Here is a 144,179-nt window from a genome sequence, read left to right as displayed (position 1 = left end):
TCGGAAAAGCGACGTCCATGTCTTCCTTCTGCTACGCAGGCGAGGAAAAAATGACGGACACATTAAAGATATCACAATGTGAATATGCCAGCATCGCTCCAAAATTATCAAATATTTGGCCATATTATTTATCAAATCAGCAGCTGTGAATCATGGCAGCCGTCTTGGAATTAAAGATGGCTGACAAATCGATCGGACACATTATGTTTGCAACCCTGGGTATCAAAAATAACGCATAGATCACAATTTCTGAAACATAATCACCCATAAAATCATTTAATATGGGAAACTACATTAAAAATGTAAAAATTTGAGGATGAAAACGTCGGAATCAAGTTTGGCAAACAGCATTTTTGGATTCAGCACCCCTGAATTACCTTAAAACAAATTTCATGTCAGGAATATTTCAGCAAGTTATGAAGGAGTTGGGAATAAAGCAGATCAAGTCCTCTGCTTATCACCCACAGTCCCGAGGAGCGTTAGAGCGCTATCATCAGACCTTGAAGACCATGATTAGGGCTTATTGTGAAGACTATCCCGATGACTGGGATAAAGGGATCTCATTCCTACTGTTTGCAATTAGGGATTCTCCAAAACTTGCTGAAATATTCCTGACATGAAATTTGGCCCTTGGTCAGACCGAATTTCCTTAGGCAGACCATACCGAGTGAAAAACTGCACTAACGCCTGTACCACTGTCTTTGCAGTGATACTCCTCAAGGGTATCGCCTCTGGAAAACGTGTAGACAAGTCCATAATCATCAGGAGAAATCTGTGACCCGACCTCGTTCTGGGTAAGGGTCCGACACAATCAACAAGAACCCTAGTAAAAGGTTCATCAAATGCAGGAATGGGTATCAATGGAGCAGGCTTGATAGAAGGCTGTGCCTTGCCAATAATCTGACATGTGTGACATGTCTTACAGAAATACACAACATCTTTGTGCATCTTAGGCCAATAGAAATGCCTCATTATTCTATCTTCTGTCTTCCGAATACCGACATGACCTGCCATAGGTAACTCATGAGCCATTTTCAGAATCTCTGTGAGGTAACAGGGAGAAACTACAACCTGGTGAATTATACACCAATCTTCATCAGCTGGTCTCTGGGGAGGTCTCCACTTCCTCATCAAAATGTCATCTTTGACATAAAAGCACTCAGGAACCTTATCAGCCTCAGAACATACTTTCTGTGACAAGCTTTTCAATTCTGGGTCTGCCTGTTGTGCCTGTACAAGGGAAGATTTACTAAACAAACTATCATTGTTAGCAACAGAGCCTTCAACACTATCCCCATTCAAATCCTTGAAAAGGGTTTCAGCTAACCAGACATCAGTACTCTCCTCTACATCAGCAGATTCCGCATCATCCTTTTCAGCTCTACGAGTCTGAGACCTAGTAACAACACAATCCGGGAAAATCCCTGGAAAATCTTCCTGCAAAAATTCAGTTTCAGCTACCTCAACCGGCTTCTCCGAAACCACTGGAGATGCAACAACTCTATCTCCAGCCAAGTCGTTACCTAACAAGAAATCAACACCTTCCATGGGTAATTCTGGAACGACACCAACAGTCACAGGACCACTAACTAGGTCACACCTTAAGTCGACCTTATGCAAGGGAACCGACATGAAATTTAGGCCAATACCTTGAATTAAGACTTTGGCATTCTCTGATCTCTCCGGAGGAAGAGCCAAATCTCCTGGCACCATCAGGGACTGTGCAGCCCCTGTATCCCTAAGGATCACCACTGACCTACCAGCAGCACCAGTCGAACAAGGGGATACTTCACCATCATACAAAAAACTTCTAAAAGTTTCATCAATCTGCTTGACTTTATCAGCAAATACCAGAGAAACACTCTCAACATCTCGATTGGGCTCTGATGGGACAAACTCCATCGAAGGAACACTTGTTTGCTTGACAAAATCCATGTCTTTCTTAACTTTGGTTGGCATTCCAACCAATTTCCAACATGATTCTTTCAAATGTCCCGATTTATGACAATGAGAACAAATTTTGGAACTACGACTCTCAGACATTTTGGTTGATTATGTGCCCCCACTAGCCTGAATCTTATTAGTGTCTTTGTCCTTGTTAGCATATTTCCCCTCACTAGGTTTATTGTGGGATTCAAATGACCATTTACCTTTCTTTTTCCAATAATTCTTGAAAGGAGGCCTATCTCCACTACCCTTATGTGTGACCCCAAATTCATCAGCTACTATGGCTGCTTACTGACTTCAGTAACTCTCATGGTCATCTATGTGAGATTTAAAGCCAAAAGGAAGACTCTTTGTGAATTCTTCTAGGACAACTTCCCTAAGGTGAACAAAATCTTTGTCAACTTTCAGTGATCTGTATAACTTATCGAACAGCAAATTCAGCATACGTCTGGCCTGATTGTCTTTGCATGTTCCTAAATTTATGTCTGTACGCTTCCGGTACCAACTCATATGCATTGAGAATTGTTTTTTTCACTGTAGCATAGTTACATGATTGCATTTCAGAGAGCGAAGAATAGACTTTTCAGCCTTTCCAACAAAAACACTTTGGAGGAGAAGAGTCCAGTATTCCTCAGGCCAATTCAGTCTCTTGGCCACTTTTTCAAATTGACACAAAATATGTATCAACTCCCTCTTCATCAAATTTTGGCACAAGGCGAATGTTCTTCGCCACATCAAAGCCTTGGGGAGATTTAGAGTTAGTATTTGCATGAGCTAACTCCATTTCTTTCAACTTTAACTTGTACTCCAATCTCATTTTCTCCATTTCAATGTTTTCTCTCATTTTTATGTCCTCCTTTTCAAGTTTGATTTTCTCTTTTTCCAATTCAATGTTTGCCAGTTGGATCTGAGCATCCTCTGACATATTGATAGAAGTTTCAGACTCCTCTGTAAGCTCCATGTGACGAGCTAACACGTCAATTATCCCTGCCTTCTTTAAACATGGGGCTAGAGATACACCCAAATGATCACAAACTGTTATCAAATCATCTTTCTTCAGTGACTTCAAATGGTCATATGACAATTCTGTCATTGCAATAAATTCTTCAACATCAAATGTAGCCATGGTGGAATATACAGAAATACATGCAAGTAATAACACAGTACAGTATATTCTAAAACTTTTTAAAAATTGCCAAAATGTTTTCAATTCAAATTGGCTCTTGTTTCAAATTGACTTTCGTCTCAAATTGGGGTTCGATTCCCGAAAAACTGGTTTTAATTTCAAATTGGCTTTTTGTGCAAATTGGCTTTCGTTTCCCGGACAAGCCCCCACAATTATTCGTTACGATACTGCAACAAATACCAAGTAAGTAATTTGAAATTAAGATTTGATTTCCTCTTTTTTATTACAGGAAATATAACACCCAAAAACTAAGAAAGCATAAAAAAATATATATATTGGTCTTACATGTACATTTCTTGAAGTGCTAGAGGTAAAATTCCGAAGTGATGATACTATATCCAAGTAATAATCCAAACTATAAAGTCAAAAGGGGGCCTAAGCTTTCGATCCTAGCAGAATCTTCGTCGGAGGCATAATCCAAACGATAGTATCCAGATAAAAGTCCACAATGATGGCGATGACGAAACTGATGTTGAAGCACGATGAATAACAAGAGTCACTGTAACGAGTTGAAATGTCCGTGAAGAAGATGTTGATGATGATTGATAGTCAAATTCAGCCATCCATGGGTTGAAAAGCGTTCATTAAACAGGCAGGTTGATGATCTCGATGAGAACTGAGAATTCCTCTCTCAAAATAAATGCAAACAGTTCATTGATGGCGGGTAAATAATTCCACAGAAGATAAATATTCCAGGTGGAAATAAACTCTGCTCTGATATAAAGTCTGGCATGAAACTTTGAGTTCTGATCTGATATGATGAAGTCCTTGAAGAAACTGCAGTTTATATATACACATTTCAACTATTCTAGAGACTTGTATTCACTATTATTTAGAACATTCTCCTTCTTTCTGGAGCATTCTACATTTCTAAAACATTCTTGAATGACCTCTTTAAAATCAACAGTGTAGCTAATCCTATTGTTCGTTTCCACTACCACTGGAATCCTATTGTTTGCTTATCCCTATTCAAAAATAAAACTCCTTGGCCTTTAAATAGGCAAGAGGCCTGTAGAACAAAAGCTTTTACAAACACGTTCTCAAAATGTTCTTTATCATTCTTGGCTATGGATATCCTTAAAGAGGAAATAACTAAATAAATGAATGTAATTGCTCTTACAATTCTTCTTATATATAACACTGCGGGAACAAGCAATTCCCCAATCTATGTGTTTTTCTCCTTTTGTCAATGTATAAAAACAAAACCTCAAGCTCCAATTGAAAAGTTTTGACACGATAAACACCCTCGGCCCATGGCCTATATACAAATTAAACTGCAGTTATTGAAAAGTGGTCAACTACATGTACATATAGAAGCTTCATGTAGTATAATAATAGGGTGGAGCGAGTTGCTTAGATTTTAGTTGTGTAGCAACTTCACCTTTTCTTCAAATTATACAGAACTTCATTTTTTTTAAAGTCCATTCACCTTTGTCAATCACGTGTTTTCACATATTTGTAAGCGTACGAACATTTCCTGTATTGTAATACTTTTTGACATGTACGCGCATTCCAAAGCTCCATGCTTTGTAGACATCTGAACAGCCAATCAAGTTTTGTTTACAATCCATCAATGAATGACAGCTTTTGTTTATGGTCAACAAACTTTTATTCAACCAATCATTTCAGTTCAAGGCGTGGCTTATCTCGGAGCCTTTTCTGTGGAAACGTGTTTTTACTTCACTTCTTCTTGTGATCTCGAGGAGTCAACTTCGTGGTCACGCGTTTGCCGAAGAAAGTCGCTAAACCTCGTGGTTTTACAATAAAACCCTTCTTGGATTTTATAAACCCATAACTGGATTTATACACTTGGATACTTATATATTGGAGTTATATAGTTCTGCATTTTTGAGTTCATCTTTTCATCTGTGGACATACCTGTGGATTATTTTATTCGCATTTCCATGTGCCATAGAGGAGTTTCAAATTAATTGTCTTTTTCGCGGACAAGATAACGCGACAAGTTTTCTTTTATTTGTGTTGGACTTTGGACTTCACTTTCGCAGTGATTACTAATATCTTCCGCGTTTCGGTCATCAACTAGAGCTCTAGTCGCGATTCGTTCTACGCCCTCAACGGACATGACGGACTAAACGCTTAGCCCTTATAAACAACCGAAATCGCTAGCTTCCATTATCTTTGAAGCTCAATTCATGGACTCCGTGAATCAACTTAAGTGTGCCATTTTGGATCAGAACTAGTCAGACAGTTGGTGAGTAAAGTAGAGAACCTTAAATAAAAATTGTAGTTAGGAATTCACATAACATCCTGTCCATTACTACTAAAGTTGTATAGACTGTTTCCCCATGAGGGTTCATTCTTCAGCAACTGAATCAAATTTAATGTTGAACTAAAGTACTGCTAAAGAGAACAATACCTCTAGTGCAGTCAAGCAAACAAACAAAAGACACAAAGTAAAGGAGATAAATGACAACAGTGAACAGATAATAACAATTTTCTTTAAACTGAGTAAGAAGAATTGGGGGTAATGTTGGGGGCAGGGCGGGTTTAACACAAAAGGGTGGTTTTCTATGGTTAACTATAACTTGAATTAAAAAAAATCTTCTTGTGTTTACAGGTAGAAATGAGATCTGTTCCTGAGTTTATCATTGCTGTTTCATTACCTGTGATTACGTGGTACATCTCCCACAGACACAGGTTGCACCTCCATTTGAGTGAGTAGGGCGTTCCTTCATCCTTCAGTCTCCATATGTACTTGGTGAGCTCGGTTGGGCGCCCTACTCACTCGGGTACTCACTCAAATAAAGACTCATAAGACATGCGCAGCCTTACACACCAAAAAAAAAGAGGTGAACCTGTGTCTGTGAGAGAAGTGCCACTTAATCACGGCAAAGAAAACAGCAATTATAAACTCAAGAACAGAACTCATTTCAACCTGTAAACACAATATTTTTTTCGTTCTTTCAGGTTATGGTTAACCATAGAACACCCCCCTTATGTGTTAAACCCACCCTGCCCCAACATTACCCCCAATTCTCTTTACTCAGTTTGAAGAAAATTGCTATTATCTGTTATCTGTAGTCATTTATCACCCTTACTTTGTGTCTTGTGTTTGTTTGCTTGACTGCGCTAGAGTTATTGTTCTCTTTAGCTGTCCTTTAGTTCAACATTATTTTTCGACAGTTTTATCGTCATTTGCTTAAATGGATCTGTACCAATGTTAAAATATGGAAAAATGTTCAGGATATTTCAAATGTATAATTTTACAGGATTTTTTTTTTCTAAGTGTAATTTTTTTAATACGCACTGTATATATGTATATATATATATATATGTGAGGGTGTGTGTGTGTGTATGTTTATATATATGTATGTGTGTGGGTGTGTGTGTGCGTGTGTGTGTGTGTGAAGAGTAGGGCTGCGCAGAATCAAGGATGAAGCAAAGTAAACACTATGTTGTAAAGCTTTCGGCCCTGGCTTTATTCAGTGTTTATTTGCAAAAAAACAAAAGCAAATCATAGAATAAGAATCAGAATGAGCATAATGGTAAATAATAGCAAATTAAAGCAAAACCAAAACAAATATGAGAAATCTTATCTTATGGTAATTACACGGAATAACAAAGGATCACACTCAATAGAAATAAAAAAAAAAGTAAAGTGAAATAGTACCTGACATGGGTCATAGAAAATTCTTCTGAATTAGAGTTGTATGGTCTACCGTGCGTGTGTTCTTAACGACGTAAAATGTATTAAAAGCGAATAGGGCGTACTCAGAAAATTGAAGTAAAATGTGTCCATTTGGGCAGAAGTAATGAACGATACAGCATGTACAAAGTAGAAGAGAATTGCTTAACGTAGATGTAGATCTCTGAAAGACCTTTTGGTATTATCTTGGATCCCCAACATTGACCTATCGACCCCTGAAAATCCCCAACAGATTTGTAATTTGTTTGACATTTGATAACTTGATATTTGGATGACGTTGCCTCCGGAGCAATTAAACATTATCAAAACGTATTGACAAACTCACCACTAGGTGTAGGTATAGTTTGGCCTCTGTCGCTGCATTCTACACCTGCATCTTCACTATGCCCACAATTGTTATTGTTTACTCCGCTACTAGAACAATCAAAGATATCTGTTTCTGTTCCGTCACACTGAACATCGTCAAGAATGATGCTTCCACTACCTTGTCCAAAGGCAGCATTATGTCGGGAAATTCCAAAATTACCCAGACCAAGGATCTGACAAATTACTGTGGCATCAGTGTTATCCCAGAAATCGTCACAGATAGTTCCCCATTCACCGTTGTAATAGACTTCGACACGGCCTGTGGTATTTGATGGGCCATTGACAAGACGAATCGATCCTGAGAATAGTAAAGATGTAATGCGAATTCATAGCTTTTAGCCTTAATGGTCTATTGTTTTTAGTCCAGGATAGGCCCCATAGACAAGGGGTCGAACCTTGTTTTTTTAGATATACAATGTTTTTTGATGGTTTCTTGTCAATTCGAGGGTGCTGATTCCGAATCTGAATGATGCCACTCTTGTAACCTTGAGCATTTTCCGCAAATTGGCAAAATCCAATATGGCCGCCAAAATATGCAAATTACCCATGAAAATCATAAAATTGCCAACACATTAGCTATAAAATGCATGTAGTTGTTGTGCAGAAGTGAAATACCAATTGGAAAAGCGATATTTGACAAAATATTTATTTTATTGATATTCAAAATGGCCGCCATAACCCCTGTATACTTTATTATGTAGAATATGAATGGGGAAAATATTTTTTCAAACAAGAGCACTATTATTGCATGTGATTGTGACCTGCGAGTGGACTACTGTGTGAAAACATGACTATTAACAAAACTATGTCATTTGTATACTATCTAATGTGATAAATGCTGTATTATGATATTCAAAATGGCTGTCATAGACCCCTTATACTGTGTACAATATATAAAAGGGGACAAATAATTTTCACAACCTTTGAATTTGTTTGACTTTAAAATGCCAATAACTGCGAAATATTGGTGTGACACTGTCTGACAGCAAGGATTTCTAACGAAACATATCATTTCCCTTGCAATTTCGATAATTATGCTGCATGTTGACATTCAAAATGGCTGCCATAGGCCCTATCTGTATTATGAACAAAGCGAATGAAGAAACTAATTTTCACAAGAGTAAAAACAATAAAATGAATGTAATTGTAATCTATACGAGTGAAATATTGTCTAAACACATGATTTCTGGCGAAACATATCATTTCATTTTCCATGCATGAGATAAATGCTGTATTGTAAAATTCAAAATGGCCCCTATGGGCCCTTACAGTATTATCTACAATGTAAATGGGGACAAATACTTTTGAAAGAATTAGGATTTGCCTGACTATGAAATCCATATAATTCTGTTGTATAAGGAAAATTGTTTGAAAACGTGATTTTTTAATGAAATATAACATTTCCTCTCCCATAGGTGATAAATACTGTATTTTGACTTTCAAAACGGCCGCACAAGCCCCTACAAATTATGTAACATGCGTATAGGGAAACTAATCATCACCAGAATGAGAACCAAAAACGCACGTAACTATGTGATGTACAACTGTATAGGTAAAATTTGGTCTTGAACATGATTTCTGACTAAATACATCACATAATGGTTGAGAAGGTAATAAAGGCCTTACTTTGAAATTTAAAATTGCTGCCATAGCCCAAAGTAGTATGTACATTGTAACTGGGGACAGATAATTTTGACAAAATTTTTACCATGAAAATGGCTTAATTTCTTGTTATCTTGATTTCTTGTACTTCTTTTGCCTTTTTTGCCTGCTGGCATCCTTTAAACGCTGCGGAGTGTTCTCCTCCACAGTTGGCACAAATTGGTGTCAATTTCTTCTGGCATTGATCAAAGTTATGATGATCTCCGCATCTGACACACCTAATCTGTGATCTGCATATATCAGCAGTGTGACCATACCTTTGACATTTAAAACACCTGGCTACAGGAGGGATATACGGTTTAACTGTAAACATCTGGTAGCCTAGATTGATATTTTGAGGGAGATCTGCACGACTAAAAGTAAGAATCACACTCCTCATAGGAATAGAAGTAGGCTGATTATTATCAGCACCCTCTTTTTCTTTGTCATTTTTGTTTCTCTGGTCTTTCTTTACTATTCTTTTTACTGCTGTTACTTTCTGGTCTCTCAATTTTACAAGAATATCCTCTTCTGATGTTTCAGTTGGGACACCATGTATCACTCCTTTAGTTCCTGACCTACTTTTCGTGACCTTTACTTGTATATTACCTATGTTTTGAATCTGTAAGATAGATTTCATCTGCTTTAAGTTGATATATTTTACCAGCAACCCAGTGCTAATGGGTTTAATAAACTCTACTGGTTGTGAACTCACATCTTTGATCGATTTCTTTACTTTTAACGGATCAATATTCCTTAAATTCAATTTCTTCTGTCTGTCTATCGGTGCTATAAATAGCTTGAAATCAGTCAATCGTTTAGTTGAGGTAAAACCTGGAGTGCGATAAGAATTTGAGTCTGAATCTGACGATGAGTTTTGATTTATGTTTTCAATTCCGATATCGTCACTCTTTTCTCTTTTCCTTTTTTTCTGGTTGGAACGAAGTGCTTTTTTCGACGTGGTCTTTGTATCATCCAAATATCTTCGTCTGTGCTGGTTATTATATGGTCCGGCTCTGATGCCGCCGGCCCAGTCGCCATGATTGGCCTTTGATAAAAGGGTGGGAAATTTGAATGTTAGTACGTACGTACGGTGCGACCTATGGAGATAAAGTGAGTGTGAAGTGCTTAAAAAGCCCACAAAATGCTCGCTTACCCTGTCAATTGACCATAGGAAGGATGTTCCAAATTCACAATTTAGTCTTGCAAAATCAAGGCTAAAAGATTAACAGCGCGGTATTGGTAATTTAAAGAATTTCAGAGAAAGTGAGTTCCACGTCCTATTGCCACGTCCGCACTCCGCACGTCCGACTGCACTGGAATAATAAGTATTGCGTCTCCTGCGATTTTTTTTTCTAACGGTGTCTTCAATGGGACAAACACGCTGGGAAAATAAAATTAAATTGAAATTCGAGTTTCGTTTTAGGCTAGCAGGTGCCTTAAATAAAATGTACTCGACTACTTTTTTAACATAACAAACAAGCAAATCAGCCATGTGTCTCAACTAACTTAAAATAGGTCCTGACTTCTACTGTGTCTTATACGATGACTCCGAGTCGGAACTTGCCATAATTATCTGCCACATTATTACATCGTATCATTCCCATATGCGGACATGCCTGCATGCAATTGCCCCAAAGCGGGACCCGGCCGCGGTCGGACACGACGTGCATCGGTATCATGGAGCAAGCTAAAGTGAGTCGAGCCGAGGTAGATCCAACGTATGTTATACACTGCCAGTCAGTCCGCAGCTCGTCCGAAAGTATTTTATTCAGCGGTATGCATAGCCATCCGTGGTTTAATGCATATACTTAATGAGCTGTGAAGACGATCTTTCCGATCGGCGTTATATGTAACTCTTAGAATTGTCAATTTCTCATAAAAAATTGCCTTATTTTATTCTTTCTCTCTCTCTCTGCACTCCCACCTTCCAAAATTAAAACAGTCCCTCGATCGGACACAGTTAAGACGCAGGACAAATAATGCTCTGGCAACCAAACTAACTTCTCATCAGCATCAGTAAAAATGTGTGATGGGCTTGTAAAACTAATACTAAAACTGATCTAAAATTGAACTTAAATCGACTTTGAAATTGATTTTAAAATCGATTTTAAAATCAATTTTAAAATCGTAATTATAGCTGTCCTAATTATTCCATTAACCCCTCTTTTCCCTTCTTTTCAAAACCACTCTGCCACTTTCAGAGAGTAGGCTAGCCACGATATCGCCTTGTAAATCCTTATTATTTAGTCCTCCTTTAATAGGGCTCCGTCTATAGGATTTTAATGTTTTTTATTAATACAGGGAGAACTCTAAAGGGGGAGTAAATAGGGATTAATAAGGCGATATCGAGGCTAGCCAACTGTCTTATATATATTTGAGCTTTTAAAATTGATTTAAAATACGATTATAAAGTCGATTTTAAAATTATAACTGTCTAAAAGTGGCAGAGTGGTTTTGATAAGGAGGGAAAAGAGGGGTTGATGGAATAATTAGGACAGGTACAATTACGATTTTAAAATTGATTTAAAATCAATTTTTAAAATCTATTTTAAAATCGATCTAAGATCAATTTATGATCCGTTTTAGTATTAGTTTTAAAAGCCCATTCACATTTTTACTGATGCTGACGAGAAGTTAGTTTGGTTGGAAGAGCATTATTTGTCTCGCGTCTAAATAACTGTGTCCGAGCGAGGGACTCTTAATTTCGGAAAGGTAGGAGAGACAGAGAGAGAGAGAGAAAGACTCCCCGTTCAGCTCAACGTATACGTTTGGCACGCGAGCACAAAGAAGATCAATCAAGCACATCACCTTATGCAATGTCTCGAGAATTTAGGTAGGGAATTTTTTAGGTCTCCAGTTTACTCAAAACACGATACGGCCATTTTATCTATAAAATAAGATCATTTTTGAGAAATGGACATAATTAAAAGCAAAATTTTAAAACGCCGATCGGAATTTTGCAGCCACCATTAGGGGGTTAACAATGCAAAATCCCCCAGACTAGGCTTATCGATTTTTGTCTTTATTTCATACAAATATATGAAAAGAACTGTACCAAAATAAAGATTATTATTCCGTTTTGTCCTAAAGTGCACAAAAAAACGGGAAAATAAACTTAAAAGGGGGAAAACAGTAATTACTTCGGCTGTCGCGCAACTTCACTTCCTTGGTCTTAGTGAATTCCTTCGAACAATTCCTTGCCCCTTCATTAAAAAACCCTATCCACCCTCCCTAGTTTTAAACAGGAACTCAGATCATGTATTATATTAATGTCAAGCATATGTTAAAATGTCGATTTTTCCTGTGTTACAAAAATTTTAATGACTCCAATTTTGCGTGCCTTTCTGTGTTCTAATATATATGATTTAAATCATGTTTTTACTTTGCATATTTTTATTACTTGTGTATACATGTTTTGTTTTTATGCTTTTAGGGCCCATTTCGATACCAGCTTTTGCTGAGGTGCTTTATGTGTTCAGATGTAATTCCAACAAAATCAGCAAGCGCTTAGCACTTGCATCAGATGACTATGGTGAGATATGTATACTCTTAATGGATTTCTTTAAAAAGGTCATTAAATTTCCCTGTCTGAGGTCAATATATACAAAAAATTCAGCTCGCGATTCGCGTTCGCTTCCTTTGGTGAGTGAAATACGCATGGTATTCGTGATTTCCTACAAACAAGCCTTATAATGCCCCTCTTCACGTCTGAATTTCCTAATAATATTTGATTAGTGAGATGCGTATGCTAATCATGATTACAATGAATATAAGTGCTCTTAACCAAATCAGCAAGCCCTTGGCACTCGCATTAGATGACTATTGTGAGATACATTGTATGTGTACTCTTTATAAATACCTTAAATCCTTAAAATCTCACTGTTTGTAGTCAATATATACCAAAAATTTCAGCTCGACCTTCGCGCTCGCATCGTATAGCAAGACAGGTACGTATCATGAATACAAAAATGTGATTATATAATGTCCCTTTTTAGGTCTGAATATAAAAAATTGTCAACTCGCTCTTCGCGCTTGCATTATTTGATCAGTGAGATACATATCCATGGTACTGTTCTTGAAATGTCTTTTTACTGTATACCTGGCAACTGAGCGCACGCTTCACGCGCTCACTAAGTGACTCAAAATTATTGCTGGTGCTCCCCCCCCCCCCATGCCGTGACCCAGGGTATGCCACTGTTGAGATCCAAAATGATGCACTAAAAATAGCAATTCATGATCACTTATGCATACAATTTCAATTTAATAACTCATGAAATTTTTTCAAACAACAAACCGATCGCAATTGATCATTAATTCATCACAAAACCCTAAACGTTGCAAGATAAAAAAAAACGACAGAAATTTGAAGGCTAAATCCTGCCCAGCCTCATTTTCATACAGCTGGTTTAAGTGGACAGTCTTCACTCAAGCATAGAATAGATTCCCAACTTTTTTGTGTCATTTAAAAGTTGATTTTATTGGCTTTCAATATACATAGGTCCCTCCCCCAACTAATATATATATATTGTTTTTATTTGGCAACCATTTAAAAAGTGTATAGTTCTTTTGGGGGGACACATGGACGACTGATTCCAATCAGTAAACATTTGAGCAGGAAACTTATAGTATAGTTATTCTGAATTAGTTAATTCTTCATTTCAAAGGTTACAATGACAAGGTAAGACTCGTTGATTTTATAGGGCAGGTTTTAAGGCAAATCTTTCGATGAAAGGTAAAAATCAGAGGATAAAACTACTTAAAAGAAAAGAAAACGACAATAAAATGGAATGTTTACCATTAGAGTGGATCTCCTGAAAGTGACTATATCCAATTACTATCACCAACAAGATGATACGCTGCAAGGCAAACATTTCAAGAAGTTTCTTAAACGTAGTGAAGATGAAGCGCAGTAGAGTAAATCACATTCAATCAATACCTTGCTTCCAAATGTGATTCTGGTTCAGTTCGTTCTAATAGGAAGCAGATGTCTCGATATTAAGTACCGGTAATGTGGGCTTGAAAGAGAATACGTCCCTACCAGCACGGCAGTTTTACATTCCATTTGCGATAAATCATCTTTATTTGCCAAATAATATACGTTTAAAATATATGCGGCACTTTCAATTTGTCTATTTGTCATTGTTAATTCAAGTAGTATAGACACTTTATATTCCTCATTGCTTTCATTTACAATCTCCCGTTAAGGCCCCTGTTACGTGTGTCTGGTTTGAAGCCGGCCCTAACGTCGACTTTGGAGCTGCGCATTTGAAGCCGCCTTATCGTCATTATAAAATAACCCTTCTACACATGGTCTTCACCTACATGTAAGCCGACACAAGTCGCTTGACTTTTCATGTAAACATTGTGCTTTGTTTCAGCTATAGCTAAATGTTCACTCTCACGCCATGTCACATCCGCCGGCTTCAAAACATGTTCAGATGTGGATTCAGTTCGAGCCGGTGTGAGTCAGGCTTGTGCTTTAAGGGGGGTGTTACACAGACGTCGAACCGCCTCTTAGGCCGTCCTCAGTCCATTTTCGAAGCATGTGCATTGATAGGGCCTTAGACACAGCGATCAACCCACCTTCTTACATCCTGCCTCCATAATTTGTATATTGAATATATCTATCTGACAAATAAATAGAGGGGGGTAGGTAGGGAGAGGTGTACGTTTGTAAGCCAGTGCTATGAGGGTGGGACGCCCGGAACCTCCTTTTAAATCTTCAAAACCACGGGTGCAGAATTGTATAACACATTACTTTAACGTATTAATGTGAGAACATTTCTTAAACGGCACAAGTAGGCGAAACGAGCAAGAAATTAATCTGCTTTTTTATTATAATTATGTAATTAAAGAGACATTTCCTGCACTTGGCTATATTATGCTTCTTCATTGGAGTTCGGCGGCAGGCCTACCTCCCCAAGTTCAGGAAACTTTTTTGTCCTGATTGCGACCATCATTGCATGGAATTTAACAAGGCTTTAACATAAACTTCATACACATTCGCCATCCCATTCCTAAATACCGTTCCCTATTTGTAATAGTCGACAGCCCTCCACCGTTCTTAAAATCTTAGTTTTCTCTCTTTTCCCTTTTCTTCATTTTTTAATTCAGGTTTTCTCTAGCCTAGCTGTCAGCTCATTCCGTTCGACCTATTTCCTTTTGCCTCGTTTCTTCCCTTTCCAGCCATAAATTATCATTTCATTTTGCCACCTCTTAATTTTTTCCCTTCCTTACTCACTTATATGATTTTCACATTGCATTTCCTTTATTCCATACTACCCTTGACCCCATACTATCTTTTTTTGATTCGCACTGTCTTTCTTAACTCCATACTATCTGCTTAGCCGGGGTTAACGCCTTAACCCCGGACTATCCCACAGTTAATGAATATCGATAATTGTACCATACAGAGCATGATTAGTGCAATTTCGACTTCTGTGATTGGCTATTGCTTAGCCCCACTTTTCCTTAGCCCAGTTTCGTTTCACACTGCATCTCTTAGCCGGCACCACAACTGTGGTGCTAGCACCACAATAAAGCCGGCTAACCCTGTTTTTTGCAGGGCCAGATAGTACCGCCGTATTTACCGTGCTAGCCCACTTTGCTAAAACGTAGTGTGAAAACGAAGTGGGCTAAGCTTAACCCCGGGAAATTGGTGGGGCTAAGGTCCATCAATTTCCCGGGGTTAAGGAAAAAAAGTAAAGTGTGAAAAGCATTATTAGTATTTCAGGATGATTTTATCATATGCTCTTATTCCTGATTTTTTTTCCCTTTTTCTTCCGTTTTACATTTTTTCTCTTATATTCTTGTCTTTCTCTTTCGTTTCCTTTTCCCTTTCCCGCCTCCATCACGTCTTTGCTCCTTTTCTTTCTTTTGTTTCCATTTATATTTCTTTGCTGTAGAAATTAGATTAGAATATGAAATAACTTATCCATATATATCAATACCGACAAAATATGTGTTTACTGTATCAACTGATAACTAATTATTCCTATATTCTTGCCCATTTATTCATAATTTAAACGTAAATTATACGGGTGAACACCCTAGGGTAAACATTCTCCCCGCGGGCATATACACCGAGGGTTTTCACCCGCGGGCATATACCCTCGTCGGCTCCCCTCAAACATGTCAAATGCCCGCTACGGGCTTCCGCGTTCACACTAGGGCGCACCGTGACGTTTCCCGCGGTCGGCACTGTAATCAACGCTAACAATTTTCATCAGATCTCATCTAAAACATGTAAAAAAAAAAAAAATCTGTCATATCAAATTTTAAAATAGCTGTATTACAGGACATTTGAAACAGGGGGCGGGGCAGCACCGAAGTAGATGAGAGGCCTGCAATGGAGGGTGGTGAGTATCCTGGCAGGGTGTGTCTTTATCGTGCATGGAAGAAGAAGTAGAAGAGGTAGAAGAACAGAAGTTCGAAGACAAAGGGCGAAGAAGAAGAAGAAGAAGAAGGAGGAGGAGAAGAAGTAATAGCAGAAGGAGAAGAAAGGTGAAATAAGAGAAAGAACAAGAAAAATGGGGGGGGGGGGGATGCCAGCAAATATAACTAATAATATAATAATTTTCGATATAAAGGAACTACCATCAAAATTTATGAAAAATGATATATTCTATGAAAGGATTTGCCCTGATTCTATATTGGTTACCTTAAGCAAATAAATCTAAAGTGATTATACCAGGAGAACTAAGTACTCCAAACAATCAATCATGCAAATAGTACTTCAATCATGGCATGGTAAAATATTAAAACGGAAATGTAAAACTGTATGATTTTTGAAGACTGTCAAGAAAATTTTAATTCTGCTGGTTAAATTTTGTTTTATCTATCAACTGTTTGTTAAAGGATGAATCCCGCCCCCCAAAAAACAATATTTGATTTTTTTAAATTGAGATAGGAAACATAAACTTGAAATTTTCGTTAGATCTCACTTACAAACATGTTAAATAAAAAGGTTTGACTTATCAAATTTAGATTTCCTTTTATAATTATTTTATAGCAGTGACAGATCCAGCAATTTGAAATGGGGGTGGAGGTAGCAGCGATGGATCTTATTTTCATAATACCAAACCAAGTAGTGTGTTGTGATATTTATCGCAAACATATTTTGTATTTCGCAAGCATTCAGTTTCTTTTTTTTCACAAGGTTTTTGACAACTCAAAATATTGCATAAAAACTATAGATAACTTGGAAAGTGACCATAATACATCCATCTAAATAAGTTTTTTTTTTCACTTGCATGCCTTAATGATAGTAAATTGGTTCCTACTATACATGCTATAGCATAAACATGTTTAGTGCTTGTTCATGTTTACTTAAAATTTGAAACATGTATAACACATAATTATTTGTTATATAATCATTATTTATTAAATAATAACAATGTACATGTTATTTGTAAATAATTACTATTATATAAAATAACATTTCAAATTATTTATATATAATTCCAAGTCATACTTCGTTATTAGTAAATAATATTAGTTCGACATTCCATTATTTATAAATAATGATTATTTGTTTTTCATTATTTATAAATAATGATTATTTGTTTTTCATTATTTATAAATAATGACACTACATACTTCAATATTTATAAATAATAGCAATTCGTTTTTCATATTTTTATGAATAATGATTTTCGGTTTTCCATTATTTATAAATAAGTTTTGTCGAGTTTTCTATTATTTGTAAATAAGAGTGCCCAAATGACAAGCTTGGTCGCTTCGCTGTCTCGCTTTCAATATTATGCGTAAGGCCATGATGATAATGAGATAAAAACAATGAATAGATGCGGGGTATTATATAAATCAATGTGCCATACTGACCGTACCCATAATTTTTTTCTGGGGGGGAGGCGGGGGAGTAGGACGAGTAAACATTCTCAAAAAATCTTGAAAGAGAGACAGCGAAGCGACCAAGCTTGTCATTTGGGCACTTTTTGGCCTTACGCATATTTTTTTTTCCTCGGGAGGGGGGTGGGGGGGAGCAAGACGCACGTAAAAAAATCTTGAAAGCGAGACAGCGATCGAAGTGACCAAGTCTGTCATTTGGGCACTCTTTGGCCTTACGCAGAATTTTTTTTCCTGGGGGGGGAGGCAGGACGCGTGTAAACTTTCTAAAAAAATGTTGAAAGCGAGACAGCGAAGCGACCAAGCTTGTCATTTGGGCACTTTTTGGCCTTACGCATATTTTTTTTTTCCTCGGGAGGGGGGTGGGGGGAGCAGGACGCACGTAAAAAAATCTTGAAAGCGAGACAACCAAGCGACCAAGCTTGTCATTTGGGCACGTTTTGGATTTTTGAAAGTGAAATTAAAGGCGTTCGTGCACACTTTTGGTGAATTTCGTGATAATTTTTGATAAAAAAATAAGTTTTCAAAAATTCAAGGGGGCCCCTGCATGCCCCCCGCTGCCTGTGTGTAATTGTTTTTGAGCATTTTAGGGTAAAATCGCCCCAAGCGCCTCAAACAGACACACCAACAAGTATTTGAAGTGCATTATTAGAACTGAAACTTAACTCTACACCAGGAAAAATTTACTTAACAAAAACAGCACAAAAAATATTTATAGAAAATAGAAGGGCCTGATGCACGTACACTGAGGCTTCACTCTCTCAGCTCGGCTGCAATGTGCACTTGATCCACTTCCATCGAGGATTCGGGCTGAATTCCGCCCGCCAGTTCCGGGGACCTACCAACGTATTATTTCGATGAAGAGCACCCCGTCGATTCACCGGTTGTTCACTCCTCCTTCAGAGAGAAAAGGGGAACTTATACACGCGCGCCTATGGGATTGTGAACTGTACGAAAAATCGCATAAAATTACATTTTTTGATATTTCGACGAAAACGAAGTTATAGAAAGTGAAGAATATTACTATCCCCAGAAAATTGTTTGAAGAAATGTCACTATGAAGAAGAAGTGGACAAACATTTGTGAAGACAAATCACGAAAAGGAGATCGCACTCAAAAATGAATATTCATATTAAGGGCGGTCCCACTTTTGCATGTTATAGTCGAGTTTTCCATTATTTATAAATAATGTGTATTTATATATAAATAATGATTGCGAGAATAAATACAGATCGAACATGAAATTGACGTTTCTCAACTTTTATTGCCTCTGGGGGATTTTCCCAGAATCATTAAAACGACATTTACAATTTGTTAGCAAGTACACAGTTTCTAAACAATATTCATCAAGCCACAATCAACCAGATTTTAAGGGGGAAACCGGGTCACGTGACCTCCCAGAAGGAAGAGATCAAACGGGATCACATGACAACAGGTATTTCCTGGGGTGCGGATTCCCCTCTTTACATTTATCATCTATTCAATACAAGATTATCTCATGTGTGAAATACAATTGGGGGGAGAGGCTTCAAGACCAGAACGTGAATTCTTAGAAGGGGAACCTGCCGGAAGACATCCAGCCGGATTTCCAAACCAGGAGACTTTGGAAAGTTGGGTTCCCCTGTCCCGATTTTCTTGACATAATTAGTATACAGTGCCTTCCCCTGGTGTTGAAATTTGACCGATATCAGAAAAAATACTCAGTAATCAGGCCAAACACCAAAACAAGCCCATCCTACCAGCCTAAACAATCCCATCTAACCAACCATATCAAGCCCGACCAACCAACCATAACAAGCCCGATTAACCAACCATAACAAGCCCATCAAGTCAACCAATCAACCATATTAAGCCCAACCAACCAACCATAACAAGCCCAACCAGTCAACCAGAACAAGGCCAGCCAACCAACCATGTAAATCCAATCTAACTAGTTCACCTTGAACATCATTACCACATACAAACATAAATCAAATATACATCATATGATGCATAAACAATGACAATACATATCAATTGCAATTACAAGTCAACTACGGACGCAATTTAAATATTTGTACAATAGTATTATCAGCTTGGTTGAAAATAAGGGGATCTTTCTAAAGGATCTGCTTATAGAGCGTGGATCCCTATGATCATAACCAATCAACCAATCATAACAAGCCCAAATATCCAACCAATGCAAGCCCATCCAACCAAACAAAACAACTTCATTTTGAACTTCCGTCATGTATATCATAAAAAATGACGGTACGAATCAATACGCATCAAATGCATTAACACAAATACACATCAATTATAATTACAAATCAAATGCAAATTATGAAAATTTGTGCAATTGTAGTCAACCAGAACAGCCCAACCAACCATATAAAGCCCATCTAACCCACCAAACAAGTTTAAGCTCATCTTGTACATCCTTACCAAATACAAAAACTAATTAAATATGCATCCTAGTGCGCATAAACAATTGCAAATACATATCAATTGTAATTGCCAGTCCACTATAGACACAATTTTAAAATTTGTACAAAAGTATTAATAGCTTGGTTGGAAAGGAGGGGATCCACTAAAATAACTACTTGGAGAGTGTGAATCCCTATGATCATAACCACCAACCAACCAATCATAGCAAGCCCATCCAACCAGCGCAGCCCATCCAACCGAATAGACAAGCTCATTTTGAACTTCCGTCATGTACATCATAAAAAATTACGGTACAAATCAAATATGCACCAAATGCATAAACACAAGTGTACATCAATTGTTATTGCAAATCAACTATAGACAAATTATGAAAATTTGTGCAATTGTATTACCAAGAATTTGTTTGGAAATGAGGGGATCCACTAATAGCCCTGCTTGTAGAGCATGGATCCCTATGATAATAAATAACCAAACATATCACCCAACCAACCAATGCAAGTATATCCGACCAACAAGCCAATCAAGCCCATCCAGTCAACTAATACAAGCCTACGCAACCAATGCAATTCTATCCAAACACATGCCCAGCCAACCAACCAAAATAAATCCATGCTATCTATCACCAAATCCAAATATAAGGTTATGTCAATCAACTGTAACCGGCACAACTTGCACTTGAACAGGCTCATTGAGCCGTTTTTTTTTTTTTAATTCGCTATTTCCATATTTAGATTGATTAGCACAATCGCCTTTGACAGATTTGAGTATAAACAAAAATCACGACAGAATTATGAACCATCATATATTATATCATCCAATCTTTTTTCATAACATGTGTACCACGTTTTTGGAGGCAGAAACAATACCCTCCGACCCTGACAATATTATAACCAACCACTCACAACCATCATTAAAATGGGCGGGAGGGAGGGCAAATTAATGTCTTGCATCCCCCAGAGCTGAGTTGAGAATGAACATGTGCTTCCAAATCTGTCGCGTATTGCGCACGTCCCTGAATTCTTTCAATGCATTTCATTGGTTCTTTTTTGCGTAGAGGCTGTGCCCCCGTTGCCGTTGCCTGGCTGTCACCAAGGGCGCTGTGTGACGGCGCCGCCCATGACATGCACAGCCAATCGCAGACCTGTTGCTGGGGGCGTGTCCTTGGAGAATTCCCGCGGAATTGCAGGGGCGCGCTTTGTTTTCGCGGGCCGTGTATGGCTTGCCAATAATTGGTTTTATGAGAAGACCTGTCTTCTCTCGCAAACTATCTTATTCGCTTATTCGAATAATCTTTATTATTTGTATATAATGGCAAACTGTAAAAATTATTTATTAATAATGATTATTTATAAATAATGGGATAGTGAAACAAAATTGTAATTTATAAAGAATGAAACGCGATGAATTTTCATCATTATTTATAAATAATGAGGGATTTCATTATTTGACAAATAATTGTTATTTATAAATAATGCAGAACTCGAACATTACTTATAAATAATGGCCGACTATGGAAAATTATTTATAAATAAAGAAATGTAAAATGTAATCATTAATAAGAAATAATGAGAATAATGGCGCACCAAAAAAAATATTTATAAATAATGAAGTAGACGTTTTCATTATTTAACAAATAATCATTATTTATAAGTAATGGGAAACTCAACAAATTATAAATAAAGAAATGTGCACTGGCATTATTAATAAATAATCATTATTTAAAAATAATAGAAAACTCGACAAAACTTATTTATAAAAAATTGAAAATCGAATTGAAATTATTTATAAATAAGGAAGTATGCAATGTCATTATTTATAAATAATGGAAAAACGAAATGCAATTATTTATAAATAATGAAGTATGTAGTGTCATTATTTATAAATAATGAAAACAAAAAATCATTATTTATAAATAATGAAAAACAAATAATCATTATTTATAAATAATGGAATGTCGAACTAATATTATTTACAAATAACGAAGTATGACTTGGCATTATATTTATATAATTATAAATGTTATTTTATATAATAGTAATTATTTAAAATTAAAATGTACATTATGTATAAATAATTGTTATTATTTAATAAATGATTATGTAACAAATAATTGGTCTATATAATATTGGTACAAACGGCGCTCATAGTATATTTATGTTCAATTTGTACAAAAATTTCCCTGTATGAAAAAGACAAAAATACTGAAAATGTAGGATTGACTGAGAGTTAAATATTAAAAATTAAATTGTTGGAAACACTTGTTTGTTTAAGTGTTTAATCTACATTACATGAACCTAAGGTTCCTGTAGTAAACAGCGTTTTGTAAAATTTTCTGTGCAGATCGAGAAAGAAGAAAAGAAAGAAAAGGGGTGTGGTCCGAAGGGGAGGAGTGCTCAAACGAAAAAAAAGCATATAAGGAAAATCTAAAAGATAAGATTTTGTATTTCCATTTATTAGTTGTAAGTAGGTAAGAAAGATTCCCGTTTCATGTCTCTTGATACAGTAATTAACACATATGAGAGAAATGACGACATAAAACGGGGACGTTCCCAAGAACTCTTAATACTAAAATATGATTCAATGGCCAATAAAACTGATCCATAAATTCGATTCAACTTCCACGCCTGCAGCAATCATGACAGTTGAAGAATCCTTCCCTCCGTCTTCTGAATTATCAGGGCTTTATCAAGACAAGATAACGTTGGTTCGGTGATGGAAACGAGGCCAAACAGCTCTCTATCTCGTCAACATTGCATGCCGGACAATTTGCGCTTTCTATCCTTTACATATTTGTTCGAATAATTGCGATCTTAGGGACATTTCCGTCAGAGTAAAGCCCTAATCAAACTCCCATGACAGTCAATTAACATGACTAAATTAGAAAGCTAACAAGCACATACAACCAAGCAATGAAAGTGACAAGTAGTAGGAGAATAAACAAAAATTTATCGCAGACGATGGCTACCTCCTGCCACGCCTTGTTAATCATTTCAGGATCACTGCGCAAGCTCAGAGTGTCCAATTCTTGTGGTTTACTAATAGTCTTGACGATATCGTCTGCTTTCGTGTCGTGCTTCCCGTTTTCTTGGTTCTGTGCCGCGGTGTTGGTGTTGTTCTGAAGAGTTGGGTTGGTCATTGATTCGAGTATCCGGAGTCTAAGGAGAAATTGATGATTAAACACAGCCGTGACAATTACTATAACAAATTCTTCATTACCAACTTCTTCTTACTCTTCTTCAGAGAGGAACTGTTAAAATCAAGAATCTGAACCCATTTAAGAGTGGAGGGAACAAAGTATTATGATGTGTAGGTCGGCTAAAGGTATCTACACATTCTTAGCCAAATGGCTGAAACCATGGAAATTATGTATATGAACGAAGAAAAGCGCCGAAAGTGACTTTTACTTCAATGCCACTTTCTGGAGTAGAATTCGGATCACAGCTAAATCCCACGTCTCCATGTCCCACTGCCCTCCCTTTTTATTTTACGATTATAGTTTCAGTAGATACGTTATAGAATATGGTTTCAGTGATGAGGTGTCGGGGTTCGTAAAATAAAATAATTCGAGAATCTTTGTGTGTCACTGAACCATATGAGATGGTGGAAAAAGCCCGCCTCATGAACGGAAGTCGTGGGTTCGATCCCCGAAAGAGTCATACGAAAGACTTATAAAAATGGAACCTGAATCTGTCTTCTTGTCGACGTATTTGAATGGAAAAGGGTAATAATGCATACAATATATTATGCAAGGTCCGCTGCGAGAACAGTTCAAAAAGCTGAAGTGGCTCTCCTTGGTGATATTAAGAAATATGATTCTTATGTTTTGTTTGTTTTCGTTTTTCTTGGGGTTGGGTTCACTTACTCATTTGCCTTCTTTTGAGCACGCAACATGGCGGTACACTCTGCGTTGGTGTAGAGACGCATGATGAGCGGACTCAGCATCGCCCGTCTTATCCAGTCCGGTATCTGGCGCCTTCCACCAGTGTGGTACAGCCGCAGGACAATGATGGAGCATATCACCTCGGTACAACTTAACCCAATCATCACGATGAAGAAGATCACTGTTCGACATGAATGTTTAGACATGTTTAGATGCTACAAGCCTTGCAAACTGAAATCTTAATATGTGAAATGTAAAGTGAAAATGAACCGAGCACAAGACACTTCTTGAGTGAAGGCTGCCACACTTTGCTTATGAGCAACAGTGCGTGATGATATAGAGTTGATCAATATTTGTGCTTGATATTGTTTTACTATGATATATCATAATCTGCAATTCAAGGCACATGTTTTCAAGCAGACTGTTTGCTTTGCCATTTTCACTAGCTATGCGAATAAAAATGCTATCCAATAATTGTCATGGAACAGGAAAAATAAATAAAAACGATGATTTGCTGCACATAACTTCGGAGCTATTAATCATCATCCTAGTTTAGTTTACCAAAACCTTGGTCCCTCGTGCCCTTTACAAAAATATTTTTTGACCTGTATCTCTTTACCACCTCCGTTATTGGTGTTATTAAAAAGCGAAAATGGAATTAAATATTCACCAATGATAGACGTAGTCTCTCCACTTGGCGGAAGCCTGTCGGCTACGAGCTGCTGGAAGAGGATCAAGGCCAGAAGGTTACTGACTGCCAAGGTCACCTTCTCTCCAGAAGCTGGATGAAGCCAACAGACGAGAGCCATCAATGCCGTCAGCAGAATACAGGGGACAACGACAGTGCGGGTGTAGAAACCTGCAATACGATTATTTGATTGGCGCAAAAATGGATGCCTGGATAATTGCTTGGATAATCATAACCAGGGTGGACATATGACTGATTGAGATGGTGAACGCATGATCGCATCCATGTCTGGCTAATGCCATGAATTCACACCAGGCTTGTCCAAAGTGTGATGATCGAATGAATGTCTGAATTAGAAAGTTCTTGAAAACACGAGTGTGTGAATGCGTGAGTGTACATTCATTGGTTAATGTGTATATACATGAAAGAATGAACTCATGCGCATATTTATTTTATTGAACGCAAAGATACATTCACATGTGCATGAATTAACTGCCTCAAAATTAGTGTGGATTTGTGTGAATGCATGAATGTATTCTTATCTTGATAATTGATAGGATGACCCAAATGATGGACCTAAGTGAGTGCATTCAGCAAGGGAGACTGAATACACACAATGACAAATAAGAATGAACGGACAAATAAGCGCGGACGATATATACCGTGTATGAGTGCATGCCATGAGCTTGAATGAATGGTTTGCATTTACGGCCGGTTGACATCATGCTTCAATTCAAAAGTAAACGTATGAATGTGAAAGAAAATGACAATCACCAGAGAATCATATACCTGATGGTCTAAATATAATTACATGAATTTTAACAAACACATTCGGGTAAACCAGAAATGCGGTGAAATCACAAGATGCATTGTTATAGTACAATGATAATGAAGATGATTGCAAGGTGTGTAGCTAAATACCAATATGAATTCCAATATGAATTTCAGAATAGCGCAACGGGAATATTCGGCTGGAAATTATTTAGAAATAGGTTCCTACTTACTTGATTGTCGGTGGATTTGAAGGACAAACTGGATCGCAGTCCATGAGAGGTTGAAGCAGCAAGATTCAATGACCAGGTTACTTGCTCTCGTCTGTTCGAGTACCCAAACTCCATTTTTACGAAATATATTCACGTTGGCATCAGCTTCTGTTGACATTCGAAAATTGACCTTATATTGAATGAAGGAATAAAGTAAATAAAATGAAGTTGTTACATTGCCTAAATAGTGCTATTTCATAATTTTGCACAACGAGCCAAAAGTTTTGAGGGGCCATACATTGCGTATAAAGCAGAATTTATGTAAGTTCGCGAGCGAAACTATTGACCCTGTTGATAGGAAAAGCTATCATAAAAGAGTTTGCTCCTTTTTTATCCTTTTCTTTCGTTTTCTCATTTGTGTTTCTTTGTAGTGAAACTGTAGTCGAGGGAGGGCGTGGCTCACAACTCCCATTCCCATCTTTACAACATTACACATATCAATATGTAGGTGAACTCCTTTTTACACAACTTTCTCTCCCCTTTTTCTTTTCGTATCACTGTTGACCAGTTTTGAACACAGGCTACAAGCCTTGGAATTGTAACACCTCGCCTCAATTTTAAACCAAGCTGGGATGGGATAGAAAATGTTCAAGTTGGGTTTTTGCCCGTAAATTAAATCTTTGATGTTATGATTTAATGATTAAATCATAACATTACGATTTAATTTACGAATACCAATATTTCTCGAAATTGTTTTCAAAATGTGATCTACGTGTTCCTCCCAGGATTAATTGTCAATAGTTACTCCAAGAAACTTAGCACTGTTAACCATTTTTATATTAGTATTATCAAAAATGATATTACCTGGAAGCTCATTTAATGATATCACTAAAGAGCATATATTTTGTGTTGTTTAGTTTTTTTTAGATTAAGTGATAATTTGTTGGCTTTGATCCATTCTGAAACATGTTCGTGATTAATGGTGGGAAGTAAATGGCGTGAATCCTTGCGGGAGAAAACAAATTATTAGAGTCGTCAGCACACAGAATAAAGGATAAAATATTGGAAGACCTGCAAAAATCATCAATATACATATGGAAAAGTAGGAGACCAAAAAAAGAGCCTTGTGGAACAGCACAGATAACCATTTTAGTGTTCGATACAAATTGTTTTATAATGTTTAGGTTGTTCCTAAACAACTCAAAGACTCCATAATGATTAGGTTTGTATAACAATATTTCATGTGTAATTGTATTCTTACGCCGGGAAGAAAATGTCCAAGGAAAAATACTTGAATGATTACGTATAGAATCAAAGATTACGCCAGATGATTGAAACATCAAGTAATTGTAGGGGTTAATACATTTTTTGTCCGTCAAATATTAACTGTTGAAAAATACTCGAATTTTCGACGCCCAACGTATTCGTCAGGAGTATATTACAAAGACGTAGTAGATAGAAGATGAAGGGTGGGACAGTCGAAAATTTGAGTATTTTCCTTCATTAAGTACTTGACTGAGAGAAAAAATGCATTAGATTTTTCAAATATTTTGTTTAACTTTCAGAATTATTTTGTTGCTATCATTTAAGCCAATACATGAAAGTGCAAGATATATATAATATATTGCCTTAGTAAACTCAGATAGGTAGTTCTATCAGATTGTCGCTTGTCTGCTCATTATAACTGATCCAGCTATCACAAGCAGATCCAGAGGTCAAAGGCTACCAATTTGAAAGCAACTGAGTAAAAATCTTCACGAGCAAAGACAAGGTCAAAGTCACGACCCCAACAATATTAATTGTAGGAAAAATCCTTTAATAAAGGTGTGTGGGACCCCCCTGCACAATTCTTACTTTTTCTGCAGTCTCTGACCAAGGGCCAAATGTCAAGTTACAATATTGGACATCATAGGGGAAGTATGTGATATCGATAGGACAGGCTGTGGCGATGATGGCGGGAAAATACCAATTCATGCTCCCGTTACTCGAGGCAACGATGTACGTATCTGCGTAACTGATGAAATCTTTGACGACACTAATGCAACAGGGGTAAAAAATGAGATGGAATAGGGGGTAAAGAATTATGGTGCAGAATTGCATTGTCGAGGCATGCAATTTCTACAAACAAAAGACATGAATATTTTTATTTTTTGTAAGAGGCAGGTTTTCGTGGAACACTCTTCTAAAGTGCATGAGAATAAAATAAGATTAATCTTAAAGATGAATCAGTAATCATAGAAAAAAATACAACAAAAAAATCACGTTAATCAAGCATTCGAGAAAGATGAATTCTATATAGGGTATGCAGTTTAGTGAACATTTAATTAGCTTATTTTAGTATCCACTTCGCAGACACTTACTGCATGCAATAGTTCAGAATTCTATTGAAAATACCTGTCAAAATAGAATGAACAGATAAGTAAAGTGGTCAATGTCGAAATTTGGTGGACCGGGACAGCACATTGTCAAAAGATTCGGACCAGACGAATATTTTAATTTATGCCTTTTTCCACAGACAAAATTTTTGTTTTAATTTACCGATTTTCGACTGCTTTGTTATGAAGGTAATCAGCGTTATAGAAAGCGTCTACGAAGTGATTGCTAAAATGCAATATTTTCACATCCTGCAAACGGAGACGCCGGTCCTGGGGGCTGATTCATAAAACTGTTCGTAAGTAAGGAGCGACTTTAAGAACGACTGGTGATCGTTCTTATGCGCTAAACCATCGCCCATATCATAGCATTTACCACAAGAAAGGATCGCCAGTCGTTCTTAAAGTCGCTCTTTACGAACAGCTTTATGAAACGGCGCCCTGGACCACCATCTTTCAAAGAGTTGTAGTATATTAAAATTATCTCAGATCGCGAAGTTAAAGGACAAGTCCATCCCAACAATAGATTGATCTAAATAAAAAGAGAAAAATCCAGCAAGCATTACGCTGAAACTGTCAAAAAAAAGGATGTAAGATAACAGAGGTATGACATTATCGAGTTTTGCTTAATTTCACAAAACAATATTATACGCATATTTTGGTCGGTATGCAAATGAGGGGACTGATGAAATCCCCACCAACTCATTATATGAAACATGAGGTTTTTTTTATTTTCTCCTAATAATCATGTAAAACAGAGTTATTCCTCCCTGAACATGTGGTATTACCATTGTTTTAACGTTTTTTTGTGTGTGTTTCAGTCAAGTTGGTCTTTATTGTCAAATCTGTAAAAATTGAAATATTTTAAATTAAATTAAATATTGTTTAATTCAAACAATACAAAACACAATAAATAATGAGTGATGGACATCATCGAATCTCTTTAAAAGTAAGTGAAACTTAAACCTATCATCATGATCATAAACTTCTTATTTTACATCCGATTTTCAAAAAAAAATTCATTGCTGTGTTTGTTTGGATCAAGATAAATTGTGCGAGAACAGAAAAATAAAGAAACAGATAAACGAAAGTTTGAGAAATATTGAATAAATAATAAGGAAGTTATAATCACTTGAACAATAGATCCTCATTGTAATGTAGCCTACATCCTTCTAATGGCAATGCGACAAAGAAGTATGATGTCACATGTGAACAACTTAGCCATTACATTTGTATAATTATTCCACTTAAACTGCCTCTTTTATATCACATCTAACAGTAGATCATGTATTATTTCTACAGGAGGTCATGTAATACAGATTTTCAAAGAATACATTATGGATAAAGAGTTTGTATCACCATGAGAAAGAGCAACAAGAGACATTTGGGGGGCATTTTATTATCCATCACAGGGAAAGTTGTTTACATGTGACTTCACACATCTTTGTCGCATTGCCAATGGGAGGAACTCAATAGCATTAGTGATCGCTATATTCAAATGCTCATAACTTTCTCATTATTTGTCCGATTGTTCTCAAACTTTCTATGATTTTATTCTTTGATTTTTCTGTTTCCACACAAGCCCACTTGTTCCAAAGGTTTCAATCTCATTTAAGATGCTTTTCTCGATCTAGCTATCTATAAAAGGAGTCCATATCGATCGAGCGTAGTTGGATTGTGTCTAATTCTTCGAATATCACATGTCTAACGTAAAAGTCAGCTCTGCTTATTCTAATCTGCTGCTCCTTATACCAGTGAGAGAATATAGACGAATGCAGAGATGATCGATTTACATACTTGTCGGGAAGAGGCTTTCTTCTGATAGAGGGAAGAACTTAAGTGGGAAAATTGAGGTTTATACAAAGCCAGTAAGAGGAGAATGACAAACAGTTGTGAAATCACTGAGATCTGTGTGAGCTTACATTTTAGCGGTTTAGGTATTTCCAACCCCCTTATAAATTTCGTAACAATATTGACAAGTCTGGGAACCTGACATGAACTTGCACTAGGTGCTATACCAAACTGAACAAATGCTATACTATTTAATATCGTTCATTTGGTTATCTGATTATTCATGATGTGAACAAAAAGAAATACTTCTGTTAAAAACAAAGGTTTTCTTTGGCTGGATGTTATCCATGATCCTGCACAAGTATCTTGAAAAGGGATTTTCTACATAACTTTCTAGTCTATTTTTAAGCCCCTGGGCTCTGTAAAAGGCTTGAGCAAAGGAAAGGGTAGTGAATTTATTTTTTGTAAGCGCTGAGAGAAGTGAGATGGTAAAAGAATATGTACTGGACAGGTACGGGAAGTTTATATTGTTATTGTTCGGTTTATACATTATAGATAGATAGATAAATGGTATTTATCAAAATTCTGCACATATTGCAGTTAACAAACTGAATTGCATGTGAATTACAAAATTAAAAATACAAGTATACATTTCATTGATTACATTTTTGTTCAAGTTCATTCCGACGTTTTTTGTTCTAGTTGTTGTAATTTTGACACAATAATTTCTATAGATGATTCGTAAGGCGCGTTTGTATACTTTCTAAATGTTGTCTTTGGGCAATTGTGAGACCTCCGCTCCAAACTGGAGCAGCATATTCAAGTATTGGCCGAATATAGCCAATGAAAAATGTAAATTAATCCTCGCGAGAAAGAGAGTGATTTACTGCAGTGCGGAGCATCTATAGCTTTGCATTTGCTTTCTTTTCCATGTCAGGCATATCATGATTATCATCGAATGATTTACCATAATGATTGTATCCTTTACACCTTTATCATCATAATGATCAATGTTATTCGTTTGACACTATTGGGTTGCAATAATTGCAATTATAATGAGAGAAGTCATGACGATCATGCAGACGTGCCTTTTATAATATCATTAGTGTAATGAAAGAGAGAAAGGTCACAAACATAAGGGAACCAAAACTGAAAGTGAATTTTAATAATGGATTCGGAAAGTGTGCAGATATCATTAATCATTAAAATACGAATTAGAGGCAAATATGGGGCCCAGCATTGGCAATAATTTTCAAACGACACTTTCTACATTGTCGCATAACTTGTTATTAAAGGCGAGAAAATTACATGAATGCGGGTTCAAGTGCAAATGCAAGTACATGTCGTGTTCCTTAACTCGCAAATTTCAGTTGGTTCCGGGAGGTTGATTTGATTGTTGCGCATAAATAAACTATTAATGTTCATGTATATATATATATATATACATTGTTGGGTTCACATTCGGAGCTCTTGTTTTTCTTTCGAACTTAGCAAGATATACTTCGTACCCTGTGATAACCCATGCACAATTATTGAAGTCAATTCGACAATTAACTTGACTAAGATTTTTTTTTTATTAACTGATATAATACTTAAAACATAAAATGTAGTCATTTATAATATCACATTTTGATATCATAAGTCTTGAATAGTTAATATGACAATCATTGTATCGTTTTTAGGCTGATATCGACTTCTGTTATTTTCACCCCTGCTATTTATACCTCTTCCATTTTTACCTATGTCATTTTTTTTCTCTTTCCGCAATTTTACGTGTCATCTTACCTGCGCCATTTTTATCTCCGCCATCTTTGCCGCTGACATTTTACCCCCTCCATTTTACCTGGCACCGATAGAAAGGAACGGACGCAGAAGGGGTCCCGATGGTGTACAAAAAGAAGCACTATCTAATGAGTTACGAGTGCCTCCTCTTGTTTCCCTAACTTGTCTAAGAAAGAATGGATAATTCCCAATTTTTTTACACTGAAGACACCTCTTGTCAGTATTATTTGATGGGGGGGGGGTTATAATCTTTGTTTTGTTGTTTTCATAGTGCCCCCATCATAACATACTGCTTTCATATGCAACTTGATTTACAGCTAGTCATTCAATGAGCACAATGAGTGTATATCTCTTACTTTTGGTATAGTACGATGTCGGGAAGCCAAATGTCACTTCTTTTAACAGTTACGTAATCGACCCCGTTGAAATCCATTGGATCCCATATCATGTTCTCATCCCTCCATATCTGAATAAAATGACAATAATGATAATGTTGATGATGATGATGATGATGACGATAGTGATGATAATAATAGTAAATTGAAGAAGAAGAATAAGAATATAAAAATTATACTACTAATACTATAACTACTACTACTACTAATGATAATAACAATAATAATAATAATGATAATAATAGTAATAATTAAAAATAATAATGATAATAATAATAATAACAATCGTGAAAATGATTATAATTCAATAATGATAACAATAATAGTAATAACAATATTAATGATAAAAACCTTGATGATCATTATGCTTATAATAGTATTAACGATAACCATTATGAAATAAATTGATTTAAAACATCTTGTTTGTAAAGGATAGACCAACAAAGTAACATGCAGGAAACAAAACTGTTCATTATTAGTTGATTTTCTTTAAAGTTAACAGTTCTTCATTCAATCAGTAATAAGTCAATCACGGCTTATGCTCTGGGCCGCGTTATGGGTGACAGGGGGCGACTACCTCTGTGTTCCTATCATAAAGGGGGTGTGATGAGGGAAGAAAAAGGTGAAAGAAAATGTAAAACTAGCCCAAGGAATGGTCTGACCGCCCTTTCACACGGTAAAAAAAATCGTAAGTTGAATGATGATTCCAGTGAAAAATAAAGATAATGATGAATAGTTAGCACGTGTGATACCAAACTAGAACATGATTAGAATCACGAACGCTAATCACAGTCACGATTACAATCGCAATCATCATTACAATGATAATTCAGAGATTCACGTGTGAAAGGTCCTACGTCACGTCCTTACTCACCCCTGATATTCTATTGTTTTTAATGACGTAACTTTAAGTCGTCTTTCACTATATCAAAGCCCTCTGGATCGCCCATGCTTGTTTTCCGTGTTTATGTTTCCCTCCAATACCCTTCCCCGTCCATGAAGCTTCCAAAACATTTTTATTTTATTTTCGTTTGTTTGTGTGTTTGTTTGCTTTTTTTGGGGGGGGGGGGGGGTTGTGAGAGGTTGATTAGTATATTTAAGTTTTATGAACTTAATAATATACATTTAAATATAAATTTATACATCTTCTTTGAATATTTATCTAGAAAGTATAGACTTACCATTCGCATATATGCTGATAGTTTTACTTGTTGATTCTCCTCATCCTGTCAAAATAAATGAGATAATATCATTATTATTTTCAACAACAAGATTCAGCCCGGCTCAAAGGTGAACGCTACAACTAACAGACTAACAATATTTTCATTTACTTGTGTAAAAAGATCAATACTTAGGATGCTGGATAGCTTGACCCATTAATGATAACATACACTGTATCGAAATGTGTATTAGGTTAAAATTAAAATGATTTTTTTTTTAAGTTGGATGAAAACTTTGGTTAATGGGTCAGCAACAAACATGATATTATTCGTAGTAGTTTGTCAGCTTAACCTGGTTGAAAAGTCTTATGAAATGGAGTCAAAGTCAGAGGTGGTTGTCATCAGTGTGTATCATTTACACATGTACACAAATGAACACACACACACCACACAGAGCGCAGAAACGCACACACACCCACCCCATCCTCAAACGCACCTTCTCCTAAATGTCCCTACTCATAATTCTCATTCTAAATATACTATTTAAAAATGTTCATGCATGACTTGTTTTCATCTTTGCTTTAATGATAACATGTACACATGTACAAGTACAGTACTTACAAACTTGATGAGCTCGACCGGAAGGAGTCGGAAGGTTACGTTCGTAGGTTGGCTGATGTCACGCACAGGTCGCACTGTGATTGGTCCATAGTTGTCAAGGAGATGCTGCAGTACAATGCTCTGATTGTTTCGTCCTGAAGTTAAAGCAAAACAAAACTTCCAAGAGCTATTAATTGTTTACATATATTTAGTAATGCTCGGTTTGCACAGTAAAAGAAAGAACAAGATATTTTTTTGTCACGCTAGTGCTTGAATATAATATTTTGATAAATGCATAATAAGTTAATTGAATTCTGCCTTATTAGTCGTTCATGTGTCCTTGACATTTATAACTGCTAGTAAAACTGATCTAAATGGGAGATATCTTGTATATTTGATTTTGTTTTACATATTTCACATAATAATGAACATAATACAAAAACAATATAACGTCAGAAGAATAAGCATGGTGTACAAATCAGACATGGCATCATTCATCTCATTTAAATAATACAGCGTTTTGAAATCAAAGACAATTTAAAATGTGAAATATGAGGGAACCTGCATAAGAAAACAAATTCAAATTCAAATTTATTTATTTCACTTCCATCAAACAAAAACATATTGTATACCATATATAAACATAAATATTTGTATCCGTTGCAAAAAAAAAAATAATAATAATAATAATACATATGTTGTGAAAAAAACAAAAGACAAGTTCGTAGTTACTTCTGGGACGATTTTGGTCAAATGACCTTCCAGGTGACTAGAATAGCACATCAATGAACACTCTATGAAGTTATTTGTTGCATTTCTACTTTGAATGCATACTAGAGGATGTTGTACAATGTAGGCCTACTTGGCAAACTGTGAAATATACCAATCATTCGTGGACGCATTTTTTTGTGGATGTGAATGAAAAACACAATTCAAAAGAATATATGAATAATCAAGACATCGAATTTGGTGCTTATCTCATTAAATTTTAAACCACCATGTCACTTTAGTACAAATGACCTTCCTCTGATCATGCGCAGAATCTTCTGATCATGCGCAGAGTGGAACTACGAACTGGCATATTTGGGCAACACATTGTAGGTTTTGAATATGTATACTATTTTTCGATTGAAATTAAATTAAGATGGAAATGGAGGGACCCACTAAAAAGCAATGCTTGTACAATGTGGGCCCCTCAAAAAATATATAACACAACAAATAACAAAATACAAATACAGATATATGTAATCAAATGAGAAAATATAAATAAATGAGAGAGAAATAATACTCACAAAATAAATACGAAGTTATCAATAAATATAGTTTGATATAGGACAAAACAACCCGTCCTAAAACATATCCACCCTTCCCCACCCCACCCCCCCCCCCCCAGAAAAAGAGAAGAAAAAAGGGGAGAATGCCCTGAGAAGATGGATGGGTGCTGCTGAACGTAGGTAGAACATATGCCATCGTGGACGTACTCGATCATGAATCATTCTTGCACTTATTGAGTTAATCAGCAAAATGTTGTTTTTTTAGCTTTTTTTAACAACGCTTGTACAATCTGCCAGATACAAAATAGGAAGTCTTAATATGTAGGAGAGGACAATAACATGATTCGATTGCATAAAGAAATGCCAAAATATTACAACTGTCGGTATTTAAAGAGACAGTGTACATTTAAAAAATGTATTTGCCGCTATTACTCAGCCAGAGCGTTTTAACAATTTTTGTAAAACTTACTATATAACCTACACAAGAAAAGTGTAAAAATTAATAAACATCAATTTCAATTTACATTTGAGAATATTTGAATAAATATTATTTACAATGTTTTTAATTTCATATTCAGTGATCGGGGTAAAGAAAATAGTTTAGGATTAGGTTTTTATTTAAGTATTGGAATCTATTTCTTTGTGTGTAAAACATTGTTGATCGCCTTCCACGTACTTGATGAATCATTTTTTCACTTATTGAATTAATCAGCAAAATAATGTCTGTTTTTAGCTAACGAATTAAGGATGTAAGTTCATTACAATAACGAACGTATTTCCTTTTCAAATGACTATTTTCTGGGTAATTTGTATACCCATATTTTGTTTCACCCATATTGATTATGATTATTTTATTTATTTTCTTTTGTAAAACATCTTCTGTCCCATTTCATGCTTGCGTGTATCCACCATCGCATTTTACCACTATTTCCATGGACGTATTGATTTGTCACAATAGCTATCAACTTCCCTACTTCAATTATCTCTCGCAATCCGAGCTGTTAGATTTATGAAGGCCTAAAATTTAATAATATATCAATATGAAAACAAACGTCTAAAAAAACCTTCGGAAAGAATCAAGGTCTACTAAATAGTCGATTTTTTTACTATCATGTATATACCCGATTAAAGTCCGAATATTTTTGACGTTCAATATTAAAGCATGAATATGATTAATAACCTTTACTTTCCCTTTCTCTCTATCTCTCTCTCTCTCTCTCTCTCTCTCTCTCTCTCTCTCTTTCTCTTCGTCCTTATCTTCCGCCAGAAAAATCCTGGGGATGCCCGAGCAACCCCGCTTCCCAGGACTTTCCTCCCCCCCCCCCCCCCCTTTCTCTTCCTCAATCTTCATGTATTTTCTCTCCTCCATTCTCCCTCACTGTTTTCATTCTTATGTACACATTCACACAGACAGAGATACACTTCAAAAACTCCGGTGTTGATTTAACACCAGCCTGGAATCTATATATGTCTACACCAGTTTGGCTTTGGTCTAACACCAGATAGGTGTTTATACAACCCCAATTAGTATTAAAACAGCATCGGTATGATTCCAAACTGGTGTTGTTTGAATACTTCTCTAGTGTGGACATATATAGATTCCGGCCTGGTGTTAAATCAACACCGGAGTTTTTGCAGTGTACGAACACAAAAATTACAATGTTCATCTCTGTTTGCATTATATTATTTTTTATTTGCAATCATTTCACGAAGACCGAGAATATTTTTTATTTCGCTCTTGTTAATGTGAATAAACACTGAGGTCTCTGTCTCTGCTTTAATTAACATAATTATAGATCTCTCCATTTGTGCCCCCTTGCTAACGGTGGTGTAATGAGACAAAGATTCTGGGGGCAAAATATGGTGTTTTGGGCACCCCCTCCCCCCCAAAAAAATGTTTAAATTGAATCTAATACTAAGAAAGATTTTAGCATAATTTTAGAAAATGCTATTTGTCTTCCATTTTAATTTTCTTTCTTGCTCTCTCCCCTTATTTTTTTTCTCTTGATCGTGAACCACTTCCCCTCCATTTTTTACGCGAATGATCGTGATCTTCCCGATACACTTCTTTCCCATCACTTTCATTAGTGGAGGAATATCCCACAGAGCACCCACGGATGCTAGAAGCTCATTATGGAATGGCCAATAGCTCCCCGATAATGCAAACACATTAACTCTCGTACATGATGTAATCATAAATCAAACAGTGGCAAATTGTGTCCGCGAATGCCAATTTCCAAGTGGCCTTTGACGCCCTCAGATACTAGTTAATTGAAGGTTTTGAATGATATATCTTGCTCTTTTGTATTCCGTATACACCTACATGTATGTATGATATTTATTTGCCGTTGAATTTCCTGTAGTGAGCAATAGGCCTATATAATACTTCCTCGATAGGGACGCAAAGTAGCTATCCATTACTTGGATAACTTGAAATATTCCCACTACATTATCGGATTAGTGCAACGGTGATAGGTTGATCCTGTTTGATCAATTGCTTTCCAAAATCAAATGGCGCACACACAAATATTTATAAAGGATCAATTTCTGAATCTAATGGCCTTGACTTAAATAATTCGAAAACTGGAAGTAAAACTATTTATGATATATTAGATATGATATATATGATATTTACTTAGTTGATTCTACTCCCATCCCTGAAAAACCCAACCCGTTTTCTACCTATCCTCTTTATCTCAAATGATTATGAGATTCAACGATTTCATATTCTCATGTTTTCATGATGTATTATTTGTTTTCATATAATCACAAAGTGAATTATTGGGTCAATGGAAACAGAAATATCAATTTCCACTTTGAATTTCTTTTAAATCCCTTAAAGCCTTGTATTTAACTTTTGCCACCCCCCCCCCCCCTTGTTAGAATGAAAATGTTCCACGTTGTCATGTTAAATATACATTGCTCTGGATCCATACCGAAATGAAAATGATTGATAACATTTTCATTTTGATTTAAACAAATTATCAAACATTTATCATGTTCATAAGAAACTTATACAAAGGGCTTTTCTTTTCAAAGAAAAGTACCTTCTTCAAATATGAAATTCAAAGTTTGACATTCAAAATTCAATGGTCCCGAAATGATGAAGTTTTTTTATAGATGATATGAACTCACATCATTAATCCTTCAACAAATTCATAGACATAAATATAAAAGTATAACATATCAAAGTAAAAAAAAAAACAGACAAGGAATAATGGAGAGGAGGAAATCGTTCCTATCTTCTTGTTGTATAAGTATTATCGTTATTTATGTTTTTTTTTTATTTGTTTGGCTTTTCCACATCTGTAACAAGAGTCACCCCTTTTTAAAGGATGTCCTTTTCAGTCCTAATCGGTGTAGCAATGACTTTGAGAACCCCTCCACACACACTCCCTCACACACCCACACACTCACACCCACACCCTCAGCAGTGATTTACATAAAATAACTATTTAAGCATTGCATGTAGTTCACAAACATAATATATTGGATATTCAAACCAAGCGCGAAAGGTGCATACATATGGTAGTGATCAAAATCATCTATTTTACAAAGATTACTGATATGACTGAAATCTAATTACCGAGTATAAAAAAAAATTGGGAATGGGCTGAATTTCAACAGTTCAACAACACTGTTAATTGACGCTCTTAACATGCTCAATCAGTGCTCAATATCTAACGATTTGGACAGATGAAAGTAATAATTCCCTGGTCGAATATAGACATATGCTAAAATAAAAAGCCCCCCCCCCCCCCCTCCAAGAAAACACACATACAACAAGTATTAAATGCTGGCCCCCAAATCGAAAACACATATTTTCGGCGAGAAAATGGAGGTTGGGAAATAAAGTATTCTTTTCGGAATGATTGTAGTCCTTAAAAGGACTGTAAACCAGAAGAAGTGGAAAGCTGAGTAGTAGGTAGGGTGAGAGGCTAGAGTAAAAGCTTGAGTAGGAGGTTGGTTGGATTGGAGAGATGAGAGAGGCTTGAGTAGAAGAGAGAAGGCTGGCTTGAGTCGACGAATGGAGCTGTAGAGCAGCCAGGAGCAGGAAAGAAGAATCGGTGTTACGGGCAGGTTAACTGTCCTTCTTTAGGAGTCCTGTTTGTCCTTTTTCGCAATGTTGTTCTGCTCCCCCCCCCCCCTTATTTTCTACGAAGACAACATTACCATGTTACCTGCTGTACTTCCTACCATTTCAATATGATGTTTTATGCTGTATTTTTGATGATTTCTGTTACCCATTGGATATAAGATGGCTTTAGACATCATTTCGACATACTCGTGTACTGATGGCCGGAACAATCCGCCATAATACACGCATTATCACATTAAAATGATCATGATTATTGCCAGTAATGTCTATCATAACCAACATCTTTGATAAAATGATACTGATACCACATTGAAGCATGCATCCGGACAGCAACTATTGCTATCAGGTCAATATTATCGATGGAAAAAAAAACTCTGAATAAAATCTGAAATTAAACTGAAGTTACAATTAATAACAAAGTAAGGGGATGAATAACTTCTAGTTAAGTAAATTAAAATACTTGCCATTTGAAGCATGAATAGATGCACCTAGGAAAAGAAGAAACAACGTAAAGTTTGCAGTCATCATGTTCACGATCGTGATGGTTGAACTGTGCTCTACTTATTCCTTTTCGTCGTCAATATAGGGCGGAAGATGCTCTCAGCTGAAGACAATAAAATATTGTCACACACAAAATAAATAAAAAATACGGAGGGACGTACAAATTATAGGATTGTTCACAGAAAGGGTCGTCTTATTCGGTTGCTTTCGGACAGAATGATGCATCAGTTTGCTTTCAAACGAAAATGAAGCCAGCCAGTGGTGATCAAATAAGATTTAGATGCTCGCAACGATGTCGCTTCAATCAGAAAGGATGTTGAGTTTGTATACGGTTTAAGGGGAATCAGCTAAAACTGGACTTGGGAGGCGCCACGTTGGTGAATTTCATCTAAACTGGGTTATCCCATCGATATATACATACTCTTACATTCGTTGTCATATTCAACGTTTCTTATTTAGTTCTTGTATACTGCGTATACTATCGTGAATGGTATCAACAAGCCAGCTCAACATTGTTTAAAAACGCCATTTTATGATAAAACTACAGTACTACAGAGTTGCACAACACAGATACCTGGGTTTTTTTTTCTACTCCCTTTTTCCCTTCTTGCCCTTTTTTTTTAAACGAAAGAATAGAGAAAAGGAGGGCACCCCTAGCGGCTACTGCGTAACACCTGGTTGGATCCATGAATCTGCATAATACAAAATTAATAATTTATATTGTTTTGCCTACAGGGTTGTATTTCACATGCATTATTCACAAAAATCATGGGTAAATAAAAAAAAATGATGGAACGAATTCAAAGTTTACTTTTACGCAGAGCACAAAAATCCGTAGACCTATTTATTCAGCCACATGCACAAGTTGGTATCAGTACAATGTATGCTTATTCGATCTTCCACATCTACCACCCTTGTGATTCCGCGTACCAGGACCCAGCATTATGGAGATCGGGCTTTTATCTATGTGGCCCCAGTTATGTAGAATAGACTGCCAAGTACTATCAGGAATATGAACACTCTTAAGACATTCCAATCAAATGTCAAATATAACCTATTTTTACAATCATATTAGTGAAGGCCATGTCTTTTCCTCATATGAAATGTTATGTTTGATGATTTTAATTGTGATTATTTCCAATGTTTTTGTTTATTTAATATGTATATAGCGCCTTGCGTAATGATCCATTAGAAAGTGCGCATTAGGAATACTTATTATTATTATTATTTATTCCATTTATTGTGATAAAAGAGCTATCAATATGATCAAAATATTATAATGCCGTGCTCAATGCAGTCAAGTGCCAAGCCGGGAATCGAACGCGTTAAACTACTTTGATATTTTTCTAAGACCACGAAAATCCATTCTGAACAGTAGACTCAGGGAATTTCAATATAAAAATATTACACAATATACTATACACAAAAAATATTTATATTTATTTAAAATGACAACAGATGATTTATGTTCATTCTGCAGTAAAGAAGAAGAAACATATAATCATATATATTTTTTCATGTGATAAGATAAAAACTATATGGAAAGAATGTGGGAACATGCTTCAACTCCCTATTATTACAAATATAGATCAAAAAGGTGTTCACGTAGGCGTGGAAGGTTCAACTAGAGAAGAAGGCTCAATTATTAAATCACATAATAATCCTAATAAAGTATATGATTTAAAAAAATAGTAGAAACACAAAAGATCCACCGACCCTTAACCATATCAAGGGAAAAATTCAAGAAGATAGACTAGCAGAAAGAAAACTAGCTGAACAGAGAGGTCTATTAAACAAACCATTTCAGGAAATGGGACAAGTATATTTTTTAGGGATGTTGGGGCAAAGTAAGTTCAAGTATACGCGAGGGAGATGGTCTGGTCCCTATAGTCGCACTCCTCTTAGAGTGGGTCGGGGCAGTTATTTTGGGGTGGGCTTTGTGTCTTTGGGGTGCATGGTGGTTCCTTCTGGCATGTCTGGAGTGAAAATGTAAAAGATAATAATATATATAAAAAATAAATATACGCTGTTCGCTCCAGAGGGAGCTATGGCGCGCTCTCGGAGATATGGATCCCGCTTCTGGAGTGATTAGTCTCTTATCTCTCTTTGGGAGGGGTGTGATTGGGGGCCGGAGTGGCTCTTTTGCATTTGTAGTGAAGATTCAGGTGCGCAAGTTAGATCATGGTTGCGGTACAGAATGCAGATTGAAATGGAGGGTAGCCGGGGTTTAGGGGAGGGAAGCAGGCCGCGCTTCTTGGGCTTGGATGGGATATGGGGGGGGGGGGTAGCTGGGATGGGAGGGTGTTTTACTTCTAAAACTCATTCAGTTCAATTGCGTCGCTAGCCATTCTTTTTTTCTATAGACTAAGTATTTACTTTGTTCTAGATGATATGATTGTTATATTCTGTATTTTTTTGTACAATTTTTTGTATTATGAATAATTATTTGACTCTGTGAACAGTGTTTTGTTGATATACTATTACTTGTATGATTTTGAACTGAATGATTTTAATAAATACTATTACAAAACAAAAAACTCTGATACGGCACCTTACCACCCCTCGATCCCTGACACTAAAACACACATAAGGACACCCACACCCCTCTGTCTTAAAGTTTATTATTCTATCCAGAGAAATGCATTACCCCCCCCCCCCGTATTCCTTCCACTTTCTGTCAAGTTTTTTTATTAATCCATAAACCCCTTTCATCATCTCTTCAACCCATACACACACACACGCACACCCTCATACACATACCCTTACTCACACACACACTTTCACTCAAAACATGCCCTCTACTTCATTCTCTCTCTCTCTTTCTCCCTCCCTCCCTCCATCTTTCTCTTGTAATCCCTTGTATGTTCAATTAGCCTTACTCGCAAATACACATACATTCACACACTCACACCAAGGAGTTGCCAGCACCAGTACTCACACTTCCTCTTTTTCTCGACTCGATTCCTCCTTCAAATCTAACCAATTAGCCAGAGTTCATCTGTCTGGGGAAAAATGTCAGTCCCATGTGTAAATAAATTTTGCACTTTTTGTGTTTGCTGTTGCCATGTGAACACCTCTATTATACCTGCCATTAAATGTGATGTATGAACTAGATATTAGAAAGTAAATGCATTTGAATACCCGTTCATAAATCCTTTCTTTGCGTAACCGTTAAAATGATCAAACCAATAAAGGCAGATTGTAGAGGGAAGGAAGCGATAATGGCCTTTACCGTCAAATACATGTTTTTAAAGGTCAAGTCCAATCAAGAAAAATGTTGATTTGAATAAGTAAAGAAGAATCAATCTAGCATAACGCTGAAAATTTCATCAAAATAGGATGTGAAATAAGAAATTTAATAAGAAACTTATTTTATTATATGATATGCACAACTCAGTGACATGCAATGAGACAGTCGATGATATCCCTCACGCACTTTTTCTTTTGTGTTTCTTATTGTTTGGATTATACAATATTTCATTTTTTACAGATTTGACAATAAGGACAAACTGGACTGAACCGTATGAATTCAAACGATGCTAATTCCACATGTTCAGGGAGGAATTATTCGTTATTTCACTTAACAATGAGGAGAAAAAAACGAATATTTCATATTTCATATAATAAAATACAATAAAAATAGTGAGTGGACGATGTCATCAGTCTCCTATTTGCATACGAACCAGGGTGTGCATATAAATGTTTTGTGAAATTAAGCAAAACGTTAAAATGTCATAACTGTCTTTTTTTACATCCGAATTTGATGAAGTTTTCAGTATCATCTTTGTTGGATATTCTCTTTTTATTCAAATCAACTTTTTGTTGAGGTGAATTTGTCCTTTAACGATCATGATGATCTTTTAAGTAAGAGCGAGGTTAATGGCAGATCTACTTTCTTAATAAACATGATAAAGACCAACAAGTCATGCTGGAGGTTGAACATGATAGATATGGAGTCAATGGGATAGACAGTCCTTCAAATATGAGTGAAACGCGGGGAGGATATTTGAAATTCTATTAGACATACATCACAAGACTACTTGATGAAAATGATGCAACCTGGAAAGTAATCTGTGAAAAAAAGATGAAAAATAGTTTTGGTCTTTAGCTGGTGTTGTTCAAGGTGCCTTTTGCAATATTCGCTGTCCTGAGCCAATGATCATGATGATCTGCTCTCTAAATTCCTTACACTGCAGATCGATCTTTGTGGTGGTGGCAAATCTAAGACAGGAATAAGAATAAGATTGAGTTGTAATGCTAGTAGATTGATATTTTCACTCTGATTTTGAATTAGTCCCTTATAACAAGCTAAGTAATTTCACAGGATGCCTTGAGAAATAGATAATGGCTTAAAGCACTTCCAACATCCGATTTAAAATACAGAAAAATGTGCTTAAATTTGTCATTTAACAATTAGTTGCCATATGTGCTTAATTTGTTTACCACTTTAAATTAAGTCTCATAGTTTTGTTAAATCTAACGATAATTCTTTCCAAAGTTGCATTCATTGTCATAAAATAGAAAAATATATTATAAAGCATGCATTATTTAAGGTCACTGCTTTTGGGGGGTAAGCAACCAATTTTTAAGTATGAAATCGGAAGGAATTCCGAGATATACTCTTTATATTTACTTTTGATTAGAATCGGTATGTATAAAAAATACATTCACTTCGAACAAATAAACTATTACCAAGAGATGGTACTACAACAGAAGATACACAAATAAGGATATTATATTTTAACTTGTTGTAAAACATATTTCATACTTGCTCCATGGTGATTATATTTCATTTAATCTAAACATGCAAAAGAGTGGTAAAAAACGTATTACAACATTCGTAACACTCTAATCAAATATTTACATATACAGGACTGGTTAAGGATTCAGTAATGCAGTCATTCGAGTTTTTTCTCTCTTTTTTACAATAATTCTGGCAACGATTCATCCTGTTTCTCATTATGAAATTATCATGCAAGAACGACACTAACTGACGTGGAAAAACTTGATTTAAATACTCAAAGTCAACAATAACTCTTTTCAGTCAAATATCGTACATCGACGCAAGACTGATTACACATGATATGCGTAAACAAGTTTAAATATTTCGTTGGGTTTTTTTTCGGCTCCAATATGCCTATATGTCATTTCATCGTATACCTTCAGAATTTTTTACCGCAACCGGTAACAAAAGGAAATGCAAGCCTATAAACGAAAACCTTTGAAAGTTAGATTTTGATTTTCAATAGGCAAGCTTGAGCATGGTCCAATGAGCCTCATAAAACTGGTGTACGTGTGTCGCATGAATTCTCAAAGTCAACAATAACTCTTTTCAGTCAAATATCGTACATCGACGCAAGACTGATTACACATAATATGCGTTAACAAGTTTAAATATTTCGTTGGGTTTTTTTTCGGCTCCAATATGCCTATATGTCATTTCATCGTATACCTTGAGAATTTTTTACCGCAACCGGTAACAAAAGGAAATGCAAGCCTATAAACGAAAACCTTTGAAAGTTAGATTTTGATTTTCAATAGGCAAGCTTGAGCATGGTCCAATGAGCCTCATAAAACTGGTGTACGTGTGTCGCATGAATTCGTATTGGATTTCATTGTGTTCTTCCCCATTCGTACACTGTTAAAACAGTTGGGCAAAAAATTCCTTAATAATAATTTTAACAAACCCTGGGCAGCATGCTGTCCACACAAATATTGGTTAAAATCTGTCAAAATTGGGTAATAAAAACTAATAATTGGGTAATACATTTGCTCAATTGGATAATAATTGCCTAGAATATGTATATCTATATATATACCAACATACATTACTCAACACAGTGGACAGTATACAATCTAAAACAAAGGAGAAGAGCTAATTTAGCTCTTAAAGAGCGTGTAGTAACTGCTCTTCGGAGTGCTGACTGTCTAGTTCGAATTTGAAGGAGAAAATCAGCACTCCGAAGTGCAGTCACTCTATACACGCTCCTTAAGCTGTTAAGAGTTGAATTACCTCTCCTTTTTTAGAGTGTATGATGCCCCAAAGTTAAGTGTGTAAAATACATTTTGATAATATAACGAATATAACATGGTTATTACTTTTTTGTCATGCATCATGAGTCATTATTGCAATGTTCAGGTAATTGAGTGGGATAAGGGTGGGCCGTATGTATAGGTCTACTTGCTGAATATTGGCGAATTAATTGTTGCTATTACTACTACCCGAGGGAGCAAAATAAATAATAAATGACATCATAATTTATATAGATTTCAGTCAATAGGAAGGTAGGGCCTTTTCACATGTGAATCTTGAATCATCATTGTAATGATGATTGCTATTGTAATCGTGACTGTGATCAGCGTTCGTGATTCTAATCATGTTCTAGTTTGGTTTCACACGTGCTAAATATTCGTCATTAGCGTTATTTTTCACTGGAATCATCATTCAAATTATTTTGTTTTACCTTGTGAAAGGGCGTGTAGTCCTAGTCCACATAAAATGGCAGTAATTGTCATTTATGGTAACCATAGTGTGTATCTAACGCTTGCGTAGCTAAATGCGGGTGGGGGCTGAGATCCGAGTTAGTTCTGATGATCCTTTTGTGTGGCGGAGGGGTCAGAAGTTGTAGATGGTTGCTTTAGGTGAATGCGATAATTGACCACCTCTCTTTTACTTACAATTATTTTTTCATTACAGGTATTTTGGGTACGACACTGGCAGCTAGTGATGCAATGGGCAAATGTCACAATACAAATGTCGACTTGCCCTAATGAAAAAAAGCGGAGTTTTTAATTGAGTCAAAGGCGTCAGAAACTGAAAGGGGGCGTAAATGCAGCGACTGACCACGTGTGTTGGATATTTGCAAGGAACACTACTTCAACGCGTGCCGCGCGCAAAAATTCGAATACATATGCCACTTAATAATCATTTAAGTATTGACCAAAAATAAAGGGTGATGATGTTGACAATAATGACATTTAGGCACTTGATATTATCACGCATCAGATAATGTGGGAATTTGAACTTTGTAATAGCTCGTACGATTCATTATTGTACCCTAAGTGCAGCCAGGCGATGTAATAAAGAATAATAATAAATATAAACGAGTTTAAAAGAGTTTATGATTCCTGCTCGTTTTTCAACAGCTGAACTCTCTCTCTCTCTCTCTCTCTCGATAACATGATTAAGGATCTAAAATATTGAGCGTTGGTGAGAAAGCACATTCCAATCTAGTATCTACCTAGAAGCCCACTGTGCCAAGTAGGGATTGCCCGGCATAGCAAACAATCGTCTGTGAAGAATCTTGCAACATTTCAGGAAGTGTATGTGTTTCATTCATTGACAAGACGCGGCCTGACGAGACACACAAGTGCGCCAATTTACATAGGTGCTCAGCTTGAGTTTGTGGCTTTTATCGTTTTTCAGCCCAACGAACATGAACTACGGGGACTATCTCAGCGAGTCCGGTTCGAAACGTCGCCCGTCACCTCTACGAAGATTCAGTACGTAGTAGTAGTAGTAGAAGTAATAGTAGTAGTAGTAGTAGTAGTAGTAGTAGTATAGTAGCAGAAGTAGCAGCAGTAGTAGTAGTAGTAGTTGTTGCAGTAGTAGTAGTAGTAGTAGTAGTAGTAGTAGTAGTAGTAGTAGTAGTAGTAGTACATGGGCGGATCCAGGTGCCCCCCCCCCCTATTGGCGGAGCAACAAAAAAGAAAAAGGGAAAAGGAAAAAGAAAAAAAATGGAAAAGAGAGAAGAAAAAAAGAAGGGGAAACATTAGAGGAGAAAGACGAGTGAATAAAATAAGATGAGGGGAAGACTTGGAAAAATAATTTTAAAAATCTTTCATGTCACTATACAGTATAAAATATTCGCTCTCGCATTGCCTTTTAGGTCAATAGGCATATGGAGCTCAAATACAAATTTTGAAGTCAATATACAAAACATATTTCAGCTCGGAAATCGAACTTTCATTATTTTTTTTGTTTACAAATTGATTTTTTAAAAGTGCTCTGTACAAATTTATGTTTTATCTTCTGATTCTTAACATTTTCTGCTCGCGCTGCGCGCTCGCAAAATTTGATTTGTCAGGTACCTATTATTTTCCTGTATTCCATAAAGTTCTCAAATATCCCTTTTCAGGTCAAATTTTCAAAACGTAACAGCTAACGCTGCATGCTCGCATTTTGAATGGTGATTTGATAATGTATATCTCAATATTAATTCTATAACAAACTAATTAAAATTCGCATCATGCCAGTTAAAAAAAAAATCGGCTCGCGATTTGCGCTCGCATTGATTGTTGAAAATATATTAACTCATGCATCTTATTCATAATTACAAAAAAGCTTTAAACGTCCAGTTTTCAGGCCATAATAAATTAACAGATTTCGCGCTCTCATTTAGGCTTATTAGATTAATAAATAATATTTTTATAAAATAATCTTTTTTTCAGAATGGAATATCAAAAAGTTTCATCTCTAAGAAGAGAAAAAGGAAGATAGTCATCATTTTCATAAGATGACATAATGTTCTTAAAATGTTCCTGCCCCATGTCAAAACTCACAGTAATAATAATGTAACATATCAGATCTTTTTTTAACTGTGATTCATATCCACCTCACAATTTTCCTACAAAGTGCTTGAAATACAAAGCTTAAATCGGCCCTTTTTTCAGATCGGAATATCAAATATTTGAAGCTCGCGCTTCGCGCTCGCTTTATTGTTTTTTCATGATGGAAAAAGATATTTAAAATGCAAAGAATTTTAGTTCGAAATCTGAAACACGCGCACAAATGTTTATTCAGATACGCAGCATGTTCTCTATTTAAATCAATAATGAGCCTATACAGTGCGTCCCAGAAAAAACGAAAACGAGATTTAGCGATGATTTATCATAACTTAATCAAAAATAAAATGGACAAATGACCTACCAATGTAAAGCTTAGAATCTCCTCTTTCATCTGATATTACTTAGATTATTCCTCATTCACGCATGAGTGAGTAAAAAAAATTTGAAGGAAGGATACGAAAAACTCATTTGGCGGGGGGTATATGAATTTCAAAAAGAAAATCACATGTCCTTAAAGTTCAATATCTGCTCTTCAATACCCCTTTCATAAACCCAATAAAACCTATCCTCCAATTAGCCGCCTAATAGTAATGTGGATAATTCAATAAAAATTGCGTTCACAAACTCCAAAAATTATCCGCATTATTTTTACGAGCGCCCGTCCTGAAAAAGGCGAATAATCGTCATGAAAACTGGACACGCCCCCTCTGATGCGGTTGTGTTGGAAAAGGGTGACCTTGTGACCGCACCATGGCAATTATCCGCATTATTTGGAAATATTCTTCCCCATTTTTCAGGACAAAATACATGAAATTTCAAAACTGTCAAACTCGCACCTCGCACTCATACTATTTAAATTCACGATCAAGAAAAAAAAGAGAAAAGGAGAGGAATAAGGGTGAAATATAATATAATTTTCCAAATATTATGTTAAAATGTATCACGAACTTGGATTTTTGTAATAAAAATGTCAAAAATTTTGCTCGCTCGCTTCGCAAGCTCGTAACTTCTTATTCAATTTACGCGATACGCCTTATCGAGCCCCCTCAAAATTTTTGGCTCATTACGCCACTGGGACAATCCCTTCAAAGAAACAAACATAAATCATATTTGAGCGGCTGATCGGGGAAAATATGGGTGAAAATTTTTTCGGGCACCCCCTATTGGCGGAGGCTGGATCCGCCCCTGGTAGTAGTAGTAGTAGTAGTAGTAGTTGTTGTTGTAGTAGCGTAGTAGTAGTAGTGTACATTACAAAGTGGTATGAGTATTAATCTGGACAAGAATTCTTTTAGTTTTCGCTGCATTGTAAAGAAGATTTTTTTTTTCCTTCATTACTGTTTGTCGTGGTTTTTTTTTTTTTCGTTTTAGGCAGGATCGGTCGAGAGTCAACGCGACCTCTGATCAATATGTCGCCGGGGCTACCAAACAATGATTTGTGCCATTTTATTGGAGCAAAGTTTCACCTCAGGTTCGTTTTAAGCTCCAAAACCAATACATAATGTTGACAGCTCTCGTTTTCTATTGATTTTTTTTTTATGACTGAGAAGCATTACGATGGAAAAGAATCACATTGTCATTATTAACGAGCTTTTTGAAACGACGCGTCGCCTCGTTTTCAGAAGATAAAAGTCAAATGATTACGTGTTTAGTGTTTCGTTCATTTTGGTATTGTGCTCTCGCATCACAGGCTTGGGGTGCGCTTGCCCCCCCCCCCCCCCCATGATCAAGTAAAAAGGAAAAGATAGTTAGGGTAATATTTTTTCTGAATATTATGTCAAAATCTTTCACAAAATTAGATTTTTACTAACCATTTTTAATTTGGGATCGCTTCTGATTTTTAAGATTTTTTTATTTTCTTTTTGCATGGTGTGGCTCCTCTATAATTATAATAGCGAGTTTTTGCAAACCTCTGGGACGCATCATTAGGGTCCGGTAACACAAAGTTAACGATTAATCATGCACTCGATTTTCAAGATTGATTGTACATTATAGTCAATAGAATCAACGTAGAAAACTGTTCTACAATCATTGCTAAGCTTTGTGTTACAGGCCTTATAGATCTGCTTTTCATGTGCAAAATTCTTTCATGCGACACCATGCATGCATTTCCAAGATGCGAGATTAAATCCCGCTTTCATGCATGTACGACTGGTCATCAGCGTATGCCCGCCTGAGCCTGCGGCGGGCCTCTACTCTGGCAGCTGGCTGGAGATATTCCAACGCTAGGCCTACATGGTAGATTATGACATGGATAAGAAAGTGGTTTTTCAAACAAATCGAGTACATATTAAGTGACGAAAAACTTACTGAATTAAGGCTTAGATATAGATTATTACAGTCCATCGAATCGATATAGCATCTAATGTGGATTATTGGTGGATCTCTGGCAATAGATTCCATGTGTCAGATCACCTCTCCAGCCGAAACCATTTCCCATACGGTGATTATTTACACAGCATATGCGATAGGCCTATCCGTCTGAAAACTTTCTGAATTTGCAGGTTTTTTTTTTTCTTTTGCTCTCTCCTCCTACACAAACGATAAGCAGTTTAGCACACAACGTGATGGGCATTTTTTTTTCTTTTCCCCGAAATGGAGGATTAGATTCAAACTCCAGGGGGGACCACTTCCATTGACGAGTGGCTACCAGGCGCGACCATGGGGTTTCGAAACAAGTATTTGAAACTTGGCCGAAAATACGTAGCTTTCCTAACGAAATGTGTCCCTTTTTGTATTTTAAATATAGGTTTTGACACCCTTATAACGTTACATATACGTAACGTGCCCACTCTTGAAAAGGAAATCCCTTTTACACGTGGTCGCGCCTAGTATCCACTCGTCAATGGAAGTGCCCCCCCCCCCCCCCTCCCTCGCGTACTCTTAATCCGAAGACGCAAGTCATGAATATTCATAATTGGTCCAGAACTCGGTAGGAAAAATAATTTCGCTCCCCGGGCGGCCCCTCGAGCTCTGGGAGGAACCAGATGTGGCTCTGGAAGCTCGTTATTATGTCACACAACTTGCATTGCAGGACAGTGTTTTGCGACGGGGCCTATAATACATTATATGACAAGCAAGCTCTGATTATGGATATGAAACCCATGCAGGCAAGGGCCTTTCGACGGACAATCTCGAATGTGCTTGACTAAATAACTTTCTTCAAGGAAATAGCGAAATATTTCTATCATCAGTCTGGATTCAGGGAGAAAAAAAAAATCGTCATCCTGTGCAATTCATCAATATTCAAATAATTTTCATAGACCTTACCTATCCGTTTGATTGCAATGTTGTTGAATTGTATTGCATTTATTTTGTTTTTGGTGTTACCTTAAATCCCCTACTACCCATTATTTTCATATTGTTTTTTTTTACGTTTATTAGATTTGTAGAATGAATCAATACATGTGAAATAAATGGCTATATAAATTAAATCAAATCGAATCAATTAACATCAATAAGAATTACGAAATAGTTGATGATTTTTTTACGAATTTCTCGTACATGTTTGACATGTTGGATAGGCTCCAAATTGTAGGACAAGAGTGTATCAATAAAACTAGACAGCTGGCAGCCGTCTGCTTCGAGGACTCAAAAAAAATTATCCTCGTACACAGACGGCTTGCGATCGTGCAGCCGCCATTAGGGAGTTAAAAATGCAAAATCCCCCGGACGGGGCTCATCGATTTTTGTCTTTATTTCATAAAGATATATGATAAGAACTGGACCAAAATAACGATTATTATTCCGTTTTGGGCCTGAAATGAACCAAAACGGGAAAAAATAAACTTAAAAGGGCAAAAAACAGTGACTTACTTCGGCTGTCGCGCAACTTCACTTCCCTGGTTTATCCGAACTTAATACATAAACATATGGACATTGATTCCCTGTGCAGATCGAGTTATAACTTCGGTCTCTGTAATTGGTGAGTGGAGTCAACGGAGTTCAGCGGAACAACCAATAAAAAATAGTCCGAAACTTTAGGTCTACATTAAAACATGTTACTATACAATATCTCTCCATCTAAATGATATGCAAATTTAGAACCTTTACCCTTTCTTACAAATCAAAATTCATATTCGGAAATACTCATCCACAGAAAAATCCAGTAAATTAAACATTCACGGACAAGCCCTAGAAGGGACATTTATTATATTTTACCAAAATTGTCTTCTTCGAGAGAATTTAAAGCCATCGCAGTTAACCATCAAAGAATCGACCGTCCTCTCTCATGTGATACGAAGTGCTGTAGTAAAGGGTTATAGGGGTTTGGTATATCTTACTTATTCCATCTGAACCTGCTGAATGTAATATGGATCTGGGCCTGTATGTCGATTCAAACTTGCCCCTTCTCCTCCTTCTTATTATATGAGGAGGATTTTGTAATGCTTATACAGTTTGATCCTACCAGTTTTACGTCCTACTTCAATTCTTCATTTATGTCAATAATCTCTATATTTTGCAGAGATGGTTCGACACTCGAGCTTAGCGAGGAGGATTGCAAGGTTGCCTATAATTACGGAAATGCTGATGGGTATGTTAAACTTAAAAAACTCATTGCTTTACGCGGGTATTTACTGCTGATATACTTGTGTGTATATTTTATTGTTTCCATAATGTTATTGATGTACTTATAATTCTTGTTGATGTTATATCATTTTGATTCTATTTGTTTGATTTCGTTTACTATATCTAAAACTATTTCCAGTACAGGTAGTATAAGCGTTTCTGATAAAGCAAGTGTTAGGCGCTATATAAGCAGATAAGCAAGTATAATTATCATTATTATTATTATTATCATTCAAAGTTAATGGAATAGTATTTGCACGTTATTTTTCTTACGTATTATATTGATGCTTTTCGGTGGTGTTAGTTGTTATAAGTATTACAAGGGGTCATTACCATTTCATTAATGTCATTAAGATCATCTTCATCACTTGTAAAACGGCATAAATATTTTTATACAAACTAGTCATAAAGAAAACTAGATCTACAGTCATTTAAACATTAAAAAATCATGGTAATCATCGTTTTACTTTCCTCAGTTAGTTTTCCAACCAACTTAAAGAGGAGCTGCGGCCTAGTGATCTCAGGCGCGTGGCTACACGCTTGAAAGTAGGGGTTCGATCAAGGAGATATCTCCTTGGTTCGATCCAAAGCATTGGGATTGGCACTTATGACCGTAAGCAAGGAATTTAATAGACAGTGCGCTTTTATCCTACTCGCATTCCAGTTTAATGTGTGTGCACGTGTTTAAAGAAAAAAAAACATGTTTATATATTCAAATCCTGACAGGATTAAACCCTTGCTTGCCTTCTTGAGTGATCTGACAGTGAACGTACATCAGCCGCCGACCTACAAAGACAATGACACGGAGAAACAGCTTCGAGTCATGGTCAACCCAGGGGGATGTCACGGAATATCATCGGTAAGTATCAATTAAAGGTCAAGTCCACACCAGGAAAATGTTGATTTGAGTTAATAGAGAAAAATCAAACAAGCACATTTCTGAAAATTTCATCAAAATCAGATGTACAATAAGAAAGTTGTGACATTTTAAAGTTTATTTTGTATTTCAAAAATAGTTATATGCACATCTCAGTGACATGCAAATGGGAGAGTCGATGATGTTCCTCACTCACTATCTTTGTTTGTTATTGTTAAAATTATACAATATTTCATTTTTTACATATTTGACAATAATGACCAACTTGACTGAACAACAAAATGTTAAACACCATTAATTCCACATGTTCAGGGAGGAAAAAACTTTATTTCACATGACAATGAGGAGAAAATTAAAATATTTCATATTGTATAATAAAATACAAAAGAAACAGTGAGTGAAAGATGTCATCAGTCCCCTCATTTGCATAAAGACCAGATGTGCACACAACTGTTTTGTGAAATTAAGCGACTCTTTAAAATGTCATAACTTTCTTATTTTTCATTCGATTTTGATGAATTTTACAGTGTTATGCTTGTTGGATTTTTCTCTTTTTATTTAAATACACTTTTTTTGTTGGGAAGAACTTGTCTATTAATTGATGTTGGCTAAAAAACTGATGGTGGTGTTAAAGGTGCATGATATTTTAATATTTGCTGTTGAAACACGGTAATACAGTCAGGTATTCATGGTAGTAGTGCTAATATGTCTGTTGTAGGCCTACAGTATAGTTGCAACAATGTACATGGTTCTGGAAAGCGGAGGTGCTGGGGGTATTTTCCTTAACGTGTATTATTCTTCATAGGCAGCACCCCCCACCCCCCCCCCCCACTTGATTTGTGGTAGGTGTTAAAAATTGAGAAATGTAACCAAAATGACCTACATGTATATTTTATGGTGAAATTTTGCTTGTCAAATTTCTCTGGGCCAAAATGACCTTCATTTATTAGTGAAACCCCTATTTGTTTGTTTTTTCGAAATTGTAGTGACCAAAGTAACCTTCAATAACCTTTCTTTTTTTGGCCTGTCAAATTTATCTGGGCCTAAATGGTCTTCATTTTGAAGTGAAACCCCTTTTTTCTTCTTTTTGGCTTGTCAAATTTACACCACCAGCAAAAAATTGTTCCCATGGCCCTGACAATGTATACAAAGTAAAAATAATGACGCGAATTATTATTCAATTTGCCTTTATCACACCATACGAAAATAAACTAAAATTCAAAAGCATCGACTCATCATAATATGTAGCAGTATATAAAAAGAGGAGGAAGAAGAAGACGAAGAAGAAGGAGAAATCCCATTGAGGCATGCATTGAAAGTAGAGACGATTTATCAGACACAATATTTATCTCTTGAACTTCATATTAACCTTTTATTTATCAATAATTTTCAATTTATTGAGCAATTATCGGTCTATCAATAAAATCGTACCTTTGAAATGTAATAATCGGATGTTTAAAGGGATATCGCTTATATCGTGGGTTTATATTATTTACTAGCCCTTGAAAAATGACAGTCTCCTAATAGTTTTGAACAGTATGATTTAGATATTCAATTTCAATGTTTTGCTTTAAAGATATCAGATTCACAAATTGGTAATGATGGTAGATTGTCATACACTCTTAGCATAGTTGGGCAAAACATGCCGAACCCTTGGCAACCTACTGTCCACACAACTATTGCTTAAAATCTGCCCAAACTGGGTAATAAAAACTAATAATTGGGTAATAAATTTTCTCAATTGGATAATACTTACCCAGAATATATCAACATATATTACCCAACACAGTGGACAGTATGTTGCCCAACATTTTCAGTGTGTAACAAAATAACAAATAAAACTTGTCAGGAGGCAATATGAGGATGAGCCCTTTATATCAGACAGGATATTTTTATGATTTCCCATTACAGAGATATATTAGGCCTTGATGATACAAACTGACAAACCTGTATCTCCATGGTTGTCGTTACGATTTAAAAATGCGTTTGAATTGAATCCAATCAAGTGACAACCTTGGCGTCTGGATAAATACAACATTTTTGCCAACCACCCTTTTAGCAAAATTATACGGCAACATTAACATACGCCGCAAAATATGTTCATGTACCATAAATCAACTGTTATGTGTAGATGGATGGAAAAAAATACGTATAAAGCCAAATGAGGGTGCATCTTCTTTGGTTCAAAATCTAATGCAATCAGGATAGTTACTCATTTAACATAGCGTGACAGTTAATGTATCTGTCCATACACTCCACTTCTAAAATGCACATATACCTATATTTGCACTCCACTCTTGTCTTAAAGCAGCAGAGTTGATGAGGGGCGAAACGTTATCTGCATGATCAAGGGGGTAGCATTTCATGAAATAGTCGCTGATTTTCATGACAATTATTGTTAGCATGGGCGTACAGGCATGACAGGTGGGGGCTTGGGGCTCTAACCCCCCCCCCCCCCCCATTTTTCATGACCAAGAAAAAAATGAGAGAAAATGAAAATAGGAAAGGGAGAAGGGTAAAATATGATATTATTTTTCGAATATTATGTCAAAATCTATCACAAACTTGGATTTTTAAACAAAAATGTCGAAATTTTTGCTCGCTCGCAACGTCTTATCAATTTTACGCGATACGCCATATCTTGCCCCCTCAAAATGTTTAGGTCATTAGAGAGAGAGGGAGAAAAAGAAAGAAAGAAAAAAAAATGAGAAAAGAAAATAATGAAAACAAAAGAAATGTAAAAACTTCATACCAATGAGAATAGAAATATGCAAACCGTTAAAAAGAAACAAAATGTAATTATGGGATTGGTATAATGCATACATAGTACAAATATGTAGCTTAAGAAACGGAAATGGTAATAATCTCAAACCGAAATTCACTCTAATGTACTCTGCTAAGAACGCAATCTATCCATTTTCATACTATTTGATATTATTGTGAATGTTTTGCGTTATGTATAACGATGCACATGTAGTGCAAAAATAAATGAACATTGCCATTCCTCCTCAACCAATTATTAAAAACAAAAACCATTCACGTTTGAAGTCACGGTGGAGACGTCATGTTCATGATCATTTTTTTATGTTTTATCCAAGGTTGCCGGATTGATACTGTCACCTGGTTCTCTGTGTTTGGTGCAAGAAAGATCGTATCCTACATTTATTGAAGCAGTGAGTTTACCCTAGGAAACACAAGAATGTGTAACTTTCCACCCCTAAAATGTGCAGCCCGATTCCAAAATGGGCGCAATTTTTACCATGTTTACCAGTGTAACTTCGCACCTATACCGTTTCTTTATAGTGCAATCTTTCAAGGAGCTCCAACTCAAGCCAGTGTTAAAATGCGAAGTTGAACGTTTTCCATGGAATGCAGGAGTTTCAGGAACACATGCCCGTCTACCTATACAGTCATTTATTTCTAAAAACCTATTTGATAATGCATTGTTCCTTATCATTTATGTATTGATATAGCCTTCATGTTCAGACAATCCGAATACACGTTTGAGGCCTTTTATAAGATCAGCATGTTCAGCGTCATTTTTTGTTATATTATCAGTGACTACATAAACTACTCATACACTACGCGCAAGCACAACTTTATCTATTCAGTTTTTATGTCGGAATATTCATACTTGGCGTCGTGGTAAAGTGGTTCTGGCTCTCGCCTTTTGAACAGAGGGTCGGGGGTTCGAATTCTAGTTATGGCGTGTTTTCCTTCAGCAATAAATTTATCCACACTGTGCTGCAATCGACCCAGGTGAGGTAAATGGGTACCCGGCAGGATTAATTCAGTGAATGCTAGAGCGCTGAAAGACAGCTCGAGCTAAGGCTGGGGCAACAATAATAATAATAACAATGCGCCTCGGAATAGATTGGTTCTAGATAGATGGCGCTATATATATTATTCCATTTAAAGTATGGGTCTATTTTTTAGATGCCAAGTTAATTGTAAAACCTGGAACATGTAATGCTATCAGGTAAATTATATTCTAGGGTCGAATTAACTTTTCAATTTTGCACAGATCCGCTGCATAGGGGCGACACCCCTCGGTATCAAGATGGAAGAGGATGGTCCTAACATGTCTCACTTTAAAGAGCTTCTATCTGCTTGGGATCCGAACGATGAGGATAAATGGTACAAAATCTTAATCTATATACATATCTGTAAACGAACTAAACGGATTTTCCGTTAAAGATTACACTGACTGCCATGGTAAAGTGATGTAACCAAAATAAATGAAATAAATTCTGATGATGATAATAGTAATAATAATAATTATAATACAATAATGATACTAACAATGATGATTATATTTGATATCCCATACAAAAAAAGAAGAAGGAAAGGAAGAAGAAGAAGACAAAAAGGAAGAAGAAGAAAAAAGAAGAAAAAGAAGGAGAAAAAAAAAGAAGAGAGAGAAGAAGCGATCCTCATGAAAGCAATTGCTTCCCACTAGATCTCGACCCATAGTATTGGCCCTCTAATAGACATCGAGCGAAACAATTTATCATTTCATCTACATAATTACTGGTGTTTAAATATATTGCTTTCTTGAGGTGACATCGCATATCCTTGCGTAATTCATGACTTGATATAATTAATCAGGATTTATGCGTGTGCTTAAAAGATGCAAAGGAGCAGCGAATTAAGCCAATTTCTAGCTAAAGGGATCGTTCGTAAGTGACTTCTATGGGCAAATTATGAAGACTTTTTTTAATCAATGGAAAATTTAAAAAACGTAATTCACGAGACTTTTTCCATATAGCCATGTTTTCATATAACTGCTTTACCATAAATGGTAAATTTGCACAATCCAATGATGTTATGCCTCTGAAATCATAGAATCTCATTGACTGGCGCGATTTTGATATTCTCTAAAGGGTTTTTGATGCTGTCATTGCCACTGTTATTTCATTTAATTTATATATTTTTTAACCATATTTTTAGATAGGTGATCCGTTTAAGCCTTTCGCAGAACATGTTACGTTGCAATGCTCTCAGCCAATCAGATTCAGTGATTTCCGTAATTTTAATAATGTTCTTTTCAGTGAAAACCAATGACACAAGGAAATGTGAAACGCTTTCCCGGGGAGTATTTCATTAAAGAAATAGTGTTTTTTCACTGACAGTTCATTTGTTACACGTTACTGAAATCTTGACAACGAATTGGCTTAGAACAAAATAGTCAGTGAGAATATGCTTCATGAAACACTCCTCCGATTTTCTTTCTTGCAGGGCAACGAGACCGAAGCTGTTCTACCTGGTGCCGAATGGAAATAACCCCTCGGGGGAGACTGTATCGCTTGAGAAGAAGAGAGAGATCTACGCCCTCGCTCAGAAATATGACTTCATCATCTTAGAAGACGATGCTTATTACTTCATGCATTATGATGGGGTAAGGGTAAAAGACTCTTTTCTTTCAATTAAAGGGTCATGAGTTCGAGTTCGAGTCCAAGTCATACGGTTCTCCAGCAAGAACTTTACCCAAATTGTGCTGCGCTCAACCTAAGTGCATTTCTTGAATACATGGCGCTAGAAATGGCAGCTAGAGCCAAATACGGGTTAATAATGAATAAATTATTCCTAGATAGATGGCGCTATATATATGTATAATATTGTTAATGTTGACTGATTCTAAATTGTCGTTAAGTAAATTGTTTTATTCCTTCATTGCTTGTATTTTAAGGAGGCAAATTTTTACTCATTCGATATCTAAGTTAGATCGTGTTTGTCGACCAAAACCCAATTTTTGACCCCGCAAACCTTCAAAACAAAACGTATATATTATAGGCCTATAAACTTCTAATAATGTCGAAAAGTAATAAATGTATTTTTCACCATGTTGGATTATTTTACAGCCTTCGATACCATCCTTTCTCTCAATGGACGTAGATGGCAGAGTCATCAGATGTGATTCTTTTGCCAAGATACTTGGCGCTGGGTATTAAATACATTCATTCATTTAATCAGCGACGTACGGGTTGGGGATCTTGGGGGCGCTTGCCCTCCCCCCCCAAAAAAAAAAAATGACCATGAAAAAGAATAGAGAAAATGAAAAAAAACGAGAGACGGGTGAAAATTATATCATATTCTGAATATTGTCAAAACCTACCACAAAATGTTATATTCGTATTAAACATGTCGAAATTTTGCCTGATACGCCCCCTCAAAATTTTTGCTCACTGCAATTAATGTAATAAAACAATAAAGTGAACACAATCGCTTTGAGGATTTGTCTCTTACTTTTTTTTTGCTTTTAATTCGTTATCGAGTTTCATATCTCTTAGATACCCAACGTAAAATAAATGTAATACGTGATTTTCTGCAATTTCGATTTGTATTTTTTTTGCATTTGTTACCTGATCATTTTTCTTTCACTCTGAAATTGCATTAAAATTACCCCCAGATTGATTGCTAATGTATAAAAAATTAGCAGCAATATTTTGACGAAACTAAAGAAGTAATAAACACTAATCTTAACTTGTAAATATAGAAGTTAGTAATTCACAAAGTAGACAAATGTTTAATTATGTTTTATCAAAATGAACTGAAATTCAACTAGTTTCGGGTGCACTTTTAAGGTTATATAATCGAAAATATATATTTTTCCATTACTATACTATTAATCGATCATAATCGATCATTTCATACTTCAGGTATCGTCTTGGCTGGATATCTGGTCCTAATGCGTTGGTCACTCGACTGCTGTACCATTTACAGGTTGATTGCCAACACTCTAGTTTACTTTCACAAGTAAGAATTCAACAAATTTTTAATTTTCGTATGAAAAAATGATAAAGGAGTCGGTACATAGAAAGTAGTAGCGGCAGCAGCATAAAGGAGAATATCGAAGTAAGAAGTAGCAGCAGAACCATTTAGTAAAAGTAATAGTAGTATTACTTGAAGAAGCAAGAGAAGAAGAAGAAGTTGTAGTAGTAAGGGAACAGTAGAAGTAGCCCTAGTAGTGGTAGTAGTATTAGTAGAAGCAGTAGTAGGAGTAGTAATAGTAGTAGTGCAGTAGTAGTAGTAGAAGTAGTAGTAGTAGTAGTAGTAGTAGTAGTAGTAGTAGTAGTAGTACAGTAGTAGTAGTAGTAGTAGTAGTAGTATTAATAGTAGTTAAAGTAGTAGCAGTAGTAGCAGAAGTAGCAGTAGTTGTAGTAGTAGTAGTAGTAGCAGCAGCAGCAATAGTAGTAGTAGTAGTAGTAGTAGTAGTAGTAGTAGTAGTAGTAGTAGTAGTAGTAGTCGTCGTCGTCGTCGTCGTCGTCGTAGTAGTAGTAGTAGTAGTAGAATGAGTAGTAGTAGTAGTAGTAGTAGTGGTAGTAGTAGAAGTGTTTTAGAGATTTTCATGTTTTTTCTCTCCTAGGTACTATTTAGTCGTCAATTCCAACAATGGGGTATCGATGGTTTTCTACGACACACAGATACCACACGGGAGTTCTACAAACAAAGAAGAGATATCATTGCAAAAGCTGCAGAAGACCACCTTACAGGTATTATATCCCCACCCTAATTCCAGCAGAAGATAAGTGTTTGAATATTTTCCTGTGTATAGGTAGACACGGAATGACGCGGGGATATTTATATTCAGAGGGTGGGGCAAGACGACCAGCCCTCAAGTTGAAGTCATATCTCTTCTCATTTAAATAATACAATTAAAACACTACCCATACCCCCATAATCTTTTCTCCCATCACCTACACCTTTACTTCCCACTTGAACAAAATTGAGAACAGAATTAATTTTTATCGTCCACCTGACCTACTGTAACAGGACTAGCAACATGGTCCGTCCCTCGAGCAGGATTATTCATGTGGATGAAGCTCTTGACAATCCGAGATGCCGAAGAGTTTCTCTTAGACCAGGTCCTGAAGAATGACGTTCTTCTCACACCTGGTATTATCTTTCTCATGGACCAATCACAGCCTTCGTCTTACATACGAGTGGCCTTCTCGGTTGGGCCGGAAGAAAACCTAGCAAAGGTAGACCTAAGTTAATTGCAATAAGAATACTACATTTGCTACATGCTACATTTGCCATCACGAAATTGTTACTGCGCATGCGCTAAAAGAGTTTGCCAACGCTATAGAGTACCGGAGCGATGACGTCGGTTGCCGTGGTGTCATATCGGCCTAGTTCTAAACAAATGAACCCGGAAAGAAAGCGTGTGTTTCTCATAGGAGAAAATGGCGGCTATCGGAATGATCGCCTGCAACCTATTTTTTCAGACGATCGTTAGGTGCGACTCTGTTTAGAACCAATCCGCCATGACACCATGGCAACTGAAGTCACATTTCAGTACTCTATTGTTACATGTAAGCATGCAAAATCCGACATAGCAACATGTGTTACAGTATATTGGAGATGTTTTTTTGTTTTTCAATGTAGCAGTCATAACTTTACTTTGTTGTAAATTTTACATAAATATTCAGTTCAAGTCATGAAATTTATTGTTCCCATTTTTCCCGCGACAAGTTTACAATTCCCGAGATTCGATTTCTGCTTTCGTAATAATCAATTTAGAACATTATTCAGAAAAAACGCAAAGTACATTACTACACTGGCGTATAGAAACAAGTGAAGGTACTTTAAGATTTCAGCTCGTTGAAACGACAGAAAATCCTTGCAAGGGTAGACTTTCCAAAAACTTGGTACTTAAATAAGTCACTGTGAGTTTCATGTATATATTTTCGCACTCGTCCATTGCATTCCACAAAGCGCATTCTCCTGTTTACTTTTTATTTCTTACTTCTTATAATGAATCTAATCAGTGTATATACATGTTTTTTTATATTTATTTCGACTGTTGTCTCAATGCAATTTGTATTTTTATCCTGAATTCATTTCAATATTTTTACGCTCTTATTGTTGTCCTCTTAAAATTGTATGCGTGAACCAAAATCTCTTGTTATATGACAGCTTACAATCATTGCATATTCATTCTTATTCATTGTATATTCATATTATTCATCTGATTATTCCTTATCCTTGTGATTTTTTTTTCAATAATATGATAGCAGCCTAATTCATTCAATTCATTCATTTTATAAAATATTTAGTGTAAATTCTTGCCAAACTGTTTAATTTCATGATCTTTTCTTATTAGTAACATGATATATCATATCACTTTTGTTATTTTGTTTTATTTACCGTATATATTATGCTTCTTTCATATGTGTTTACTTTTTACTTTTATTGTATATATGGACCCCGTGGAAGAACAGTATAGCCATGTCGACTAAACTGAATATGGGCTATCCATCCGCTTTTGCATTTTTTGTGTTTTTTTTTTATACGGAAAATAAATACTATACTATACTATTGATCTTAGAGAAACAAGGGGAATGGCGCATTGGCAATGTGATTTTTAATAATAAATTATAAAAAAGTGTTTGCTTTGAAATTACACCTCGAGATTGTATAAAACAGATGAAATCGTTTGAAACGTGAACAACAATGAAACTACTATCATTATAAACATGATGACAAAAACCTGTAGTGTTTTCTCTTCAGTTATCTTGTTAAAACTTATTCTTTGCTATTTTCTTTTTTTCTGCCAGGGACTGAAGATATTGGCAGAAACGATACGAGAGTTCAACAAGACTTCCAAGGATGAGACAACGATAGAGGGCAACCAAAAAGGATAGTTAAGAAAGTGGGAAGAATGTAGAAAATCATGTTGCCAGTAATTATATTTCACTCTAACATCAAAATTACAGGAACTTTGTAGTAAAGCAAAGCTAAATTCTGTCAACATTATTTCTCCAAACTAAACTTGTTAATAATGTAGTTAGGGACGTATGGCAGCCATTTCGAATATCAAAATAAAGCATTCATCACATACATGACATAGTTAATGATATATTTCGTAATAGCAATCATGTTTTCAGACAGTACTTTTATCACAATAACTTACATTTTAGTGCTTTCTCTTAAGAAAGTTATTTTTCCCCATTGATATTGTACATAATAGAGTAAACAGGGGTCTGTGACAGCAAGTTTGAATATCAATGAAATAACTATTTAAAAAGAAAATGTCGGCCGTCACATGCAAAACGATGTATCTGAAAACTTTTACTTTTTCAGGTTTTGACATTTGGTGGGGTTTTCAGGGAGCGCTTTTCATTCATCTTACTCTCATAATTACAGGTATTTTAGTTTTCAAGATAGCTTGGGCTATCTGCAGTACTTTTTTCAAATTTTCCAACTAGTTTGATGGTAAAAGGATGTATCTTACAGATACACTCCAAAAGTGCCGCAGTAGAGCGCAATGTTCTTTGGTAAAAAGATGTATCTGTTAGTTACACTTTTCTTCCATCACAATGAGTGAGCGCACCCAGCTTCGTGAAATATGGCAAAAGGATGTATCTGCAACATACATATTTTTACCATAATTGGTGAGCCACGAACTTCATAGACTAGTGGATGGCAAAAAGATGTATCTGCAACATACAAATTGTGTGCCACGAAATTCAGAGACTAGTTTATTGCAAAACAGCGTATCTGTAACATACATCTTTTTCCACAAATTGTGCCAACAAAAGTCAGATATATAGTTTATGGTAAAAGTGCGTATGTGCAAATTACACCCTTTTACCAGTTGTCATGTCTTTTAAGTTTTAAAGGCTTGTTTCATCTGCAGATACATCATTTTGCCATGATTCAACCATAGAAACTAATCGATGTATGTGCAGATACACCTTTTTGCCATGATATCGCCGTAGGAATTGTATAATGTCTCTGCAAATACATCATTTTGCCATAAACGTAGGACTAATGTGGACAATTGAATATTTTGGCTATATGCTTTATCTACATAAAACAGTTATTTTGATAAAAAACAAAGGTTAAATGTTATAAAAACTATTAAGGAAGATGAATTCAATGACATTCTTATAAATCTAACTAAATTCAACACTGGGAAATTTTCTTTTGAAGAAAGACAAAAGCTGTTACTTCAAAGTGATTTTTCTAAGAATGTGCATTTTGCAGATACATCGTTTTGCCGTAAAACGGCAGGTGCGTTTTCGGACATTATTTCGCTCCTGTGTCACAATAATAGGCATTTTACAATAAGTGTGCATTTTTTGTTATTTTTATGGGCAACGTGCATATTTTAGCGGCATATTGGATCTTGCCAATTTGCGGAAAATGCTTAAGGTTACGAGAATGTCATCATTCCGATTTGTAATTAGCTCCCTTGAATTGACAAGAAATCATAAAATGTATGAAAAAACAAGGTCACGCCTCCCCGGCCTGGACTATTAGGCACCTTTTGCAGGACGACGGAACGGACCTTTACGAAGGTAGTTGATTTTGGAAGAGACTTTTGGGCCCGTCTTAAAAGACTGTCATGCAGTGCAAGTTGTGTAACCAGGCGATTCACTAAACGGCTGTCAATTTCGAGAGAAATAAACGTCTTTGTTTCAATGAGAAATTATATAATTCCTAATTCAAATAACGCTTTTGTTCCATTTTTTATTCAGCAATTTTATAATCTAAATAAATCATGATACTGATGGGGGTTCCTGACATGGATCATAATTTTGCAGATTCTAATCAATGGAGGAATTGCATTTAGCACAGTGTAGTGGTCAAAAAATATAATTTCATTTTTAGATATTTATCTCAAATATACAATATTATTCAAACTAACGCAATATAATTATTATAAACATAATTTGCGCTGATGGAAATGATGTCCTATATGATCATGGTCATAATGTAATTCATACTGGAGGAAATAATAAGCGGTCGATAATGCAGTATTCCTTCTGAGTAATTTTTACTAAATTATATTAAGATACCTGAAGCAAACCAGATGTATGCATACATATTTTACCCTAACGGAAATTATGTCCTATATAGTAATGTAATTCCAACGCAATCGATAATGCAGCGTTCCCTCTTGGTAATTTTTACTGAAACAAATTATATTCAGATACGAGAAGCAAACAAGACATTATGCATGCATAATTTGCATTGATGGAAATCATGTCCTATATCATGTATATATTAATGTAATTCATATAGTATGAAATTGTACACGGACGATAATGCAGTATTCCCTCTGAATAGTTTTACTGAACCAAATTATATTAAGAAACAACAGCAAACGATACATATGCATGCATAATATGCATTGATGGAAATTATATCCTATATAATGATGTAATTCATATTAAAGGAATATATACATGGTCGATAATGCAGTGTTTCCTCTGAGTAATTCTTACTAAAACAAATTATATTAAGATACGAGAAGCAAACGAGATATATGCATATATAATTTGCACTTATGGAAATTATGTCCTATATAGTAACGTAATTCATAATAAAGGAAATTATACATGGTCGATGATGCAGTATTCCCTCTGAGTAATTTCTACTGAAACAAATTTTATTCAGATACGAGAAGCAAACAAGACATTATGCATGCATAATTTGCATTGATGGAAATTATGTCCTATATCATGTATATAGTAATGTAATTCATACTGTAGGAAATTGTACACGGACGATAATGCAGTATTCCCTTTGAATAATTTTACTGAAACAAATTATATTAAGAAACAACAGCGAACGATACATATGCATGCATAATATGCATTGATGGAAATTATATCCCATATTGTAACGTAATTCATACCAAAGGAAATTATACACGGTCGATAATGCAGTATTCCCTCTGAATAATTTTAAACTGAAACAAATTATATTAAGAAACAAAAGCAAACGATACCTATGCTTGCATAATTTGCATTGATGGAAATTATATTATATATACAGTGCGTATCAAAAAAGTTTACACTTTGAAAAAGCCCTGGGAATTAACAAATATACAACATGTGGGTAATTTTTACACGTATAATCTTTGGTTTGGGTCTCATCTATCCAATGAAAGTAAAAGTTTTGGCAGAATGTTACACTTGAGTGAGCACTGTCCATTTTTGTAAAGCTCGCAGAAATCTGTTTGCGCAGAAATGCTCGTTTTCACGCTGAGTCAAGGGAAAAGGGCAAAATCAAATTTACCCTGCGAAACATTTGTCTTACATTTCCTTTGCACTTTCAGTCAATTGAAATAGAACAGATAAATTCAAGCATTTTGTAACAATTTTGCCACCCAAATTGAAATTTCAACACTTAGTAAGCACAACCTTTTCCCTTTTTGTGCCAGCTGGATCTGAGGACATAACTAAATCTGAACAAAAGTTTATATCAGACATCTCCAGCATTTTTTCACTAAGTTTTTATCATTTAAAGTGGGTTTACATTTCATTTTTTATTTGATACTTGTTTCTTCACACTTTTTCCAAGCTTGACAATGATTAACAAAATAAAAATCAAGCCTAAGCCATTTCATGTACATCACAGCTCAGTGTAAAGCAAATATCGTCACGATGGCCTCGGTATGTGGGGGGAACGGGGTGGGGCGAAATGCACTCTTCGAATTGTTTTTGGCAAGGAAACAAGTTAAAAAGGTAAAATATATCTTCAAATCAATTTTACTAGCTAAGTTCAACGTGTTCTTCATGATTAAGGTCTACTTTTATTCGCATAACTATTTCAAAATTCTGCGCAAATTATTTTTCACTAACTTTTCAAAAGTAAGTGGTGCTCACTCAAGCGGAAATATTTTTCGACAGCTATATCGTCATTTGCTTAAATGGATCTGTACCAATGTTAAAAGGTGGAAAATCTTTAGGATATTACAAATGTATAATTTTACAGGATTTTTTCTAAGTGTAAACTTATTTTGATACGCACTGTAGTAATGTAATTCATACTGAAGGAAATTATACACGGTCGAAACTGCAGTATTCACTCTAAGTAATTCTTACTGAAACAAATTATATTAAGATACGAGAAGAAAACGAGATATATGCATATATAATTTGCACTGATGGAAATTATGTCCTATGTAGTAACGTAATTCATAATAAAGGAAATGATACGTGGTCGATGATGCAGTATTCCTTCTGAGTAATTTCTACTGAAACAAATTGTATAACGAGAAAAGAAACAAACTATACATAAGCATACATAATTTGCAGTGATGTAAATGATGTCCTATATACATGTGGTAATGTATTTCATACTGAGAGAAAATGTACGCTATCAGAAATGCAGCTTTCCCTCTGAGTAATTTTTACTGAAACAAATTATATTAAGATACGAGGAGTAAACGATACATATGCATACATAATTTGCCCAAATGGAAATCATGTCCTGTATAATGTGGTAATGTAATTCATACTGAGAGAAAATGTACGCTATCAGAAATGCAGCTTTCCCTCTGTGTAATTTTTTACTGAAACAAATTATATTAAGATACGAGGAGCAAACGATACATATGCATACATAATTTGCACTAATCGAAATTATGTCCCAAATAATAGGGTAATGCAATTATAGTACTAATAATATTAATACCAACATTCTTATATGGCGCATATCACTACCAAATGTGTCCTTATGCAGTTGCGCTTAATTGGATATTATTACCCTGGCTTTAGCCTCGCAGCCTTTTACAGCGCTGTGGCATTTCAAGGAATAAATTCCTGCCAGGTTCCTATTTACCTCACCTGGGTCGAGTGCAGCACAATGTAGATAAATTTCTTGGCGAAGGAAATTACGCCATTGCTGGGACTCGAATCCACGACCCTCTGTTTCAAAGTCCGAAGACTAATCCACTGGGCCACAACGCTCCTCGTAATGTAGGTAATTCATACTGAGAGAAATTATAAGCTATCCGTAATGCAGCGTTCCCTCTGAGTAAGTTTATCTCAAAGAAATTATATTAAGATTCGAGGGGCGGCGACAAATGATCCGTTATAAATTCCACGCACCAATTGAATGACTAACTTCAACCTTCACGCCGTATCACCCTATCGCATGATGCTAATCGCCTACGAATGCTGTCTTCAGAAGAAAAAAAATTGTGGTTTAGCGATGGATAGCCAATTATGGATAACCCGCTGTGACAGGTGTCGCTAACAGTACGAGTTCAGTTGGGCAGCTAATTTTACAACTCCAATTGTTCATAACTGACTGGGAATAATTACTGAAATAGTTTTCTTTATCATTACAACAAAAATTGAACGTAAGAAACATAATAACGTAAACGCATTTCATTATTATTTTTTTGGGGCTTCCCATAATCTTAACACAGAGTTAGAGTATGGCCCAAGTCAAACCAAGGGCTGTATCATGAAGTTCTTCGTAATTAAGTTATGACTGATAACTTTGAGAACGACTGGTGATCCTCTCTTGTGGTAAATTATATTCACCATTAAATGTTCGTTGGTGACTATTTAGCGCGTAAGAAAGGTTCACCAGTCGTTCGTACAATCGCTCTTAACTTACGAACAGCTTTATAAAACACCCTCCTGGCTTCAGAATGAGGGCCAAGTACTATGTACGTTTTCAATATTTTATAAGATCCAGATCGTTATGCTAAACACTGCCGAGGAGTAAAGCGAGTCGTGCAGTGTAAAGAGTCGAACTCGGTGTTCGGTGATGAAAGCGCCGGATCCTTTCCACCAGCACATACCTAGAAAGGAAAACAATGACGTCATTGCCATCTATTCTCTATACCAAAAGCCTTTACAAGGAGCCAGATGGTATCATTAGAAACAGCAGGTGACAGACCTTTTTGATACATTTCTGTGTGGTGGCCATTCATGCCGATATACTACTTGCTACTTTGCTACTTTGTGCGGGCTTCGTACATCTCTTCATAATATTTCATTATCTCATCGCTACATCTCAGGACGTCAGCGGTAACCTCGTCACGAGAGGGCGGTTGACTCGCCTCCAGAAACTCCCCACTCAAAATGGCCGTCCCATATAAATGGGCCAGATTTCCAACAAGCCCATCAGCCGGGAGCTTCCAGCTTTTCGTAATTTCGGCAGAAGCGTCCCACGACAATAGCGACTCGTCGTAAGGAAACCCAATCGCTTCGCAGAACTTCGGCAACACTTTTGCTGGCTTCGACAGCAGATCGTCGCCGTCGATGACAATCGGATCGCTGTCCAGATTTTCGCAGACGTACTTCCATATGTCGTAAGTATCCTTGAACATAAGGCCACCCGAGTTTAAATATGGACAATCACGCTCGAGGTCGTACGTCTCCTCTACCGCGGCCTCACCCTTCAGTAGACCTAGAGCCGAATGTTGAGCGAACATTGCCTTCCGCCACGAACGAAACACTCGAAGTGGGTGACGAATGAGGAAAGCGTGTTTGTAACCGGCAGGAAGAAAATTGTATTCATTCGGCGTGATAGCGTATGCCATGTCCTTGACAAATACATGACGTTCGCTGGAGCTTTCCAAGAATTTACCAATCGAAGCAAACCTGTATTTGTAAAAAGAGTGGAAATGGTTCTGAATTAGGATTGATCGGATTAGATGGCTACTTAAAGATTCACTTCATGCTGAAAATGACATGATTTTGACAGAAAAGAGACAAACATATCACTAAATAAAAATTGGACAAGAAAAAAAAAGTTATGACGTTTCATAATATTTGCATTTCAGTGAAACATTTCTATGCATGTCTTTATAAATATTCATTGAGCGTGTTGAGCAAATCGATGATTTGAGGAGGATTTTGTCGAAAATTAATGTGACCGGGACAGCAGTTTCGTCCTACGTTTCGGAGCTGACGAACAATTGCAAATAATATGTTGTTGTTCACAGTCCAGGACGAAACTGCAGTTTTTGACCCACCAATTTTCGACAAAGACTCCGGGTTTCTCTTCGTAGTCATGCAAGGCATTTGACAATGTATTTTTTATGTGCTTAAAAGTGTTCTGCGTCCCGGTGCGAACACTCCTTAATGCTTACCTGTCGGTCATGTGACACAAACAATCAAATCAAATATCTGTTGATGTATACAGAGCAATATGCTGTATTGATTAGTCACAATTGCCACTACGATGTTATATCCGTTTCAAGTAATATCGCATTTTTAACGAAAGAGAGAGGGAAAATAATAAAACTGACACAAGGGCAGGCAATCACTTTGCTCTACGCACGTTTAAAATGCAACTTCTTTATACCAAGGAGTTACCAGTGCTAGACTGAAAATACTCCGATGTTAATTTAACACCCTTTCGTAATCTAGTATGTCCACACCAGAGAAGTATTTAAAGAACACCAGTTTGGAATTAAACCCATGCTCTTTTAATACTAATTGGTATTGCATAAACACCTATCTGGTGTTAGACCAAAACCAAGCTGTTGTTTATTTAACACTTATCTGGTGTGGCCATATATAGAATCTGGGCTGTTGTTGAATTAACACCAGTGATTTTGCAGTGTGGTACATGGTAATTCCTTATTTATACCACTCCTATAACGCTCATATTGAACTTCATTCAGTCATTTTCAGATTGAACAAAAAATGGTACCCCATATGTGCGCATCCAATTCACTTTGCACACGATTCGGGTATTTTGATGAGAAAGGCTGCATTTTGAGGCCGTCACATGAAATGCCCAAAATTTATTATTTTTCCACCATTTTGAGTCGGATTTTTTAATGAATATTTGTCTATGTGTTGCGTGTGTAAAGTTTGTGTTCGTTGCGTATCTTCTTGAGCACATCATTCCACAATTAAGTTTACGGAGCACTTTGGTTAAGCACTTAGTTTACGGAACTGCCAATCGGAAATTACATAATTCACAGCAAAATCTGAATTTAAATGTATAGATTTTTTGAAATCACGGATGATAGCGTATATTACTTGGTGTAATTTTCATCATTAATAATTTAATTTTAAGATTTGATTATTATTTTGGGGGCAGGGAGGTCAATATTCTCGCGTCCGATCCGGCCCATATTTTATGATGGGGGACCTAAAGCTACGCACTTTGTTTTCAAACGATAAAAAGGTATCTTTCTCTGATTTGTGGCAAATATTCTAAAGATCATTAACCAAGAAGAAAATATCGCAAAACTCACGTAATACGTAAATTCCACCGTGTTTTTCGAACACCTCTTGATTTCGCCGCCCGATGTCAAAGGGGTCCTAAAGCTACACACTCGAGTTATCATGCAAAAAAATTTCCTGTGCCTCAATTTCTAAATTATGTTAACATTAGTATAGGATTTAAATTAAATTAAAGCGAATATAACTCCAAAATTCCAAATAGTTGTGGGTTTTCGCTGCATATAGGCTGCGTTTATGCGACCTCAAGCCAGAATCATGATTTGAATCATGATTCAAAATACAAACATGAATCACAATATCACAGAATCAGCGTTTAGACGACCTTCATTCCGATGCTGTTTCTCCTCAGATTCGGGCCAATCCAGTGCGCATCACTAGTGCGCAGTTTGACAGAGGAAGTTTTTCGCACGTGTTTCGGCTCTCGAAAAATCTTTTGCTTCCAGAATTCAGTCTATACCTCATTTTGTTTACTTCTATCATATAGGGTCCATATGCTTCTATTCATCTTGTTAGTTTATCAAAAATGTTGTTCGGAAGTGAATTTCAGCGTAGATCCAATTTAATATTGATATTGTATACTCAACAACTGAGATCATTGTCTGTCCAGTTAATTCATTTACTAGAACTTGAAGTTGAAGACGCGATGACCAACACAGAGCTTGAACATGACAAGAAATGCATGCGTATACATATTCGTGTACATACAGCGCCTTGAGCTTGGCAAGAGTCAAACCGAAAGTAGCCCGACACAACAGTGAGGTCATAGAATCATGATTGTAATCACGATATCGTTTATTCGAACATTTTCGTACGTGATTCTGCAGAAACGTCTTTCCAAACGCCCCTTTTTTCGTGTTTCATGTTTGTGATTCTAATCATGATTATATTCAATTTCGACTAAACGCAATCGTGATTCTGCAGAATCATGATTTGAATCATGATTCAGATCATGATTCTAGGGCTGCGTTTATGCGACCTCAAGCCAGAATCATGATTTGAATCATGATTCAAAACACAAACATGAATCACAATATCACAGAATCAGCGTTTAGACGACCTTCATTCCAATGCTGTTTCTCCTCAGATTCGGGCCAATCCAGTGCGCATCACTAGTGCGCAGTTTGACAGAGGAAATTTTTCGCACGTGTTTCGGCTCTCGAAAATTCTTTTGCTTCCATCAGAATTCAGTCTATACCTCATTTTGTTTACTTCTATCATAAAGGGTCCATATGCTTCTATTCATCTTGTTAGTTTATCCAAAATGGTGTTCGGAAGTGAATTTCAGTGTAGATCCAATTTGATATTGATACTGTATACTCAACAACAACTGAGATCATTGTCTGTCCAGTTAATTCATTTACTAGAACTTGAAGTTTAAGACATGACCAAAAAATGAAAAGTAGTGGACGATGCGATGACCAACACAGAACTTGAACATGACAAGAAATGAATTCATATACAATGAGCATATAGAGCGCCTTGAGCTTGGCAAGAGTCAAACCGAAAGTAGCCCGACACAACAGTGAGGTCATATAATCATGATTGTAATCACGATATCGTTTATTCGAACATTTTCGTACGTGATTCTGCAGAAACGTCTTTCCAAACGCCCCTTTTTTCGTGTTTCATGTTTGTGATTCTAATCATGATTATATTCAATTTCGATTAAACGCAATCGTGATTCTGCAGAATCATGATTTGAATCATGATTCAAATCATGATTCTAGGGTAAAAAAGCGGCGGATAAACGCACCCTAGGGTAAAAAAGTGGCGGATAAACGCACCCTTAGAGATTTACTGCAGCCTCTGTAGAACAAATAGGAATCGTTCGTCACTGGCCACACACAGAGTGCGCATTTGCCATTAAAAACTGCATGCGCGATGAGTGGGGCGTAACTTTAGGACCCGCGTAGCTTTAGGTCCCCTTACCATAATTATTGTTAAAAGCTAGCAAATAGCGGTTTCAACTTTCAATATAATTTTGCATGATGAAATAAATAGCTATAACAAATAAAACCACGATAACTACGCAACCCGGCTTCGGGCAGTATACACATGCAGCGTAGCTATAAAGGTAGTTGGCATTGCTGAATGCCGAGGCTGCATGCTAGATAAAGGCAATAAGTGACCGGAAAAAAGCAGGACCCTCCTTCAAAGGGGGAGTTCACCCTGAAAAAAAATTTGTAAAAAATACCAGAAAAATCATTAAAAGTATTGGTTTTTAGGAAAGGTTTTAGGAAAAACATCAAAAATTTAAAAAGTTATTAAAATTTCAAGTTTGTTATTGTGACGTCATAATTTGTTTACGATCATCTACCCAATATGTTATGTATGAATAAATTTCAATATTTTAGTTGTTAATGATGACTTTTTTTCTTTCAGGAGTGGGTGTGAAGTGACTAATCTGTTGACATACTGAAAGTACTAAATGAAAACTCTTATTTGTTAGAAAATGACATGATGTATAATTATACTACACGAGTAGGGAAAAGCTGCTCGCAATATGAGTTTATAAATTAAAAAAAATCATAATAGCCTTTTTCAATCGTTGATGGACTTCTTCAAACCTTCAATGATATTTATTTATTATTATTTTTATTTCGGATATTTTTTCATAAACCTTTTGTTTTTGTCAGGTGATTTCCCCTTTAAGATGTCCCATTCTCTAGACATGCTGCAATACAGGAACAAGGGGGAAAATGTTGAGTACAATTATTTCAGAGCTGGAATGCGGGATCTAAAACCTGTAAGCATGGGCTTTAGTATCTGAACTTAATTATAGCAATGGTATCAGATTATGAGAAGGGCCATAACCAGAAAAGAGTGGGTTCATTCAACTCATCTTACGACATTTGTTAAACATTCATATTAATTTTCATAGCTATCATGAATAACGAAATAATCCGAATGTCTGCCCTTTATTTAAGGCGACATTGAAAATGGCAATTATGAAATATAGGTGCAAAGTATAATTGAGAGTGTAAAGATTTCTATGCCATAATTCAAAAGTGCTCTATCAGAAAAAAAGGAGGTAAGATGATTCATTATAAAATATTAAACTTACGATAAATACTCCGGTCTGACTTTACAGTGGCAAATCTTGTCGAATAGATCACCAGCTTGCCTAAACTTTTCTTCATTACCCTTGTATCGATGGGGTAGGTGAAGGCCTAATACCTCCCTCACTGTGTCGGTTGTTGCCTTGCAGTAGGTGTAGGGTTCGAACCACACCTCGGTCTCTTTGCAAAAGCTCAGGCATTTGGTGAGGGCGGTGGAACAAGAACGTGGTACACACCACAGGATGGTGCGAGTCTGCGGCCCATTCGGGATTTGGACGCTTGGAGTCGATCCGTTTTGCTTTTGCGAAGTAGCCTCTGCCATTTATTCGTTCAAACTTTTTTTTCACGCAGTGTAACGTATATTTAGTCACTCCGAATTTCGATGATTGTCGATTGTGAGCCCTTTGTGAGGTATATTGTTCAACCCTTTCAAAATATTGTAAGACAAACGTTACAGAGACCTTGGCCTGGAGTCTCTCTCGGGGTCTCTCAATGTATCCATTGAAAATCAGTCGATCGTATCTCCATCGAAACATAGAGGGTGCTCATGCTTTGGCGTAAAAGTGTTATCAATGGGTAGTAAAGCCATGGAGCTATTCAGAAGGGTAAAGTCCATACGAACAAATTTAGGAGCATGAATTGAAAATCAGTCAAGAAAAGCACCGAAAATTTCAGCGAAATTGCATGTAAACTATGACTGGCATTGTAGCATAAGCCTCTACATCATTCTCAATTTGATAAATCTGGAAATTAAAAAGCCGGTTGTGTTATCAAATACGTTTGATTCATTGGAACTTTATAACACTTATTGAAACGTTTAAAGAATCGACTTTGTATACATTTGAGAATAGAGAGAGGCCCCTATCATATCACAATGAGACATGAATACTTAAACTTGAATGTTTATTGCTCCGTTTCCACGAGGAACCAGACCGAGTTTACAGTTTTGAAGAAAATTGAAATATTTCATGTAAAAAAAGGGGAACAAAATAAATGTATGTGCACGTTATGTTCATTAAGAATTAGATGTCGCAATTCCAAAAAATCACAGAGTTATTTTTTCTTTACATTTTGAAATCAAATGCTGGTGTAGGGATGAAGCATATATATATTAATATGTTAGAAGTGTAACAAACAAATTCACTGAAAAGAATCTGATTTTAAGCATAGCTAGAGTTAGTTAGCAGTTTTCGTTGACAAAAACAAATTAATGGAACCTTATCTCAATCAACGTAGAAAAAATCAAATAAAAATCATAAATAACAAAATACGGCAGAAAACTTGACACGAGTACAAAGTTTAGACGCCATGTGAGGGGGTGCTATTTTTTACTAAGTATCGAAAATATCTACATGTACTTTTAACCTGGGGAGCGTTTCATGAAAGGACTTGTCGGACGTTTTATCCGACAAGTCCCATTTTATCCGACAATTACTATAGTAACAGTATCTCTCAGCCAATCAACATCAGAGAAAGATGTCAGATGTGACAACTTGTCGGATGAAAATGTTGATGAAGCACTTCCCTGGGGGAGCGTTTAATGAAAGACTTGTTGGATATTTTTATACGACAGTTACCATAGTAACTGTGCTTCTCAGCCAATCAAAATCAATGAAAGTTGTCAGATGAAAATTTTGATGAAACGCTCCTCCAATGTCTATGGGAAAACCATTATTAGAATTAATCCCCCCTCCCTCCGTCTCTCCTTCCCTCTCTCTCCCTCTCTCTCTCTCTCTCTCTCTCTCTCTCTCTCTCTCTCTCTCTCTCTCTCTCACACACACTCACACCCTATCTCTCTATATATATTGGTGTGTGAGTGGGAGGGGTGTGTGTGTATTCTTATCTTTGTCCCTTTCTCTCTCTCTCTCTCTCTCTCTCTCTCTTACCCCCCCCCCCTCGATAATTCTATTCCTTGAATATCTCCCATCAAATCTTCATAATGTATCTGTTTTCTCTTGTGTTTATAACATGGACCCGTATTTCTGTCATTTTATTACTACTTCTCGCATTACTTATCTTTTTTTTTTCATTTATTATTCAATCGCAACATTATGTTCTCTTTTTATTATATCGCATGTCTATATACATGCGAATGAGTCCTCATTTTTTCATTATTTGATATGACAGGGGATTCACGCTCTATAAGCAGATATTCTGAGAGGATCGCCTCATTTCCATAGAAGCTGTTGTTAATATTATTGTACAATTTTCATAATTTATCTGTAGCTGATTTGATTAGAATTTTTATTTTTATGGAAATGAAAAAATAAACTTAAAATATGTTTAAGGCATCACTTCCATATCTTAGGTTTAGGTGAATAAAAAGGGTGAATGTTACAGTTTCATTTCCTTACTGCATTGTACAGACGCGTATGTACAAATAGGCCCTGTTGAAGATCGCAATATGTTTTAGTTGATGTGTTAATGATTTTGCTGGAAGATGGATTTTTTAACTTTTGATCAGGTACTCGTATCTGTTCGAGGGGGGTGGAGCTGACTCTCGTCTTTTAATCTCGAGGAATCGAATCCCAGGCATGGCATGTTTTTCTTCAGCAACAGCAAGAAAATATTAGTTCTAGATAGATGACCCTATACGAATGCGTGTTATTACATTGTAACCTGATATGTTAGCTGAAACATTTCTGAGAGTAAAGAAGGTTCAGGACGGATGCTATTATATCTTTTCTGACGAGAACGAAATTGGTCGAACGGGGCGGATTTCACTAATTTTTCATTCTGTCTGAACGTGCTAGATAATGAGCGAGCAAGCGCAGCGGGTGACACACCTCTTCCGCGCCTCCTATTACTAACCCCATATTTTCCAAGCACCCCTCATTCTTGACAATCGCAACCTGTTGTGTACAGCCCATCTCAGACCTGGGCAAGATATTGTGTTTGAGCAGTTGCGCAGAGCGTTTTAACCCGTTCAAGTAGCAAGATGGCCGAGGGATCTCTTGCTACGGCCGACATCGTCATCATTGTTCTTTACTTCGTATTCGTCATCGTTGTCGGGCTATGGGTGAGTAAATCAATTATACTCCTCTTCCTTGTGAAAAGTGTAAATATTGCGAGAGTGTTAACATTAACCACGTATCTTCTCTTTTCCAGTTTCACTATAGAATCAATCACAAACCACATCGTGAAGTTTGCTACGCTGCTATTGTTGGTGCTTGGTTTTGTTACGAACACTGCAAAAACACCGGTGTTAGTTTAACACCAGCACGGAATCTATACACCAGTTTGGTTTTGGTTTAACACCAGATAGGTCATGTAGGTGTTTATACAACACCAATTAGTATTAAAACAGCCCCGGTTTGATTCCAAACTGGTGTTGTTTCAATACTTCTCTGGTGTGGACATATAAAGATTCCGGGCTGGTGTTAAATCACCACTGTGAGTTTTTGCAGTATAACTAAAGTTAACAAAATCGAATTTCCATTTTTAAGGTGCCATCATCGCCACACAGGAAGTAACTTTAAAAGATGCATACCGTTACCCACAAGTACTCCTTTCTGCACTAGTCTTGGATGCTCGAAATTATTGTTAGAGGAACTAGTTTACAACTCAGCATTGTCTCAGACATAAAATGTGAAGAATTTCACCTTGCAAAGTGCTCCCAGTGTTACATACCAGAGATGAGTTATTGACCCATAGCGAGTTGCTATGGAGAGTTTGTTCACGTTGAGATGAAATACATCTTTATGGAATACATCAATTTCCCATATTAGTTTGGCATATCGTATACACATTTACTTACCACAATTTTGGTTATTATGGGAGAGGAACGGGTATGTTTTCATCTCCCATTACTTTATTTGAATTCCTTCTTATGGTAACGCTGGTTGAAATCCATGTCAATTTGTTCTGTTCATTCACCTTTTTGGAATGTATTTAGTTACGATTTTTGTTTTCTTATTGTATTTATTTTTTGTTCGTTGGTTTGTTACATTTTGTTTGTATGTCGAATATGATATACAAATTTCGAATATAAAATACAAACAAAATGTAACAAAACAACGAACAAAAAATGAATATCCCAGGATGCCCTGCAGGGCTCCCTGGGATCTCATACTGACGAGGCAACACTGGATATATAAAAACTTGATAAATAAATAAACAAATGAATAAATAAAAAGGTGTTAATTTTTTGATGTGTGCGTAAATTTAACCTGGTACTAAGGCCTCTGATGAGACAACGTTTATAAATGAACCATAAATGCAATTTGTTAAAAACAAAAACAAAACGTTGGTATTAGTAGAAAGGATACTACTCAATTTGTGGGAGGGTAGTTGGCGTTAACGTAACTTGACGGAATTGATTTGATTTTAATCTAATTTACTTGCGTTCCTGTTTATCTTCACTTTTTTCAATTCATCGATGGTTGCAGACGGATTCGATTATGTTCCATGCAGCTCGATTCCGCCGGGAATAATAATAATCTGGTAGATGAATACTATGTCCCTGATTTATATGACTTGGGGCTTATGTCATAAAGCTGTTCCAAGGGCGGCTCTACAATATTTCAGTCGGGGGCATCATAAATGTGACGTTTTGTTTTTTTTAAGTGAACAATGTGGGTATTTAAGAGTTATACTATCCAAACTTTTTTTTTCTGTCTTTGTCACTTTCTCTCTCTCTCTCTCTCTCTCTTTCCCTGCTTGTATTCTTTTCATACTTTTCCTTCCATCTTCTCCATCTTTCACTACTTGAAAAATAAATCATACAGGGCATTCGTCCCGGCCGCCTCCGTGGCCTGCGCTGTCCCTACTCTGTTCGTGAATTAATACGAGACCTCACAAGCAACGGAATATGAAGTGCAAATGATGTGATTTAAGCAAAAAGAAATATACAAATTATCAATATAATAATGATGATCAAGTTGCATTTCAAAAGGTGTTATCTAATTCACTTAAATTGTGTGTGTATCAGGTCTATGAATTACACTAAACTGTTTTTGGCATCGATGATATTTTTTTAATCAGATTTGGATTTAAACTTCACTTCATGAGGCATAAAATGAAAATAAATCTTTATTTGTGACCTCTCACATTCAAAAAATCATTCGTAAATCTGTAATATAACAAATCGCCCATGTCTGCCACGTCCTTGTTGTCAGATGGAGCAATAAATTCTGTGTATACACACGGCGAAGTGATGGAAGTAGTGATAAGCGTTGTTAAACGTTTTGATAACTTCTGCTGTGTAGCAATTCCATTGGATCCGACTTACGTTTTTTATACTAATAGATTTTTTTTTAATTGATGACTGCGCTTTACATGAACACAAACTTGAAAAACTACAATCGAATGATAATATTCATTATGTCAGAATGTTTAATGATGTACTTCTTTTGCCTGATTCTTTGCACTTTTCGTTCCACATCTGTGCCTCTCCCCCAATCCTATATACACCCCCCCCCCCCTCCTTCCCGATTACTTCGTAATTTTTATGGGAAGTGCTCCCAAAATGGAGATGAGCCCCTCCCCCTTCACGGTAGGGGGCTTGTCACAAGGTAGAAAAATAATACAACATTGCTTGCCCCCTCTAACGAGGTATACAGATCCCCCTGTCTTTAACCCCCCCCCCCCCCCCCTCGTGTATCGTTTCTTTGTTTTTCTCAATTAGTATTCGTTGTTTGCATCATGGACCTACTACTCTATTAGAGTACTCTGTCCGAGTAGTAAGTCCATGTTAGCATATACTGTGCCATATGATACAGCATTGTCTTAACTCTAGGCCTTTTTATTATGCTGACCAAAACGGAAAGACGGAAATTAAAAAGTTCCGTTTCAACCGCAGGTGTCATGGACCAACAATTAAATTAGACACAAGTTTGGCAAGGATTCCTGGTATTTCCTGTGTTTTCAATCAACAATTAGTAGTGAATGTAACAGTCATAATAAGAACAAGAAATGTGTAATTGATGCAGAGATCCCCGAGCCCCAACATGCTCAAGGCACCCTATTATATGGTATAGTTGTTTAATAACAAACATTGCGTAATGCACAGTACGCTCCACTATCATGACTATGCAAGGCCAATTGAAACAAGCATTATATAATTCCCTCGCTCCTAGCGAGTTCAAGATATTCCTTTTGCCCCCACCTCTGACTCCTCCCCCTCATTTTTCGTTGAAATAAATGATGCACTTGGTAATCAATTATTCAAATTCCCATCGTTAACGAGCCTTCTTGGTAAATGAAAAAATGAATCATTTCATCAATCATTGGAAGGACTCAGTGGCGTATTCAGCCAAAAATGTTGAGGGGGCCAGAGTTGGCGTATCGGGCAAAATTTATTAGAAGTTACAAGCGAGCAAATATTTTTACACTTTTATTACAAAAATCAAATTTGTGATAGATTTTGACCAAATTTACGTAAAATAATATTTTTTCACCCTCCTTTCTTTCAATTTTTTTCCTTTTCTCTTTTTTTTTTCTTGGTTGTGAAAAATTGGGGGCAAGGGTCCCCAAGGCCCCTCATCTGTATGCATCGATAATAAACAAACTGAATAATTAATTCCATTTCTTTAAACATGTTACATAACCACTTGATTGATAATAAACGGGATTAAAAACGTGTTATGAAATAAGTAACAAATAATTTTTTTTTCTTAATTTCAGTCTATGTACAAGACCAACAGAAGTAATGCCAGTGGATATTTCCTCGCAGGACGATCGATGTTATGGCTACCCGTGAGTTATGCACGTTTCGATAAATTTACATAGCAGTATATATTTTTTTTAAATCCAATTACAGTGCTCAATGTATTCTCATCAAAATCATGATATTTCGCATTATATGACAATGATCATAACCCAAATTTATGCATATGGTCCACCAAGCCAATGAACTCTCGGCGCAATGGCCGAGTACCAAAGACATTAGAAAATGGGGCCAGGCCTCTTGTCTTCTTGTCGGATGGTCAACGTTTGAGGATAGAGAATGGTAACAATATCTCATGCAGGGCCCACTGAGTGAACAATTCAGAAGAGCTGAAGTCACTATCCTGGGTACATAAAGGCTAATCATTATTATTACCGTTTTAAAATCAATCCACCAAAATTCCAACATGCCGTTTAAATTTAATTCTGTTTCAGATCGGGGCGTCATTATTTGCAAGTAACATCGGAACTGGTCATTTCATCGGATTGGCAGGCACTGGAGCTGCAGCTGGGGTAGCCGTGGCGGCTTACGAAATAATGGTAATATAAATTTATATATTCTGATCAAATGCGGAACCATATTTGGACTTTTACGGTTGCCAATTGGCGAGAAAAAAATAACAAGCAAAACAAAAAAGAGTCTTCAGTACGAAATAAACGAAAATTTGTCTTCAGTAAAATCTGACGAGTAAAACAAAAACAAAAAACAGTGAAAAAGGGTTTTGAGTAAAAAAAATGAACGGCATTTTGCTTCCAGAAAAATCTGATAAGAAAAAAAGGGTCATCGTTCACAAATATAGGCTCTTCAAGGGGTACACCCGTTATCATTTCCAAATCTAACGAGATGCACCCTCCCCCCCCCCCTCGGGTCAGGGCCTGGTAATTGATATAAACATTGTCACGTTGTATCGAGTTTAGAAGGGTCCTGCATCTGTATTGCAGGAACTTTCCCACATTCGTCCTCTTTTCAATGAGATCGTGTGCTTGTCTTTCACATTAATCCAAATGTTTCTTCTTGTATGCGAAAAAGTATTCATTAGTTATTGATACATTATTTTATTCAAAGTTATTTCAAATCATTAAGCCATTAAGACTCGGTGAACATTACCTTTATTTCAACATCGATGTCAAAACAAATGATTTTGTTAAAGTAATGGACATGTTCTTTGGTAAGTTGAAGAAGGGTTACGTGGGTCTCGAAGGGCATCATGAAAATATTTTCGTCAAACTTTCGTTTGCTTATATGGAAATCTTCCACCAGTTGATTACTATAAATCTGATGTCATATGTATCAGGATGGAGACTGCACTCCATTTCAATCATTTAATGTAATCACATTGTATCGAATAATAGCAAAATAATTCACATGGTAATTATTTGATCTTCATACTTATGTAGAAATAATTTTGAATTTTTCTATCTTATTGTACAGGCAGCATTTGCTATCCTTCTCCTCGGTTGGATATTTCTTCCAGTCTATGTTTCTTCAGGGGTAAGTTGAATGAGTTTATATTCTCTTCCTTTCTGTTTTTTTTTAATATCGAGTTGTGTAAACTTTAAGATTGTAATTATCCTAGTTATAAGTTGGTTCAAATTCAGTTCTCACTTTTAAAATATCTCGATTACATAAAGACTAGGATTTGAAAAAAAAGAAAAACACTGAGACAATGTAATTTCAAATTCGTGTCAATAATCATTTTGCAAAAATGGAAACTGGTCATTTTAATTGTAAGATATGATCTATCTTAGATACTACGTAGAATTAAATTTCAATTAAGCGTTCAAGTACATCATGTACTTCATGTACCTATATTTGCATGAAAATGGAAGCAAAGGCCTTAACAGTGGTTGGCAGGTCAAGTCTTGATGCTAGCATTACTTGTCAAGCTGAAGTAATACATATGAAGAGTTTCAAGTTTCAACTCCACTCAATTTAACAATACAGGATATCATTACACAGATATAATGATGATGATCATACAAATCGATACAATTGAATATGCAATGTACACAATATGACAATCCAAAAAATGAATGAAATAGTTACGGTAAACACTAAACAATATGATAACCATACATCACTCAATAATGATATATACAAAAAAAAGATAAAACACTTTGCATGGCTTATTTTATTATTCTTTTCCGTTAAAATAAAAGTTGAGGTAATGGAGTGATCCACTAAAAAGCAGAGTTTGATGAGTGTGGATCCCTCAAGAGCGAATAGTTGTTATATATTATTTAGAGAGTGGATGGTCGATTTTTTTGTCATATATCATGAACATTTTTACCATTCCGAGTGGCGGTCACAGTATTTTGGAAAGCATATTTTTTTTAACGAGCTGTCAACAATGTCACCTCTCCCTCCCCCTCTCCCCCCCCCTCTCTCTCTCTCTCTCTCTCTGTTTCCCTCTCTTTCTCCCCCCCCCCCTCTCCCTCTCTCCCATTCTCTCTCTCTCTATTTCTCTCTCTACCGCAACCACCCCCCCCCCCCCTTCACTTCTTAGGTCTACACGATGCCAGAATACCTCAGAGTGAGATTCGGGGGTCAACGCTTGAGAATTTTCATGTCGCTTTCAGCCTTGTTTCTCTACGTATTCACAAAAATATCGGTAAGAATTTTTCTGGGGGAAAAGTGGAGCCTGAAGTACTTGTTATAAAATCTGATGAGACTCCCACAAAGATTAAAAAATAGGGTCGACATATCAAACTCGAGCATTTGGACTTTTACTCCAGTACTCTATAATTTTGCCCATCGTCTATGGCATACCGGGGGTGTGCTTTTTATCAACATTTGTTCTGATAAGTTGTCAGATCAGACAACTTTCCTTGATTCTGATTACAGCTGAAAAAAAACACCGTGAAACAGACTTTGTTGGATAGGTCCCGTTATTGAAGGAGAAAAGTATATGAAATAAATTCTCAAAACTGAATAAGTGATGTTGATTCCCGTGTGTGTTATATATCAATATCAAGGTTATACGTTATCCTTGCCATTTTATGAAGTGTTCATGTACCAGATTAATTAAGGACTTGAAAATAGACTTGAATATGTAGGTTATTCATGAATACTTTTGCAACCAGATATTTACTCAAAGTCGTAATTATCACGTAGACAATCAGTGTGTCGCTTGCGTTACACGTGGTCATTTTATAACCAATTACAATTAATGTTAAAAAGGAGTTTATGAATGCGTGACTGATTATCCAACCATATTGTCTTCTATACGAGCACGTGGTCGAAAATAACTAATCATATTCCCTTATTCATTTCTATGACTGTAACAGGTGGATATATATGCTGGTGCCATCTTTATCCAACAAGCTTTCAACTGGAATATTTTTGCTTCTATCTTCATTCTCTTGGCTGTGACTGCGATCTATACAATCACAGGTTGTTAGAGATTATGTTTTGTAATATTTCGGAAGTGCCGAACGACGAAGAAAAAATACGAAATTATAGTAGTAAAGAAATTATTCAAAATATGATTAAATAATCCATTTAATATGAATAAGAAGAATGGTGCATATTCATGATAACGTATTAAAGAAATATGGGAAAATAAGAAAAATATGAGAAAACAAAGGGTTAAAGGAATATGAAACTGCAGTTTCAATATTTTGTATCCGGGGACAAACGCGATAATGAAGTTGCGCTTATTGTATGGTCACACCAAAATGGTCATACGACACGCTATTTTTTTTCTGCTATTGATCTTGGTACGACCTTGTTGCGACAATGGTACGACTGTCGGTATGAAATTGGTGAAATATGTATTAATCGATATTTTTTTAATCACCCCTCTTTTTTCAGGTGGCTTAGCAGCTGTCATCTATACCGACACCCTTCAATCATTTGTCATGGTCATCGGTGGTATCGCCCTTATGGTGATAAGTAAGTCGATATAACAGATTCAAATATTGACGGTCTATTTATTGTAGGACATTGGTGCAGCTGTATGTATGACTTGACCCAATTGACTCACTAGGTTTTTGGTTCTGAAACACGATAGTAGTGTCGCCATAGTTGGTCATAAAATCACACTTGTTAGGACTTATCTCACAAGGAGTATTTATCATAACTAGAACAGATTTTAGCTAAATTTTGTAATTAATGTCTATATTCATGAATTCTGAATATCAGGCATTCAGATCGTCATCTTGTATTGTTTAACTGATATCGCGTCATGTTATAGGCAGAACAAGTATCCAGTTTGGGTTTCAACCATTTGTATGATAATAATACATTAACACATTATTAATTCATCTTTTTAATGTTCATCATTATCGAACATATGTGAAACATTTTCAATTAGATTCGAGGTCAAATTGCTAGCTTACCCTATGGAATGCCACATGAGTAAAAATCCTAACATTGGCTTGATTACACAAACACTGGTCATGGTGACTACGCATGCGCATAACAAACGTGAACAATAATGTTTTGTTTTTCTTTCTTTGTTTTAAATAATTTTCCTTATCCAGGTTTCATGGAAATCGGTGGTCTGGAGGGTTTAATGCTGGAGTACATGCAAGCCATCCCGTCCTCCGTTCTGAACGATACCAATACCAGCTGTGGGTATCCCAGAGAGGATGCCTTCAGTATGATGAGACACCCTCTAACCTCCGACCAGCCTTGGCCCGGTACCATCATTGGTATCATGGTGATCGGGGTTTGGTATTGGTGTACGGATCAGGTATGGGATATTAACCAAATCTTATACTTCCTTTATTGAACTGTAGAGTGCGGTTTTCATGGGATACGCGAACGTTTGCGAAGATTGCGAATAAACAGTTTTTGCTCCGCGATGCACGACGAATTCAATGACACAGCAAATGTATTGGAAGTACCCGTCGAATGACAATGACAGCTGGCAGGTCTTTGTCGACAATTGGTGAACCGGAACAGCAGTTTCATCCTAGGTTTCGGAGGTGACGAAAAATTGCCAATATGTAGTTTGGCCAGAGTCCAGGACGAAACTGCTGTTCTGATTCACTAACTTTCGACAAAGACTCTTTGGTTTTTCAATGTCACAAAAGACAATTGAGAGTGGAGCAAAAACTCCTAAATGTCACTATATGGCAATGTCCAACATAACTAGTGTCCATGGTGTTGGAAGAAGTGCGCCAATCGTGCGCTAGGGTTTGGAAGTCCTCGCCAACCATTGACGGAAGTCTTTTATTGTGTGTGTGGGTGGGTGTGTGTGTGTTTTTCCTGGGGCATCCCGGGACGCTTTGCTTCGCGATTCGTACAAAAATATGTTTCAAACTCGTCGGCATCAGTTAGAATAGAATCATTGCAAACGTAAGCAAAGTTAGCAAAGCCTTCGCAAAGTTTTCGCAGATACCTTGCCTTATCGTAGGTCAATCAAGCTCACATTGTCGATTGCAAGCTCCAGTTATCATGGTTATGCCTTGATAAAACTGTACCTGCTCAACGAGATAGGTAACGCTCAATGTTTGTTTTTTATTTATATGTAGGTCATCGTGCAGCGTTCTCTTGCCGCCAAGAACGTAACGCACGCCAAGGGAGGGTCATTGGTGGCTGGCTACCTCAAACTTTTACCTCAGTTTCTTATCGTTATGCCGGGTATGATTGCAAGGGTTTTATACACAGGTGAGAATGAATGATGTGAAGAAAAAATAGTATTGAAATGGCTAGTGAAACGCTTATAAACCTTATGCACGTGATGTCATATTCCCATAGCGCCGTCCCTCAGAGGATATAAGAATATGCCTAAACGGAGTTGGCAGGTATGTGCCAGCTGTAGATCACCAACGAAAGCCAAGGGTGCTCGTCGGAAACAGTTTGTTGAGTTCAAAACTTAAGGACACTTGCTTGCTTTCTTTCTCGCTTGTCTCCCGGCTTCACGATGACACTATGGTTTTGAATATAATTATGTAATCCTATGCTCTGTCGTTTACTAATTTTGTTCTTGCTTTAAAAAAAATCTGAGCTACATGGCTCATGAATGAACTATTACATGTAAATAAAATGTGTTGTAAAGCATCATGATTCGCTTCACAAAAGGGAACGACAACGAGTCATTTGAAGAACCAAACATATGGAAAAGTAGTCGCATTTGCTCCCGAGCAGCGACCGAACGCGCATACGTGTACAGAAGCTATGGCACTCTAGATACGAAATTATGTTGTAATGGGGCCGAAATGTGAATTGACTCAAAAGTAAAATTCCTACGAAGCTCGGTTGAGTGGAAATCTATTTTCTACACCTTTTTTTATGATAATACCAAATTTTAAAGAAATTAGAGATTCAGGCTCCACGGAATTGCTGTTTATAAAACACATGTTTGAGCTTCTCCCACACCAGATTTGCGTATTATTACACGTAAATTTCCCTGTTTGCACACGCTGTGTCGAGGTGGGACGGTCTGTCAAAGACTGTATCTCATGAACCAAACATCGTACGAAAGCCGGTTTCCCGCCAATCTGTGCAGAATATATTTCTCTACAATACATGTAAGAATGATGCTGATTGGTTAAAAATTGTCTACGGAAATAAAGAAAAACTAAGACCCCTTCATTTGTTCAGCCGTCAGTGCGATCTCTGCCCTCATTAGCATACCGGGTCATGACGTATCAAGACGTCTGAGTTTCATCATGGTGGATTTTACATGTAGCGCGGCCTGACATTCTCGGAAAATCAGACAACATTTGAGGTTTACTTCGGGTATTTAGCTAAATTGGATTTTGATCTAGTGACATAAGACTGCAAAGAGTCTGAAACTTCCATTTATATGTATTGTTAAGAACAGAACGAGGAGAATTGTGCTTTTTTCTACAATGTCGGCTCAGGATCGCCCATTCTCATAACTGTACAAAGAGAGGTTGGATAGCACCATTTGTGTCTACGGGGGGATTCCAGCTTGACAGGACGTCCACATAACAATATGCAGAAACAACATAAACAACTTTTGTATTTACATGTAGATCTGCCCACTATAAAAAAAAAACGAAAGAAAATGCCATAAACATCAAGCCTACAGTGTTCTGTATGCATGTAGATTTTACGATAATTTACCCATTTTCCATAATGGACGCGTCCGTATCGTAGTTTCGTAAGCTGGCGTGCGCATTGGACCGGAGAGCTCATGAATAATTCATGAAGCGGGCGGCGTACGTCGGTGACCCGCGGAACCCGGTCATTTTGAGCAAATGCGAATTTCCACCCCAAACTTTTCCATATGAGTTTGTCCCCATTGAATGGATTATTAAGAGTATCCCTTTCTTTCTTCCAGCCTCCTAATTCTACCTGGTAGGTAGGAAACCTAATATTTACCAACCGATGGTATGTCGATTGAGAATACCATCTATTTAGAGTCGGTCCCAATTAGATGGTATTCTCAATCGACATACCATTGGTAGAGAATACCATCTATTTGGAGTCGGTCCCAAATCGATTGTGTGACCGTAGAATAAAGGATAAAACGGCTAACCCGATCATGATAACTTTTACCCAGTCCATGTTTGTGTAACTGACTTTTATTGTCACTAGTATTATTGTTATTATTATTATTATCATCATCATTATTATTGTTGTTGTTATTATTATTATTATCATTATTTTGCAGATGAGGTTGCGTGTGTTGACAGTGAAGCCTGCACAGAGTACTGCCAGAATCCCAGCTCATGCTCAAATATTGCCTACCCTCTTCTTATCCTTCGGCTTATGCCAGTCGGTAAGATTCTACTACTAATTCAGGTGCCTTGGCCGAGTGGTCTAAGGCGCCCGACTACACCATGAAATTCCGGGGTTCGATTCCCGGCACGGCCCTTGACCAAAGCAATTTTATGATACATTGGTATTTTATCTTTCATCAAATAATTGAAAATGGTCTATGCATTCTTGATACCAACGTGTGCCCGTGTTAAAAAAAGTAATAAATCAACAACTCTTACAAATCAGCGGGGGAGTCTCATCATCGGGATAAACTCGAACAGACGAAAATATAAGTCCCCGATTTCCATGATGATTTGGCGGTCTGGCGTCCTTTGGCAAGGCGTTAATCCACACTTTGCCACTCTCGACCCAGGTGCTAAATGGGTACCCGGTAGGATGTGAAAGTCATTGTAGCTTGTCCAGTACTGTGTGCGCCTCACCGGCGACTGACTGGAATACTCCCCAGGGAGTGGAGGATGTGCACACATTGTGTGCGGGAATGACTGATTGAATCCGATGACCGGGGTAATAATATATCTGTAAAGCGCTTAGACACGTCGTTCCGATGTATTAAGCGCTATATAAGAAACGGATTATTATTATTATTATGATTTGGTCACTTTTTTTATCAACATGTTATTTTGATTCATGTGGTCTGAGGTTAATTAACAATTGGAATGGAATCCGAAGCATTCTAGCGTCAACACTGATACAAATTTGGATGAAACCGAAAATGGTTATTCTTAATACTCAAAGTTTATAACACCTAATGAAAATGCGTCTGTGAATATGTTTAATTATTTCCTTGAAAGTACATTTTTGAAGTGTCTTTCGTGATTGTGTGATTGTTTGTTTTTCATGTTTCAAGGTGCCAAGGGTCTGATGATGGCAGTCATGATTGCTGCCCTCATGAGCTCTCTCACTTCCATTTTCAACAGCGGAAGTACGATCTTCACCATGGATGTGTGGCGCCGTCTACGACCAAAGGCGAAGAACACTGAATTGATGATTGTTGGAAGGTAAAAAAGCTCATCGTCCAGATTTTTGCCACATTTATTACACTTTATTGAAACATATATTTCACTAAGAATTGTATAAAGTTATAACTGTTCAAAAAATATATATCAATGAGCAAACGTCTGGTCAGTATTACATCTCCCTGGTCAGATCATGATAGATTTTGAGAAACAACTTTGTATTGGTCTTGTTCGCAATCACGGGTGCTTTACCGTAGACCATGGACCTAGAGTAGATCTAGATACTATTATCGAGATGATCAGTGACGCCCAAGACTAGCATGTGCAGTCCATACCGCTAACCTCCCTTTAAAAAATTCCACAAACGAAAAGAAGAAAACACAATGGAAATTAGCTTTTCGTATCAAAAAAATATTGCTCGCTCGCGACTTCTTAGAAATTTTGTCCCATGCACCATGTTTTGCCGCCAAAAAATCTTTGGCTGACTACGCCACTATACTGCAACACTGGCGAAAACTATTACATTATTAGCAGTGACAGATCATCCGATGTTTGTGCCAAGACGGTTTTGTTTGTGTAACTGTGTATGTCTACCCTCATCCACGGCTAGAAACCCTGCACATACGTGGTGGAGCGAGCAAGAACTGGGTGAAAGATGACCAAAGTAAAATCCGAGAATTGTTACCCTGTACTAGCTTATATTAGCAGGTCAAGTGGAAAACGCTTGTAGCATAGAGTGTAATAGCTCTATGCTTGAAGTATCGTTTTATCTATTTCAAGTGCTCTTCGCTTCTCGATTTTCTTTCAATGGTACCTCTCCAGCGGATCTAGGTGTTTTTTATTGTAATAATATCCCAATAATAGGCCTTTAACCCTAAAAGAGCTGGGTTATTTGGACCCATGTCACAGCCGAGGGGGCGGAATCCGCCCCCCCCCCCCCCCCTGAGATCTCGGCCGTCGATCGCACAAGCGCCGCGAAATTTTACACAGTGGTAGTGTGCGATAAAATCTACAAGGCTGTACGATTAATTTTCCGGAAAAAATAAGATTTATTTTGATTAATTAATTATAATTTATGCATGAAATAAAACATTTGCTCTGATTTACTTATTATGGCCCCAAAATTGCTATTTTTTTATTCACAGACTCTTTGTAGGATTCTGATTAAATTTACATTAAAAAAATTGGTATCGCAAATTTTTTCTTATGTATTTTATTGTTTTTTTAATTTCTTATGTATTTCTGTGGTTTTCTTTTTTTTTTCTTTTTTTTTTTTGGAAATTGTTGCAGACTTAATTCTGATCATAAACAAGACAAAATTAATTCATTTTAATAAGTAAAAGTAGAAATAATGAAACATTTATGAATTTTGGCTAAATACACAATTTGCATTGGATTTGAACATGAATACACGTTTTTGAGCAATTTTGGGTCTGACATGCACTTACATAATGTTGCGTAATTTCGTAACCGCGTACCCGGGCATCGCAAATTAGGTCTCAAAAGTTGCGCGAGATTTTAAAATTAAAAAGTTAGCGAGCGGCGCGGTAAAAAAAATTCGCGCGGCGGATTAATCGCGAAAATGTTGAGGGGGAGGATTACGCCCCCCCCCCCCCGGGCCTTTGAGGGTTAAAGCTATATTCTCAGCAATTAAACAGTTGCTTTCAGAATCTTTTCTTGCTTTTGGCACATCCTTTTTTTTTTAACACACAGATATTTTGGTGGTGATTCTATTTGATTCTCTACAAACTCATTTACAATTGGAATTTATCTTTATTAACCTATAACTTTAATTGTCTCTTTTCTATCTTTTGACCTTTCTATATAGGGTATTTGTTTTGATTTTAGTTGGGATAAGCATCCTTTGGGTTCCTATAGTCCAAGCTGCTCAAGGTGGCCAGCTATTCCAGTATATCCAATCTCTTCAGTCTTACTTCGCACCATCCATCTTCGTATGTTTTGTCATGGGCGTGATCTGGCCAAGAACTAATGAACAGGTTGGTGCCCTCATCCCCCACACTCCTCCCCAAAACCCCTCTACCTTCATTCTCTGTCACACACACACAAATACCCCACACATAGTTACCAATAATGCATACAGCATTTTCAGTTATTTGATTGCAGGATAAAAGAGCATTGTAAATAAATCCCTTGCTCATGTGCAAAGGTGCCGTGGCCGGGGATCGAACTCCGGACTTTCTACGTATAGTCAGGCGCCTTAGACCACTCGGCCATGGCCCGAAGCTCACACACACTCACGTACGCGCCCACACGCACCCACACACACATAACTCTCTCCTAACTTCTTTGTCTTCTTCTCTTCGCATTCGACTATTGTATTACATACTCTATTTTATAGATAATTATAACCATGATTACAGGCGATGTTTCACGAAAATTTGAGAGTGACTGATCAAATCCACATGAATTAAACATGTCTCATAACCACCCGACTAATTTCATATGATTAATCCTATACCAAGCTGGCCTAAAAAAATATTATGCTTACAGATATATCGGAATGTAATGCCATGCATTGTTTTTTTATTTTATTTTTTTTACTTAAATCAAAGGGGGCTTTCTGGGGTCTGGTGGCTGGTGTGGCCCTTGGCCTGACCCGGATGATCCTGGACATCATATACCCTTCTCCAGCTTGCGGGGTCGAGGACACCAGACCCGGTATTGTCAGTGGGGTCCACTTCCTCTACTACAACTGTATCGTGACCCTGGTATCGTTGATCGTCACCATAGCTGTCAGTCTGATTACAGAGAAACCCTTGCCTGAACAGGTAATATGCATTGCACTCTTGTTAAAAGGTTCTTTAGGTTTTCTTTAGGTTTTTTTTGCCTGCCCCGTATACAGGTTCCCTGAAAGTTTCTAAATTACCTTTAACAGTTACTTTGGAACCGTTTATGGTTCTTTACAAAACCATTTAATTTTCTTTAGCATGTATATATAAGAAACTTTTGGAGAACCCGTTTTCTCGAGGGTAGCAAATGCGGGACGAAAGGGTTCCAATCAGCACCTATTTTTCTTTTAGTTTGCATTTTCCGAGTCTGACAAGTCATAACATAGCATGCAATAAACCACAGTTCATTGCCTGTATATCTTTTAGCAGGATGAAAGTAAATGATTGGTCAAAATTTGGCCCAGAAGGAGAACACACGAATTATTAAAAAATATCCTTGATATATCAGGTCTAATATAATGTATCGCTTTACTCATTTTGCTAATGAAGCGCAGAAATTTTGAGTCGGGTCCTAATGAACGCTGACTCCGACGATAACGAGGATAGACTGACGATAAACAATTGTAATGCAAGTTTGAATGCAGAATATAAATATTTGTGAGTAATAGTGTTCTTTATGGGATCCTTTCTTTTTTTAAAACGTTTTGCTCCTTTCATATAGGTCATGGGTAAGACTTACTGGACCAGAGGAATGGACATCAAAGCAAATGACAAGAACGGAAAGACCACTGATCCTGAACAGAACCCTGAGGCTGTGGAAATGAACAAGAGCAAAGAGGCAAACGAAGCCACCCAAGATGAAGTGAAAAGGATACCGGTAGACGGAGAGGGCGCTTTGGAGGCTGAGCCAGCACCGCAAAACACGACTGAAAACGAAGGTATTTAACATTTCCTTTTCTACATAAACTCTGACACAGTGTCAATTCTGTCATCTTTAAATTGAGGTTCTTTTTATTCATTTTCGGACTTGAAGTTAGGTTAGAGAAAGCGTGATCATTGCACGAGCTTGTTATCCATACATCAGTCCAAATGAAGGAATATACTAAAAAAAGAAAATGCTGGTAGTTTGCTACATACTCGAGCCAACAGGGAGTTATCGCAACTGTGACGCAGAACACTTTCGGATCATAGAGAATGTATTGTCAAATGCCCTTCATGACAATTGAGTCGTTATAGAGGGTTGCTGAATCGAATCAGAAGTTTCGTCCTTGACTCTGGACAAAGAACATAATCGCAACTTTTCGTCAGCTTCCAGACGGAGGGCAAAAGCCGCAAAACTGCTTTTACGATTCAACAATTTTCGACAAATACCTCCCAGCTTTTCATTTGACTTCCCTTTTCAAGGCATTTGCTTTGTTCTAGGATTCAATCTGGGTCGCGGTGCAAAAAACTCTTGCCTTTCGGTACCCAGGTCCAGATCAAGTTTAATGATCAGAGGCCTGTCATTATAGTTTTTTACGATGGGCAGCGGTAGGTTTGAGAGCGAGGAAAATTCAGTCGAACATGCACACCACGTCCAATACAGTGCGTCCCAGAAAAGAAGATGGACTTGAAAAAAAATGTGTACACGATAGTTTATCATGTCCGCAAGGGTTTATCCTAGGACAATGCATAATACGCTCACATGGCAGAGTGTATAATATTATTAAAATATGGAAAATGAGAGTGCTGTAGTGTTCTTGTTTTGATAAGAGAGTCGTTGACTGGTAAACCTTCAAACCTTAGTAGGATAAATCTTATATCCCTATATCCTCTAAGCAATTTGTCTTTGTCCTTGTAGTTCTAATACGTGAAAACGAGCTTTTATTATAATGATAACTATCTTTCTGTATCACTTTCATCATCATAATTTTTGTCGTAATTTTTTTTCCTCTTATTTATAGAAACCTCTGTTTTGAAGAGATGTGTCTATTGGTTTCTTGGGTACAACCCTAAGGACGACCACGAAGTGCCGGACGAAGCCAGCATGATCAAGAGCATTGATGAGAATCCGATGTGGCAAAAGTTCAACCTTGTCAACGCAATCATATTATGCGGAGTATCAGTCGCAATGATGGTATGGTGGTGGTGAATAGACACATTACCCGAACACATCTATCCCCACCTTAAAAAATACACTCCGGTACTCCAGGTTGATAATGATTATATAAAAATAGAGTAAAGTTCATTAAAGGTCAAGTCCACCTCATAAAAATGTTGATTTGAATCAATAGAAAAAAATCAGACAAGCTTTATGCTGAAAATTTCATCAAAATCGGATGTAAAATAAGAAAGTTATGACAGTTTAAAGTTTCGCTCATGTTTTACAAAATAGTTATATGCACAATTTAGTCACATGCAAACGGGAGAATCGATGATGTCCCTCACTCACTATTTATTTTGTTTTTTATTGTTCGAATTGTACATCATTTTAATTTATGCAGATTTGACAATAAGGACCAACTTGACTGAACCATAAAATGTTAAGCAATGGTTATTCAACATGTTCATGGAGAAATAAAACTTAATTATCTACGTCGTGTAGTAATTCGAATTACTACACGACGTAATTACTTACGTCGTGTAGTAAATTGAATTACGACACGACGTATATCCGTGTTTTTGACGGTCTCCTGCTTCCATACTTATACCGACCAGGATGTACATATAACTGTTTTGTGAAAATAAGCGAAACTTTAAAATGTCATAACTTTCTTATTTTACATCCGATTTTGATGAAATTTTCAGTGTTATGCTTGTGGGATTTCTCTCTTTTTATTCAAATCAAATTTTTGTTGGGGTGGACTTGTCCTTTGCTGAAAAAAAATCGTCAAAATCTGAAGGCAAATAACGAAGTTATTGAATTATAAAATTAAGCAGTATTTTAGAGAAACAGCTATATGCACATCATCATCTTTAGATGGACTGACGATATCATGTCCCCATTTTCCTTTTTCTAGTGCTATTACATGATATCATAATTATTTCATGTGTTCATATATGTGCGTATGATTTTGTCTCCCTTCTCTTGAAATAAGTTACAGCAATGAATATATCATGCATTAAATCAGTTTTCAATCCAAAATTTTTCATTCTTGGGGGACAAAATTTCAATTTACGTAATTTTGTATAATAAAATACAAAAGAGCAAGTGGGTATATGACATCATCAATTCGCTCATTGAATATTCATGAAGACATGCATAGAACTGTTTCACCGAAATGATGCAAACCTTTTTTTTATGTCATAATTTTGTTACTCCTTGTCCGATTTCGATCAAATTTTCAGTGATTCGTTTGTCGGATTTTTCATAATCTGCTCAAACCATGATATTTTTAATCTGGAGTACCTCGTTAAGTGTCTCAGCGTGTTTCCTGAATCTGTACATAAAGCCAAGCATGATTATACAAATATATTGAAATGGCACTGTTTGAAGACCACGTTTCCTTGCCTAAATTCACGTTTTCCAGGAGCTACCTCACTGTCATCAATTTTAATGTTTATTATTGTTTTGACGGTAGAGCAACAGTATTCCAAATCCTACGGCAGGTTTTCTCAATTTTGTGTATTTTGTGCATGTCAATGTTATTTGAAAGAAATGATTTCATGTTTGTTCCCCAATGATGGTGTGTTCCTAATGATTATTTTCAAATATTACATTGTAATTGCAAATTCTTATACCTCATTTATGCCACTGTTCTAATGTGATCAAATGAAGATACTATTACTCCTACAGCTGCTTTATCAGGTGGAATAGTTTTCAGGCAGGCCGGGCCACTCCCTGATATTTGAATAGGGGCCAATAATTATGTGTAATCATGATGTGATTTCACGGGTTAGGTTAGGGAAGCCGAGCGTGCGACCCATTTATTTGGGTCCACAGCGCGAAGCGCGCTCCCAATATTTTGCAGGAAAGAAGACTAGAGATGACATCAAAGATGGATTCGCTGTCTGGTTGATTGAATTTTAATCATCATTACTAATGTATACTTAACAACAGCCAGCGCAAACAATGTAATGATATAATGTAGCATGTCTATATCGTTAAGGATGGCAAGGCGTTAAGGATTTTTTATCCAAACTGTCCATGCCACCCAAATTATTGTTAAGATGTTAATGATTATCTAAAAAAAGTTCTCCTTATATCTGAATTTTTCAAACTTTACGAAATTCATATTACCGCATGTATGTTGTTATGAGTATCATGATGTATGTGGGGTGGATGTGGGGTGAGAGTGTGTGTGTGTATAGTAGGTTTTTTTTAGCTCTGCTCAGTTTGTTTCCATTAATCTTGTCGGTGAAGATGTTAGGTATACGCGTAAAGTGTTTCGTTCTACTTATTTTTAGCGTCTTCTAGTACAATGAGTATATTACGTAGTTTTAGTATGTATATTGCGTTTAGATAAAATGCATCATTAAGATTCGCTCTCATTTCCCATGTTCCTTCGTGACACTGTGAATGCAAGAATAATTTGTAGTATAATTGAATGTTTGTTTTGTTATTACATGTGTGTATATTTACCCAAAAAAATATGTGAAATATAATATGGATGACTCTATCTGTATTTTCTGTCAGAATGTGGATGGGTTCACGTTTAAAAAGATATAAAACAGTTAAGGTTTAGTTAAAGGGTTGATCAGTTAATCATTAGTAAAAGATGAGATAAAATAACTGTTTTTGAGTGGCAAAGTACATGACGTAAACATTGTGATGAATGCTTCTCGATCACCATGTCCTCGTTTAATGTGTATTTAACCCCCCCCCCCCTCCATTATTTTCTGTATCTCACCCTCCCTTCCCCTCTTTCCCTATCTCTCCCTCAACAAAAAAGATGACGGAGAAAGAAAAAAAAACAGCCCTTCCTAAACCTTCATAACGGATTTGTCACACATCGCATAAGGATTAATGAAAACTTCACAGAATCAATGTGTTCTCTCATTTTGAGCGGAAGGTGCAAAAATATCACATAGCCTGAAGCGAAAAACATATCACGTGATCACATTTGATCACTAGAAAGACTCTTGTGTACTTGAGTAAGAGTACTTGATGGTTATGCGATATCATACACTGGACACCTGCCTTCCCCCGCACTTGTCACCCATTGTCAAAAAAAAATATCAAAACAACGCAAACGTTTGGGCTATTGTTATCGCCATCACTTCTCTAAACATCACCTGACATATGACCTTCATCATCTGAACTATTAAATATCTATTGTAATATGAAATACAATGGGAATGTTCGGTATTGCCGTTTTCTCTACTTTGCTTGAGTTGGCATATTCAAATTAACGTCAATACAGCAAAATCAGCATTAATATGCAAAAAATAAAACTTTTTCTACGATTCCCAATCTTTTCAACTTCTCTTATATAGATATAAAATAAATAAAAGGTTTTAATTATTTCGTTTCCGTTTTTTATATGATAGCAGACCACTGTATGACATTATAACGTTCATCGAGTTTATGAGGTAGCATATCTCCAATTTGACAAATCATCATGTAAAATATATATGAAATCATACAAAATAATTTCCCTAATTAGTTTGTTCGCAATGGCGGAAACAGATACCTGGGACATGAACCCTACCATGCACATGGGCCATTGGTTCCCTAGGCAAGATCTAGTAATCGCAGGCTGACCCCGCCGTCGATTCATGGCGCCCTGGGCCATTCCTCGCGTGGGGACATTCTGGAAAAATTATTCTAGTTATTTCAAAAATGGAATTAAGGATCGACACCCTCAATTGTAAATATTGAATGAAATGGTGGGGTTTTTAAAAGGGCGTGATATCCGCACATTGAAATCCCACATCTTTGTATTCTGTTTGGTTTGTATATAATTTATACATAATTTAGTTACAAATATAATTGTAACTAAAAAATAAACGTATTATCTCACTTGAGTGTAAATGTATGGCGACTACACAGTTTCTTTCGATCGTAGGTACGCCGTCCAATATGAATAGTGTACAGGGGTGGTATTCTGAGATCCATTTTATCTCAGATAAAATAAAATATTTTATCTCCGTTAAAATCAGTGAGATAAAATACCCTTAAAATCTCTCCGAATTGGTATTCTGAGAACAATTTCATCTTCATTTTATCTCTGTAAGACACACCTATTCTTTAATCAATATCCAATTAGAAATGCGCTTTTATAGCTCTCTCATATCACTCAACCAATGAAAATCCATTCTGCCAGGAGGTGTGGCAAAGGAGTGAGATTGCGTCAATTTATTGACTTCAAATACGCTTGCACAATACGCCTGCGCGTCTTTACAGTGATTTCTTTTTAAAAAATGACAATACTCTCATCTTTTTTTCGAAGTCTATATCACATCTTTTCAAGCATCATTTCAAAGACAATATTAGTCAAGAAAAGTCTTATGAAATACTTCCTGATTGTACAGGAATAACATTAAGGTATTATTCTCAATAAATATATAATTTTTCTTTATTTTCATGTCAACATTTGTAGTTAATTCACCAAGAAATAATGATAAAAGCAACGTCGCAGAGATAAAATAGCCCCTACCCTCTTTTAAGTTTATTTTATTTTTTCTTCGAAGTAACATGGGCGCAAGCACATCATCCGCGTTGCATGGCAAGATACGCGATGGGTATGTCTACGCAGGCACTCCTCTGTTGCGTATCATCTGTAGATACGCAAGATAAAATTATATGCAAGATAAAATTCAAAATTTTATCTGAGAGATAAAATGTCATCTCAGAATACCAATTTCATTTTAAGAGATCAAATAAAATATTTTAAAGATAAAATGACCTCAGAATACCGCCCCTGTTATTTAGGACGAAAGGGAAATGTTATGATACCCCCCCCCCCAAAAAAAAAAAAGCAAAATCTAATCAGTACATGATTATAATGAATAAATATCTATACTGTCATGAAAGCGATAATATCATTCATTTCATGATAATACCTATATCTTAGTAGTTCGTTGTTTCTCCTGATTCATCCTCTTTTTACTATCTGACGTAGAAGAAATTGACTTTTCAAGTTCAAATCTTATTTTCCGGAATAGATGGTCAGAAATATTATGAAGGTTCCTCCCAAACAGAATCCTTGATACCCCCACCGGTCCGTATACAAGTTGTATTACAACGTTCTCTACACTTTCCCTTCGCACACAGCCATTGATTCGAAAAGTAGGTGAATATAAATATGACATATTATTATAAACAGTTGAAGAGCAGGATGCACTATAAGTAGCGAAGGGTCGGTTTCACGAAAAACCTCTGAAATTTGAATTCTTCACATTCTTCGGCTAACTGATGGAAGAGAGTATAAGGATATGACTACATTCATCCTCCACCACCCCCTCTACCCCCGTCCCCCGAAAAAAAAAGATATACAAAAATAAGAGCATTATTTGTAACACATTTCAGTTATATAATGCTACATAAAACATTATTATTTAAAAAAAAGGAAAAATGGAAGGAGAAAATAAAGGATAGAAGGGAGAAATAGAAGAATGAAAAGATTAACATAACGATTTATGTTTTAAAACATATACAAAGACTTTGCTTGACGGTCGACTTTGAGTGGTTGCCATTAAGCAGCAAAGGAGAAGAAGCATTTATCAACCCGAGTCCCTGCATGTTACTTTTTTTCAAGACCCCCCCCCCCCTGTTATATACACAACTCGTCCGTCAAAACGTAAGTGGGCGATCCCAAAATAATTTGATTTTACAACGAACTTACAAAAGCGAACTCGCAGACAGTGAGGTTCCATCAACCTTCCTCACACGCAACCGGTAAAGAACGTTAATTATTTCAAAGGTGTCCATTGTCAAGATCCGACTGCCTCCTCGTTCCAAACTTTTGTCGTATGAGGCATATCTTCATTCCTGGCTGCCATTCCAATTCAGGTAAGTGATTCTAAAATTAATAGAGGTTTTTTTTATTTCTTGACGTTATTCTTACATATCTCTTTAGTTTACATATCTCTTTCATTTGTATATACATGTGGAGCACTTAATGAACGGTTGCCCCTCTGAAAGCTCTCTGCGAATAGCTGGGGCGGTATTCTGAGGTCATTTTATCTTTAAAATATTTTATTTCATCTCTTAAAATGAAATTGGTATTCTGAGATGACACTTAATCTCTTAGATAAAATTTAAAATTTTATCTCGTGTATAAATTTTATCTTGCGTATCTATGATGATATAGCAGTGGCTGCGTAGACATACCCATCGCGTATCTGGCCATTGCAACGCGGGTGATGTGCTTGAAGAAAAAATAAAATAAACTTAAAAGAGGGTAGGGGCTATTTTATCTCTGCGATGTTGATTTGGTCAATATTCATAGGTGAATTAACTACAAATGTTGACTTGAAAATAAAGAAAAATTATATATGTATTGAGAATAATACCTTAACGTTATTCCTGTACAATCAGGAAGTATTTCATGAGACTTTTCTTGACTAATATTGTCTTTGAAATGATGCCTGAAAAGATGAAATATAGACTTCGAAAAAAGATGAGAGTATTGTCAATTTTTTTTAAGAAATATCTGTAAAGACGCGCAAGCGTATATTGCAAGCGTATTTGAAGTCAATATAAATTGACGCAATCTCACTCCTTTGCCACACCTCCTGGCGGAATGGATTTTCATTGGTTGAGTGATATGAGAGAGCTATAAAAGCGCATTTCTAATTGGATATTGATTAAAAAATAGGTGTCTTACAGAGATGAAATGAAGATAAAATTGTTCTCAGAATACCAATTCGGAGAGATTTTAAGGGTATTTTATCTCACTGATTTTAACGGAGATAAAATATTTTATTTTATCTGAGATAAAATGGATCTCATATCGAAAACTTGTATGCAGTGTACCGGACATGTAAAAACATAGCAGACGACGTTTGCAGACCTCGCGATCATCGTATGACTAGTGGTGCGGAATGTTCCATTGTGGCTTTATGGGGGAAATAGCATTACAGAGGGATAAAATGTATACACAGATAATGTTTCAGCGTTGATTCGCAATATTTTGAGTCAATTTTCATGAATTATCGTTGTTTGAACATTTAAACATCATTATAAAATGAAAGAAATAAGCAAAACTTAATTTTCAGACTTAGCTATGCAGTGGTAAGCTAGGATGCACCCCTCGTATACATAATGGACCCGTCACGAGTGTAGGTTTGCTCTTCGGACAATCACTATCACAAAGAAAATCTCCTCTGATTTGATGATAAAAGTGCCCTATTTCCTTATTAACCAATCTCCATGGTTCTTTCATGAGTATTTGCCTTACAATGTGCCCTTTATTGTAATCTGGGCGGAAATTCATGATACCACCACCCACCTATGTGACGACGGATATAATCCACCCGGGTACTATAAAAATGTCCCCCAAACCCATTATCCCAATACATATTCCTGACTATGGATGGTTTTGAGTGATTTTAATGTAATAAAGTGCCATATTTCCCACCAATTGAATGTTAAAAAAATTATGGTCATCTGATAGAAGAAGTTGTTACCATTCATTTCAGGGGGGCGGAAATTCTATCTGAATCAACGCTTGTCCTTGATACACATTTGTTTGTGAAAAAAGGGTATAATGCAAGGGAATTCTGCGTGTTATAAGGGTGCGCGCGTGCAGCGAGGACCTTCTGTCCGCTAGTTTTCCATATGCAGAATACCACCCCAGGTCTATCAACTACCATTATTTGGTAAAATTATTGCATTGTGTACTGGACAACTGTGAAAAATCTAAATCAATATCCACCATTGTTTGCACAGACTTTTCCAAAGCCTTCGATAGACTTGACCATAATATTCTGATTCGAAAATTAATTGAATTTAACGTAAGACCTTGCATATTTGAGTGGGTACTTAGTTTTTTAGAAAATCGTTCACAATCTGTTAGATATCAGGGAAAATTAAGAAAAAGTATATATTTATTAAGAATAATACCTTAACGTTATTCTTGTACAATCAGGAAGTATTTCATAAGACTTTTCTTGACTAATATTGTCTTTGAAATGATGCCTGAAAAAATGCACTATAGACTTCGAAAAAAAGATGAGAGTATTGTCATTTTTTTTAAAGAAATCTCTGTAAAGACGCGCAAGCGTATTTTGCAAGCGTATTTGAATTCCATAAATTGACGCAATCTCATTCCTTTGCCACACCTCCTGGCGGGATGGATTTTCATTGGTTGAGTGATATGAGAGAGCTATAAAAGCGCATTTCTAATTGGATATTGATTAAAAAATAGGTGTGCCTTACAGAGATAAAATGAAGATAAAATTGTTCTCAGAATACCAATTCGGAGAGATTTTAAGGGTATTTTATCTCACTGATTTTAACGGAGATAAAATATTTTATTTCATCTGAGATTAAATGGATCTCAGAATACCACCCCAGACCCCTCACTGCCTGACCATTTAGTACACAGCTCCTCGTCATCATTTTAAAGGTTACCAAAAAATTTCTGTAGAATCTGATTTTTTGCGCTAATTTCCCTATTTTGAGGGTGCTGAACATGAATCTGCTTGTTGCCAAATTTATAAATGCCGTCTTTGACCGTTGCCATGGCAAAGGATTAATTTATCAAAAATAACATGTTTTCCCATGTAAATGGTAGATAAACACATGATATAAATTAGCCAATTGATTGAATTCAAGATTCCGATTAAATACAAATGAAATTCAAAAATATTTAAGATCATCAAAATAGTTCAAATTGGCCCGTTGCCATGGTAACGGCTCATTTTTCCTCCAGAAAAGTACAAATTTTGATTTAAAGCTGTAGAATCTGATTTTTGTTTCATTTTCCCTGCGTTTAGGGTGTTAAACACTCCGGGAGTGATTTTTGCTAAATGTATAAATACACTCTCATTCCATTGCCATGGCAACCAAATAATACCTAATTTGGTAAAAAAAAATAAATAACATGGTAAAAAAAGATAATGGCGAGAAATACAATAAAAGCGACCTAATCTACATGCGTTGGGGTTTTCCCACTCATTTAGAACAAAAACTACAGTAAGTGTTCTGCAGGAGGTTATTGGAATGATAGGAATTGATGTTGCCTTGACAATGCTTGAATTTAAAGATAAATATCTATATTGCAAATTGGCCGTTGCTATGGTAACAGCTTATTTTTCTCAGAAAAGTATACATTTGATAAAAAAATATTGTAGAATCTGAATTTTCTTTAATTTCCCCTAATTATAGGATGCTAGATCTATACATGTATAGATCTAGCATCCTATAATAAAAAATCACTCCTATGTTTAACACCCTAATCGCAGGGAAAATGAAACAAAACCAGAATCTACAACTTTGAATCAAAATGTTTACTTTTATGGAGGAAAAATAAGCCGTTACCATGGCAACAGGCCAATTGGAACTATTATGATGATCTTGAATATTTTGGAATTTCATTTGTATTTAATTGGAACCTTGAATTCAATCAATTGGCTAATTTATATCATGTTTATCTGCCATTTACATGGGAATACATGTTATTTTTGAGAAATTAATCGGTTGCCATGGCAACGGTCGAAGGCAGATTTATAAATTTGGCAACAAGCATATTCGTATTCAGCACCCTAAAAATAGGGGGATAAGGACCAAAAATTTTACAGAGAATTTTTGGAATTCTTACTACTTGCCGCCTACTAATTGATAAATATTAGGTGAATATGAAGATTATATGACTTTTTTCTACAGGTTATTTAAATAACGGCCAATACGTTACATAAAGAAAATATGTTAATATTTTGTAGGACGTCGCATGCTGAGCTCGCTTGCAGAAATAGAAGTATTTTTTTTAAACGAGGATGTGACAAAGTACTAGTATTGGGTTTATTTGGCGGAATCGGTTTGGACCGGGGGCGGTGGTAAGAAGGGGAGGGGCAGATTTCTCCCATGATTTTTTTTTACGTAGTGGGGTAGAAGAAAATGGGGAAATGGGAAAAGGAGGCGCGATAGCACAGTCGGTATAGGGGGGTTCGGATTCCGATGACCCAGGTTCGATACCCACTTGGTGCGGTAGTGCCCTTTGGTAAGGCATTAATCCTCATTACCAGGTCCCTCGGAGAGGACCTTAAGCCGTCGGTCCTCTGGTAGCTTGCGTACAGGCATTTATGCTCTCTTCGCATTCACGTTAAAAAATCACTACCATTAATACAAGGAAGAAAGAAGATTTAAAAAGAGAATTGACCCCTATATCTCTATAATACCTTTATAATTCAATTGAGGAAAAACTATGACACCTCCTTTTGGTCATCTTATCCCCCCCCCCCCCCCACCCCACCCACTAAAATATCCTGACACCACCCCTGCCTCGGGTTATATTTTTTCCTCACAAAACTGCAGATTTTGACAAGGCTGAGGATTGATGAAGAAAGAGTAAACTCTCAGAATATTTTTCCCTTGGTATTGATGATATAGAAGTATGGATCAAGAAATCAGTTTAAGTGTGATTCCAGCAGATCAAAGGATTACCTTGTCTTGGAGCAATATCAACGTGACCTTTACATCAGGTAGAGGATTGTTGGACAAGGTGAGAGGGCGCCCTCCGCCTCCATCGACACGCATTTTGAAAGAAGGTAAAGGATATAACAAAGGTGTTATTTGTATTTGGGATTTCATGAAAATATAACAGAAAGAAATGTTGAGGTTGAAGTATTTCTGTGAGGGTGGGGGTCTTGATTTCTATTTTCTTTGTCATTACATCCGTTTCATGTAGGAAAAATAGACAACGGAGAAGCACTGTGATGATGGTAATGATTATGAAACATTGTATAATCAATCGGAAAGTGCATTCCCTAATCATGTATCGCAATAAATGTCACATTTTGTTTGACCAAAACATTTATTTCAAAGTGCCATTAATAATGAGTGATTTGAATGGACTATTTGTTCAGAAATCCTCGCATCTGATTGGCTCAAGGATACTGGACAATTGTCCCATTGCATAATAATACAGAGAGGAAGGGGAGGGAGAGAGAGTTAGAGAGACAGACAGATTCAAAGTTATTATGCTCACAACAAAATTGCAGGCATACATGGCATATTGTTGACTGCTATACCTCACTACCCCTCCGACCCTCTCTACCTCTCTCTCACCCTCCCCCCCTCTCTCTCTCTCTCCCCCCTCTCAATCTCTCTCTCCCTCTCTCAATCTATCTGGCTGTCTGCCTTTCTATCTTTCTCTCCTCCCTCCCATTTCCCTCTTTCTCTTCCATCGTTTTTATTTATCTATTTATCTATTTTTCTATTTATTTATTTATTTATGTGTTTATTTATTTATTATTTTCTTTGTAGTATCTGGTGTTGCCAAGCCAGGAAGGCTCATGGCACTAATGGGTGCTAGGTAAGTTTCATAGATCAACTTTATTTGGGATCCATTGTTCAAACCAACAGCAAAAATTTAATGATAAATGTCGGTTTGGTGTTTTAGAAAGTCGTTCGTAAGTTCCGAACGATTTTACGGACGACTGGTGACCCTTTCTTGTGCTTAATGATCACTACGTCCCTGACTTCGCACTTAAGGTCCCAGTCTCCCTGCGTAAAGTATTGCGTTGGTTTGTCATTCTGAAACATGTCCACTGACTCCACTCTGCTCTGCTATCGTACTTTTTAAACAGAAAAATAAGCAAATCATGATCTAGCATGCGTAAGTCTCTAATAAAGACACCTTTGCTCGAGTGACCATGTTCTAGCAGAAGAATCATGTGTATACTTTTTTTCTTAACCGTGTCACTTGACGTATCTCACGGTTGGAAGAATTTAAACTTTGTTCAGTACTTTTATTTGACACGTTGTATATTTAACTACAATTCCACCCCAACCAAATGTTGATTTTAATTAAAAGACAAAAAACCCAACAAGCATAACACTGAAAATTTCATCAAAATCGGATGTAAAATACGAAAGTTATGACATTTTAAAGTTTCGCTTAATTTCACAAAACAGTTATATGCACATCCTTGTCGGTATGCAAATGAGGAGACTGATGACGTCATCCACTCACTATTTCTTTTGTAATTTACTACTTTATAAGAAATATGAAATATTCTAATTGTATCCTCATTATCAAGTGAACAAAGATTAAATCTTCCCTGAACATGTGGAATTAGCATTTAAGATTAACTCTTCCCTGAACATGTGGAATTAGCATTTAAGATAAACTCATCCCTGAACATGTGGAATTAGCATTATTTCAATACGATATGGTTCGGTCAAGTTGGTCCTTATTGTCAAATCTGTAAAAAAAAATGAATGAAAAAATTGTATAACTTACACAATAAAAATACAAAAGAAATAGTCAGTGGGGGGTATCATCAACTGTCTCATTCGCACGTCACTGGGTTGTGCATATACTTGTATTGTGAAAAATAAGCGAAACTTTAAAATGTCAAAACTTTCTTATTTTACATCCGTTTTTGATAAGATTTTCAGCGTTTTGCTAGTTTTATTTTTCTCTATTAATTCAAATCAGCATTTTTGTGGGGTGGACTTGACCTATGAAGGGGATCCGGACTGACCAATACAATCTGTGGCCTCTCGTTGACTGTGTGTCAGAAATAGCTGGTCTTCGATAATTATACCTTTTTAGATAACTATTGAAAATACAGAGAATAAGTCGGCCTATAATTTAATTGTATTGATAAATCTAAATGTTTTGAAAGGGAAAGAGGTACTTGTTTTGCTACTTGGTAACATAATAATTGAGATATGATTATTATTTTCGTTTGTGATCATTCAGATGGGTCTATATAACAAGACTACGCTGCTCAAAATGTTGCGTTATGGGTTAGGAACCAGGCCTCGATTTAAATGTTGATTTGAATAAATAGAGAAAAATCAAACTAGCAAAATGCTGAAAATTAGAAAGTTATGACATTTTAAAGTTTTGCTTATTTTTCACAAAACAGTGATATGCACAACTCAAATGAGACAGTCGATGATGTCCCTCACTCACTATTTCTTTTGTTTTTTTATTGTTTAAATTATACAATATTTCATTTTTTATAGATTTGACAAAAAGGACCAACTTGACTGAATCATATAGTATTAAACAATGCACATTCCACATGTTCAGGGATATAATTAATCGCTGTTTCACTTGACAATGAGGAGAAAAAAAATAGGATATTCCCTATTTTATATAATAAAATACAAAAGAAATAGTGAGTGGATGACGTCATCAGTCTCTTCATTTGCATACCCACCAGGATGTGCACATAACTGTTTTGTGAAATTAAGCAAAACTTTAAAATGTCATAACTTTCTTACTTTACATCCGATTTTGATGAAATTTTCAGTGTTATGCTTGTTGGATTTTTCTCCTTTTATTCAAATAAACTGTTTGTTTGGGTGGACTTGTCCTTTGAATAGTTGAGGAGTGGAGTTCCGAGTTGGTGCAATACAATCCTGCCGGTTCTGCTTTAAAAGGGCTCTCTGGGAGCACAATAATTGTTGACAACTGTCATAGTGATTCGTAGTGATTATTAAACCAGATCTATCCAGTAGTAGGACTTACACGTTTCATTTTCTCCCAGCGGCGCAGGAAAAACCACTTTGCTGAATGTACTGACTAATCGAGGTATCTCTGACCTAGAGGTGACGGGGAATGTACTGCTGAACGGGCAACGCATGAGTGAGCTGGGCCCAGCATTGAATGAACTGATCGGCTATGTTCAGCAAAACGATATTCTCCCACCGACACTGACCGTGAGGGAATACCTGATATTTACGGTAAACATGGTTTCAATTTGATTGAAATTTTATGTAACATTTTTTTTACATTACTAGAATGTTATAGCTGGCCCAAATTGCTTAACGGATTTAGTTTTTTTTTAAGTGAGAAAATCACTTGCATGTGTTTATCTAAAGGCTTTTAGCGGTCTTAAAGATTCAAGTTTGTGTTCATAGTAATTAAAATTCACCGTATTATAATTATATATTCATCTTACACAATCGGAAGAATGAAAGAAGGTTTGTATCAATTAATAACGAAAAACAAGCAATAATGCCGGAATTTGCAAATGAAGTTTGCCCCTGATAAAAGATATTGGTTATGTTGTTATTTCGGTATAATTATACTCCCTCCCCCCCCCCCTCCCTCCGCTCTCCCCCTCTCCCCCCCCCCCTCCCTCTCTCTCTCTCTCTCTCTCTCTCTCTATTCGTCAATATAACAAGCAATATTGATTAAGGTTTAAAGGAGTTGTGAACTAAATTATTTAAATAAAGTCCCAAATTACTTAGTTTTCTGTCTGATCATCTTTAGGGTACGATGACGATGTACAAACGACTCACTTCGGAAGAGATTTACAACAAAGTCGACGAATTACTAACACAGGTACATAGTTATGTTATATAAACAGTAGTCCGATTCAGTAAATTAAAGTAGTTTTGTGCAATGTTATTCCCATAAAAAGAACATTTTTGTGTAAAACAAGGCACATTAGCACGTGTAGAGTTATGTAATTGATATTTCTCTGCGAAAGTTGTCATTTCCATTTTGTGTAGAAATATACTCCCTCCCAACTTTTCAACTTAAGCTGGCGACAATTAGTGTAGGTGTTGGAGACCACAATTGTCATCACCGATTCTATACTTCTTCCATTCTCACTTATCTTATTTACATTTTCTCTAATATATATATATATATATATGCATGTACATCTCGATTATCTCGGGAATAAACATCAACCACTCATCATTGTGTTTTCTTTTTAGTTTTCTATGCTGGATTGTGCTGACAGTTTGATCGATGTGGGAACATTCTGCATATCTGGGAGTGAACGCAAACGGCTTTCTGTTGCCTGCAAGGTTAGGGGTTCGAATCACTTTTGTTGTGAGATGGACTTGACCTTTAAAATTTAGTAAAGATCAAGTAAGATTCATTACACTGAACTCTAATTTTACGATTCCAATCTTACAAAAGTGTGTTTGACCATATTTTGACTGTTTCCGTTGTCCAGATTAGCGCCCCCTCTCGGGAATGTTTTAATCGGTCAATAAATAAAATCAATTATTTTTACTCTAATCTAATACCCCTTTCATATTGCGCTTTTCACCGGCGTACTTCACCGGCGAAGTTCGCCAGCGAAGGGGAAAGTGTCCAGTATGAAAGGTACACAGGAGAACTTCACCGGTGAACTTCGCCGGTGATCTTCTCCACCTCTAGAGGTGGAGAACTTCGCCGGCGAAACTGTTTCACCGGCGAAGTTCGCCGGTGAAAAGGCCAGTATGAAAGCAAACCGGAGAACTTCTCCTCTTTAATGACGTCAGAGGTCAATTTTTTTCTTTCCCGAAGTCCCTTGTACCGAAATTTCCGCGCGCGATAGTTGCAAGCTCAGCTGAATGCTATGGCCAAGTAGATACCCTCGAACATAATTTTTTTTTTACTAACAATGTTTATTAAAAAGCACTTTTTACATGTATAAAATGCGCTAAAATATAAAAACAAGGTGATATTGTTTGTTTTTATCGTAATACTTCCAAAATATGTTATAATTATTTTTTGATACCTTTTTGTAATAGGTAAGAAGTAATGTTTTACAATTTTCTTTCGTTTGTTCTGCAATCGCCTGTTGACTTTCGCCGGGGAAGAAATGTTAGTGCGAAAGGGTACATTTTTTTCTTCGCCGGGGAAGTGAGGAATGCGAGGCGGAGAAGTTCGCCGGTGAAGTTCACCGGTTAAAAATGAAGAGGGCAGTATGAAAGGGGTATTATACCCCTTTCATACTGCCCTCTTCATTTTGATTGCTTGCCTGAAGGTTATGTGAGAATATGCTTAAAAGATGAATATGTACACAATGTTCATTGGGGGGTCGGGGACCTATTTATGTGGTGTGTTTTTTTTTTCACATTATTTATTGTAAAGGTTGCTTTCATAAAATAAAATTTCAGATTCAATTTTTCACACAGTTCGTGTTTTATGATACATTTTTTTTATTTTATCTCAGTTAACTAAAATTTTAACAGTGAATATCATTTAGAATTACCAAAACTTAGTACATTTTTAATATTTCTCCCTTAACAACCAACAACCAAACAATATAATTTATGAAGAGCTCACTTGCAAAAGGGGTTAGGTCCATTTTTCATCAAATTTGATTTGTATGTCTTAATGTATAGATTTTAAGTAGCTCTATAAGATGATACCAAAGAAAAGTTGAAATTCCTATTAAAAGTGAACTAAAATGGCAAAGAAAAATCTTCTTTTTTTTTAAAGGGGTTAGGTCCATTTCAGTTTAGTTGCAAAATCTTAAAAATATGAAGACTGGTAGATTTCTCTTATACCCAATTTTATGTTCTCATGGTAGGGTATCATGATATTTAGTTTAGCATACGAATATTGCAATATGGGAGAATTAAAAAAATGATTTTCTTGGAGTGGACCTAACCCCTTTTGCAACTAAACTCTTTTGAAGAACTCATTTGTCAAAAGGGGTTAGGTCCATCAGTTTTCAAAAATTTCATTGTTTTTTGTTTCTAAACCTCTAAATTTTTAGTCACTCTGATGATACGAAAGACAATTTGAGATTCAAATGAAAACGTGAATGAAAAGGGCAAAGAAAAATCACTTTTTTAATCAAAAGAGATTGGATTCATTTCAGTTAAGTTGAAAAGGGGGTTAGGTCCACAATGATAATTTTTTTTTTAATATACAGAAAAAAATTGAAGACAGGTAGATTTCTTTTATACCCAATTTTATGTTCACATGATGGGTAGTACATCATGACAATTTAGTTTCTCATGAGAATATTGCAATAAGTGAGAATAAAAACCATGGTTTTTCTCGGAATGGTCCAAAGTGGACCTAACCCCTTTTGCAACTAAACTCTTCATATGTGTAAACCGTTATCCAACTAATTTCCATAGCTATTTGGTGAGAGACGATTGTTATTTCTTGATGAACCGACTACTGGTCTTGATTCCTACGTGGCCCAACTTCTCATTGGAAACCTACATTCTCTGGCCGACCTCGGGTACAACATTGTCTGCACTATTCACCAGCCATCATCACAAGTCTTCAATATGTTTGATCAGTGAGTATAGGTACCCTTAAACAGCTATTTGTCGGTGTATGGACCCTTACGAAAAAATAGCAAGAGTAGAAAATAGATAAAGAAAGAAATAAAAAAGAAAACGGCTATTGCACTTTATATAAATGGAAATGTTCAAAATTATCCTCAATACCTTCACATTTTAAGAATGCTCTTGCGAAAAGGCCCTTTTTATTTTGTCGAGTTGAATTTCATTTTGTTGAATAGTATTTTATGGACTAAAAATTGTGGAACTTTATAATTTTAATATCTATGTATGTTTATGATACCCTAAATGGAAGAAATTGTTAGGGTCAATTATGATTTTTTTTTTTTTTTGTTGAATATTTTGTGTAATTTGTTAACTGACTTCATCAATTGACATTGTCACACAAAGGTTTATAAATGATTTTTTTTCTTGCAAATATCATGCCTGAAAAGTAGGTTTGCCGAGTCAAAGAGATATATTGCTTGTATCGAAAGAATGATTCCCTGCCGGCTGCCATACTTGGAGAAGGCTCATTTCAATGGCGAGTTTGGATGCAGAACTTGGAATTTAACAACCGTTAGAAGAATTAAGACTTGGAGAAAAAAATAATAGATGGAAAGAAAAACGCAGGACAGACTATATACAACAAAAGAACAAGACGATGTTTTGAAGAAGAAGAAATTTTGGCATTTACTGTCATTTCCAGGAGCATGTTTAAAAATCAATTCAGCATATTTTAATTAATACTTTTTCATCCCACTCTTTTTTGTATAATTCTATATACAGACTATTCCTTTTGGCAGACGGACGCTGTGTTTATTTCGGTGAACGCGAAGAAGCTGTCCCCTATTTCTCGGTGTTGGGATATACGTGCCCGGACACCTTTTCCCCGGCGGACTATTTGATAGACCTCTTGGCTATCAAACCAGGGAAGGAATGTACTTGCCTCGATAGGGTGGAGGTAAAGAACAACAAGGAGATCAATACTTTCATTTCAAAAATACGTTATATGGCAGGGGCATCTACATTCTCGTTTCATATAAAAGAGAGGTCTGTTCCACTTTCCTTTACTAATACCCCCATTATTCAAATGTGGGGGGGGGATACGTCACATTTAGGTATCTTGCCGAGCACCAATACACCCTGGTGCCACCCCTGGTATAGGTTAGTGATAGAAAATGTGATTGTTTAAACCGTGTGAGAGTCGGGAACCAGGGGGTATTGGTGTACCATTGTAAGGGGTGCCTCCCTCGATTATTGGTAAGGTTAGGACGCCCCTCTCACACTTACACTGAAATTGTCAATGTGGCCCATACCTTACGTGATTTCCGTCGAAAATTACGTGTGATCATTATTTTCCAAGGAAATCATGAAGAAATGGCATTACAGGTTTTATTTCGAATTTTCTGCTCTTTTTTTAAATCATTCCCAAGCATTGATTATTTCCTTTATCCATGTTTTTGTTTAATTGTTATTTATTTGTTTTATATTACTTTGTGATATTACGTGATTTTATTTGTTGTTTCCAATTGATTAAAGATATGTAGATTACTAAGCCAAGGGATGATACAACAAATCTACCATCTTATCTGTTTATACAGAATCTGTCGTAACCTGAAAATACAAAACCCATCACATCCCTTCCAAAATATTGTTTGGATCATTTTTCCTCTCTTTTTCTTTTTTTTCTCTTTGTGGGGTTTTGCAGAGCATAGCTAATGCCTTCTCGAAGAGTAAAATGGCTACGACTATACACGACTTGCTGTGTGAGGAGTATGAACGCGTTGGCGATGATGAGGTAAGATGAGAAAATAATAACATGATATATTTTTATTAGTATTAGAATGAGACGTGAACGACGACGACCATATGTGGACCGGGATGAAAATGTTGGTGGCGATGATGATGGTGGTGGTGGTGGTGATGATGGTGATGATGATGATGATGATGATGACGATGATTATCGTGATAACGATGATTAAAATGGGGGAGTATATAGGCGTCGCCTTATTTGATTTCTCGAGAAGTGAAAACTTATAGCTTCGCTATCCATCAAAAATAAAATCAAGAAGATTTCGTAGCCCAGTAAGTCTATCACGTCTATTTTACGTGTTTTCATCATGTTCATGATAATGTGAAATGTATGAAAAGATGAAAAGTAGTAATTTTAAACAAACAACTTTTTGTGAAATGCCATTTTCCAAATATAGTTTGGGACAGGGAGAACCAAATGCTAAGTTATGTCTTCGTATTGCAAACTGATGCCGTGTCCGTAGTTCATGATTAAATTGCTGTATACACTGGATTTACATTTGCATTTGCGACTTCACGTTCTAAAGGGGGTTTCACACTGGGATCTGCATAGAGTTGCGTAGAGACTACGCAACACTACGCGGTCATTCGTTTTGCCTACGCAATTATACGCAACCCTACGCAGATTCCGGTGTGAAAGCACCTTCAGAATTCAAAAATCCCTTTTCCAACTGAAAAGAAAAAAACAGTGATTAAAACTCCACGTAGGATATTATTTCGCATAACATGAAAGATATATTCTATTCGATTGACTTTTTTTACACACAGGGCATTCATCTTGATAGCAGTGTTTCAAAAAGGTAAGATGATCCATGTCATTTCAAATTTATGGTGAAGTATTATAGTGCATGGTTATGTAAAAATGGTTAAGTGGTACTCGGGGTGGTACTTGATACTTGATACCACGTAAAGTCGCTCGTCGATGTTAAAGCAACAGGTTCCAGCACTACAACCTTTATATTGGAGTGTTTGATATACTTTTTCATTGTTCTTATTGTATGTTCATGTTGTAGTATTTGTTGTTGCTTTACTGTAGTGTTTGTTTGTTGCCTTGTTGAAAAGATTCCAATTTGATTCAGAATAACATCAACCACTCGCGTACAGAGGGGGGGCTAGGCCAAAAGTTTCACAACCAAGAAAAAAATGAAAAAAGGAGAGGGAAAAGGACGAAATATGAAATAAATTTCTGAAGATATATATATATATATGTCAAAATCACAATATTATATTTTTGTATCAGGACGTTCAGATATTTTTGCTCGCTCGCAGATTATAGTACTTTTGTTCCATGGCCACCTTCAAAATTTTGGGCTCATACTGACATCAACTAGGAGTCAACTCTATTCCGAGTTAATGTGTCTCAAATTTGCTTTGAGTGACATAATCTGGGAATTGACCCAGGTCCGTGAAGTTAGCTACTTATTCCCTTTTCCTCATTCCTTATTCAAAATGTGAAGTAAGCTATTTTTTAATTTTCCTTATTCCTTATTCAAAATATACTTTTCCTTATTCAAAATGCACTTTTCCTTATTCAAAATCCCTCTGCACATACAATTGGAAAACAATTTGCTTTGACTCATATAGTAGAGTTGATCCTTGCTTAGTATACGCCATTTCCAAATTAAATTTGACTCCGCTTTACACTGCAAAAACTCTGGTGTTGATTTAACACCAGCCCGGAATCTATATATGTCTACACCAGAGAAGTGTTAAACAACACCAGTTCCGTTTTGGTCTACAACCAGATAGGTGTTTATACAACACCAACATGACCAATTAGTATTAAAACAGCATCGGTTTGATTCCAAACTGGTGTTGTTTAACACTTCTCTGGTGTGTACATATATAGATTCCGGGCTGGTGTTAAATCAACACCGGAGTTTTTGCAGTGTATTTATGAGAGAGCATCTCGCATCCAGGGAGCACAGAGGGCGTATACGACCATGATGACTCCATGGAAATAACTGTTTTAGCAGTTTGGTGGCATTGCTCTGGCTTAGACATAAGGGTGGCATCACGGGGAATGGGGCGTGTCGATGGGGGATGGCCATCCGCCCCCCCCCACCCCCCCCCCCCCCCGATTATTTTTGGTAGTCAAAATGGAGGGACAAGATAAGTAAAGAAAAAAGAAAGAAAACGGAAGACACGTATAGCAAGAGAGACCCGAGTACTTAATCTCTTTAACATGTTTATTACTGGTATCTGAAATTGAAGAACAACTGCCCCCCCCCCCCTCTTTGAAAATGCATTGGCGATCCTTATATCGAATGCCTTTATTCTTTTACAGCAAACAGGCACCAAGGATAACTCAGTTTATCTATCTCTTTTGGAGGTGTTCGATTGGTCTGTGGCGGTATCCACTCCTCATTCTCCTTCGTTTCTTGCTAATTACAGTGAGTTGATCTCTCATTGGATTATTTCCCAGATATATTTCCATTGCATTCTGTACTATGTAGGGGAACGGACTAAAACGAATGTTCCTACCAGAGGCGGATCCAGATGGGGGCACATCCGGCAAATATCTTGCATACGCAAGTTTATTGCTTGTCAAAATTTCCCGTGACATAAATCGCCATCAAGACATTTTTTCCAACAAAAAATCCTCCCCCTTGAAAAATACTGGATCCGCCCCTGGTTCCTATTGTAGTTTCATTACAATTTTTGGTTATTGTCAAGAAACGCGAACATACCTTCCGATGTAACTCCTTCTATTAAAGTAAAGAGAGGGTCCGATTTAATATCACGTTGAGATTAGTGAATGCAAAAATATGAGAGATATGGATTGAATACGGTTCCATCAAAGAAAAATAAAAAGTTTTAATTTCCAAACTATTGATTTAAAAAGTAGATTTTTATTTACAAACTATTCATTTTGTGACGTCATGAGATGTCACCGTTAGGTTTGCCTTCTCGAGATTACACATGCAAATTTTCCCTTAAAAAAATAAAGTTTAACAAAAAATGACTGTAACATGTTAAAAAGGCCGACCAAGACCACACTTGCATATTTTTTTCTGAAAAATATTACCTAATATATATAATACTGCCTCCTCTCTTTTTCTATATCCCTCCCTCTACTTCTCTGTCTTTCTGTCTGTCTATCTATCCCTCTGTTTCGTTTTCTTGTATTTTAATTTACCTATGTTGCTTTATCATATTCTTTCAGTGCGCATGCGTGCTACTGATGGTGATATACGTGCATCCCGATGACACCTACACAGAGTCACGTGCTAATGGCATCCAGGGATTGCTATTCTTCATGTCATCATTTTTCATCATATTCAACTCTCTTCTCATACTTTCCGTAAGTATATAATAATAATGATATATAACAAAAAGTATAAAATTTCAAAATATAATTTAAGATTTAAAACAATATCGCCCTGGGTTTTTTTTCAGTGGATTTTTTTTCGTGAAAGGGAAAGTGGACGTCATTTGTAAAATTCATAACGTTCATTTTTTGATTAAATAAAAGGCCTAAATACAGAAGTACATAAAAATGATATGAATAAAATTGTTCTTTGATTTAATTCAATTGGTAAGTACTTTAATGTTTTAATTTCACTGCGTTCCGGTAAAAAACATTATTTTAAAGATAATGGTGATATGTTAGTGCATGAATATTATGCCACTGCTTACTATCATCCCGACAAAGAGGCATTTAGTTGTTTTTTACGCAAAAAGTTAGTTTATTTTCTCTTCCTCTCTCTCTATACGGATGTTGCTTTTGTATTATTTTCATTTCTCATGTATTGTTTCATCGTTTAAATGTATTTCATAAAAACTTATGACCTGCTTTAGGTGCTACCCAGCGATCTGCCATTGATTGTACGAGAGCACAGGGACGGACTATACCATCTCAGTTCATATTATATTACCACTTTCCTCGTACAGGTAAAGCATAGTCATTAAAAATTTAATCAATGCGGGAATATGAACATTTAAAAAGTATATTGGGTAAAATTTTAAACAGCACGAGGGTAATTATGTGTCGAACCAATTTGGGGCAGTATTTTACCCAATGCGGGAAGCATATTGTCCAGTAAGGTTAAAAAATAAGCAGCAATTACTTTAGAATTGGAAAAAAATTCATCATACTGGATACATAAAAATACCCGATGTTGGTTAGACACATAATTACCCTAATGGAACATTTTTACCCAATACGTTTTAGAGTGTAAGGGGAAATAATCAGGTCGATATTCCTCATCTCCATGATTAACTTTAAATTTGCTATCGGATAATATTTTTAAACAATTTTTTTAAGAACAAGATGCACTTAAATTCTTAGGAACCAAGAAAGGGCAATTTATTTATCTTTCACCAATGTTATATAAGTATCCGGCAATTAAAGATCAACTTTCCTTAATATCATGGTGGAATAATACAATGTATTATATTTTCTGATATTATAAAAGTATCATATAAATGGGCAGAGACGGCAGGCGCCAATGAGGGTAGGGCGCAATCGATCATAATTCTTCCAAGTAGTGGAGAGAAAATGGGAGAAGTCTGAAAAGACTGAAAAGCCTTTAAACATAATTTAAAAAATATAAAAAAAGGGACATGTGGGAAAAAATCGATTCCTAGCCCGTATTATAATGACGAAAATCATTTCAAACTGCAGAGTTCACTTTTCATCTTGTTGATTACTGATATACCAGTCTATCCTGTTTTTTTAACAAAAATATCAACCAATCATTTGAAACCGATAAAAAATACATATTAAATTATTAAATATTAAATAAGTATTAAATAAATATCGTACATATTCAGTACTTGAAACTCGAGATAATCATGATCATGCTTTTTTTTTAATTTCAGAACAATAAGCAAGTTACATATTTATTACGATTATCATTCAACTTCCATTTATCAGAGTATTATAGGATCGTGCTTCATGATTGCGTCGACGTGCGCAGTCTACTTCGTCGTCGGTCTCAAAAAAGATCCTCAAACTTTTTTCAGCGCCATGGGTATCCTCATCATCGTCTTCCTCATCAACGTCGGTTTCGGTAAGTGTTGTTCAAAAGCATTTGTACCTAAACTGTACGATTGCCATACACGGACATGTATGTTATTGATTACATGGAAAGTGTTTTATCCCGAATCGTTTAACACAGGCCGTATTGTTATATTATTCATGAACATAGTTTGTTTTACCAAGTAAATGTAATTATTCATTCTGAATAAAAAGATAAAGCAGCTTCTAGCATGTTTCTAAGCAATGCACGTTAACATGGCTACCATCAGGCGCCCAAGCATTTAGTTAATTAATTCCTTCCTACTGCGTACCCATTGATTTCACCTGGGGGAAGTGTGGCAAAAGTACTTGCTGTCTTGCCAAAGGGCGCCAGCTAGTGTTGCATTTGGGATGCCCTTTCCAGAACAATCATCTATCATGTATTTGTATGCATAATGATTTATTACTTGACAAAGATTTTATGAAATTGTGTAGGACTTACTAATAGGTTGATAGGTGACAAATCGGAATTAATGTATTCATATAATCGTCGCCATTTGGTCTCGACGTCCCATGGGATTTACTTCGCCGAAGCCCTACTCATGAAAGTGACTGGCGCGTTTCAAGGCACACACCACTAACTATTTCCCCACAGACTCATGTGTTAAAAATGAGATTGGAAAAAAAATCGTCAAAAATAAGTCTTAATAATGACGTCATCCACACCTTTATCATTTGGTAGTTCATTGAATATCCTTCAAACGCTAAAGATATGAAAAGGTGTTTTTCAACATTTTTCGGGCTACAGGGGCTCAAACCAAGACTAAATGCAAACTTGGTTGCAGTCACAGTGCTCACAGCGTTTCTTGGGCAACTAATTAAGTTCCCATAAAACCCAGCATTGACAAATTACTGCTCTCTTATGTGACTGAACAGATCCATTAGTAAACCCTCTCTATGCCCATATGAAAAAAATTGTTCAGATATGCACCGTTGATTTTATGGTACGGGTCTAAAGGGGATTCCCGAAATTGCTGGATCCTATTAGTGGTGTGCGCCCTGGCGTATAATCTGGAGAGATTAAAGAGCGCCATCATATTCAACTACTACTACTACGGACACGTGAATTTTTACTTGGTTTTTTTTTTTTTGCATTAGGTAGGTTAAAATTTCAAAATCACTATGGAATTGCCAAATTGATATTCATTTTGTTACTCAAAATTCGCTGAAATATTTTGTTTATTAGGTCTCCCTTTATAGACGGCCTCATGAGTTTTAAACAGGCGATACAAAACTTCCTTCAAACTATAGCAGCACAAGAGTCGTCATTCTAAAATCTCATTGTTTTGGCGCTCCATACACTGTAAATTTGATATTCATATAGCGTGATAAAACATTTTCCATGTAATGAACAAGATGCGTGTATGTTGGGTCAACATTCAATAATGCTATTTGCTCTTTTTTGCTAGCCTCTCATTCTCATAAATATGCTCTTTGTATGTTGTGATAATGTATTCCTTATGTATCTTATGTATGTTTTTGCATGTTCTTTATTGAGAATGTAAATAATTTGAGTTGAATTGAAATATATTTCTATTTTATTTTGTTTCTATACCCCCACCACAACCTAATCATGCTAATATAATCGTAGCCGCCTTGGTGTCAGCTATCTATGAAACGGCTGGGAATACAGTCTCGCAGTCGATACCCCTCGTCTTCCTCTCGAACGTTCTCGGGGGTTACTTTTGTCTCCTCGGGTACGTAGTTTTTGTTGTTGATGTTGTTGTTGTTGTTGTTGTTGTTGTTGTTGTTGTTGTTGTTTTGTTTATATAGCTGTTGTTTTTATTGTTATTTACTTCTAACAAACAGAAATTGGTGTTTTGATTAGTTTGTTTGTTAAAGGAACGGTGAAAATTTAACTCGATTAATTCATTAGTGGTCTGGTAATATAGAAATTGACTGTTTTCTCGAGGATTGGGCCCCTCACACTAGAGTCCCAATGGTACCTCCAAATTAACCAGCTGCCAGTAGGGCCTACAATCAAGTAGAACATTTCGAAATTTATGCAAACTGAAATAAAAATAACTGCCATGACGTATTCTTTTTTTAATGTGGGTTTTCTTTTCCACTCTTTGGTGATTGTTATGTTTCAGGTCTATTCCACATTTTCTGAACCCACTATTGTACATCAACTGGTTGCCATGGGGATATGAGATGTTATCAATCAACCAATGGCGAGGGGTTGAACTTGGTGAGATTTTGAATATCCTTTGAACTTGTTCAGGAGCATAATTATTGATCACCGTGATATGATGGCACTCTGACAAAAAAATGGTTTCGAGTCATCATGGTCATATTTTTAATGAAAAAAAGGATGGATGGTTAAATGAATAGATCGGAATTGCTTGTACGAATAAATGATTGAACAATTAAATGAATGTAAATGGATTAATGACTGATGTTTTTTCTCCTACAGAATGTACTAACACTTCATGTTTGACGGGTGATGATGTGCTATACAGATGGGGACTTGACAAGGTAAACAAATCCCCCAAACGTTGCCCCCACCCCCTCTCTCTCCATCTTTAACATTTTCTACCGCTCTCTCGCTGACAGTCCTCGAGGCCAAGTCCAGGGGTTGCTAGCCTCTTGTCGAGGCCCTGTCGGCTGCTTCCCGAGCGCGAAGCGAGGGATATAGCGAAGCAGAGCGCAGCGAGCCAGGTCTAATGCGCTTCGCGAATTAGGAAATCCCTCGCTTCGCTCGGGAAGCAGCCGCCAGGGCCTCGACAAGAGGCTAAGGGTTGCGGAATCGGGGAGGGGGCACCCCCAACCTTTCTCCGTAACCATGTACAAAAAAATTGAAAATTGCCATGAACTTTGGATTGACAAAAAATTATTTGAAGAAATTAAATAGGATGCATAGTTAAGATAACTCTAAATCTTATATTCCCTTTTATATTGTGTATTTCTTATTTGTTTTATGTTTGTCTTTTCAGAATGCCTTCGAAAAGGACTTCATTCTCATCATGTTTCAACTCGCTGGATATCACGTTGTTGCCTTTATCATTCTTTCCCTAAAGATGAGATTCAAGTGGTCTGGTTGAAATGATTAAAGATACTTAAATTAGTGCAATAAAATCATCTGGTAATATATCAAATTGGACAGGGGTAAAACTTGCTTAATCAACTCGTCACTGTGCTTCTAGGGTCTTATTCTTATATTATAAACATAACTTTTATTATATTTATATTCTTAATGACAAACTGATTTTGTATGATTTTTTTTAATATGAAATGGAAGAGGATAAATGTTCATAACATTTACGACTCAGCTCTTTTTTACGTCGAAATCTTTCCGAGTGATGCTATGCTATTGGCAGTATTACCATCTTGATATTTACTTTAAATCCAACTTTAAGTTAGCTTATTTGTTATTGGAATACCTGTGATTATTTAAGTATATCATTACTTAAAGACGGAATATATTTGTTATTGTTAATTATTTCCTACAATGTGTATTAGGAGAAACTAATGTTATTATAAATGCACCTTTTTTACTTGTTTGCATTTAAAAAGCGCCACCTTCCCCATAAAATGCGAGGTGAATTGTATAAATAGTTATTAAAGGGGTACTCCGGGCTGAGAACAATGTGCTTTTTTAACAGAATTGTTGATAAACTAAACTCAGATAAACAATACATTGAAAATTCTATAAATATTGGACAAGGGATAAGAAAATTCTGAAATTTTCAAGTTTTACATTATTAATATTCTTTCGAAATGCCATAATTATGTGAATATTGTATATGATTATTTCGATCTGTCTAATAAAACATACAACGTTTTGCATTATTTCGGAAAACATTTATATGCATGTCTTCATGAATATGCAATGAGCAAGCTGATGATGTATTTATTCTTTTTTTATTATATTTACTAAATTTTTGTCCGTCAAGATTGAAAAAAAGGGGTTAAGGACGTTCCACAGTTATATTTGTGCGCATTATGATCTGCGCATAGTTTACACTCTGCGCGCTGACGTCACAATGGATGAACAGGTATTAATTAGCTGCGGGTATGAGCTGATTTTTCTCGTCTTCTGCACTTTAACTGCAGATCCGATGCGTTATTTCATGAAGCTAAAAAATTGAATTATTCCATGGACCATTCAAAAAAATATTCTCTACAATTTCAAAATACTTTACTCTGCAGTGCTGCCAAGAATCACGAATATTAGCCCGAGTTTGAATAAATGGTAGAGTGGTTTTGATTTTTTCTTCACATAGATACTAAGCATTCGGCCCATTTTTGGTGTTTTAAAAAGCACATTTGCTATAATAAAAATGCTGATAGTTTAAAAACAAGCACATGAACCCCTATTTTTTAATGTTTCTACCTCTTAGGTATACGTTCCTCTACAACTCTGCAAATTTTGGTGAAAATGACATGGATTTTGAATAAAGTGCAGCATTTATTGTACGTTTGAATTTTGTTACTGAAATTTTACATTTTTCAGATTGGGATTTTGTTATCTTTTACGCCATTTTTAAGAACTGACAGTGCTGTTAAACTTAAAATTGCAAACAAATAGCACTATTAATAGATTCTCTATTCTAACGATACAATTATTAACTCTCTTGCGAAATTTGATGACTTTTTCATGTATTTTGAATGAGTAATGGAGGTTTAAACTCATTGTAGTAATCTTGGGCGGTCTAAAAATGCCAAATTCTTTTGAATGCGCAATTCTTAAGAACATCAATTTGGGTGAACTTTGAAGCTCTATAGCAAAAAATCAAGCACATGGACCTATGTTAATTTTTGCATATTTCGAATATTAAGGTTCTAAAGTATCTATGTGCAAAGTTTGGTGAAAATGACATGGATTTCACTTTAACTGTGGAACGTCCTTAACCAATTTTAACGTTAACCAATTTTATCCACTTCAATTACCCAAGGTTCTAATTCTTACATATATGTTATCCAGGATCACATTCTTGCTTTCTTCATGTTCTTGGCTATTTCGAATGGAATCATAGGTCTATACACTGTGCAATGTAAAACTCTTTCAGTCTCTTTACCACAGAAAAAAAATTATTCTTATTACTTGTCAAATCATTCGAAATGCTTTTATAATGTAAACTCGAAAAAAATAAACACCATAATGAAATTTACACCGCATAAGCTATTTGAATATCAAGTACCCACTCACTTATGATTTGTGTACGAATGCAACGGATGTGGCGTCGCCGGCGATTTAGATCATGCACTATTCGGATACGCGTATCGATCCAACTTGAAAACGCCTTATTCGCTCGTGTGCAATTCACACGTGATGGTCATGCCCTGGCCAGAACGGGGAGAAGACCCGGTAATATGCAAATCAAACGATTTTGAAAAATAGCCAAAATAGGCCTAAATGTATTTATGCATAATCTAGATGATCAAGAAAACTTACTCTTTCTGCCAGGAAATAATGACGTCACAAATACAATATGTTTGATTTGGGGACTCCACACTTCAAGAAAACAGCACAAACTGACAAGGCGCATGAATCCATAACCTTCAACAATGGTATGTGATACGTCACCGGTCACCGCTATACCAAGGGAATTCATTTGAATAACAAAAGTGTGACAGTGCGACCAATGACACGCATGTGTAAACAAAATTCTGAGAGACTAAATTATAAATTTTGCAAAAAATGTTCATTATTTCTATCTCTATTGTTATTTTAATCGCTTAGCAAACAATTTTTCATAAATTTTCATTAAATGTTTAGTTTTCGACTTTTCTTTTTACCATATCTAGGATACAATAAATGAACTATTTAAGACAATTGACTTTTATTTCGCTCAGTAATAGTTTTCAGAAAAAAAGTGCATGGTATCCAAAACTCAGCTACCCCACACACAAAATTTGATTGGGTGAATGAGCTTAACTCACTCAATAGGCTTATCGGCATAGGTATGGCTAATTTATTATTGGAACTGTGCTGCAATTATAAGAATTTTCTTTATGATATTGTTTATCAAAATTTTATCACGGTTCAAGAAATAAAGATGAAATGATTTATGATGAAAGCACGTATATTTTCGTTGTTGTTATAAAATTTGTTTGACAAATATGACAAAGGGTGATTTATGCAAAAGGGATCATAATCGCTTTAAGATTTGATTAATTAAGGGATAAACTATATTTATGCAATATTTTTCTGCACATTGTGCATCGCGTAAACCTATGTATTTTTAGGAATGGCCGTCAAAATTATTACATTTCCCCTCCTGCCCCTCTGCCCAATCTTAGCAATTATTATTTATTATAGTTTGTTTCATCTCCTTCTGTGAACCCCCCCCCCCCCCCTGACTAAAAATGAGGACTAAAATAAGAAATAAGAAAAAAAGGTTTCGCAGTAGTAGAAATATGAGGGCGCCATCACTAGGGCAAAAATGAATTGAACACTTCGATACCATCAAAAAATCAGTGGACAGAAAAATAATTATGATTTTCCTGATGCAAATTTTAACCGTCTTTATGAAATACTCATGGTATCTCTTTTTGTTATTTGTTTGCCCTGATCGAAGCGGGAAAATATCAATTTATGTTTACAAAGAATGTTTGAAGCTTACACTCTTAAAACAAATCAGTCAAATCGACTAGACAAGTAGTCAGCTGGGTGCAACAGATATGGCAATCACTGATAGGCACATGATTATATTCTAGTCAGAAATAACTCTGTTCTAGTAAATATACGACTAGAAAATAGTCAAATATGACTAGAATAACAGTTGCACCCAGCTGGCCCTATCAACTAGTCATTTTGACTGATTTGTTTTAAAAGTGTACAACTTCCAAGATTCCTCCCAATTTATATGTTTTAGATGCATTATTTCGACAACCTACGTGCATTGACATGGTAAAACGTTGAAAACTCTAACCCGAATCCCCCCTCTCTCTCTCTCTCTCTCTTCGTCTAGGCTTACTACAAGTATCCCTTTTCTCCTTTTTTACCTTTCAGTCCTCCTTTATTTTCTTTTCCTTATTCTCTCTCTGGAATGTTGCTCTCACCACTCCTCCCCCCTTCTCTCTCTCTCTCTCTCTTATATTTCAAACACTTTTTTCGCTTCCAGTCTTCGGCAATAAGCACTATCTTTCAAAATGTCCATCGTGAATAAAAGTATATCAGTTCACATAAATTCTTGTTTATTGGCAAAAATGTCACAATTTTATACAAAATGTCATCAATATAAGGCACAATAATTTTGGAAGATCTACACAATAAACGTCTTCGCGGAACACACCGCCCTGACACCCATGAGTTGTAATAAAGAACATCACTTAATAATGTACAGAAAAATATACTATCATTCTAAAAATAACGTTTATCTTAATTGCTAAGTCACTCATTTTAAGAATACACATCACATATTGAATTACCTTTGCCTAGATTAAATAAATATAGCTGAATACTGCGATTCGAATAATGTATGTCCTGCGAGTGTCAAGTTAACTAAAATCTTTATAGACATGGATTAGAACACGGCAAGGTGGCGGCCCGCCATTACACATGCGCATATTGAAAATGATATAACGAAACGCATATGTTTGGTATTGGGAAATCAATGTTTTGAAGCCATAAAATGCTATCCAGCTACATGTACTTCTTATTTTGGAACTATACAGTGGATGAAGAAGATTAATATCTAGTTGGGCTCCACTGTAATCGCCACCTGCCAAGAATATGATACATATAAGGTCATTCAAAGAACCATTCCCCTCAGCACTTTCTTGACACATTTACAAACAAATCTACAAATAGTTTATTGACAAATCCTATATCACCTATCGTGTCTACAGTATAAATTATAATCAGAGAAAGACAATTTCATGATTGCTTTTGACGTCTTATTTTTGAAAGACAACACTATCATAAGACATTGCTTGGATGATAACATTCAGGAAACTTTCTGCAGGTATAAAAATCCATCCAAGTTAAGTCAACCGAAAATTCCCACTTCTTACGCAATGTCATAAATGATAACGCGGGATGTTCCTTGAAAGACAGACACATTTAAATATTTTCAAGATGAAGTTTGAATACATAAATTACTTTCGAATGTGTAGATGTGGGGAGCGTTTCATGAAAGGACTTGTCGGACATTTCATCCGTCATGTCTTATGTTATCCGACAGTTACCATAGCAATTGTGCTTCTCTGCCAATCAAAATCAAAGAAACTTGTAAGATCTGACAACAAAATTTTGACGAAACGCTTCCCTGGAAGAGCTATTGAAATCAGTAAGTGATAAACATGAAATTATTTAATTATGGTTATTCCAAATGTCAAAATATCAATAAATAAAGTACTGCAAATCAAGTACGTATACATCAATCTTTCTTTATTAGTAAATTATGTATGTCTTTAAGGTGACTCGGCAGAATATGGCACTAACTTATATTGATAGTCATAATCGGCTAATTTTGGCATCATGATTTCAGTATGATTAGTACTTATTCATACAATCCTACATTATGGCGAATTCAACAAAATACACAAATGAGTTGCTTTACCCAAATCGTACGATCCACTTTGGTAACACTATAAAGTTTGTTTTAATCTTATCTTATTACTGGCGAACACTTTTCATCGCAAATTGAAGTTGGATAATCAAATGGGAGAAAGTTATTTTAAATCAACACTCGTCTTCAACAAGCCAACGAGCATTCTGCAAAAATGTCCCGTTTTCTACGATTTGCTGGTGCGGTTGAGTATCTTTTGGACCACAGTCTCGAGCTTTAGGGCAGGATTGGACTTGGAAAACTTGCTTCTTGATCCAAACTCGAGGTCGGGATGCAATCGTTTGGTTCCATGGGACGGTGGGAGCGTAGGAGGAGAAGCTGCCTTGCCCTCGCTCTCAAAGGTTGGTAGCTGGTCTCGACTGAATTCGGCGGTTTCCATCGCGTCTTCTTCGTCGTTACCGCTGGGCAGGGGAATTCCAGTCGAGGCAGAATCGGAGAATCCTTGAGGGGCTCCTTCAATGGCATCAGAACCAAACATGTAGCCGGCAGGTGATGTTTCTAGTGATTTTCTTCCCTCCTGGATGACCAATTTGTCCTCATCGTCATCCTCATCATCGAGATGTACTCGACTACATGTCGATGCCACATCGAGGTCGGGATGCAATCGTTTGGTTCCATGGGACGGTGGTAGCGTAGGTTCTTCAGATGCCGAAGGAGAAGCTGCCTTGCCCTCGCTCTCGAAGGCTGGTGGCTGGTCTCGACTGAATTCGGCGGTTTCCATCGCGTCTTCTTCGTCGTTACCGCTGGGCATGGGAATTCCAGTCGAGGCAGAATCGGAGAATCCTTGAGGGTCTCCTTCAATGGCATCAGAACCAAACATGTAGCCGGCAGGTGATGCTTCTAGTGATTTTCTACCCTCCTGGATGACCAACTTGTCCTCATCGTCATCGTCATCATCGAGATGTACTCGACTACCTGTCGATGCCACATCAGAATTTCCGAAGTAGTCGGTGACATCAGTGCTAGCAAGGTGATTGTGAAGACCAACCATGTCAGATCCGTCGGTACTTGGGGTGTCAGCATCGTCGCTGAAATCCATGAAGAGTTCCGCGTTGCCTTCTAGGTGAGCCTTCTTGTGAAGCCTCAGATGGACTTGTTGGTTGAACTTAGCTGGACATTCTTTGCAGTTGAAGGGCTTGTCGCCACTGTGGAGGCGCATGTGGGTCTTGAGGTTGCTTGTACTGCTGAATCGCTTGTCGCAGACGTGACAGCAGTGTGGCTTCTCCCCCGTGTGGACAAGATGATGCTTCTGAAGATGTGCAAACTGTGTGAAACCTTTTCCGCAAAGATCACAGGAGAAGGGCTTCTCACCAGTATGGACACGAAGGTGGACCTTGAGGTTTGAGAGCTGTCCGAATTCCCTCTTGCAGACATTGCATTCGTATACAATCTTTCCATTGCGACGTGGGAGCTCGTAGCCTAGAGCACGGTGACCGTAGTTAGGGTTACTGCTGCGCCTGACTCTTCTGGGAATATCATGCTTCATGGATGATTCAGGTTCTGGGAGATAACCATTGGAATCTGTATGAGGCTGATTTGGATGAGGTTTTGGCTGAATGTGGCGGTTCTTGGTCAATTCCATAGAGCGAGAATCAATCATTCTGCTGGACGGCATAGAGTAGATGGGTTGTGAGGCAAGCAACGTCAAACCACTTGCAGAACTCATGTAGTTCGGGGACAGGCCATAAAAGGGTACCGGTACGACAACTGGAGAACCACTAGCTGGGTACATCCTTGAGACTGGAATGGCTGGTTGGGTTGGCAACAAGGTTGAACTGCTCATTGAGGATGAGGACGTTGGACTAGGTGGCTCCTGTTTGATGTCTGTACCTGGTGGGCTGCATCCAACTCGGTGACTGAAGGCGAAGGTGGGTGGAAGGCTGGGATACAAGGTTTTACTGGCACCTGCTTCAGCACCAAGGTGGTCAGAACCACTGCCACGACCTGAATAAATCGGGAAGGAAGACTTGGCATTGCTGACTTTAGAAGACATTTTATTTGGTCGACGGCTGAAGTCTATAGCATCTTCGGAAGGAGAAGGTGCGGAAACAACTGGCTCTGAAAAATAAAGAATAAAATGATTCATTACTTACAGCTATTTATTTTATATACCGATCAATCAAATATTTATACAAGAATGGGTTGTTACAGCAACCAGAAATATATTTGATGTATATCTATAAAAAGTAGTGGTTTAAGTTGATGAACACATTATTTTATTCGAAAATGCAAAATGCTATCTAAAATTATTTCTATAAATACATCTTTTGCTCATAATGGGTTTACACTAATTATTTTTAGAATACTGATTTGTTTGTCAAATTTGTCTTCAAACTGCACATCAAATTATCCTCCAACAACCCATATACCAAATAAGTATTTCATCCAATTACAAGAAAGTATCCTTTGAAAAAAAGGTTGTTCGAAATAAGCTATGATAGCAAATGTGATCTTGGCTTATAAGAATAAATGAGGGAAGAATAAATGAGTGACCAATTTCCTACCTTTCTTCACAACTGGACTGGTGCGAAGAGAGGATGCGACTGGTTTCTCAAGGCGCTGGGCAAACTCAGTGCAATACCACACAAACAACTCCTGGCCCGGCTCTACAGCCTTCGTTGTATAGAAGAAGATATCTGTCTTGTACTGGCAAGCCACGAGGTTCTGCTCTGCCGAAGCTCCGGCGGGGCTGACGTACTGCATCCAGTTGCTTCGCTTCTTGTCGAACCCATCAATATAGTGGACAAACTTCTGTACATTGTAGATCTAGAAAGCGTAAGAAATAAATATCACTTTAGTAATTTGGTGATAAATTCATGTCAATTAAAGCATTGAACAGTATCAACCGGCGCTGTGATTTTCAAAGTTAAATACAGGCCATGTAATTGAAACATTTTCCTGCTACAATTGTTCTAAAACAAAGCATGTAATTCCTTCATTCTTTATTACATTGACACCTACGAATATAATTTGATCACATCCTTGATCAACATTAGGAATCAGAAAAATATTCTATGATATATCAAAAATGATATCCTCATTCTCAACTATGATAACAACACAGTTGATTTTTTTTAATAAGAATATACATGTATGTAATCCAGAATTGCTATAACTTTAAAACGATTCTTCCATTGATTCCGAAATTTACAGATTTTCTTAAAACGGATATAATAAGTAAAATTAGAAGAACATGGAGGAAGGGGAGCATAGAAAGGCCTTAACTTACCCTCCAAAAGTATTTCTTGTTTGCATCCCCTGGCACCTCTTCTTCCCTGTAAATCTTTCCAGCTAGGGGTCCGAACCGTGTTCCTTTTGGGATGTACTGGTCTGCTAACACACCGACCACCTGTGCATGGATGAGACAAAATTTGAGATCACTTTAATCAGGAATGAAGTATAAGATAAGTATAAGATTCATAGCGCCCTCATTTAAAAAAAGAGAGAGATTGAGAAGGGGGATAAAAGGAGAGGAGAAAATCATAGAGGCATGAACACACGCAAGGTGAGAAGAGAGAGGGGGAGGGTACGAGAAAGGGATGACATTCAAAATTAGCTTTATGCTAGCGCCAAAGATTCAAAATATTCGTATCCCTTTTTCTTTCTAATAAATTAGCATCTTTCCTATACCGTGTTGAAAGATAACAGCATTCTCTTCGGAGAATAACAGAAAAAAGAACATGTGAAATAGTGTATATAACGTGAAAATATTGCTTTGATAAACCCGTGTTCTATTGAAGTATTTACTTAAACAGTTCAAAATAAGAAAATAAAAAATATATCTATTTGACTGTCTGACTAAATAAACCACTTTCATCATAACTCGTGAATTATTATGTTTTTCTTCTTTACAAAAAAAAAAGAATGTATGCTTTTAAACTTGAGTCCAAACGAGTTTCACAAATCCACTAGAAATCACGTAACGAGGACGAGGCCAAACTCACCTGTTCATTCCTGTACTTGAATTTGAGATTGCCTGGTAGTGACGTCACCGACCTCGGTTCTCTGCTGGCTGGGTCTGCGTCTTGATCCTTGACCTCGTAGATGCACTTCTTCTGGTAGTCGACCTCGGACATGTCCGTGGACACAGCGTTATCGTTGCACCCCATGACCAGCCGATGACGGCTGTCGAAGACCTGATCGAAATAGGTAAAAAGGAGAAAGAAAGGGAGACAATGAAAAATAGAGATTTAATAAAATTGACTCTGCAAAGCGTTGTGCATTTACATGGCCGACATGATCTTCATGTATAAGGTACTTCTCTCTATTTTCTAATTTTGTTTTCATTTTATTTCATCTTTATTTATGTAAAGTAAATACATCTTTTTTTTAACTTTGATATTTAAAAAAGGTCTGACCCCATTGTGGAAACTACAAGATAAAAACAACCGTTCAAAATAGTAAATTGACATTTTACCATTTCGTTTGAGAAAAAAATTAACATGCACAAATAAATCTGAAGAATGTAATACCGATTTTTTATCATTGTATCAATTCTATAAAGCATTTTATTGCATAATTTCGTAAACCCTAAATCGCAAATGGAGCAGTGCTATTGAAAGTATTGACAGAAAAGGGGTAATAGCCAATGATTCGGCAAATTCGTGTTTGAAAACTTTGCACAAACACTTTAAAGAAATGACGTCATAATGAAGGATATTCTCAGAATCAATCATTATCAACCAAGTTCCGTTTGGTACGTAGTACACGCTACAAATGCATACTTTGGCCCAATACCACCACTGCAAACAGTACGGGAACCGCAATCAACGGCTATTGACCCCGGGGGCTATAGTGCGCCGAAAGTGAAATTTGATAATTCATTTGCATAACATCCCGTTAAAAATATAGGAAATCATCTAGCCCTGTCCTGTGAAATCACCTTCTCTTCATATATCATAATATTTCCGCTAATTCCAGGGTTATCAAGTCACACAAGCGAACCGGAACATATTGGCACATGCAGTCGGAAGTAATTCAAACGGGGCTCATATTCGATGACTAACTAACCTTTAGACATATAGGTAAACCCCGTCAAACCTCTTCCTCTTTTTAAGCGATGTTTTGTTATCACTTTTACGTCACAATGTAGAAGTGAAAGGCTATATTACTAAATTGTTTGTTTGTTTCCCCCTGGAGTATTCCTGTTTGTTTGCAGAATGTTTTTCTTTTTAAAACTCGCATTAAACATCCGACTCCAAAGTCCATGGCCACGCACATCCCATTTTGGATGATAAAATGGCAGAAAGTCATTAAAAAATTAACAATAGCTTTGCACGAGTATTGGTCACGTAATTGGGTTAAGACATTACTGTTGAAAGTAAGAACAGGGCCTAAAATGTCCTTCCGTGCCAATGTTAGTCAATATTTAACGCAAACAGATATTGTACAGATATCATCGCAAGTATGGTGTTTATGAACTGATTTTTCGTCGTCAGTTTGAAGACATAATGCATTCACAGTAAATGTAAGAGGCAATTGGTTCATTGAAGTGTATTATAACTCCCCTAACCCCACCCATTTATTTTTCTATTGTTTTGCCAACCCGTTATCATTGCATTGGCTAACGTTTTCCAGTACAGTTGACCATAAATAATTTTCATCAAAATGGAATCAATACCACCACAAAATGTGTTCGTTATTTTTAGTATTAAATGCTATTAATATGCAATGACTAATTCGTATTTTTCATCGACTTTTCGGTTTCAGAAGTAATCAATTCATTAGTTTCAAGAATATATATGAAACTGATTCCATTTTAAATGTAAAAAAGTAAAATTGGGAATTCTAATTCCATAAAGAAACCACGAATTTTGTTCGACTGTATTCCCTTCTTTCATCATAATAACATAATTTGATTGGATTTTTTTTTTTTTTGAGAAAGACGCTCAAAGTGCTGAGGAAGAGGAGACAGTATTTCCTATCCTTAAAAGGCGGGGGTGAACTTTACCATTATTTTCTTCATCCCAATTATCGTTGTGTTGGTATTCGCAATTACCCGCCGATTGCAGTGACTCATAACAGCAGTCAACCTATATAATATTCACAGCGTGTAAAGTTCACTTTTTCTTAAACCAGCCAACACAATATGAAAAGTTGCATTGCGCATTCAATTTGATAGCACTCGGATAATTTTGTACTACATTAGCACCGCATTTGCGTGTTAAGTTATTATCGAACTTCAATGCGATCATTTCGTGTGACTAGGGCTCTATAGTGAGTACCATTGGACTGGAATGCAGCAAAAACAAATATCCTGGATCTATAACCATTGAACTTTGGTCCAAAATGTGCCTATCAAAAATATACTCACTATTCTTTTTGGCATATGAGGTTTAAGTTGTTTGATATTCCAGGAAACTTTCTTTGGGAACCATTTGCTTTAACCTGGAGTCGATTCCGCTATATCATGCCTAGTATGGCAAACCATGCAAACATCAGTTTCAGGTTCGATTAAAAATATATATAATATCGTCTTATCCTTTTGTAGCAATCGAAATTCTTTAAATAAAATTATAAATAAATAGTTTTTCTGTTTGTATTGTACCATGTGTTGTCTAATTTAATTTGGGGAAATGAAATGACTTAAAGTTTTCTATTCAGAGGCCAGAATTTAGCCATAAAACTTGTATTTTTCGTTCAGTTCTTATAATACAACTGTGTATTAAATTAATGAATGCGATCTAATCACAGCAAGATATTTATCAGTCCGACATACAGGGTCTAGATGAATATGACATCGTCTCCACTGTGGATCAAACTACCACTTTCTTCCATTATATCCCTATGTTATACATCCCTATACTTCCTTCCCCCCCCCCCCCCCTTCTTCTTTACTTTGTCCTTGTGAAACTGATGCAGAGATGGCATATTATTTTGTGCAACCATGACATTAAAAGATTACAATCACATTATATTACAATCTACTACGTTTTATAGTCAAATGTACCTCGTTTTATAAGCATCAAAGAAATGCCTCATAGTTTGGCTTACGACGGTAAATAGATAAGCAAATACCCGTTTCTTTCCAAATGTGTCGTCTATAGTACTACAATTTATACAACACTTCCTGCAAAATACATCCCTAAATCCACCACTTTCTTAAGAATTCGCAGAATGTGTCAACTTAACGACACACTTAAAACTGTCTGGGTAAGTGATAGCCCCTATTAGGATTAATAGGCCTTTGTGCTATTTATTATAACAATAGGGACCGGGTCATCACCCACCCCTCTGTATAAAAATGCCCCCTTTTATCTCTTTGTATCACCCCGCCACAATGGGCCCTCCCACCCCCTAACCACCAATAAATGGTAACTTGAAAGCGCGCGACCATCTTTGATTTTATTAATACTGTATAGCTATAGGGATGTGAGAATTATCACCATGTATAAAAGAGGAAGGTGGGCATAAGAACAAGTGGGCGGGGTGGACAAAATAATACAAAAATGGGCTTTTCGGGAAATGGGAACATAGGCATACGAAAGCTATGCCACATTTTCACTATGACCAAGGTTTGACTTTTAGGCGAAGGAATAATAAATATTAAGAAATTAATGCAATTGGCAATAAATGTGAACATGGTAATAGATGGAAACTGAACAATTACACGACAAAAAAACAAGAGAAGTATACTATGGAATAAGATAATGAAGAGATGACATGGCCAGTGCCTCATGAAAACATGTACCTCTAACATCACTCTTAAGAATAAAATAATGCAAATCTGTTTTACCTCATCAATAAGTAGATCTAAAATGAAAGTATCATTTAATACTATCAACATCCATATTTAACATGCATCTCAAAAATATTATAATTTCATAAGTTGAGTAAAAGTAGAATTTCGCTTATCTAAAACAGCGAAAGTGTTTTTTAATCCCAAAAGCATACATGTAGCTCCCCTTATTATCTTTAAGGGAAATAAAAGGCTGATATATTGTGGGCCATCGTCTTCTAAGACGGTGTTGAAGAATATAAACTACAAAATAAATCTCTTTGTACCAATGGCAAATTCTAAAATAATGGAAAAATGGCGGGTTCATGGGTGAAAGGCAATTGAAATCGGCTTATTGTCGTGTTAAATGGTATCTCAGAAAAAAAATACTTTTCTCATGTGGACAAGTGGCCTTTAGAGGAATGGTCAACAAAATGTGGACATCTTCGAAGGCCAAAGCGGGATAGTCACAACTCATTTTCAGACTTAGTAAAAGGGATATAAAAAAAACACTGCAAACATAAAAAAACTTGAAAACACAAAAATACAATATAGTATAAATGACTGTTGACTAATTAAAAAAATAAACATAATAATAAACGATGCTTATTTATCTCTTATTATCAGGTATGCTCTAATTTATATGAATTAAGTGTTCTTTTTTTCAATTATCTATATTGATGGAAACGAATGGGTACAGAGTTAAATGAGAATTTGTATGAAATAAAAAAAGATATATGAAAGAACAAAGTTGAAAGAACAAAGTTTCTTTTTATTATACATCTTTTTTTTTCTTTAATGAGAAGAACAATGATGTCCTGTATTTATTTGAAAGAAGATTTTATGTTTCGAAATCTGCCATTGAAAATGAATCACACACAAATATCTTTCTAAGTTTTAATGGACAATCTATTTAAGATCAAGTAACAATATTGTTAATTTCTATGAGAGGTTAAGATTTGTCCAAGCAGCAAAATCTTTTCTTTTTTTTCTTACCGGTGGATGTGGCTTAGGATTAGGCACGGGGAAGCTCGGGCACATCGCTCGGTGGGCCGCCGCTAGGTAGTAGAGATCTCGCATAGCTAGCGAGCGGGGGTGGTCAACTATCACCATTTTCCCTTTCCTTCGAAAACACAACAGCACAAAATCACAACAAAGTTATCGGGTGAGGGCAGGCAGAGAAAGTAGAAGAGTGTCCGCTTTCTTCGAGAGTAAAAATGTGTACTATGAACCAGAGAGACCTGCACTCGCTATTTGTAGCTCAGGCGAGTTTGCGTGCAGTACGGATGTCCTCTCGCTTTTGGACCGGCGGAACAATACACTCACTGAATGTGTGGGTCGGGTTCCGCTATTGAATGGGTCGTTTAAAGTACACTCATTTATTTAGGAGAACAAAACAAGTTGAACGATTACAGATTTCCCGCTTTGTTGCGGCAAGACACTAACAAATTAACCAAACACCGGAGTTCTGTCTTATACAAATTCCCACTTCTACAGTATTGTCCAGGGCGGAGATTCAAAAGAAAGGGGTGGAAAAGGCGGTAGCTTTCATCCTCATCATCAAAATGATCAAGAATCTTTGGTTGAATAGATGAAAGGGGAGTCTTCGAGTGGGTCCAATACAGTTTGAAGGTGGTAGTTACATTTTAACACTGGTGCACACATAGTGGATCCATGATAAGCTAGGAGTTAGTAATCAAAATAACTGTAATTAAAAGTAAAGACATAGAGGGTCGGCACTTTGATGGAGCGGGGACGTGTTGTTTAAATTACAGAAGAAAAAGACTCGACTAAAATTTCACAAGGAGCGTGGCTTAATATAGTCAGAATGGGTATAAGACTTCAAATGCACCTGAAACTAAATACATCGTATAATTATAAAGCAAAAGAAACACGGTTGGATCTCGCTCTATATATAGTTTTCATATTTTGATGAATCTTTATTGTCGGAATCTTATTTTAAATGCCATTTTTTCATATTTTGATGAATCTTTATTGTCGGAATCTTATTTCAAATGGCATTTTTTTCATATTTTGATGAATCTTTTATTGTCGGAATCTTATTTTAAATGCCATTTTTTAAAAGATAATCTTACTTGTGTTTTACTTCATTTTATGTCTATAGTTGCATTTTCACCATGACCTTGCTTTTGTTTATTATCATTATGATCATTATCACCGTTTTTTTTTCATAAACATGTCATATTTGTTGCTCTGGAAAGAGTATGAAATATTACACAGAATGGTTACAACTTTTTGAAGCACAGACAAACACGAATTGATACAGGTCAATGAACTTAGTGGGGTTTACAAATCTGTCTGAAAGTCCATGTTTGGGTCGGTTGGTACCGTTTATTTTACATTAAACAACTTATGTAATTCAGTATTTATGATTCAGTGATAGTTGCAATTTTAAAAATCGATATATAATCAACATTTGCATTATTTGATATGGAAAATGTTTAAAGATCTTGTAACAATAGTGCACGACTGCATTGAAAGTTATTTTGATTTAAAAAAAATCAACCATCATCAAGTAAGTTGATATATTGCTAATAATAATCCATGACGGTTTTAAACTTACAAAATTATCAAAAATATGCATTTATTCAATTTAAATTTATGCATTGCCTATCGGTGGGCATTTTGTTTTGTTTTGTTACTTTCTTTCTTTTTAGTATGTATAAGAATACATTCATTAGAGAATATATAGTGCTAAATACTATTTTGTTATTTCTGAGGTTCCGCGGGAACTTTGATAATGAAACAAGATATTTATAGCCATTATTTAATTAAACCAAAGGTGTTGGCTTCTGACGTAAATAAAAACAACAATATCCTGTTGTACGTGTATGTGGCTGTTTTTTTTTTTTTTTTTTTTTTTTTTTTTTACTTTTTTGCTTATTCCGTTGCCTGGAAGTTTTTCCACAAAGTAGGGATATGTATGTCCAATGTGTTTTTTCATAAATTGTCATTTTAGAGCTCGAAAACGTAAACAAGAAGTTATAGCAATTGTTGATCCAATGAGAATATTAGTATAGTGGTATTTAATATGCTAAAACAAGGGAGTGACGTCAGATGAATTCCAAGATTCCGCGAGTTCATAGTACAATATTTGTTGCGCTGGTCGAATAGACCCTCGACCGCGAAAAGGTATTTATGGTCAATCTCTAGGTAGAGAAATTGAGGAGGGAAGGAAGAGGGGTTGCGATTGTATTTGTATTGGGAAAAACATTGGTGTAAACAATAAGTACCCAATCATTAAGATAAAAAAAAATTATACATCGGATAAGATGGGAAATACACGTCTTGTTATCATTATGGATTGTTTTCTGTTATTTATTAAAAGGGGCTAAGATAGAAATTTCAATTGAAAAAAGTCATGCGAAGCAAACAAAAAAGGGGGTATCACTAATCACTCTAAAATATGGGCACTTCTCCAATGATTGGGGCACAATGGTAATCAAGGGGCAATACACGCCCTTCCCCCTTATTATATTGAAAAGGATACTTGAGTTGACAAGAACTACATGAAGATTTATGTATCTCGGACCGAGTAATATCCAAAGTCATTTGTTTCTGAATTTAAAGAAAAATATTAAAACTTTAACTAAAATATATACAGGTCTATGACTGTTTTCCATTACTGTCCCAAGTTCCGTTTGGGGTGAACATCACATTTCTGAAACAGAGAACTGCCTGTTCAACTCGGGTATTCATCATATATTTTTATTTTAGGGGTAAATCCTTAATCAATTTTCAATCACAAATCCTAATTTATATTATTAATGGGAATAAACTATTTTCATTAATCCAAGTAAGGCAAATACTTTAGAATTGCTTTCTAGTCTCAGAAAGAAAGTGTGTATCGTAATTATCATGAATATTCACTTAAAGAAAAAGCGATCGACGCTTGGAGGGTGATTAGTGGCATTCCCACTCCCCTTTCTCCTTTTTATGTTCACGACACGCCCCTTTTTACACATGACGTCATTTCCCGACAGTTTCGTTTTCGCAACTTTCTTTGGAATATTTGTCTCAGTGGTTTAATGTTTGGATATAAAGAATGAGACCTGTTCAAAGTCCGAACTGTCTTTCTGAGAAAGCGAAAGTGTCCCCATACTCTCGACCGCAGCCGGCATGCTTCCGTTTTTCTGTAAGCATGGTAAGGAGACGCCAAATAACGTTACCATGGCAACACATGGCAAATGCAATAACATCAACATACCATTTTTTATTTTTTCACATATTTTTCAAGAAAAATTCTAAATCATTTTGAACGATGGAGGGCATTCATGTGCTACTATCAGATAATAGCGGATATCATTATGGTACAATACCATCGAAATAAAGTGAAAAAAAGATCGATGTCAAAAGAAAAATTATGTTGACATGGGACATAGAATAAAGAAAATATTACAAGGATTTTTATACAATGTTGTGGTCTATCAATATCACGTTTCTAAGAGTTTGACAATGATTTATCGTACATATATTACGGTGTTTATAAGCATAACACGTCGTGACTTTCGCTTTTAATTTGCCAAATCTTTAATATTTACAGATATGTTTACTTGTTTTTATTTAATGTTTTTCCTGTGTTTTTCCAGAGTTGTTGTTTGAGCCATCATTAAGGAAATGTATATTCATGACATTGGTCAATAGCCTAGTCATGTCAATTAATACGGAAATGGTTTCTGTATGTTCTGAAAATTAAACATGACACCTAACTGCAAGAAATAGAAATACATATTATATATTGCAAAGTTTTTCCTTCAATCTTTAAAACACAAAAGGTCGTCACATCAAATGTTCACATTATTTAATCGCAAGAGGAAATTTCATCATTATATTTATGAATCAAACTAAAGTATGATAAAGATGACATCGACTATAAAATGGGTTTCTCTCTCATAACATTCTACCACAAACCCAAAATAAGTAACATTGAAGCTCCTCATATCATTGTTTTTTACAAGAAAATTATATCGTTGGGATATACCACCTCTTTCTTATATGACGAATGAAGCTTTATTTCTTTATCTTTCTTCCACTTTTGATTTTTCATTATCCATCCAAAATGAATGCACCAATAAATGTACAAAACGTGCTAAAACTACCACGCAAGAGGCTTTACATGTTTAAGTGACTGATGCGCATAATATCATATGAAATTCACGATCGCGTGATTTAACGTTCAATATTGGTTCCAATTTATCCCGCAATTTACATACCGCATTTTGTTTTGTTTTTCCTCCAGATAAGTTTGGAAGCATTGGAAGTGTGGGTGACTATTTAGCAGACACCGGTGCGGTCAGAGGAATGCACCAGAAGACTAACAATTGCAACTTTCATCCGCTTCTTGGGCGGAAATCTGTCCCCAAAGGTAGGGGGACCAGGGCCTGGAAAATTTGACAAGCAAAAGAAAAAAGGTTTTCACCTAAAATGTAAGGTCATTTAGTCCAAAATACATGTATTATTTCGAGTGTGAAGTGATGTATTTTTCTCGATCATAAAAGACCAAAAATAGTAGGGGGACATTTTATATTGTGTCCCCCTACTATTTTTGGTAGGGGGACACGTCCCCCTGCCCCCCCCCCCCTGGTATTTCCGTCCATGATCCACTTAATAAGTTATTGGTTGGTTAAAATTCTGTGAGTGATCCAGATCGGACAATACAAAATTTCCATGACATTAATTCCAGTTTGGTAGGTCCAAGTTTTAAGTGACGGAATTATCAAAAGAGTACCACCTCCCCTCCCCTCCCCTCCCCTCCACTCTCTTCTCCTTGTGATCAACATCATTTCATTTCATCACGTTTATTGGTGATTCAAACATCAATAAATGTATCATAATTATGTAGTCTGTGCTTGCACTGTTAGGATTTACTACTACTTTCAATCCCTTTTCGAATCAATTACGAAGAGTATTGCGTCAACATCGTCATCTGGTGACAAGTTTTCAGATAGGACAAAATCCTTGATTTGGATTGGCGTCGAAAACAGGTATTTGCCTGTTACTATGGTAACTGTCGGATGGAACAATCCTCTCATGAAACCCTCAATAACTTCGATAACTTAGATTGTAATCGATATCCCACTATCGACTGTTCGAATCCTACCTTTGGCATAATCACAATTGTCACGATTTTAATGGATGGAGAACATCTCGGTTAAAATTCATCTAATACCAGCAAAAATCCGTTCCCGACTCTCTATAGCTGTTAAAAACTGGTGCCGCGTATGAATAAAACAGAACGAATATTGCATGCAATTATCATGGACTATATATTAACACTTTTCATACGTTCTCTAAACAAAACCTAGATATACAAAGGATTAACTCATTTTTTTATTCATTGATGCAAATAACGAGAGAACAAAACATTGGGAATATAAGGCTTATTCATTTTTTTTCTCGAAAGAATGCTCGTATTACTTTCCATATGGCTGCAGAAAGGGGAAAACATGTATAAATAAGCCCCTACCAGTGAAAATCTCGGGGTTTTTGTTTGGTTGTGTCAGTGATTTAATCAAAAGCTGGTGTTTAATATCTACATTGAAATTATCTAATTGTATAAAGATAAATAAAATTAATTGATGGATCATAAATTATTCATAACCGTTCACTTTTTTAACTACGAAAATCCCTAGTGGATTACAACCTATAAATTTGACGAAAGTTTGTATTATATATCGCATTTTAATGTAATTTGTCCTTGTTTTTACCCCTAAAAATCTAGAGCAACTATGCATCCTCAACTTTAAAAGCACATGTTTAACCCGTTTACGATATCTTATTTTGGTTGTTTTCTTACAAACAATGGTATTGTGTATAAGAAGGCGGGGCGAGGAAAATTTCTAACGACGCATTTATTTCTATTCTATTTCACAATTATACAGTGCGTATCAAAAAAAAGTTTACACTTAGAAAAAATCCTGTAAAATCATACATTTGTCATATCCTGAAGATTTTTCCGCATTTTAAAATTGGTACAGATCCGTTTAAGCAAATGACGATATAACTGTCGAAAAATATTTCCGCTTGAGTGAGCACCACTTACTTTTGAAAAGTAAGTGAAAAATGATTTGCGCAGAACTTTGAAATAGTTATGCGAATAAAAGTAGACCTTAATCATGAAGAACACATGGAATTTAGCTAGTAAAATTTATTTGAAACAAAACACTTCGAAGAGTGCATTGCGCCCCACCCCACTCCCCCACACACCGAGTCAATCGTGACGATATTTGCTTTACACTGAGCTGTGATTTACATATTAGGCTTGGGCTTGATTTTCATTTTGTTAATCATTGTCAAGCTTGGAAAAAGTGTGGGGAAACAAGTATTAAATGAAGAATGAAATGTAAACCCACTTTAAATGAAAAAAAAAACATAGTGAAAAAAATGCTGGAGATGTCTGACATAAACTTTTGTTCAGATTAAGTTGTCCTCAGATCCAGCTGGCACAAAAAGGGTGAAGGTTGTGCTTTCTAAGTGTTGAAATTTCAATTTGGGTGGCAAAATTGTTACACAATGCTTAAATGTATCCATTTTATTTCAATTGACTATTAAGTGGAAGGGAAATGTATGAGAAATGTTGTGCAGGGTAAATTTGATTTCGCCCTTTCCCCCTTACACAGCGTGAAAAGGAGCATTTCTGCGCAAACAGATTTCTGCGAGCTTTACAAAAACGGACAGTGCTCACTCAAGTGTAACATTCTGTCAAAACTTTTACTTTCATTGGATAGATGAGACCCAAACCCAAGATTATATGTGAAAAAATTACCCATATGTTGTATATTTTTTAATTCCCAGGGCTTTTACAAAGTGTACACTTTTTTTTATACGCACTGTAGATCTAAACTCACTTTATGCCTCAAACATCGTTTTTTATTCTCTGGAATACAAGGGCGTAGGCTGGTTTAAGGATAGGGAGGTGCACATCCTGGGGAGGTGGAACTAAAGTCGCATGGGGGTTACACGTCTGAGAGGGGAGATGAAAGTAAAGTTTGAAAAATCGGCTGTTGAAAGCAGAAGAAGGGGTTCCAAATTTGAAATTTCGTTTTGCCTGCCATTTTTGTCGGAACTCCTCTGCCTCAGCGGAAGGGTGCACGCGCACCCAGTGTGCCCCCAGCCTACGCCCTTGAGGATATAGCCGCTTTATATTCTATACAACTTCTAAAATGAAATCAAACTTGTCGACAGGCTGAATATCTTTGAAGGCCCTAGTTAATATGTGCATGAATGGATGATGATGAGCATGATTGGGAAAGATTCGAGGTGAAAAAAAAACAACTCACGTCTTCGTTATCAACATGGACCTCAATGACTTCGTCGATGTCTGATTTACACGAAAAGGTGTTGATACTATTTGAATATAACCTCCCATCTACCCCTCTCTCTCTCTCTCACTAGCTCTCTCACCCGCGACATCTGTAGAAATTGGGGGAAGTCCCAAATCACAAAACACGTGTCAATATTTGCTTAATCATAGTTGTAAATGTCATGAATCTGCTTGACCCTATACCGTCTATTTAAAGTCATGAATATAATATTCCCTTAGAAATGGATGGTCAAAGAAACCATTTTGTTGGTGCTATGTTTGCGATCGATAAATTGGACGTTGAAAAACCAGCAAAGGTGACCCACAACCATGATAAAAAGGTCGTTTAGTATGAAATTTAATAAAATGTCAGTATAGAAGTTATCAAATAACCGCCCTCGTAAATAATGATAATAATAATAATAATAATATTGGTAATAATAATAATAATAATAATAAATAGATAAATAAATAAAAAAATAATTTAATTAATTAATTAATTAATTAATAAAAAAGTAAATTCATACATGCTGTAGAAGATTACTCTATGAATGGATGAATGAATAATTAACGATAACAATATTTTTTTCATAAATCACAATGATTTAGGAAAATAAATTACTTTTTTTTTTAAACGAAGAAAGAAAAAATGTTGTCACTCAATTTCTCAGCGTTCTCAAACCGGTAAGCATGGTCTCACAGAATTTTTATTCGGCGGTTCCTTTTCAACTACAAAAAGTGCAATCACCTGTTGAAATGTCACTCTCTTGTATACCATTAAGCTTAAAACGACACCCAACTTCATTTTCTTTTGCCTTTTGTTTCTACTTCCATACCTGTTTCGGGTGGTCGAATCAAAGTCGCATTAACAATCACCCGCCCAAAATACCAGAAAGGGGAAAAAAGAAAAGTGTTGTTTACAGACAATCCTAACAGCCCCTAACAGGTTCATCCTGCTCATGGACCGTTTTAAACCATACAATCCATGTTTGCGTGAGGAATTGGTCCACCGGGGTCCTTGAACCTTAAACTAATCGGAATA

The 144,179-nt window shown here is 36.3% G+C and overlaps 6 protein-coding genes across 7 annotated transcripts; 3 read left to right on the top strand and 3 right to left on the bottom strand.

The window, feature by feature from the left end:
• Positions 1–22,534: 22,534 nt before the first annotated feature.
• LOC129258438 (neuronal acetylcholine receptor subunit alpha-10-like) lies at positions 22,535–39,913 on the bottom strand. The gene is made up of 9 exons (XM_064098916.1): positions 39,591–39,913; positions 33,775–33,908; positions 33,175–33,219; positions 31,955–32,064; positions 27,508–27,688; positions 25,675–25,843; positions 24,653–24,841; positions 23,965–24,163; positions 22,535–23,257 (listed from the first exon to the last, which is right to left on the bottom strand). The coding sequence occupies exons 1-9, from the start codon at positions 39,652–39,654 to the stop codon at positions 22,975–22,977; spliced, it is 1,374 nt and encodes a 457-aa protein (XP_063954986.1). The 5' UTR covers positions 39,655–39,913; the 3' UTR covers positions 22,535–22,974.
• Positions 39,914–46,726: 6,813 nt separating this feature from the next.
• Positions 46,727–65,844, top strand: LOC129259546 (kynurenine/alpha-aminoadipate aminotransferase, mitochondrial-like). Of its 2 annotated transcripts, XM_064098391.1 has the most exons (12): positions 46,727–47,130; positions 49,564–49,663; positions 52,658–52,726; positions 53,488–53,620; positions 56,737–56,811; positions 57,663–57,775; positions 58,877–59,036; positions 59,500–59,582; positions 60,298–60,394; positions 61,005–61,131; positions 61,412–61,620; positions 63,199–65,839. In XM_064098391.1, the coding sequence occupies exons 1-12, from the start codon at positions 47,064–47,066 to the stop codon at positions 63,283–63,285; spliced, it is 1,320 nt and encodes a 439-aa protein (XP_063954461.1). In that variant the 5' UTR covers positions 46,727–47,063; the 3' UTR covers positions 63,286–65,839. The 2 variants fall into 2 exon arrangements, with proteins under 2 accessions (XP_063954461.1, XP_063954462.1); XM_064098392.1 differs by lacking the exon at positions 61,412–61,620 and having other exon boundaries at positions 46,733–47,130; positions 63,199–65,844.
• Positions 65,086–75,180, bottom strand: LOC129259014 (uncharacterized). The gene is made up of 2 exons (XM_054897281.2): positions 74,660–75,180; positions 65,086–69,996 (listed from the first exon to the last, which is right to left on the bottom strand). Exons 1-2 carry the CDS (start codon positions 74,974–74,976, stop codon positions 69,348–69,350), a joined length of 966 nt encoding a protein of 321 aa, XP_054753256.2. The 5' UTR covers positions 74,977–75,180; the 3' UTR covers positions 65,086–69,347.
• Positions 75,181–77,369: 2,189 nt separating this feature from the next.
• LOC129259015 (sodium/myo-inositol cotransporter 2-like) lies at positions 77,370–97,252 on the top strand. Its single transcript, XM_054897282.2, has 15 exons — positions 77,370–77,673; positions 81,279–81,350; positions 81,756–81,860; positions 82,753–82,812; positions 83,828–83,932; positions 84,609–84,714; positions 85,135–85,215; positions 85,806–86,017; positions 86,802–86,937; positions 88,913–89,020; positions 89,870–90,020; positions 91,807–91,975; positions 92,552–92,767; positions 93,390–93,606; positions 94,612–97,252. Exons 1-15 carry the CDS (start codon positions 77,593–77,595, stop codon positions 94,797–94,799), a joined length of 2,007 nt encoding a protein of 668 aa, XP_054753257.2. The 5' UTR covers positions 77,370–77,592; the 3' UTR covers positions 94,800–97,252.
• Positions 97,253–100,427: 3,175 nt separating this feature from the next.
• Positions 100,428–124,606, top strand: LOC129258439 (protein white-like). The gene is made up of 18 exons (XM_054896712.2): positions 100,428–100,601; positions 105,069–105,301; positions 106,020–106,068; positions 108,260–108,455; positions 108,988–109,059; positions 109,440–109,532; positions 111,591–111,757; positions 112,530–112,704; positions 113,452–113,541; positions 114,324–114,355; positions 115,843–115,948; positions 116,722–116,859; positions 117,357–117,449; positions 118,435–118,570; positions 120,170–120,275; positions 120,672–120,769; positions 120,995–121,056; positions 121,515–124,606. Exons 2-18 carry the CDS (start codon positions 105,148–105,150, stop codon positions 121,620–121,622), a joined length of 1,875 nt encoding a protein of 624 aa, XP_054752687.2. The 5' UTR covers positions 100,428–100,601; positions 105,069–105,147; the 3' UTR covers positions 121,623–124,606.
• A 1,094-nt stretch (positions 124,607–125,700) lies between these two features.
• Positions 125,701–136,468, bottom strand: LOC129259016 (PR domain zinc finger protein 1-like). The gene is made up of 5 exons (XM_054897283.2): positions 135,811–136,468; positions 131,042–131,233; positions 130,327–130,446; positions 129,602–129,863; positions 125,701–129,155 (listed from the first exon to the last, which is right to left on the bottom strand). Exons 1-5 carry the CDS (start codon positions 135,925–135,927, stop codon positions 127,264–127,266), a joined length of 2,583 nt encoding a protein of 860 aa, XP_054753258.2. The 5' UTR covers positions 135,928–136,468; the 3' UTR covers positions 125,701–127,263.
• Positions 136,469–144,179: the final 7,711 nt, after the last annotated feature.

The sequence above is a fragment of the Lytechinus pictus genome, chromosome 4, assembly GCF_037042905.1.
Source record: "Lytechinus pictus isolate F3 Inbred chromosome 4, Lp3.0, whole genome shotgun sequence".
Lineage (NCBI taxonomy): Eukaryota > Metazoa > Echinodermata > Echinoidea > Temnopleuroida > Toxopneustidae > Lytechinus > Lytechinus pictus.
This window is presented reverse-complemented; position numbering and strand designations above follow the sequence as displayed.

Coding starts and splice junctions, on each gene's coding strand:
- LOC129259015 (XM_054897282.2), top strand. CDS start 77,593: ATGGCCGAGGGATCTCTTGCTACGGCCGACATCGTCATCATTGTTCTT. Junction 91,976..92,551: donor GGCCAAGAACTAATGAACAG/GTTGGTGCCCTC, acceptor CTTAAATCAAAG/GGGGCTTTCTGGGGTCTGGT. Junction 93,607..94,611: donor AAACACGACTGAAAACGAAG/GTATTTAACATT, acceptor TCTTATTTATAG/AAACCTCTGTTTTGAAGAGA.
- LOC129259016 (XM_054897283.2), bottom strand. CDS start 135,927: ATGGTGATAGTTGACCACCCCCGCTCGCTAGCTATGCGAGATCTCTAC. Junction 131,234..135,810: donor ATCCTAAGCCACATCCACCG/GTAAGAAAAAAA, acceptor TATTTCGATCAG/GTCTTCGACAGCCGTCATCG. Junction 129,864..130,326: donor ACAAGAAATACTTTTGGAGG/GTAAGTTAAGGC, acceptor TACGCTTTCTAG/ATCTACAATGTACAGAAGTT.
- LOC129259546 (XM_064098391.1), top strand. CDS start 47,064: ATGAACTACGGGGACTATCTCAGCGAGTCCGGTTCGAAACGTCGCCCG. Junction 49,664..52,657: donor GGAGCAAAGTTTCACCTCAG/GTTCGTTTTAAG, acceptor TATATTTTGCAG/AGATGGTTCGACACTCGAGC. Junction 53,621..56,736: donor GATGTCACGGAATATCATCG/GTAAGTATCAAT, acceptor GTTTTATCCAAG/GTTGCCGGATTGATACTGTC.
- LOC129259014 (XM_054897281.2), bottom strand. CDS start 74,976: ATGGCAGAGGCTACTTCGCAAAAGCAAAACGGATCGACTCCAAGCGTC. Junction 69,997..74,659: donor GTCAGACCGGAGTATTTATC/GTAAGTTTAATA, acceptor TTACAAATACAG/GTTTGCTTCGATTGGTAAAT.
- LOC129258438 (XM_064098916.1), bottom strand. CDS start 39,654: ATGATGACTGCAAACTTTACGTTGTTTCTTCTTTTCCTAGGTGCATCT. Junction 33,220..33,774: donor CGGTCGAGCTCATCAAGTTT/GTAAGTACTGTA, acceptor TTATTTTGACAG/GATGAGGAGAATCAACAAGT. Junction 32,065..33,174: donor TATCAGCATATATGCGAATG/GTAAGTCTATAC, acceptor CATTTTATTCAG/ATATGGAGGGATGAGAACAT.
- LOC129258439 (XM_054896712.2), top strand. CDS start 105,148: ATGGATCAAGAAATCAGTTTAAGTGTGATTCCAGCAGATCAAAGGATT. Junction 111,758..112,529: donor GTCTTCAATATGTTTGATCA/GTGAGTATAGGT, acceptor TTCTATATACAG/ACTATTCCTTTTGGCAGACG. Junction 118,571..120,169: donor CCTCATCAACGTCGGTTTCG/GTAAGTGTTGTT, acceptor ATATAATCGTAG/CCGCCTTGGTGTCAGCTATC.